We start from the raw sequence: 115,472 nt of genomic DNA on the forward strand, positions 1-115,472 counted from the left end.
TGAAGTGCACCAATTAAGATTAGTTTTGGGCACAGCACCAGGCACATTAATGAGAATGATGATTATTAAAAACTCTCTCAAACATTTCAGTTTGTGCATTTACAATGTACACAAATAAGCAGAAGGAAAAATAAATAAAACCTTTTGGAACTTTAATTCTCCCTAAAGAGTTCTGTCACCTACTCAAGGATGCTGGTAAACAAGGTCAGATCATTACTCAGACAGTATTTGAAGTTACAGAAAGAACAAATAACTGCCATATTTTGGCAAAGTCCCATAGTAATCAGAATGGGGACAACAATCTAATTCCACTAAAAGAAAAACAGTTTGACAGTCTGTCTCTATGGAATTAGAAATTCAGAAATATATAGATTGATACCAAAACCTGTCATAAACCTGGAAAGTTAAAATTACCTAATCTAATGGTACCAGTTCAAAAGTGTCTAATTTTATAGTAGTATTTCTTGAAGACTGTATTTGTCTCAAGTAATGCATCTGAATTTGAGCAAAAACATGAAGCTGTTTTTCAGGAGGAATCTGGTACTGTATCCAAGGGTAATGCTGCAATAGGATGATTTTTACAAGATAAGGAGCAGTGCAGACCAAGTCATATTTTGTCCAAATGTGTTTGGGTGCACTTTGTCCTTGGCTAATAAAAATGATGCTCACACTCAGACCAATGACTATCTCTAACACAGTAGTTTAGGAATCCTAACAGAACCAATATCAAAATTTAGGAAAAATAATTTATCAGTTCCCTGTTAATAGGATCCACCAACTTAATACAAGTTTTGATAGTTTGAAATAATCATGTTTACATTCACAGTGCAGGATACAGTCACAATCCTGCCTGGCACAGTCAGGCATGTTCTTCTATACTTAAGATGAAAAAAAAACCTCAACAGTGAAGGGATCGTATTTCAGAACAAGGCAAGACATCAATAAAGTTATTGCTAAGCTGGAAAACACCTTGTTCTGTGGCAAATACAATTTTCTGTCAAGATGAAACTTGTGAAGCAAAAGCTGAAACATTATTTGTCTTCCTAAAGCCATAGCAAAGACTGTTTACCTCCTCCCTACAAAGGATATTCAGATATCCATGGCCTACACAAAAACATGAGCTTTCATTATCAATAAAAACAAATACATTTGGGGTTGTTTTATGCCACACATACAATAATGTGTTCCCACTTTCTTTCAGGCTGCAAGTCACATGAAGTTAATTAACAACTCGTTTCCAAGCTGTAAGTGGAAACAATAGAAAATTAAATTTATCCTAATTTGGGCCCTTTCTGTCTCAAAGAGAGCACTGGGTAAAAGCAAACTTAGAAATGTATGCAACTCATGGAAATACTTGATGTATTTCAACTTAATTAATCTTTCTGGCTTTGAAAGCCTTGTTGGCTTTTGAAAGCTAGATGCTCAGGAATCATACCACCTTGTTCGAGAGGACTAGATTAGTAAGGAAAAGCACTCTGGAAAAGCACAGAAATAAAAAAAATTGAATAAACTAACTTTGTGTTAAAATAGTAATTAAAAAAACAACCCAAAATGCCATCGCTGCACATCTTGGTATTTACTTACAGAAATCTTCATAAAATTGTCAACATTTTATGCCATCAAGTGGATTACATACATCACAGAAACCAGTCAGTTTACTGGCCAGGTTTAAGTCAGTTCTTTTCCTCAATATGTGAAGGACTGAACTCAGTGGAAAAACTCCCTACACACTGACTTTGCCTGATCCTCTTTATATTTGTACTGCAATCTCCTAACATCCTCCTAACAGTGATTTTCAGAAGTTGGTGGTTTGTTTTGTTTTGCTCTCTTTTGATTTTAATTATGAGAGAAAAACAATAACAACAACAATTTGTTGTTGAATTTTATATGGCAGATTTTGCATTAAACCACACAGAAAAACAATGTATTATTAAACTGAAGTAGACATTTCAGGCCAGGAGCACAGGAAAACAGCTCTTTCACAATCAAAGTACTGACAATGCTTAAGGCCAGAAGATATTTTAATAACTGCCCATCATGGGACAAAGAGTCAATTCCACTATCTAATTATTTAAAAAATTAAGCTCCTTCACAAAGATATTTGACTTGACTCTTCTGATTGAAGTCTGTCCAGCTTTGTCAGTTATGTTTGTTGCAATAAAAAAAAATCACATTGGCTGCAACTCAGTTTTGTTACCGATTATTTGTGTGCAGGTATTTCAGTATATTAAAAATGATAGTGAAACTTTAGAATCCATATATATCTACATATATATAAAATTTATGCTAGGAATGTATGTTCAAGATTTGCTTTTTGAAAGAAAATGCTTTCTCATTCCCATTAGAACATAATTCAGATTGACTGAAAATGCAGTTACACGTTCTTAGTTGGTGTCCAAGTCTTGTGTTTGCTGTTTGGCCACTGTCAGTGCAGCAGGCGCAGCTGCTGAAAAATAAAAGCGATACCTTGGAAACAGCAAAGGCTAAGTATGTGGATCACTCTTATGCATAGCACTTCAGGGAAAAAATCCAATTCTGTTCCTACCTAGAGGGTAATATAACGGTACAAGGATAGATTTCCGTATCTTTGCAGAAAGCCCAAACCATTGTTTGTTATAAGTGAACTATTTCAGAATAATTTTTGAATTATCCTGCAGAAAGGATATTATTTTGCAGAAATATACTCACTTTTTTCAGCTTTTTTTACCATTTCTCTCTCAAATAGTGTCTGGTCTCAAACCTTCAGGAGTGTACAAAATTACTTAGATTCAAGGTGACTTACCATTAAAAAATTACGTATCCAAAATCATTTGAGTTCTCACTTTGTTACTACATTAATATTTTATCCGTCCCATTTCATTGAGTTCCACTTTTGTTTGCTTTTTAAAACTAATTTTCTTTGCTTTTTCTTTCATTAAATAAATAAGAAAATAAACTAGTATACCAAGAAAAATAACAGAATTGTTCTGTGGCTTTCCTCAACATGGCAAGATTACCATGCTCCTTAACAAAGTTAATGTGCTACATCTTGGGAAAGAGGAGAGAAAATAAAATACTTCTATTTGAGAAAAGTAAGTTAACTCTCTCTTCCTAAATCTAGATTTTATTCATAATAAAATCTTTGTCATTAGGGAACTTGCTAACTCACATTTTCATATTATTATAAATATTCAGAACAATTTGAAATGTTTTAGCACTTTCAAATAAACGGGTATTTTACCTAAAGTATCTAGAAACTTCAATGGATATTGCTGGAAACCCATTTTTTAATATTGTGCTGACTTAAATAGAATAATCAACTGTGTGAAAAGAACTATACTAGTCAAAATACCTTTCTTCCCTAGTATTTTTTTTGAAACAGGGATGAAAATTAGTCATATTTTTGGGGTTCTAAATTTTTTTTGTAGGAAAAATTGTTTTTAAATTTGAAAAATTCCATGCAAACACTACTCCATCTAGTTAATAATTTATTCCTGAATATCAAAGCAGTATTTTCTTTAAATTCTAGAGAGGAAAGATAACACACCTGAAAAAGAACTATACTAATGTATATTTCATTGTTGTATGTTACATATTGTTTCTCCCTCAGGAATAGCTAGAATTGTCAGCAGGAATAACAATTACAATGATAACAATAATGGTTATAATGATACCATTTTATAATACATTAATATTCTGATTCTATAATTTAAAAAATCCCTTGTCCATCAACTTTCTCCTTTCAACCCTGCTTTCATTTCTCTCTCACCTACAATCCACTGAAGGTAAGAAAACTGATACACAGTACTATTTTATGAAAATAGCAACCATCCCAGAGGCCATATTCATAAAGGAGATGTTTTGTGCACAGTCAGTTCTGTAATTCACTCAGTACTTGGTAGAAAGCCAAAGGAGAGTCCTACAGTTCACACACAGAGATATGCAAGACAGGACTCAGCCTTTAAAAACAAAACTGATCTATCTGAGCTTACCTCCCACATACATCTTCCACATACCTTTGTCTGTAGGAATCTCTGCACGAGGAAATTCAGAACTAAGCCTCTTCTTCAAGGTCTTACATCAGACAGAGAAATAACTATGGAAAACCCTGTGTTTTCTAAACTAAAATTCATGGGCTTTTACTCATGGCAGAAGCTCATTTTCCTCTGCAATACATCAAACAGCTGAACAGGAAATACAGACCTCGACACAGTTGCATTACATGTGATATTGTCAATATTTCAGTGACCGTGTCACAAACTGGCCCACTAAAACAATGGATATAATCTAATTGAAGGCAGAAGACAAAAAAGAGCACAAAAGCAGCTCTACTTCAAACATGTCTTTTGTCACCCATCAGATTTGTGCTCAAAATTTTACGTGTTAAGCTGAATGTGCAGTATGTAGAAGAAAAAAGCAATGCATTTTTAAAGGCTTTTAAAGAGCAGCAGTACACTGATTTCTACAGTAAATATTGAAATGTTCTGTATTAATATTTAATTGGTTAAAACTCTCCTGTATAAGTGATAAGAAAAATGAAGTTTTAAAAACAACAATTTAAAAATATTATGACTCCCATCTATGCCTAAAAGATTTTGCATTTACATAATTATAAATTTTATATCTAATTTTAAAACATGCAACATGCACAAATTGCAAGTGAAATTTCAAGAGCAATCTGGAGACAAGGTGTCCCAGAGGCATTAAAAGAGAATAATATGGAAATCAAAAGTGGGAAAGTTAAACATTTTCTAGTTTATTCCCATTATCAGTTTAAACAGTCATGGAAGGAATGGTTTACCAAGATTGCCATGTACTACCAAGGAGGTGCATTGTCCTAAAACTGATATGCATTTAACTGCATTAAACACATTAAATTCATAAAGAAACAAACACTGTACTGTAAATCCCTGACAAAAAAAGGATTTTCCCAAGCTGTTAAAACACATGCATGAATTTATAAGTCTATTTTATTACTAGTATACATCAATGCTGTGGTCTAATTCTTATGTCCAGTTGAGAAAAAGAAGAGGGGATTTTCAGAGACAAAAAAAGTTCTAAGACTTGACAAACAAAAAAAAGCCTGCAGGTAAGAATCCAAGAAAGATCAAAAGGGCGGGTCAGGAGAAAGCTGAGGGTCGAGACCTTTGTTTATCCTTAGAATAAAAGTAAGTCAAGGCAGGAGTTCAGCACAGAAGTTCAATAAGCACGTAGTCTATATTAAAGGGAGAGAGAGCTCTCAGCTCTTAAACAAGCATGAACACTACGCAAACCACTGCAATGTTAAGAGAAAGAATATATGCCTCAGTCTCAGAAAATACCAACTTGAAGATTTCAATTTCTTAGTTTTTTTGATTAATTCTCAGAGAAGGTTCAACAAAAGACAAAAACAATTTGCAACTCAAACTGATGGCTGACTGGTTCACTTAGGCCATGCTCTGACAAAGGACAAACACAAATTACATTCACTTGATCATTTTCAGTTATGCAACCTAAATAGGGCAATAAAGGAAAAAGGACATAGGGTTTCTTACATCAACCAAAACCTTGATTCTCTGACTGTGATATCTAGACCACTACATTTCTCAACATTTTCAACTGAAGGATCACTTAACCTCTGGAAGCAAAACAAATTCAAAAGCCATCCTGTGCTTACTGTGCCAAAGTACTCACAATGGCCTTCTTTTAGAATCAATTAAAAATAAAGGTTAAAAAATTAACCTTATTTTCATTCTCCTCTTCCCTTCTGCTTCTATATATGAGAGAATATGGCTGTGCAGGAATGTCTGGTTTTGACTTGCTTTTTGAGCTCCCTTTTGATTTTTATTGACCATCAATTACCCACAGACTATGGGCTGCATAGCATTGCTTTAGGTAGTGCTGCAATTAAATCACATCACCCAGTGAGCACTGGAACTAATGAAGCTTGGTCTCTTAAAGATTTGTTTTTCATGGTTGATTGACTTTGGTGCCTAAGAATGCAAACTCCAGCTGAAGTCCTCTCTTATGGTAGGCATTTATAAGGGCTGCCTGGTTTATTGTTTACTCTCTCCTTACTCCCCATTCTCCAGTGGTTAATAGTGTGCAATTTAACGATGTAGCTTTTCCTTTGTCTGCAGGTCTTCCAGGGAACATTTACAGAAGCTTTCTACTATACTCTGCCATCTATTTTCTCAAGGAAAAAGAATTTATCAGATTTACTAGACATGTTTGAAGTCGGCCTGTGAACTCAAAAAAGTTATTATGGAGATTTAAGGGTAATTGCACAGACTTGGTAAACATGCATCTTCCTTCCATGTGAACTGAGGATAAAATAACTTGCCATACTCTGATTTTTTTTTCAAAACTCACTGAAAATTTATTGGAAATTTATTTATTGAAAATTTATTATTATCAAAATATTGCCACTGGAATATGAACGGAATAAACCAAACTATTTGCCTTCCCTTATTTAAATGCCCTCCCTATAACTCATGTCTTCTAAACAACCCTATTCTCTTCCATTCTCCACCTCAAGGTGAGCCGCTGTGCTCCCACACTCTTCTGAGACTTACCACTTCCACTGGGATTGGAGTCCTTTTTTCTCCATTACCAGTCTCTGTACTCATCTCAGGCGCCAAAGCCACATTCAGCTTACTCAATATTCGTGCTCAACCTCAGCCCCACTTCCAAGTCAGGAGGGCAGGCTTACTTCAAAAAAGTAACCCAGTACACAAACAGTGGCTCAACACTTATCTGCTATAATTTCAAGACAGAAGTGAATTTACATTAATACATTTCACACTATTGTCATTGGGAAAACAGTACTTGATTAAAATATAATTATATTTTACCTGTCTTTCAAATACATTACAGTATGTTGACATAAAATCTAAGGTTTCTGATTTTAGAGAAGACTGTGCAGCACCAGACTTAAAGGAAATTACAACACAATCTCATTAGAATAAAAATGAGATGTACTGGTTTGTAAAGTTCCCCCCACCCCCCAAAATAAATCTAACTCTCTGTGCTGCTAAGAGATGGCACAGAAACAACAACCCTTTGACTATTTGACTATTGAATTCAGGATCTGGCATATCAACCTCCAGACTTACAAGAAAAAAGCAATACATTGATTGCTGATTCACTGATGTCTCAATGATGATTAACAGATCTGAAAAGCTGACAGTATCAAGGTGTTGAAATAACTTGTATTGAAATAACTGTATTCATGAATACATTTTGGAAGACATTTTTGTACACAAAAAAATACATTTTTTAGAACTGTAGATGACAATCAATTAGTTTTAGCCCCTCAATAATTAATTAATTCCTTTAAAATTTTAAAACTTTTGAATTAACAATTTTTGATCTTGGAAAAAGGTGTATGGAAAAGAATCTCTCTTTAATTCCAAATTTGTAGATAAAGAAACTAATATTGCCTAAATCCAGAGGCAAGAAATTTTACTGATATACTAACTGGAGTCAAGTCTTTGCAATTTTTCATTTTAATTTCTCCACAATACTGCTTTAAAGACTTACTCATTTTAATGCAATCAGACAGCAAATTGTTGTAAGGAATCAGGTTAAATTAAGTATATCCAAGGTGATTACTGTAATGTGTTATTTACACTACTGCATATACAAAACCCCTTATATTACAAACTTGAACATGATTGTGCCAAATATTGCACACATAATAGCAGAATGCATATCTCACACCTTAAATGAGAAGCCACCTCTGACAGATGGAAGGAAATAAATAAATCGGTCTAAATCATTGGATGGTGCAGAAACCAAGTTCCTTAACCATTGTGAAACTGGTGAGTTTTAATTATACACAGTAAAAAGTGACTAAAGTAGGATTGTACTCTAAATGCAACATCAAAAAAACCCACATAACAACATAGGGACAAACCCTTATCCCTTACTTACCATATAAATAAGATATTTTGTAAGGTCAATATATGTTTAAGGTATAATATTACAGACACAAGCATGTGTATAAGTCAAACATACACATAACTACACTCACTCTGCTTTCAGAACACAACAACCATGGAATCTGGGAGAGCAATATGAGAAGACTGACAGAATGCCAAAAGTGCAGACATTCAGTTGTTATAGGGAGTGTTTATTGTCCTGGAACAGGAGCCAATATTGTGCATTGAAAAATCATTGATTAAAATGTCTGAACACTGTTGGGAAGCAGGACCAGAAACTAAAACTTCCCAGCTGTTCTAGCTCATGTTCCCTAGCTGCTCAGTTGTCCGGCATTACTCTGCTGCACTAGTTCAGTGGGCCTCTGCAAAGCTCCATAAAGCTGGCACAGGAAGGATAATCCTGGTCCCAAATGAGACAGCACTAATTGGTCACAGCCTGACTTGAAAAGAGAGATTGGTTTGAGTTTAGGAGGGCACAGAACACAGACTGTTTTAGGTTCTGGGTTCTCCATCCATGTCACTCTAATGCTGGGTGATCACTGCTACCCTGCTTCTGCCCTCACTGTAAGTTCTGTACTCTGTATTGATTTCAGATCTTTCCTGTACTGGATACAGCCTTAACCACACTTCCCTGATTCACCCTTCCACAGATCTTAGGTGACATATTACCCACCACCTGGACCCCAAACAAATTAGGCATAAACCAAGTAGTATTTTTTTACTGCAGTGATCAGATGCCTGTTGCCAATGCCTACGGACACAGAGTACATCCACTGGCAGACTTGGATGACTACATCTACAGGGTTTTGTGGCTTGTGCTATTGAAGGTAAAATTTATGTTTTATTTAAACCACAATTCAGGTGCCTAAATGCTTTTTTGAATATGGTCCAAAGAAACTTGTCCAAAAATTTTCTTACTCTGCGTGAGTTTTGTAGTAATAAATCTCCATGAAAAAAACCCCAAAACCAAAAAACCAACAATTACCAAGGAAATTTTCCCTCTACTCTCATTAGATACATTCCCCACCCCCTCAACACCCCCCCCCTCCCCCAATTTGGAAATTAGGACTGAATAAGCGATCAACTTAACTACTTGCATTTAAGACTTGTATTATAAACTTTGCTCATTTCAAACAGAAACCACACCAACTAGTTTTATGTGCCTTTGCTCAGGTAAAATCAGCTTTCATTGGAGTTTATTAATAGCAGAAAGATTTGGTTTCAGCCTCATCTTTTACTACTGCATCACTGTTAAGGAAGTTGGATCATTACACTTCACTTACACTTTTCTATAGAAGTTTTTAAACTATGCTGCAACATTCAGGGATTTTAGTTTAACACAAAGCTTTTGTAAAATGTTAGAGAAATCAAAGACAAACAAATGCAAATAGATGGTATTGTACAGTAATGCTATAGGCTGTGAAAGCCATTAATTTGCAATTGTACTGGTTTACTGCCTGTTGAGGTCTACAAGAGCTCTCCAGAAGTATAAATTAAGCAAAACTACTGTCACTCAGACTTTCCAATTAAAGGAGAGCTCACTGCCACTCCTGTTTGTGCAGCTACAACAGAGAAACAATTAGTGAAAAGGTAAGATACAATTCCAGCCACTGGACACGTTCTAGTCTATTAAAACCTAGATATTGTAATAGCCTGTCCAAAAATCCATGCTTATCAAATGTACATTGTTCAAGCACGCCAGAGATCTATTAAAATCTGAGGACAAACCCAGTATATTCTGGAGTCTGTTTTATAGAGATCTGTTCTGAATCCAAGTTCTCCAAAGCTCTCCTTACTTTGTAAAGAATAAAGGAAAAAAAAGTCAGAAATACACAAGGAGATGCTGTTAAAATCTTCCACTGGTATCATAAATTACTATCTCAGGAATGTTGTGTATAGAAGGTATTCTTATATTTATTTCAATCTTCATGCAGACCTTCTTGCAAAATTCTAACTTTGGTTGATTTGTTTTGGTAAGTTTAGTGGCTTATCAAATCTTATCTGAGGTTAACTTTTCTAAAGGGATAGTGAAGGGATTAATAGAATCTCTTTATTTCCCCCTACAAAGAGCAAAGCTCTAAGGTAACAAGGACACCAGACCTGCATTAATTCCTGCTAGCCTTCAGCCCTGTATGACAGAGTCTGTAATCTTTTCTGGCCAAAACAAAGAAGAAAACAAACAAACAAACAAAGGTGTTTATCTGCAAAATGAAGACAACTGTATTTGCACTTTCTCAGGTATAAGTATACATGTATTACTCCATAACTTGAATGTTTTCAGCAAGTTGTCAATGCATGGCTTTTAACCATGAAGTGTTGAATACCATCAGGGGACTGCAACATGAGGCAGCTCTTCTATGAAGACAGGCTGAGAGCATTGGCATTGTTCAGCCTGGAGAACAGAAGGCTCCTGGGAGACCGTACAGCACCTTCCAGTCCCCAAAGAGGCCTAGGAGAAAACCAGAGAGGGACTTTTTACCTACCAGACAGGACAGTAGGGAATAGCTTTAAGCTGAAGGATGGTGAGTTTAGATTAGATATTAGGAAGAAATTCTTTACTGTGAGGGTGGTGAGACACTGGAACACGTTGCCTGGAGGAGTTGTGGATGCCCCATCCCTGGAAGTGTTCGAGGACAGCTTGGATGGGGCTCTGAGTAAAACCTGGTCTAGTGAAGGTGTCCCTGCTCATGGTAGGGAGGGTGGGGAACTGGATGAACCTAAAGCTCCTTTTCAATCTAAACCATTCTATGATTCTGTTTCCATTACCTACTATTCTAATAGTAGTCAGAAATATTGAAGAGGTTTTATAAGACATTTAAAACCAAACTTGTGGCATTAACAAATTTGGGACATTTTGCACTCATTAGGGTATCAAATGTCTTTTAAGATGGAAGAATACTTGGAATGTCACTGTTCCTCAGAGTGAGACAAATGTATAACAAAATTTGTTTTGAAACAGGGAGGAGGAAAGCCAAAGAAGCCCATAACTTGTCTACAGAGTATTAAGTAACTACACACTTCATACTTCATAAGGCAAGAAAGAAGCACTTAGAAATTTTACACATATACTAAGAAGTAATGCTCATACTTTCCATTAAATATTAGCATCAGATTACTGATATTAGCAACAAACAAAGTTTTATAGAAGAGAAATTAATATCTTTTGCAAGAGATAGAATGTTGCCATGTACACCCACCCTTTGCAGCTGGGAATATATAATGCTACATCCATTTCAATTAGATTGCTTTACACTAGAAAAACAAACAGCCAGGAAAGCAAGATAGAGCTTATTACCACACTCTCGAAATGCTACCAAAATATTGTAAAAGTGATTCTTTGTGCAAGCAAATTCCTAATTTTGGACAATCTTAGAACAAAAGAGGGACTCTAGTTTTCTTTAAATGTAAGTTTTAGTTGTTGTGAGAAAGTAGTATATGCTGAAATCTGTAAATCACATGGATTAACTTGGTTACCGTGCAATTAGCAACTAGGTTGCTAACTGCATACAGTTCATATTACTGTCCATGCCAGATTTTGTGAGTGTAGAGCCCATATATTTTGTTACATTTGCTGTGTACAGAAGCTCAAACCATCACAGTTTTCAGTTGCTTGTACTAGTATTACCACCAGTCAAGAGAATACCAGTTTTTTTTTTTTTTTTTTTATTCTAGAATACTCTAAGATACTTTTAAAGCCAAACTGTAAATACTGTTTCCTTCCCAAACTCTATTTGGAAACTTTGTTTTCCTGCAGATTTTCTAAGAAGAATGAATAGGTTGGAAAGCAGCATTTTTGAGAGCATTCCTTTTATTTCCTGAAGGAATGCCCAAATCAGATTGCTGGCCCCCATGTTGTTTTTTAAGAATAATGAAATACCAGACGTTGCTGAAAGTTGCTTCAGGGTCTCATACTGTAAACTTTTGTTCCTTTCAATTAACAGTAGTGCTGGACTTTCTGGGACAAAGTCAAAGGCCTTGTTTATGCCCGAAAGTTCATGCTATCACTGCCTCCACAGCGTTACGTTGTACAGTACGAAGACAAAGCTTCATTGGTCTTCAATGTAAGACACAACTTCAGCTCCACACACTTGTGCATATAACCACTTTTGGGTTTGTAAATCCGCAGGGGAGGCCTGTGGCTCCTGCCAGGACAGAGCCAGCCCCGGGGCCGCGCCGGGGCTCCCGGAGGTGTCGCCGGGCGGGCGGGCGGTGTCTGGCCCCGCAGCGGGGCCGCTCTGCGCCGCTGCCGAGGGCTGCGCGGAGCTGCTCTCCCTGCCCACATCCGTCCGCCCCACAACGGGGAGGGCTGCGCTACTCAGAGAGGCAGAGGAGGCTCGGTGGTGGAGGACGGGCAGCAGCCAGGGGGATCACGGGCAGCGGCTCCTGTCACGGCGGCGGCGGAGGCTCCCGGCGGGGCACAGGATCCCGCCCTGCCTGCACGGCCGGGAAGGGAGGGCGGGAGGCGGGTGGAGGAGACACCCCCCGCCTTTATCGCCCGCAACGCAGCGGGGTGTGCTGGCTCTCCGCGCCGCAGAGGAGCCTTGTCGGGGGACAGCGACTTGCAGGAGCCCCGCTTATCCTGCCCCAGCAGGCTCTGTCCCGCGGACCGTGCTCCGGGGCTGCAGCCCGGCCCCGCCTCCCCCGAGGTCGATTCCGTGCTCTCGGCTCTTCTCCCCGCCGCGACGCCCGACTTGGTTCAGCCCGGGGCAGGCGCTAGGAATAAGCCCTGTCCCCTTTGAGAGCCTCGGTTCAGGCTCGCCTCTTCCCTCCCACCGCCGCTGCGCACTGCTCGGTCCCGACTGGGCCCTCCCGCCGGGGCGGCTCCAGCGGCTTCGGCTCCAGCTCCACAAGTTCCTGCTGCCCGTGCCCCGGGAGCGCGCACGAGGCTGGCCTGGCCGTCGGGGGCGCCGGGCGGGAGCAGCGGGAGCGGCAGCGGGAGCGGTGCCGGGAGGGGCGGGAGGAGGGCTGTTGTGCAGGAGCCGCCGATGCCGCTGTGAGATGGCATCATTCTGCGCGGCGGCGGCGGCGGAGCGCGGCGCGGAGGGGTGAGGAGCCGCCGCGGCGGCGAGGAAGCGAAGAAGAAGCAGAGAAAGGTGGAAGGAAGGAGAAGGAGGCGGCAGCAGCTGTGAGGCTGCGAGCACGGTAAGGGCGCAAAACAGGCTGTGCCGCAGCCGCTCTGGTTTGCGGTCTGGCCCGGCTGCTGTCCTCGCTCCTCGCCGCCGCTCGGCCGTGGGCAGCCAGGGGGGTGGGCGCTGGACGGCTGCGATCTGCCCCTGTCACCGAGGGGCGGGGAGGAGGGGAATGGGCGTGGGGGCTAAAATGGCGAAGGGAGCCGTAGGGAGGTCTCGGTCTCTCCGGCACTTCCACTCGTCGCACCCCTAGGGCTGTGCTGGCGGGGGGTGGCGGCGGCTGTTGCTTCTCCCCTCCCGATGCCCCACATGGTGTTCGGAGAATTGCTGGTTTTCCCTGCCGTCTCCCACTGTGGCTCGCGTCTGGACAGGGCTGAGGGCCTCTGGGCCCGCACCTGGCGAGGGGAGGGAGAGTCGGGGCTGTGGTGAGCCTGTGTCTCTGTGGGGCGGGGGGACAGGGAGGGGGAGTGTGGCCGGTGTCCGATGTCAGCGAATAACCTTGTTTATTCCTGTCTACGGCCTTTGCGAGGGTGACTGGGGGCTGAGTCGTGACCTGTGTCAACGCTGAGTGGATTGCGAGAGGCTTTAGTGGCCAGGAGTCAGTGAGGCAGCTCCACGGCCGGCCCTGGCTCGCTCATGTGCGGGTGAAAGCAGAGGAGAAGGATATTGTCGCGTTTATGTTCACCTGCCTTTGGTGGAGCCGGGGAGGGAGGCGGTGAGGAGCCGTGTCCCCTCACGGTGCGCTGCTGTCGCCCCTCACGGTGCCAGGCGCAGGGGACACGGGGGGTGCTCGGTCAGCGCTCAGGTTTTGGGTGTCTGCTCTTCTCTCGGGGTCCCTGTGATGGGTGTTTGGCTGAGCAGACTGTGGGAATTGAAGACCTCAAAAGACCTGTTTGTGTCCTTTATCTTTGTTTATGTTGTTGCAAAATGTTACAACTCGTTGTGTTTATTTACTTGATTTTATTTGTAGCTGTCTTATTTTTGGAATGATACCAATTCTCATCCCAGTTTAACTAGGATGAGCTAGCTCTGCTTCCAGATCTATAAATGTTTAAACTGTACATCAAAGAGAGAAAAGGACTTAACACCATCTAATTATTTTAATGAGAGCTCTTCGATGTTTGGGTAAAACTGTAAAAAAAGGTATTCATATTTCAGTTGCGCTTTCAAAGGGCAGCTGTGTCTTATAAAAAGTAATCAGGATGCCGTGCATTGGAAAAAACTCAGGTTAGGCAGGTTTAATAGTACTGGTTTACTAGGAGATGCAATCACTGACTGCAGGTAGCTGGGTTATATATGGACATACCTCTGAAACACAGTATGATCTTCATTGTAATAAGTCTACTCTTAAAATTGGTATTCGGGTTTAATCTCTGCAGTATAGAAACTGCTAAAGGGACTGCTATTGGCTGTGGTAAAGCTTTACTAACCTGAACTGGTTGTATATTTTTAAAGAATTTTGTATACTGCCTTTTCTGAGTCCGTTTGGACAAGGTCTAAACTGAATAACAATTTCTGGTTGATTTAAATACTAATAAAGATTAATTCAATTTACTTATAGAAAAAATCTGAGAATTTTTCATCCTTTTAAGAAAAATTTTACAGCTGCAAAAACACAATTTACTTGGATTCATGACAAAGATTATTTCAAATGGGGCAAGTAGAAATACTTCTGGTTGATGCTGCTTGTGAACTTGTGGGTTTAGAATCCCTTTATCACCTCCTCAGTGTGGATTTTGAGCTATATTTTAAAGGTCTAGTCCTGTAAGTGCTTCTAGCTTGAGCAGCCTAGTACTATCCATGGACTTTCCCCAATGACACTGTAGAATAATTCCCTTAAACACAAAATTATACTTGAAAGCTTGAGAGCTTTTGGACTGATTTATTCTCTTGGTATGGGACACTTTGTTACCAAAAGAATATAGATTATTTTTGTTTGTAAAATAGTTTACATTTGTTGTTTAATTTCAGTGAAAAAAACATTGTAAGTCAGCCAGTGTGTTTTCACTAAAGGGTTTTCAATAAACTTTAAATAATCACTTTGCCTACAAGTGCTTCTTAAATCACAGGAATACTGATGGAGCTCAGAGCCAACCCCTTTTCACGAGTCTGTGGAACCTTTGGAAGGGGAAGTGTCTGCTAGTTTTACTGGTATTCATCTTTTTATCTTTCAGTATGAAGTTGGAAATTTTGATAAGTTGGAATTTCTCCCCACTTCCCTGTTGTTTTTCATGAAAGAATGTGTGTGGGGAAAGAGATTCCTTCTGGGTTTTGGACAGGAAGAATCAGGAGCAAGGATCTACAACAGGGAGTTGGTATCACATTCAGTTTCTTTGTACTTCCTATACCATTAAAGCATTAGACTTGAAAATTAAGGTGCCATGATCAAAATATCATGACCTAAGCCATGTCTGTTAATTGGAAATGGCTTCTCTTTACGCACTTAAGGTAAATACTTATTGCTAGCTTAAAAAAACCCTGCAATCTAAATCCTCCACAAAAACCCCCCAGTTCATTTTAGAATTGAGATGAAATAACAAAGTGAAGGCTAGGTGAAGTAATGAACGGAGTGATAAGCAAAATAAGTGCTTGCTGCAAGCTGTCTTTAAGTGATTCTTGTTAGTTACTTTTAGCTGTGGTAAAAAGACTCTTCCTGAAGACTGAAAAGGAGTGAAGCTACTGATAAAAATGTTCTCTCTCTTTTAGGCAGGCCTTGTACTGCACTTGCCTGCTTCTGCAGAGTGTAACATTCACCTGAATTAAAAAAAAAAAGAAAAAAACTCTTCTGGCTCTGCCAGAAAATCAGTTGCATGGTGACTCAAAGTCAGAAAAGCTGCTCCAGTGTGCCTGTAATGAAGTGTCTGAACTGGGGCAGGATTCCCCAGTTTCCATGGTAGTGTCATATTAGCAAAAATCCGGTTATTTTTCCTGTCCTTGCGAAACTTGTAAACCAGAACTGCTGAACTCTTCATTTGAGTTCTGAGTTGTGCAATATAGTGGCACTCTTCTATATTCTCAGGTCAGTGTCCCAGTGCAGGCAATAGGAGCTGGTTACATCCAGGTCCTTCTTTCCAAGTTTGCTGCCATTGCATCAGTAGGCCGCATTCTGTGTCGGTGTTCATTCAGATTTACTGTGGTGTGCTGGAGTTCTCCTGTGGTTACATAAAGTGGCTGGAGGTAAGGATCATTGGAAATACTGGAGGTGTCACCACTGTTTTCTTGAAGAAAAAGAATATAGTTGGAAAGAGAAACCTCTTCTACTTACCGGCAGGAGTTGGGAGTGTCCAGAAGAGGCATTCCAAAGGCTTGTGAAAAAGATGAAGTCTTAGAGTGGTGCACCCTCTTTCCCTGCCCTGGCCCTCTCCCCTGTAGAGCACTGACATGGCACAGTTTTTGCTAAAATGTGCTATGATACCTTTAAGAGAGAGTAAGAGGGAGTTTTTGTTTTTAGTTGCTTTTTGTAAGTGAAAAGCTCTAATTACTGCTGCTTGTGATATCTATTTGCTGTTTGGGGAGCTGCTGGTTTAATCAGAAGCGTATTTAAGTTTAGCTCTGTTTTCCAAGTGTAGTGTTGCTTTAGAGAGAAACACTGGAGATTCCAGGGAAGCTGTCAGAGTGGTTATAGGATGTCAGAATTGTTTACAGGGGAGCGTGCTAGGTTTGATTTTGTTTTGCTTTCATTGCTTTTTTTTTTTTTAATTTCTTAGCATTGCAGGGAAAGTATGTCAGGAAAACCTTTAGGTTTCTTTTACATAGAGATTTACTAATTATTGCACATACAGTAAGAAGTAATTAATCATTGAAGGTTTACATGACTGTACTGCTGTAGTTTTATAGCAGCCTATGTATGACAAAAAAATAATTCTATTTTGATTTGCTCTCCCCTCAGTCAGTGTTGGGGACTGTGTAAGTAAGTTGTTAATCTAATGTACAGTTTGGTAATTCAGTACTGTCAAAAAATCACTTTTAAAATCCTGTTAAAAGAGAGTATGGCTTTGGATTTAACTTACAAATTCTACCTAATTTCCAAGAGTCAGCTAAAATTTACTGAGCTGGTTGTGTTAGTTTATAATGGCTTTTGACTAAAATAAGGTCATCAATAAAATTGGAGTGAAGCATGTGTTTAACAAAGCAGATTATGTTCTTCAGTTTTTATTAACCACCATTTTTCTTTTCATTGGAGTATGTTAGATATGCTTTTGTTCAGCTTTAAGTGGCTAGCATCTGAGCATACTTAAATGTAACCAGTTCAAAACCTGAATACTTTTTTCTGAATAAAATTATCTGTTACACAGTAGGACAATCTCTTGATTTGTCTTATGTGTAAATAGCATTGAGAATGCAAATGCATATTAGTATCTGACCCTTCAAGTGGTTCAAACAGCATAGAATTACTCCCATCTACTTCGATTCCATTAGGATTTCAGGCTTATTTTGTAGGATATCGTCTTGAAGATAGAGGAAAGCAATTTAAAAACTGATGAGAAGAGGAAGTCAGATTCTAAAGATAAGCAGCAAAATAATTCTGGTTTATGCATTTAAGTGTCTTCACCTTGCAGCCTGAAGTGGGCAGAGGAGAGCTCTCATCTGTGCTTCTGTGAGCCTGGAGAGCAGTAAACAGGATACTCTGCACATATTTCTCATCACTGGGGTTTTTAACCCAGATCTTTTGGTATAAGATCTGAATGGAGCCGGAGATTAGCAGAAGAATCCTTGAAAAAAGGAAGCAACTAAAAACTTCTACCTGTTCCTCATATAGGTGGGTGAAAAATATGGGAGGACTTTGGATTTTATGTGCTATTTCAAGATCGCCAGAAATTCTCAGTATAAATCAAATCAAATGAGTTGTAGTTTTAGAATGGGCTAAAGTAAACAGGAAAGATAAAGTTGATAATCTGTAAAATTGCACAATATGCTTTGGCATCAAAACTGAAAAAATAACACATGTCCAGTTTTGAAACAGAGTGCTGTGATAGCTCTTGAAAAATTCAGAAAGACTTTTATTTTGTTTGTTGTTTGTAAGGATGGAGTAAAGCTGTTGAGCAGATCATAATACCTTAGTCTTAAAAGCTGACCTTGTTTTTATTAACTGGTGTACCAAAATTACATACACATTTCTCTCTTGTATTTCCTAGCGTCTGTGATGACATAAAGTTATGTTTGTAAGCATAACAGTTAAAAAGCGAAATAAAATATGAGAGGAAAGCTCAATAGAAGATGAATAGTAATAAGGTTGGCAAACTTCGCTTTTCTCCTCAGGTTAGAATTGTGGAAACTGCTTCTTCTTAAATTTCAGTTCCCTTTTTTCCTCCAGTCTTGACACAATTTATTTTCCACTTCCAACTATCTTTGTACAGTGTTATCTTTTTAAAAAATGATCACTTTTCTTACTTAGTAGCTGAAAAGGTTTTGGGCATTAAAAAAAAAAAAAGAGGAAAAGAAGATGGATTTTGACTTCAAGATGCCAGTTACAAGGACAGTAAAAAATCAGTTAGTATTGAAAATCTGGTGGAAGACTGATATCTGAATGTCATTCCAGAATAAAATAAATCCCTGACTGAATGCCTTGTAAGAGGTTGCTGACAAAATTTTGTCATGGGATGGTTAATTAAATTGCATTGTTAAGGGAATAGCCATGGGAAAGAAAACTGTTTGGAATCTTACTTCATAACATGATAAAAAGTCTTCTGCTAATGAACTGACAAAATCGGTAATTGAGTAGTGAAAGTTGGACCTTCAGATGGAAATAACAGTGGGTAGTGTAATATTTGGTGATAGGTACATTTGCTGTGTTAACATAGGAGACCTAATGTAGGAAAGAGTAGCTACAGCTATTCCTCAAAATGAGGTGTAATGAAGTATTTGGTGACAAGAACCAAACACAGTGAAGAACTGTTTTACAAAAATGTCCCATCAGAAATGGAGTAAAAATCTAAATGTTGGAATGTATTCAGAATATAACATATATGAGCTTACATGCTATTTTTATATTACTTACATAAGCGTATTTGTTACTGTTCTATGGTAAATGGTTTTGGGAATCTCCCAGATATTTTACAAATGAACTGTTGTGTTTCTTTGTTGTTTGTATTCCGTGTTTGATCAGGAAAATATAACTGATTGAGAAGAAAACTATCAGAGTAGTACAGCTTCTGTGCAAATAAAATGAAAAATGTTGTTAATTTTTGGCATTAAAAGAAAGTGAAGAGAGGTCTCTAGCAGAGGCACACAGAACCTTAAATATTAAATATAACTTTCAGCTCATGCTGTTAATCCTGTGTCATATAACTAAACAAAGAGGTATTAGAGAACACTTTGAAAAGTTGTGGAGGGTAGTCTATCAAGAAGTAATTCTTACACAGTTCAGTTGAGATTAACTGATGTATGATTCAAAATAAAGAGCAAACAGACAAGGAGAAATTCCATTGCTAAGAAATAGGGATTTTAATAAAAATATCATACAGATTGTACTTTAGTACATAAACTAAATGCATTTTAAAATACTTTCAAAGAGCTAGTTTGTCTAAACTACCCACTGTAGCCTTTTTTTGTTTTTTTGGTTACAGTTTGTTTATGTTTTGTTTTGTTTTTTTTTTAATGTAACTGTCAGGGACAGTCTACTTTCAGAGGTGTTTGCTGTTCTTGTCTCTTGTATAAATCTATCATGCTGGTTGCTTCAGTTTCAAAGCTTTAAAGGCTATAAGTAATCAAAATTGATTAAATAAATCTTTATTAGCAGAGACATATACTTTGGGCTTCTTTTCCTGCATGTTTGAACATTTTGTGTTTCAGTCCCTCCCTTATAACAGAGGGGAACTAAGAACATTTTCCCAGGTGTTTAGTGACACTCCACAGCTCAAAAACTGGTGTTTCTAAAGGTTGATGTAGAAGATGTAGGAATAGACTAAAGAATAAAACAGACAATGTCATCATGCCACTGTTTCTGTGCACAGTGCATTCCTAGCTTGAATGAATGCTTTGTGTATTTTTTCAACTTTTTCTGTGTCCTGCCCCATCTTGAAAGCCGTACAGTACAACTGGGGAAGGCACAAGAAAGGACAGCAGGAGGAGGAGAGATTCATAGGGATGAAGACTTCGGCAATGACTAAGCATTTCTAGTGCTCTTCAGGCTGAATGCCTGTGTGTTGACCATACCATGCAAGTGTACATTTTGTGAATAAAAGATGCTGAAGATGCTTTTCTCTTGCTTGTCTTTCCTCTAATATCTACCCTCACAAGTCCCTTGAAAACCAACCTGAATTAGGGAATGACTTTGACCTCCTTCAGTGAGAAGCTGGTCTTTTCTGTGCACTTTTTTGTAGGCACCTGATTTCAAAGCAGTGTTGCTCACAAGAATAAGCTGTTAATAATTTTAAGTTTTATAACTTAGTCTTTAGCTTTTATCTAGAAAGGATGCTGACCTTCATTAAAGTGTGTTTTCATTCACTGTTGCTTTTGTAATGTGTTAAACTTACTATGCAAGATATTATTGTGGTTCAGTATTGACCCTTGAGAAGTCAAACCTTGGGCCCTTCTGGTACAACCTTTTTTTTATTAATTTTATTAATTAATTAATTAATTTTTATTTATTAATAAAAACAGTGACCTGCTTTTTATTAATTTTCATGTTCTCAACTTGCGATTTTTTTTTGTAGTTAAATTTTGGAATCATATTAACTCAGACTAAAATTGGATTGGAAAATAATTAGCAGAAACAGGCAACTGTTTGTTTTAAGACGTGAGAATTATTCATCAGCTTAGAGCCCTGGTAAGGATCAGGTTGAATTCTCTAGCACTGTAGAGACTGAAGGGCTATTTTTGAAAAGCAAGCGCCAGTGCTTGGCTGAATGCTCTCAGGTAGCAGTAGGTAAGATTAGTGCAGTCTGTGACTGGAAGTAGGACAGACATGTTTTAGTGTTTTAACACTGCTGAGATTGACAGCTGGAAAGAGCCTTGCATAGCACTTTTAAAAAATGAAATATTCAGAGAAAAGAGCGTGAGAACATGCAGTGAATTCTACTTATACCTCTTTGAGCTATTTTTTGAGATAAAGTTACTGGTGAGAGGTGGATTACATCAAATGTCTTACTGACAAAAATTGTGCTAAACCCTTTCTGCCACTTTCTCATAACACTGAGTAGGCTTCTCTTCCCCTCTTTGAATTATTGTTTTTTTGTGACTTATCAAAACAATGGGGAGACTGGGAAACTATTTTGTGGATCAGTAATAATGTATTTCCCATTATTGGTATTCCTTAGTCACCTTTTTCATATCCCGTAAAAACATAGTGGGGGGGATGTATGAGTAACAGCAGCACTCTTGGTTAAAGTCTTTAAAGTTGTTCCATGTTTGCTAATTTTGCTATGGCTGCAGCAGAGATGTGTTTACACCAGTCAAAGCTATTGTAACCAATAAGGTGGTGCTGACAGACACAAATTCCTGCAAGTGGATTTTATAAGCTATCTGGGCACTCTTGGTATGTGCTCAGGCTCTCTGCCTGTTCAGAAGCTCATAGTTCTCCATTTTCCATATGGTGAAAATAGGTTACCTACATAGTTTAATATGGAAGTACTTATATGTAACTAGGGGGTGAAGTTTTCTGTTTGCAGTGTAGGTACACTAAAATCTGCCCATATTTTAACAATCTATCTTAATATATTGCTTTACATTGCTCTTAATGCAAGTCTGATGAGCAATAATTTATACTAAGCATTAGGATTCTGCATAGCAGAAGACAACCCAGAAGGCTTGTGTGGCTAGCATATATAGTGTTCTGACAGATATGAGAACTATTTAGCTAAATATTAGAATTAAGGAGAAAATATTCTTCCCTGATATCTTGACATATGTGTTGGCCTTCACCTACCATTGTTCTGTTCAAGAAACATGAAAGTTGTTTACTCTGTTTGTTTTGCTGCATGTGTATTTTTGTCTGTAACTCGCAGAGGAGGCATTGTGGTATTTTTCAATATTTGGCATTGTGGTAGGACCTAGAGGCATCATTGTGATTAAGATTTGCAAGCAATGCATGCTGTAAATATTTTGCTGTAAGTTGCTCTGTAGTAGAGGAACTAGGCTCCATACAGACTTTTCTTACAGTTACAATTCTTTGCTTCATGTGCTGTTCTAGACCCTTCTTACTTGTGATAAAAAGGCACTGTGCACTGCTGCAGCTCAGACTGATTCAGAGCTTTCTGTGGTGTTTCTGTAGCTTTTGAGTCAGGCAGTGTAGAGAGCTTGAACTCACACTGCAGCCTTTGCTCAGCAAGCACATGAAGTTGTGTCTCTTTCCTCTGCTAGGCTATTGAACTTTGTGAAACTCATGGGAACTTAGTGTTTCAGAAGATATTACTTCTCAGTTTATTTTAACTGAATTTGGTGGTGAACAGATTCACTTAGAGGGATGGAGATGAAAGGAAGAGGGGGGAGAGGCAGGTGGACAGTATGAGTCATGCATGTGATGATTGCTTGGGGAAACAAGGCTAAAAAGGTCCAAGTATAAGGCAGACCAGAACAGGCAGATGTGTGCAATGGAATCATAGTCATTTGTCTGGGCCTCTTGCATAACACTCAGAAATACAGTTTTTTGTAAACTTCTGTAATGGTACTATATTTTTTCTTAGACCCTTATATGAGGCTGGTAATATGTTATAGATAGTGCACAGATCAATTCTGAAGCATTCGTAGCAATGGTCAATGAATGTACTTGAAAAAAATGGAGAAAATACTGTTTGTATATAGCTTGCTCTCTTCATCTACTGCTATTGATATAGATTTGATTTCTGAGATGGAGGGTTGGAAAATGCATACAACTTGGCTTAAGGAGAGTTTATACTGTATATAAATATACAGTAATATTTATATCAGACCCATTGTGAAGAATGTTAGAATTTGTCCAAAGGAGGAGTAGAGGACATGACATGAGGGGCAGCTCAGGATACTGTGTTTGCTTGGCTTAGAGAAGATGAGACATAGAGGTGACGTCATTGTCTACAGCTCCCTTATGATGGGGAACAGATAAGGAGGTGCTGATCTTCTGGTGTCCAGTGATAGGAGGTGAAGGAGTTGCTTAAAACTATTTGGCTTGGTTGGTTAATCAGAAATTCTCTGCTGAATCATGGAGTGGCGTATGTTGGAAAGGATCTCAAAAGTGGGGTCAAGCACTGGAACAACCTTCCCAGGGAAGTGGTCATGACCCCAAGCTGTCAGTTTGCAAGAATAAAATAGAGTACAATATTTCAATTTGCAGGAACCTACAGTGATCATCTAGTCCCCCTGCCTGAGCAGTTCAGGGCTGACAGCAAGGTAAACTATGTTGTTAAGGGCACTGTCTGAATGTCTCTTAAACACTGACGGGCCTGGGGCATAGACCATCTCTCTAAGAAACCTGTTACAGTGTTTAACCACCTTCTCAGTGAGCAAATACTTTCTAATGTCAGGTCTGAACTTCCCCTGACTCAGTGTTGAACCATTTCTACATGTCCTGTCACTAAACAACCTGGACAGGAGATTAGCACCTCCCTCCCAGCTTCCAGTCAGCAGACTTGATACTGGTCCATTCAACTCCAGTATCTGGTTCATTGATATAAATATTGAACAGGACTGGCCCTGGAACTGAGCCTTGAGGAACAGCACTGGGATGGGTCACCAGTCCCATTTGGTACAAGCCTTTGAGCTCTGCCCTTCAGACAGTTCTTCACTGAGCATACCATGAACCTGCTCTTCCCACAGGTGGGCAGCTTGTCCTGAAGGATGTTGTGAGGAGCAGTATCAAAAGCTTTGCTAAAATCCAGAACTGTATCTGCCACCTTCCCTTCATCCAAAAGGTCAGAGACCTTATCCTAGAAGGATATAAAGTTAAACAGGGTCATTTCATGATCACAGCTGCCAAGACAGAAAACTACTGTCACATCCCCCACGAGTCCTTCTGTATTCACGAATAGCAAGAATGGGAGGGCTGGCTGGCTCACTGAGTACCTGTGACAAGGAGTTACCTCCTACAGACTTCAAGAATTTCCAAGACTTCCTCATCACAGTGGTGTGGTGCTCCTGATTGATATTAATTGAAATCTTTTATGAGGGTAAGGGCTACAAATTCATAGGTTTCCCCTAAATTGCCTTGAGAATAATTCATCAATGATTATGTGCTGGCTGGGATATCGGTTGTAGACACCCACTGCAACAACTCCTTTTCTTCCATACCCCTAATCCTCTCTCAGGGGCTCTCAATCATATCATTACTAACTGGAAGGATGTGCAATCAAACCCTTGCTCACAAACAGAGCAATTCCTCCACCTTGCCTGCTCTGCCTTTTGCTCCCGAACAGCCAGTAGCCCTCTATCCCAGTGGTCCAACCATGAGACTCATCCCACCAAGTGTATCCCAACACCAGTAATGTCATAGCCCTGGGAACTGACCAATGCATTCTGTTCAGGAAGCATTTAGACAGTGCTCTGAGATGTTTTTGACTTTATATTAAAAGATGTTTAACTTTTATGTTGTGCTGTGTGGAGTCAGGAGTTGGATAGGGTGATCCTTGGGGTTCTCTTCCATCTCAGAATGTCCTGTGTTTTAAGAAGAGTTACAGTTTGCTTTCCACTTCAGTTCTCTGTCGATCTGCTGCAGGCTTGGCAACTGGGAACTTTGTAACAAAATATTTACAGTGTATCAGGGATGTCGGAGTATCTCTGGAGAAGGTGTTGGTTTGCTGTCAGGGAAAACTAGTGCCTTGTCCTGTTGTCAAGGCCTTGTAACCCTTGGAAGAGGAGAGTGCTGAAGCTGACATTCTACTTCTGTGAAAGCAGATCCTAAGGAAACCACTACTGTGTTTATATCACCAGTATGTACTGTGGCTTTGGCAAAAAGATGAGAAATCAAATGCTGCTGTATCCCTGACTGTTCTGGCTGGTCTGAAGATTCACTCCCAAAAGTATGTTGATGAAAACAGAAAGCATGAGGATATTCTCATAGCTTTCTTCTCATTTGTTTTGTTGAAGTACTAATTAACAAGCTTTGGTCCTTTTCCAGATCTCTCAGCCTCAAGTAATTTTCATTTTTTAGGGTAATACTTGTAAACTGTTCTTAGATAAAGGAGTGAGGGACATTGTAAGTTGAAGATGGTTTTGGTAGTATGTTTGTGTTTTGACTGGAGAAGCAAAACATGCTCTTGACAGAAGATACCTGGGGGACCTGGTGGACATGAGATTGAACATGATGCAGCAATATGCCATGGGGACAGAGGGTGACGGGTTCCTGGGCTGAATTAGACAAAGGATCTCAGTCTGGTTGAGGGACGTGGTCCTTGCCTTTTGTTCAGCACTGGTGATGAGGCCTCATCTGGAATGCTGTGCTACTCAGTACAAAGGAGACATGGATGTGCTGGAGAGAGTTTAATTAAAGGCCATCAAGATGGTGAGGCACTGGAGCACCTCTACTTGAAAAAAAAAAAGTTTCCAATATTCACCATTAGCATAGAATATGTCCTACAGTTACAAATGTTTTGAATAGTACATTTTACTGTCCTTTCAGGTTTTCCAGATCTGTTTGTATAGGTGATATTTATGTGCCTGATGAAATAGTTACTTTTTTTTAGCATATGTATTTTAAACTCATCAATACCTAAGGAATTGGAGTAAGTACTAAAGGGATCTGAAGGAATCTTATGATCTTGATAAGTAGCTAACTATTCTATTAAGTAGTTTCAAGTTGTTAGCTTTGCATTTTTATAAACTATCCTAGATTTTTATTTAAGGTAGAGACTTCCATTTCAGTCCCTCAGTATTTCTCTGACTCAAGTTTAGCAGTAGGTAGCACAGAAAATAATTTGTTGCTCAACAAACTTTACTACAATCTTTACTACAATCCTGTCCTAGAAGTTCTGTCACTGTGTGTTTCCATTGTCTGAGAAGTAAAATCACTGCTCTTAGCATTATTTTAAATGATCAGGGAAAAACTGATTTCCATTTCTAGTGTCTTCTAAGCTATTAAACAATGACACATGCTACTGTTTTACAAATGGTATCTCATAGGTGAGGAGGCTGTTCAGTACTGCTCACAGCATCTTACAAATTTACTGGGTAATTATTAAACTTATCTATGCTTTATGATTCTGAATACATTTTGTACCATCTTTTGCATTCAGTTTGCGCATAGAACTATTGCTTAAGTTGTTTTCACAAGGATTCTGAAAGTTAATAATCTTTCCCTCATTGAGCATACTGTTAAATAAGTTAGGACTTGTAATGTTTCAGGTTCTTCAGTTTCATGCATAATTTTAAGACATAGGTAGAAAACCTGATGGTAAGCATGCATGCTACTTTGTTGCATTCTGAAATATTTTTTATTTGTAACATATGGATTTCATGTGTACTTTTGTGTGGAATAATTAAAATATCTCCCAGAAAAATTTTAGATTATATAGGTAAAAAATGCAAAGAAAAATATACATAGGACTGAAATTTAAAGGTAGCAAAGGTGAGAACAACAAAAAAATAAGAGGTTCAAAAAACAGGAAGTGTTTAAATTCATGCAGATAAAAAGGTATGGGAATTGGCTGCTTGGGGCAAAAACAGAATACCAGAAGATGTGGAACTTGGTTTAGTCTGTGAAGAAAAAAAAGTAATACCCCAGTGTCATATAAACAGATCTATTAAGTTAAATTGAAAGAATTTCAGACATTCAGGGTAAGGCATCAGAGTAAAAATCAAAGGTTAGAGCTGTTTGTGTGACTTGGACTTTGTTTTTCTCTCATATGTCTAGCAGGAGTCACACATTGAAGCACTGTTTACTGGGCTTTACCTCTGAACCATTTCTTTCAGTGTATCTGTAAGAATGACAAAAACCCCACCTGCTGCTTAATGGTGCTTCATTACTCCATAGTTCTTGTTCAATTCATTCACTTAATTTCAATTAACTGAAGCTTGTCAAGGCTTTTATTTGATATTGAAAAACAATCTCTTCAATGTTTTTGCAACTTCTAGTAATTTTAAGTGTGACTTATTGCCTGCTTTACTATTACAATATGTTCATTTAGAGCTTTATATACCCTTTTTAAAGTCTTTGCCAGCTAGAAAGATGTGTAACATGAAATAATTAAAACAATAGCATAGCTAGGAAATATTTTCTTTTTCTTAAAGTTTGTTCTTGTGTTCAAACAATTTTGGCTCCTTAACAGTGCAACAGAGTGCATATGTCAGAGTTCCTGTAGGTGGCTGAGGCATGTCAAGGTACCATTTTGCCAGCTTTATGAGTATTTTAAATTCTGGCATTCTTTTGAAAGGAATCAAACCAGCAAATATTTTCATTGAGTGTATAAGATATCCATGAATATAGCTTTTTACTGGAAGCTATAGGAGTAAGGTTGTTTCACAGGAGTATGGTTGTTTTTTCTTCCCCTGCCTTCCCCCATACACCAATTAATTGCTGATTAATTAAAGCTAATACTTGGCCTACATGATGTCTTGTCTGTATCCCTAGTCCATTGCACCTAAACCAAAATTTGTATTGGGCTTTACTGTATATTCCTGTTTAACATACATTTGTTAGAAAAGAGAATGGAATTGCAGACTTTCTAAATTGGCCTGAAATAGTAAATCGTAGAGAAGGAGAACATCTCAAATGGAGGAGAGATGAAATTTTTGTGAAGAACGCATTAGTTTTGTATTCAGCATGAAGCAAATGTTCAGTGGTTCTCAGAAGGCCATGCTGGTGTTTATGATAAGTATTTCCATTGCTTCTTAAAGTGGCATTTGGTTTGTGGTAAGGTTTGTGGCATTTGAGGAAAGAAAACTTTAAGTTCTCTATTTGCCTATGTGTAATTATTACTGTAATTTTAACTTTTGATGATCAGAAATATCCATTTAGGGAATGCCAAGTCTTTTTTTTTTTTGTAAATGTTGCAGAGGGCAAGAAGAATTGTAGAAGTAACTTTACTGTCTTGCTCAGTGTAAGAAAGGCCAACGTATTTTTAGGTCTACAGATGTTTCTCCAGATCTGTTTCAGGTCTGGTTTCTGTTTGTGCATCTCAAATTACTGAGGTGAAAGTTTCCTGATGGCAAAGGGAGAAATCCTTAATTTTTAAAATGATAATAGAGTTACTGGTTCTCTCTGGAAGTAATACAGTTTTGGTTCTTTTTTAAAAAAAAACCAGTTAATTAGACATGTGTTCAATTAGCTGTGACAAAACCATCAGCATTTTAAACGTTGATAAATAGTGAAATGGACTTTTCAATCAGAACTGTGTTGAATAAAAATTCTGGATTTTCAAAGCCTTAATGGAAAGAGATTGATTAAGAAACTTATTTGCATCTGACTAAGAAAAGGCATTTTTTTCTCTTTTTTTTCCTTCTTATTTTTACATCAATAAACTTGCTTCTGATCCTATACTTGCTGATTTTCATCAGCCTGGTAACTCCCTTCCCTCACCTAGCCTTGTTTCTTTGGTGGAAGAAGAGGGCCTGGAGGCAGGACTAGAAGTGTGGATGATTTTCTGTGCTACCCAACAAAGTGGAACAGATGTCTTCTCCTGAAAGATGCTCACACAGGGTTGCTGTGTCACCCTGCATGCTCCACCATGGGCGGAGTTTCCCTAGAATCTTTCCTTCCCATACTTCACACTCAGAAGAGCTACAGTACAGCCTTCAAAATCACTGTTCACTTCTCTAACCTTTAGCATTAATTGTTTATATGAATGAATTAAAGTAGAAAAAAATTTAACTGATTTCAGTGATGGGATTTTTCATATGTTATGAAGTGATATCACAGGTAATTGGACCATACTGTGTTGGTACTTTTTTTTCTTATTCCTCGCTTGATTCTTGTGGTGTCATATGAGTAAGAAAGTAGTTTTCTCTCTTGGTGAGTGTGCTCTTTTACATCTGAGTGCCTTGATTCTTCATTAAATATCTCCTCAATTACTGGTTCACAGCATCAGGCAATTTATAAATGTGTGTTTGCTGCTCCAGTGATATTTCTTAACTTTCAGCTTTACAAGAAATACCTGCACTAGATGCAATCATTTTCAAATGAGTAATGCAATTTAAAATGTGCCTGCTTAAATTCTATGAATAAGTAATTATTCTACTGACTGAAAAAGAAATAAATTAAATATTCACTGTAGCTGTTCCCTTTGATTTCTGATGTTTTAATAGCATTTTGAGATTTGGAGAGTATTGTTCACAGAAGTGTAAATTTTATAAATGTTGTTATTGTTAATGAGACTGACTTCTGTGAAACTGTTGATTCATATGAATTAGGAGATATTCATATGAATAAGGAGATCCTTTAATTTCATATGAATGAGGAGATCCTTTAATTTTTTTAATAGACTTCTATGTTGTCCATGGAATGGTTTTGCTTGTGTCTCATTTTGTCCTAATCAATCTGTATTTACCCAAAATAATATATGACAACTGAAGTAATATTAAAGTATCAGCTGTAGAAGTTAATAACTAGATTGTACTCTTCCAGTTGATGTAACAGTTACGTGTGAGGAGGATGGTTTAGAAAGAAGGGTTGTGATCATTGTGGTCTTTGTAGGGCTCTCCAGAGTCTCAGTGAATTTTTGTTGTGCAGGAATTTTGAGGATGGGAGTGGTATTTGTATGTATTGATGAACAGTTCTGAAAAGTAAAGCTTCACATCCTTCAGATCAATGAAGTTTAACCTAGACTTTGAATAAAGAGGCGTAGCAAGTTCATATTTGGGAATGTGTGGTGATTGTAGCCATGTCAGAATTAATCCCCTCATTTTCAGGAAGATTATAACTACAAAGATGGTGACTTACATTGCTGTATGTAATCCTCTTTTTAAGATTATGTAAAGATAACCTCAAAGATTTTAACCCTTAATTGACATATTCAAGAGCCAAACTGGGCATTTATTTTGAGAGACAAGAAAAAGGGATTTAAGCATGAGGAAAAAAAAAAATTTGTCCATGATGCAAGAAAACCGTAAATATTGCCCCTATGCCATAGTGTTCCCTTTTCCATTAGTGGTAAGGACTTGCATTATTTGAATTCTGACTTTTGAAATTGTTTAGTTAAAAATCCTCATCTTTCAGTGTTTCTTCACTATCTGTTTTTCTTTCTATTGGAGCCTTTTTTGTAAATTAGATCAAGAAAATACAGGTATTTTGCTTTTGACATTACCCTGAATGTGAAAACTGCTCAGTCCCCCTAATGAGTATTTTCACTTTGCTTGGTCTAATTGGCATCTCATGCAATTCTGCAGATCAGACAATGTGTTCAGTTGAAATTTTGTTTATTTTTGGCTGTGCAGATATAATTTCTTCTGGCTCATCAAGATGGCAGGTTGCTAGTCTTGCTAGTCCCTGAAACTTTCAGATTTTCAGTATTGGAAGAATCCCTACTAGAACTTCCAGAAATCTTCCTCAGGTTATAAAAGGTTTTTCCTCTAGTAAAGTAAAAAAATGGTGGTAGTCCCATCTTCATGTAAGTCTGTCAGTTCTTCTACTTATGGGACTTCTTTGTTGTCCCTGCTTAGTTTCATTCAATATATGCGTGGTATCTCTGCAGCAGCTTTGCTCCTCAGAAGCTCAAGATTTTTTGAGAACATTTATATCAACGCTCTTTACTTCCAGTCTTTGTTAATTTTGGACTGCTCTTTCATGGTCTGTTATCCCAGAAGAGCTTTTCATGTCTTTTGCTTGAGTATGACAATCCATACTAGTACCTTACAAATGTTGGTAATACTGTTTTTGTCAGCACTGCAAACAGTTCCTGTGACAGAGTTCTTGTCTGCTGTCTCACCTCACCTCTGCTCCCTGCCATGTCTGCACCAGTAACTATTCTGTCAAAGGTTGAAGGGCCAAGTTTTGGATTATGCTTCTCTTTTTTAACTGTGCAGCAGCATTTGTCATATGTTCAGACCAGCCTTTAGGGGCTAATAGACATTCAAAGCTCTAGATAAAATAGTTCATCTTGTACAATCTAGTTTGGCTGACTTTCCTTCTTGAAGGCTTTGTTTACCTGGAGTAAAAACATGTTTGGAAATTAGTATGACCCAGTGTACATCAGGCAGTGAAGACTGCTTTTTTTTTTTTTTTAAATATTAACATTAGAGTGGCTTTTTGGATCTTGAATGAAAATGACAAACATTGTCATGTGAGCAGGCTGTCTCCTGAAAGAATCAACCTTCATCTGAGCTGATTAGGCAATAACCTGTTAATTTAAAAATGTCAGTAACTGAGTTAGTGATGAAAATAACTGATGACTGAAGCCTTAAATAAATTAAATGTTTCCTTTCTCTTAGTTCCCAACCTGTTCTTGATTTCTAATCAGTTAGGAAAGGATGAGTGGGCTGCAGCTGTTAGAATCTTTGGAACCTGATGGAAACTGTTAGAATCTTTGGAACATGGTGAAAACAGAATCAGTCAGTTCAACTAATTTGCTCTGTTCAGTAAAGCCCTTTTCAATATAAACCACGACACAAAACTTTATGTATTGTTGTTAAAAACCTATGTTTATCTTTAAAAGTTTAAATGCTTTTAAAAAAACTTTCCTATATTTTAGTGTATTTTCCTAAATAGTATTTGACATGCATGTCAGTATTTAGTTTACAGCATAGCGAAAATGTGGAACTATAATCATTGCTTAGGTGTAAATGCACCTAAGTGTACCTTATTGGCAAGAACATAAAATAGATTTCTGTTATAGAAGGATGTTAATTCAGCAAGATCAGAGGGGGTACTGTTGTTGTGGGTTGCAGTCATGCGCCTCAGCCAACCACAAGCCTAACTTTGCTTCATCTCCATCAGCTATTGAGATCTCCCTCACACTGCAATAATTTCTCCCAGATATCGTGGTCATTTTTTCTTTCAAGAGGAATGATGCAAAGCTAAGTGTAGTGAATTCTTGCTTCCCTGTTATCAGAAGATTGACAAACATGTTTGCCAAATGCAGTTAGCAGCTTAGTAGCTTGCAGAGCCAGAAACTCAGGTTTGGGCAGGTGGTATTGCAGATAAATCAGCACATGAAGTTTGAGGAGATTATACAATGAACTGTCTACTTGAGAATTCTGACATTATTTATTTATTTATTTCTGTATTTATTTTGCTTTGCACATCCTTGATGTAAAGTTAAAAAAAGGACAAAACTCATCCAACCAACCAAATGAAAACCAACCCCCCACCCCAGCATTTTACATCTACATAGATTAAACAGTTGAAGGAAAGAAATAATCATAATTTGCCAATTACAGAAGTATGCCTAAACTAGTTTTTTAATGTGTGTTTAGAACTAGATTGCAGATCTTCGTTCTTTGGGAAGAATTTGAGTTTGAGTTGTTTGAATTTGTTGCTTTTATGATGTTTTCCATATCAGCGGCCTCTAAAATCAGGTGTAGATGACCATCCAGTGGAATGTGTGAAGAAAATCTAGGAGTTAATTTCTTTCTTATTTTTCAGTTAAAATATAAGCTTTATTTAATATTGATACTGGCACCCTCTCTAGGTCTGTATGTTGGATGGTCTGTGTCACATTTGGTTCATGAGGTGCCCCGAAGACAGATTTAGTATTGCACAGTATGATGGGGTCACAGTAACACCTTCATTTGTTCATTCACTTCCAGTGTAGTGTGATGGAGGCAGTTTACTTGGGCCCAGTTAGGAGGATTTGTGGATTATAATATTTAGTTTTTACAAAGTTTTTACAAGCAAATCCTCAGAAAGTAGGCAAGTAGCTTAAAAAAATTCCTGCAAAGAGACTACAGATTGAAGATAATACTAATAATATGAAAATTAAGAACATGGCAGAGCTGATGCTTCTTCTACTTCTAGCATGAGCTCTTGGTCAGGTGTATTAAGAGATAAAACCATTGGCAATTAGAGGTGACAAGAAGTCAGCCAAAACAATTTGGTTTATCAAGAATGGTATTTCAAATACGGATGTACATCCGCTATTGGAAATGATGGACATTGTTTCTTGAGGTATCAGCTGATGATAGTATGAAGCCATCACAATTAGCAAGGCATTTAAAAACTAAGCACCCAAAACATGAAGACAAGCGTACAAGCATCTGCAGGTTTTTTTCAGCAGTGTTGACGTCATGATGAAATCAATGATGAAATCAATCCAAGATTTTACAAGATTTCACTACACTTAGTGATAGGTCATTAGAAGCCTCTTTTGAGATTTCTCAGTAGCAGAAGACACAGATTCTGTTGGGGAAGCATTTCCTCTTTCTGTGGTACTATAAATGTCTGAAATAATACATGGTAAACAATGTGGTGAAAAACTAAAACACATTCTTTTGTCAGCAGATACTGTTGAAAGATGTCTGGAAAACATTGCCAAAGTTCTGAAGAAACAAATATCAGAAAAAATTACACAGTGGGAGAGGCTTGCTCTACTGACACTTGGATGAAAGTATAGGTGTTTGTGGTGTGGCTTGACTTATGGTGATTGCTAGATTCTGGGTCCATAATGAAATTCACAAAGAACTAAGTCATTAGGGAAAGATGTACCAGACGAGACATTCTTAAGCATAAATTCTAAACAGTGTCTTCTTAAATAACCACATTTTTTTTAAAATGGAAAAAGTGTACAAAAGTAACCACAGATGGAGTGGCTGATTTGACCAAAGAAAAAACGGTTCTTGGCTAAGGTTACAAGTTGAGCACGACTTGCAGAATTCATTCGCTGCATCATGCATAGGCAAGCAACAAGAAAGTTGGAGCCATAAGTGCACAAAGTGCTGCAGGATGTCATTATTGTGGTTCATTGTATGAAAACAAAACCTTTAAATAGTTCAGTATCTAACATAATCTGTAATGACACTGGGTGTGACCTGGAAGATCTTGTGTGCTGTGCAGAGGATCACTAGTTATCATGGCAAAGTGCTTAGAAGAGTTGTAAAACTTGAAGATTAATTACATGTTTTATCTCACAGAAAAAACAAGTTACGAATTTCCTGACCTGTTTGGTGATAACAGTCAGCAGTATGCTGACTATCAGTTATTAAAAAGAAAAAAAAAAAAAAGACAATTAAGATACCTCACTTGAAGGTCAAGATGGAATTTTAACAAGTGAGAAACCTATTGTTTTTTGAAATAAACTGATGCTATTGAGAAAGTATTTTGAAAATGGATGTTTTGAAATGTTTCCTAGTGTGATTTTTGTTGCCAGAAAGGATGTGTCATCTGTAAAACCTTCTGTATTTGTAGACTTAAACTTGGAAGCAGAATTTCCTTATCTGCTTAAAAGTCCTCCCAGTTAAGAGTTTCAGAATCTGAATTTTTTTATAGAAGTATAAAAATGTGCCTTCCATTGGTTTACAATAACAAGTGATTGATATCAGGGAAGATGGAAATTTATGGCCATATTTCAAGTAAAACCTTTGCATAATTAGTGGATGAAGATGCAAAATGAGTGTCATGATTTACAAAGTGTAGCCAGTGATGCACTTTGATTTGGATGTACGTATCTCTGTAAAATGTGTTTTCCAGCTATGACAGCCAATAAACTGAATTTGAAACTAGGCCTTCAAATCGCTGTATTACGAAGTGCTAAGTCAGCATTTAAAAAAATGCTGAAGCATATTCAATCACATGGCTCTCACAAAAAAACCCCCACTTTTTTTTGGTAAGAGCATAAGGGTTTTTTACCATTAAAATATTTAAAAATACTGTTTATTTCATCTTCATTTCATCCTTTTAAATTTCTGGTTTTGTACGTTGTAATGTATACAGAGTGTGTTAGTAAAGTGGTACATATATTTAATTTAGAACTAACTACACACGTACTGGGGGTATGTACTCAAAATTTTCATACTTATAGAAGTGCATGATCAAAAAGGTTTGGTGACAGCTCTTCCCATATTGTTAATTGAAACCAGTTGTATTCACCGAAGCAAATATGTGGAAGTTCATCCAGATCAGGGAAAATCTATTTTACATGTATGTATTCTTTTCTTGTGGAAAGTAGTTGTCTGATAGAAACAGGATGTTTTACTCCTGGATGTGTTTCAGGTGTAGTAGCTCAGGAGGACGGGAGTGATGCTGTTTGCATGGGTTTGTGCTGGGATGCCCCAGCTGGGATCTGACACACTCAGTTTTAGTTGCTGAGTGGTGAGCTGGGTGTCCTTGCGAAGCGCTTCCTGTCTCAATAGATGAGGGAAGTGATTTGTGGGTGGACAAATCACCCACAGTGATTTGCAGTGGGGCAGGAAGCTGGTGGCAAATCTAGGGATAGAATGCAAACGTTTGTCTGAATTGCTGTCATTACTGAGTGTATTGTTCTGGTGACAGCATGATTTTCGAGCATGTAAACATTTCAAACGTTTTGTTCATTTGAAATTGTTGGTGCTCAGCTTATCTGAAATCAGACCATAAGTATGTTTTCTAGAGAGAGAATTATTGATATATCACAGCTGAATTTCTATTCTTGCCTTACACAGTTGTTCTAAGCTATGTAAATATATATGTTACTGAAGTGTCTTGGCATCCTTAGAGGTGTAACGTGGGACAAATTTCCAAAGTTATTGCTTTTTTTAGCTGCTGTTATGAAATAATGTGTTCTGCTGTACATAAATAATACTTGGTAACTTCTTGATTAGTTGAACATTTTATTTTTATTTAATAGCTGTAGCTGACATGCAGAGATAAGTACTTTTTAATAAGCTATCTTGTTTGCTTTTTTTAGGCTGAAGCCTAAACCTCTGACATGGCCACAGCCTCACCAAGATCTGATACAAGTCACAACTGTAATGGAAGATTACAGATGCAAGTAACAGGCAAGTAGTGATTTGTGTCATAGAGATTTTTACAGGAAAACATATGTATTCTACAAAAGCATTCCTGGAAGTGAGTGTAAAAATGAGCTAGTTAATATCTTAATTAATGATATGAATGTTACAGTTAATAATGTGACTATAATATATGTAGATGATTTGAGGCTAAATAGAGATTATACAGTGAGTTGCATGATAGAGTTTAACAAATCTTCAAAATAAAAAAAAAAAGGTATTTTGTACAACAGTACAGACAATTGCAAGAAACTTTGCTTGGGAACAAGTGGTTAATGACATGTATTCTGAAGAGGGAACACAGATTACTGAAATTCTAGGAAAAAGGTCGGTGGTTGTAGTGAACCCCAAGCTGAAAATAAGTACAATGTTTTAATGAAGGTGGAGAACTGGAGGAGATCACAGAATTTGCTAGCCCTTCAGAAGATTAAGTTCTTTCATTAAAATCAGGTAAATATTTGTTGAATATAATATCCTTAGGGCCACTGGTTAGACTTAACAGACCTATGGAATAACTTAGGTTGGAAAGGGCCTTTGGTGATTCCCTAGTCTGGTCTTCTGATGAAGGCAGGGCTACCTTTGAAGTTGGATCAGGTTGTTCATTATATTGTGCAGTTGAATTTTCAGTATCTCAAAGTCTGTAGATTACCAGCTTTACTTGTGATAAGCCATGTCAATTTGAATGTTTTTCCTTCTATCCATTTACAATTTGCTGTGAAGTCTCTTTTTTCCTTTTGCTCTGCTGGTGTTCATAGTTTGAGGCAGAAATAAGCCATCCCAGTATCCATGGAAATTTCTGGAAAACCGTCCTGGAACTTTCTGATTGTGCTGGGGACACTTTTTCAATAGTTGTTGAACAGACCAAGAATGCATTTTGCTACTGATGGACAAGGACTGGTCAATGATGTGACAATTGTTGTCAGTCTGAGCTACTCTGTCTGTGGGATGGCAGAACAGGACTGGGGTTTCCTGGTAGTCTGAAGATAAGCAAAGTGCATTTAAATAAGCAATAGCTAATAGTGACAGTGTTACCACAGTTAAAAGTAAAAATGTTACCAGCACATAGGTAAGATACTGTACATAAATACACCTACCATGAATATACATATGTGTATTTATGTGTATAAGTATTATTTTATCATTGATAACTAACTTGAGCTTTCCAGGGATTTTGAGAAATCTGGGAATGCTGAAGTAAAAATGGATGCTGAAGTAATAATGGAAGTAAAAATAGGAATATATTAAAGCTATCCTGAAAAAAATTGGGGAAAAACATGAGTAAGATACCACATCTTAATAAAGGCTGCATCTAAAGAAAGGTGCATCTTGCTAGATGATCCAAAGATGTCCAGGTTATCTGAGCAAGAGTTGAAGAGTCCCTCAAATGGATATTTTATGAAATTAGATAAGAGAGGAGCCTCAAAAATTATTAACCTTATGTAAGGAGCACATTACTCAATAATGTGATGAATCATCAAAACTGGCAATGACTAATAGCAGAGATGGAGCTGCCTGTAGATTGAATGTATATATGTTACTGTAAACTGACTTACACAAATGACCCTTAATTTCAGATCTGTGTCTACAGAAATGGTAATTTTTTTTCCTGTACTGAGCTCCTCCTTATGTAAATAGTCTTGTATTTTTCTGGTATTGGGACTGCTTTTGACTCCAAGAAATCTGGGTCAGGGCTCAAATGGGAAGAAGTCTTTACAACATTTGTGGTTAGTTTTCTGAAGGTTTAGTTCTCTAAACCTAGTCTTTATTGCAGGATCACAGGAATGAATGCCAGTGGCATTCTGAGTAGTAGGAGGCAGAGGAGTGTGGGACTGTAGTATTGCTGACCTACACTGCATAATTATGTGCAGTTTTGTTTATGCTGCTGTAGAAGCTATAATTATTTCAAGAACTATACTTAAAAAGCACTTTTATAAAGGCAGCAAGTATAATAGAGTCATTTTGCAGGCAAAGAATTTGTATGGAGTGGTGACTTGTTTGAGTTTGGACAGATACAGCATGTTGTAGGCATGCTTTGCCATCAGTATTTGTTCAAATATTCTTGGTGAGATCTTGTCTTGTTCTTTTGGAGGTATTGCTGGTATTATTACTTATTCATAGTTTTTTTAAGAAGATGTCCTAACCAAAAGATGATCATGGTCTCCTTTTATGTTTTGGGACTCAAAAATTACTAACAACACGTAATCAGACAAAAAAAGGGGAAATTAGGAGGAAGCTTGAATATCATTATTAAATAACTGTGTTTTAATAAATGTTGTATTTTCCTTTGGAAAGTAAATTGTGGAGGAAAATGTGGAAGAAGTAGAGGTTGTCAAAGCTTAAAAACATCATGATTTGAGATGAAAAAATATGACTTGTGTGTGGAATTGCAGTTTTAGTTTACTACAATCCAGCTTTCATCAGCTGGATGAAAGCCTTTTATAACCCATGATGCATTACTAAGGCTGGGTTTTTCAAATGTGAGGAAGTTAAGTTTGCACCTTTTATTTGAAACAAGTAAAAGTCCATGGCTAATTCCTTTAGAACCTTGGATGGTTGCATCCCCACTAACTTTTAAGTGACTAATGTTTATGTCTCAGAATACTGCAATTCAGAAATACGTCTCCCTTTCAGTTCAGTAAAATTCCACATTGAGTTAGCAAGTACCATAAAGGACAGGAAGGGGAAAGAATTATTTTCAAATGGCTGAAGATACTCAGCCTTGTTTTAGTTTGCAAGTGGAGTAAACAAGAACCACACTGAAGCAAGGGAGGAATTAGAGAGAAGGCAGAGACAGCAGGTAAATATAGTTGAGAGTCCATTCTTGTGGTCTTTTCAAGACACCATCCGCCTGAAATAGAATTTAAAATCTTGGCAATTGGGCTGCTGTTGGTTTTTATAGTGATTCCCTCAACTGGGCATGGAAAAGGATTTATGTTGAGGAGCACAGAGGAACTGACCACTGATTTGGATGGGAAAGTAGCTTCTTTGTTCAGTGATGTTTCTTAATTTTGAATATTTACCTGAAACCTTTGAGTTCATCTGCAAAGCTGTTTAAATAGAGGAAAGCTAAGAGTAGCTTTGTTAATTGTTACAAACTGATGTGTAAACCCAGAAATTGAACCATGCAGTAATACAGGCAAAGAAATGAAGCTCTATATACAGGCTTTCCTATACAGGGACATTTTGAAATAGGCGTGAACTGCATCGACTTTCATAACAAAATATAACTAAAAATTTGTCTGTCTCATTATCCCTCAGATGCATCATCAGATATACTTAGCCATTTTTCAGTTAAGGGAAGAATAGGGAGAACAATGAGAAAATAACCTATGTTATTTCCAGTGTTTATCCCTAAAATAATTGTGCTGTCTGTACAACCAGTCCTGCCAGTGTGTGGGGAAAAGAGCGTGTGACACTTGGTTTCAACTATCTAACAAAGTAGCTTTTGAAAATAAAAGCTACTAATAAAATAAAATGGTAATTTTTGCATTGACTTCTTTCTGTTCAGCAGAAGTGTTGTAGGTGAGGAAAAACATTGCCTTGCAAAGTATTTCATACAGTGTGTAGGCAGGACATTTTCTGTTTTTCAGCAACAGTATGCTGTTAGAGATAAAGCAATGTATTTTATTAGTTTCTAGTGCCAAACTGAAACGGAAAAAGAATTGGTTTGGAACAACTTTCTACACGGAATTAACCGCAGATGGAGAAATTAAGAAAACAGCAAAATCAAGTAGTTCTTCAAATCCCAAATGGGATGAGCAGCTGACAGTGTAAGTAGATTTTTTGGTTGTTTGATACTATTTATTAGACAGACATTGCAGGCAAATATTTACTAAGCTTGGCTGCCTACATAGTTTGCTCTGGCTGTTGATGTCTAAATGCAGACGTAAGCTGGTATTTATCTCAAATTATTTTTTTTCTGAATCCATACAATGTTTTGAGAATATTTTTTTCCTGAATGTGTTACTTGCATACAGAGGCACTACATGATATAGTCTTGATATTTGTCAGCACTGTGTTCAGCATACATTGCTAGGAAGACTTACTAATTGTAACCATGTCATTCTCACCTTTAGAAGGAAAAGTCTTAACTGGATAAGTAGTAGTTATGAGGAAGCACACTTCTTCCTTTGAATTTCCCAGTGAAGGGATGTGCACACAAAAACACACCTTTCCCTGATATTTGACTGTTTTAATCTTCTTGTGGTTTAGTTTTAACTAGGGATGTAGATATACCTGAATAGAACTCCATGAAGAGCTGGCGGTCTTGCTCTTGGTTAGAATGCTTTATTCACAAGCAAGATTATATTGGACTTGGGTCTGGGAACACCATAGTTCCTATCAAGTGGTGTTGAGCCTGGGCCAGTACATTTCACAGCATCTGACATGTCTGTGTGCAATAGCCAGCTTTGTTAGCAGTAGGAGCCATGCTAGATTCCAGTAAGTGCTGGAGAGTGAGGAGTGGTACATCTTTGGGGAACTCTGCTTGGGAGCACTTACTTACTCCAGACCTGCTCAGAAGCAAGCAGGTATTCCTGTGTCTCAGTTCTTGGTATTTAGGTTTAGTGAACTTATTAGCCCTTTGCAGTGTTGCAAAAGAGAATAACATTGTCTTGGACCTGAGGATGGTTTCCAGGATCAAGAACCAGAACAATTACAGAGCTATCAGTATACTCACAGGGAGCTGAGTTTCTCTTGAGGAGGCAGGTTTGCTTTGGCAGGATTTGGTGATCTGATAGAAATTAGGTAAATTGCAATGCATAGTAATGGCAGACTCATTTCATGAGTATTGCTTACTCAGGGTCTTACCCTTATATGTATTTTTAAGGTATTCTGGCCCCCTCTTCCTCTGGCTATTGGAATGGTATTTGAGGTTAAGTGATGTCTCTGGCTTACCAAATTCCCCTCACTTCTATGAGTCAGCTATATATTTGCTTGTGTAGGTGTTGGAGATTTTTTTCTTTACTTTGTTGAGCTGCTCTTTTACTAAGACCTCCCTTAGAAGGCAGCCTATTCAAAATGCAAAAATATATTTGCTTGTATTTCAGCAAAAAATATCCAGCTTGTCCAACATGTTCAAGTGACTGTAGAAATAGTCCTGTTGTTGGGAGAGTGGGGCTTGTTTTTATTATTATTCTCATCATTGCTGATACAACTTTCTGCATATATTAGGTCAATACTTATGGATATGTGGCCTTTGACTTTTTGCAATGAAGTGCTTCTACTCCTATTTTACACAGCCAGGACCACCTTCGCAGTACTAGACCCTGTATTACAAAACTCTCCAGGACCTAGCATAGCTTGAGCAGGGGAGAGATCAATGCCAAAGCTTGTCATAATACTGCAATTGGGTCCTTTACCTTCTGCTTCCCTCCACTTTTTACTTTAGCTTCATCATTTGCATTTTCCTCTCTGATTTCTGTGAGTATGCCTTATGGTTTTATATATATTTGTGGATTCACAAAAAATGTTTATCAACACTTCCATGGCAGGCCGATACCTGTTGAGTGAGCTCTTGCTTGAAAATAGATGCTCTGTTGTTTTTTTCCTTTTAGAAAAATACTTAGTATTATTCTTTTCAGTGACAGACAAATATACTTCCCACCTTTTTCTCCACATTTAATAATGCAAGTTTTTAGCTAGAACTCTGGAGGAAGAGGGGAAATAAGCCTTTCATAAATCAAGATTTGTTTTATATAGCTGAGATTTGGGCTGAGTGTAGGTTATTCTGATGCTTCTCAAATTCCTTAGGTTATCATAGTAATGTACTTTTAAGTTTCATCCTAAGTGTAGATATCATAGTGTTTGCAGTTCTTAATTAAAAATTTCCCCTTGCAATACAAAACTGCACTTCATTAGTATCAAAAAATACAATGAGAAAGTGAATAAAGTTCAAATACTCCTAATAACAAGAATTAATTCTTAAAAATCTGTATATATCATCTTAAAATTTATTTTTTATGCAGGCATGTGACTCCACAGACTACGCTGGAATTTAGAGTGTGGAGCCATCACACTTTAAAAGCAGATGCTTTATTAGGAAGAGCCACTGTAGACTTGAGACAAGCTTTGGAAGTACACAATAGAAAATGTAAGTTATCATGAAGGATATTTTGAATAAAGTAAAATTATTACTACTAATCTATATATCAAACCTGCAACCAGACTACTAATTGTACATGTAATTACAACTTACTCTCAGTTGATATCTTTACTTGTCTCTTCTAGAGATGTCTGTGCTATTGAGAGCATTTTAAATGTAACACTGGGGTGTAATACTATTGAAACAAACAGTAGAGTATTAGTTGCTGGAAGTAAAAGAAGAAAGTAAAAGCAGAAATTCAGTGTTTTGTAGCAAGCTAGTAACCAATTTGATAAAAGATCTGTTTTGGATTTGGTAACCAAAAAAAAAAAAAAATATTTTGGTAACCAAAAAAAACTTTCAGAAAAGCTGTGTAATTTTTCAAGTTTTTTTCTCTGGAGTCACTAATAGAAACACTGGATATTTGTCCCTCATAATTTAGCTGCCCACAGAGCAATAGAAAACATTGATTAATGAAACAATTGTGATCTTTCTTGTAGTACATTAGAAATTGATTGTTCCATGTAACTTCTAATATTTTCTAAATATTTTTAATAGAATATATCTGATTTGCTATTCAAAATTTTTTTTCTTTAGTACAACAAGATGGTGAATCCACACTTTAAATTCCACTCCAGAGTGGCAGTAGAATTCCAGCTAAAAGCTAAACCAATCTTAACCTTTCTCACAATTTATCTATATATAAACCTGAGGTGAATGTTTTGAACAGTGGGGATGAAGGAGAAAAAAAAATAAAAAAGCTAAATTTTTCTGATTCTTACAGAAAATTGAAATAGAATCTAATATTGAGTGGGTCTTTTTCAACTGTATTATAACGATTCAGCAGTAAATTTCATAGGCTGAAAATTTTCTTTTACTTAAGAAAACTGTATCAGAATAAATTGGGTTATAATAATGTTAGCCACAAAAAATGTTCCTGAATACTTTCTACAAATTTCTAACAAAATTTCTAACAAATTTCTAACAAAATATTTAACATTTTATTACTGTAGATTCTGTGGAGGTAGGATCTAACAGCTTGACAAATTCTTTCAGGGAATGGTTGACTGAGTTTGCTGTACATTGCAACAAAAGTAATTTATGTGCAATGTTTCTTATTTGAGCAAGTCAGTAGTTGGATACTTACTGGGTTATCTAAGAATTCACTGGTAGAATAATCTGACTGGCAACCTTAATTCATTTACTTATTGATACCTATTGTAAAATGCAGCACTTGAAAGGCTCTTTGCTGATGAAAATGGAACGGGAAGTCCTCTATATGCAGAAACATTAGAATTAATTTGGTTCCTTTTTCTGCTAAACACCACAACTATTAAATTACTGCCCACACACCTCACAGTTTTCTTGCCAGCTCAATTAAGCTACAGCCAACAGCTTATCTGGTTTAGAAAGATAACCTATAAAATAGCAGAAGTTAAACCAACCACCCTTTGCAAAACTTAAAAAATGTGTTAATGAAACAATTCAGTGATAGGTTAGTTTCTTCTCTTCTTTGAGATAGTACTTTTTTCCAAAATGTGTATTGCTAAATCAGTAATCCTGTAGATTCAGGAGCTTTGTGCTTGCTGCAGAGGGGTGAAGTCCCTTAAAATCCATTGTGGCACAGCAGTGTGTGTCTGCTGGTAACTGCTGCCCAACTACACTGTCAAACCTGCTCTTTCAGGTAATAGCTTGGGGGTGTCTGGCAGTAGGTTATGGCAGCCTCCCCTGTTTTCATGTTTATTGTTCACTTATGATGCATGCTAAGAATAAAAAAAAAAAAAGGAAATGCTAGTTTAATGCATAGAAGTGCCTAGTTTAAATTTAACTTGGAATACTATGGTATGGAGGGAAATATGATGGCATGTCTTTAAAAACTAATCTTTTAATCTGAGAGCACAAATACTGAAAGGTCTTAACCATTTTAACCTGATTAATGTGAGCTCCTAGCTGACCGTGTTTGGATTTATGACATGTAGCTTTAACTGTTGTACTTGTAGCAGTTGATTTAGAGGGAATTTCGTAGCATCCTCAGCATGTTTTACCTCTGGATTATATATGTCTCTCTACAAATGTGTGTGTTGCTTGTCAGTCAGATTGAATTATTTTACTGGACCATCAGTTATCTCAAATTTTCTTTCAGTGAAAATAATATCTGATTTAACTTTTGGTTACCTGAGGTGTCCTCTCTTACTGTTTAATCCTTGGAGTTGCAATCTATGAAAATGCTAGTAAGGATTCATTAAAAATAGTTTTAAAATTGAGGGAGGACACTGTGCAGTCTTTGCATTTTCATCTTCCTCAAAGAGATATTTTTTTTCAGTGATCTTTTAGAATTAGTTTTGAAAGGTGCTAAGAGAAATGAATATAGGCTCTGGTTATAAAATGAAGGGTTCCCAGTGAGTTTTTAATATTTGTTTGTGTGGTTCAGAAGTTGTTTGACTTAAAGCCATCACATGTTATCTGAGTAGTGCATAATTTCCAAAGGGCTTAATGGAAATGGCAGACCTGGGAAATCATTAACAACAAAGTACTGATTCCACATGGATTCTTTAGCATACCTATAGAATATACAATGTAAACAGACAGTTCTTTTTAAAAATAAAGTGTGCATGTACACACAGCAGCTGTAAATATATACACCTCCATAATGATTTCTGCTTTGATTTGAAGATCTCTGATGTTCAGTTTTATAGATCTAAATGCATGTATCACGTTTATGTGTTGAAGATCTCTTTTAATATTATTTAGAATTTAATTTTTCATCTATCCCTTCTTTCCTTCTTGTCCCCTACCCACCCCAACTCCATTTTTAGTGGAGAAGGTGAAAGAACAGTTGAAACTCTCTTTGGAAAACAAGAGTGGCATGGTGCAAACAGGTGAACTGACTGTTGTGCTAGATGGTTTGGTTGTTGAACAAGAATCTCTTACAAATCTCAGTTCATCAGCAACCAGTAAGTTAAAATAATTAAGTCAGATGATAATATTTAGATTAAGATTTCAAACTGATATAATAGAATATTTCTGTTGAATTTGTTTCTTACTGTTCAGTAGAAGTTCAGCAAAATGGCGAGGCTGTACATGAAAACAGAGATGCTTCAGCAAGAAGTTCATCCAGGTTGGAATTTATTTTTGTGTGTTATGCAATATGAAGTGTATCAGCAAATTTATCAGTTGAAATGTTTGGGTTGTTTGTGTTCTGGTGGGTTTTTTGTTGTTTTTTTTTAATAGTTTTGAAGAGGAGAGATTTTAGCTTTTGAGGTCTAAATTATGTTGCCACAGGTTTTAGAAACCTTATTTGTTTGACAGTTACATGGTTTAGTTCATTTGGAAATCTATAAAAATGCTGCTGCAGAAATTAGGGGAGCAGTGGCTCAGTGTATTTTTATGTACTTACTCAATTTATTTTCTTTTGCTGCTTAAGAACCATTTCTATTAATGTCTAGCAGCTTTTTGCAATGTAGCACCTGAACGGAAGGAAGAGGGGAAAAAAAAAACCTGAATTACTTCCTCCTCAGCCTTTTTAAGGTCATAATCAGGAACTTAAGAGACTTGTATTGAGTTTCACAAGCAGTATTTGTAACACTGAGGCCAAGGCCTGTTTCCTCCTGAAGTGGCAAGAAAAAGATATTCAGACTAATTAAGAGCTTAATTCTTGGTTTCTCTACCATTCTAACCAGCTCAAGGGCTGGCTGGAGAGAATTAGGAATAGATTTTTTTGTCCCCTCATCTCTAGTAAGACAAATAGGTCAATTCAGATCAATTTAATGTTACTGGTCTGCTCAGTTACCTTGTGTGAACCCATTTCTGTTTAAGTTATTGACACCAACTGGAGTGAAAAAACATCCAGTTGCTATGCATTTGAGTGGCAGGGACACATTTTTCCTTCTATGCTTGACTTGATTCTTTTTTTGAATTTGTGGATATTTGTCTCTCTTCCCCAATGGATGCTCAAGATGATTGAGTAAGAATAAAACAGTGCTTCTGCTTTTTTCTTTTTCGTTAGAAAAAATTGGGACTGCTAAAAGTGATTTGAAACCCATCTGCATACCACTTTGAAGCAGTAGTAGCAATCATTTGTTTTCATTCAGCTATTGTTGCTGGAGATAATCTCTCTCACTGGGATCCTGCTTTTGGTGTTGATATTTTAACTTACTGCAGTTTTCTACACAACTATCCAGCTGTGTTGATTTACAGTTTTAAAATTAAGAGATGAAGAAAAGATTTAAGGTAGCATCTCTCCATGTCTTTTGGAGGTAAATTGAGTTTGTAGTCCAGAGCTGATCAGTCTGTTTATACTGATCCTTTGGAGTTAGGTAAGGTAGCACGGAAATGCTGCTGCTTCCCTTCTTACTCCACAAAGTTGGACTTCTAACTGTTCTGAAATTTTTTTGTGAGATAAAATAGTTAATAATTTCACTATTTAACCCTTTACTCCTTGAGGTGATAAGTAGTTGGCATTGAGTGTGATTTTCAAAATATGTGTCTCTGGTGGATGGCTTTAAGCATTCAGAAAGAGATTTAAGTGAAAAACCAATGCACCACTGTAACTGAACAAAACTTTCCATTCACAAGCCCTTAAAATGCATTTCTCCACGGGGCCTTGCAAACACAGAGCTGCCTATGTGTAGTTGTCCTCACAATGTCCCATCCTGCCAATGTCAAGAGAAGCTCATCTTATTTTCCTTTTACTGAGGGAGAACTTTGTTGCTTTCTTATGTTATGAGTATTTTTAGTGATATTACTAACAAAACCAGTTCTTCCTCTTTCTTAATGAGAGAAAAGGCTTTCCTGCTCATAGCTGCACTTTGGAAGGGTCCCTAAGGCTGTTTTGGAAGATGCAGCAGGTGCATCGGTCTGTTCAATTAAATTCTGATGTGTCATTAAAAGTAAAAGAGAAAGTAAAAATGGAAACTCTTACCTGTTACAAGTATCTGAAATCCTCAAAATTGAATCTTGCGTTTTTCTTGATAGTCAAGTGTGAAACCAAAATAATTATCTGGGCTGCAAACATGACAATATAAACAGTTGTGAATTTACCACCATTTCTTTATTTGTTTCTATAGCATAGTTTAGTGTAGCATTTAGTTTAGTTGTGTAACCATTTAACATGTTGCTTATAGTAACCTGAAATCATCTTTTATTTTTACCAAGATCTGCTTGTGACATTTCTAATGGGATAGACAATCAAGTACCTTCCAGCTCTGCAATACAGAATACGTTCAGTGTGGAAGCTGTTAATGGAGACAGCACACCATCTCCTAATCATGTTGCAGCCAGACCCAAAAATACACCAGTACCAAAACCACTTGAAGCTCAGCCTGTCGACAGCACTGGTAAGAGAGAGTTATGAGAACGTGTTCCATGAGGCTTTTTTGTCTAGTTGTATCTCAAGTTGAGCTACTTTTTGTGGAAAATTTTTGTTGGAATTCAAAAGTACTGAAAGGATGTGGCTTGAATTTATAATTTTGTGTGTCCACTTCTGTAAATTTTTTTGGAGTAGACCCATTCTTAAATATATTGAGTTTCACACTTTATCATAAGTTCTTTTCTCTGATGAAGGAAGATCAAAGTCTCCAAAATCTTTCATTTTTCTGTCCCGGTTTCTCTGAAACCATATTACTGTTTGTCTGGAGGAAAAATCAGGTTTCTTTCAAAATGAATTTGAGTAGCTATGGTTAAATTTTTCCTGACATTACATAAATCTGATTTAGGCAGGAAACTACTGTGCTCTGAGTTGAGATGTGTTCCAGGCTTTCTGTGCCTTCAATTTTTTTTCATAAATTCCATTTAAAAACAGCTAGTGGCAAATACTGAATTTTGTTTCCCTCTTAAACACCAAAACATTGCTTCTGACTACAGTTCACTTCTGCTTCAGTGAAACTAGTTTTTTGATTTTTGTTCCTCTGGTGTCTAATACTGGCTGTGCTTTGTAAGCCCTTTGTCTTTTCTCAGCTGTTTGGGAGAGATTACAGTGATAGCAGAGAGAAAAGAAAACCGTAAATAGAAATAGGCAAGTTGTTACTAAGTGGCAGAACAGAGATTGTCAAACTCTCTGTAATAGACTGGTATATTTGGAAGATAACAGAAAGAATTATGAACCTTAAAAAGTTATAATTAAATTAGGTCTTCTCTGAAGCTTTTCTCTATTTGGAGAACTTTATTTGATTCCCCTCTCTTTTCAGCTCAAGGCTAGAGGGCATATATATTATTAAGACATTGCTCCCTTTTTCTTCAACAGCAGAGAGAGCCATTTGAAATCTGTATTAGAATAGGGTAATTGAAAAATAATTGATTTGTTCAAGTGGTAATATTGATGAAATCATCACTGACCTTGCACTGAGGCATTGATATAGGAGTAATCAACTACTCTACCAGTGGATGAAGATGTTTTTAAGGCAAGGCAAGATCTCTGGCATTTTTTGATGACACTTTATTCCGCACTGTTGTGCTTTAGCAGGATTGTAATTTTATGTGATGTTGCCAAAATTGCTGTATTAGGCATAATTGGTGAAGTAATCATCTGATGTAATGTTTTATACATCTCCTTTGGAGATGAACTTACTAATAGAGCAGATGATTTGTTCATTATTTTGCTTCTAACTTTGTTATGTGATCCTCTTCATTCTTTAATGTGGATGAGTTGAAATTTTAAATGGAAGTTGAAATTTCAGTTGACTTTTTTCTTGTGTAAATTAAGTTGTTGCTAGTATAAGCAGAAATTTGAGGAAACGTGATCAAATTGCTCATAGTTTTCATGTCATGCTGAAACAATATAAAATCTTGATATGCATTATGTAGTTGATTTCTTTTGTGCCATCTGGAAGCAGTGTGTGTTACCCTGGAAAAGTTTTGTTCAAAAAGTAATGCCTTTATAGAACTTAAAAATCTGTTGCCTGTAAAATCATGCTTATGCTTACGCATATCAAGAAAATTCATATGGTGTAGTGATAATTCTTTAAGGAAACTGACTTGCTAATTTAGATTCTAATGACAGAATTAAACAAGTGAACTCTTTAAAATAATGGAACAACATTTTATAGGCACTAATGTAGGATTAAATTTTGCAAATGTGTATCAGTAAGGTTAAGGGTATAGAATTAAATTAGTTTCAGCCCTTAGCAGGGTAAGGTGATAATATACTGTAAGGTAAGAAAATTGCTTGAAGCATGTATTGCATATCCTTAGTCCTTAGAAAATTGTTGCAACTCTAAAACAGGTACAAGCTACTAAGAATTGTCACTGTTTGATGTTGATTAGTGGTTCAGAAAATGAAAGTGCTGAATGATGTGATGCTGCTTTTTTACGGCCTTGACTTTTAATGGATGTCCTACAGACTGCTGTACCTGATGTCACTTGTCTGAGTTAGACAAGATCTGGATGTGCTGAGAGACTGTTCAGTTAAGCTCTGCAGATGATTGGTGTGTTGTTTGCCAAGTGGGCTTGGGACTAATAAAGCTTTCTTAGCATCGTTTGTCTGTTAATCCATGCCTGCTTTAAACCTTTTACGAGATTGTGCTTGATTCAGTTTGATGACATATTTATTGTTCTATAAAAGATAGAATTGATTTATTTTGTAATTCTAAAGTAATTTTCTTCAGTCATTGAACTATGTAAGTTGTGTTAGCCAATAATAGTTTTTATATTTTAATCCCTCTTTTGGAGGGGGATTTTTTTTCCAAGTTGCACAGGTGTAGAGTTAATTGTAGGGTTTGGTACGTCAGCTCTGAAAAAAAAAAAAGAAATTATCTGTAGGAAATGCCTCTTAGTTTTCCAAATCTCATAGAGTAATCTCATAATACTTGTTTTCATGTCATACTGATTAAGATTCTTTTTTGAACTTCACTATAAATTCAGGGTTTTAAAAAAGCCTGTACAGTTTTGTGGAAAGCAGATGGGTGCCTCTTGCTAATCTAGACTGAGGTGCAACATTGAGTTGACCTAGACATGGAGAAACTAATAAATAACTTCATATATATACTTCATATATATATATATATATATATATATATATATATATATATATATATATATTTGTATCCCTATGTAAAGGGAAGCACAGAGAATGGGTTCCAAAATTTACTCTGGAAGTTGGTTATTTGAAAAGTAAATCTCATCAGATTCTGATACACAAATGTTATTTCCTATTTCTCAGTTAATGGTGAGTCATCTGCCTCTGCACCTGAAGCTGGCAATTCTTCTATCTCCGAGGCTCCGACGGGTTCAGATGAAGCTCCTGTGTCTTCAGCAGATTGCACTAATGATACAGCAGAACCTCAGTCAGCAACAGAAGCAACTAGTTGTTCTGAAAGCCACACTTCTGCATTACCTGTTGTGTCTGCTGGAGTAGAACCTGCAGCTGCCCCAGAGTGTGCTCAGCCTAGTGCTCGGAGCAGCGCAGCAGCAGATGCGGCAAAGCCGAGGGAATCCTCCTCCACGCCAAGTGCGTCTGCAGAACCTGTGAGACAGCAGCCTGGTAGTGCCAGTACAGAACCTCTGCCACCCGGGTATGTTGTTTTGCTTTAATGCTATCATTTTGTGTCATCTAAATGTGCATATAAAGAAACAGAAACTTAATTCTATAAAGGGGTTTTCAAATACAGGTCAGCTGACCGAGATGGAGTTATTTGATCTAAAATGGGATTTGTACTGCTGCTATAACTGGCTAGTCTTGTCCCAGAAAGTAATAACTTGTAACTGATTTGCTGAGATGGTATTGTGATCTTAACAGACAAACTCTTGTCTGTTAAGATGTGAAGGCTTTTCATTTGATATTTTCAAACTTATTTGGGCCATAATTAATTATTCCTTTGTTTCTTAGTAGTAGGGACCAAAGCACAAAGAAGTGAAAATGACTAGTCTATAAATGCTTGTAGGTGCTTGCTGTGTAAGAATGAGTTCAAAAATGTTATAAATAATATTTGATGTGTATGTAGGTATGTGCTAAGAAGAGCTGGAATATTTTAATTTTACTAGATTGTTAGAAATTGCTTTAGTAGTCTTTAGTAGTAGCAGGCCAGGTGTTCTGCTTACATTTTCAGGAACTAATTAAGTGTTTATGTAAGAAAAATAAATATATATCAACTGTGGGCAAGCACTTCACCTTTCCATCTAATGTTTCTCCTGGTTTCCATGCCATTTATACATACTTTTATTGCATTGTGGTAGTTCTCAGCATTATGAAACTTCAGCTGTTGGCCTAGCTCCATCCTCAGCATAAGATTGTTTCACAAAATGAAGTAATCACTTGGGATCAGATAGAAATTTACCAGGATAGGAAATAGAAACACATGTAAAAGAGCTGATAGCACACACTTCAGGTTCACTCTGAAAGATGCTGTTTGTTGGATATTGGGAACAGAGCTTCAAAATGAAACACTTTCATTTTTTGAGAGACATGAACTTGGAAATGCAAAGAATGCATCTCTCTAAGCACTTTTGGAATGAGGTTTTTTTAGCATCCAAGCATTGAGCAGATAATTAATTGACTTTGTTCCAAACTTAAATATAATAGAAAAATGCTTGGGAAAATTGATGTATGCTCATTATGTGCTAAATCCTTTAAAGTCTTTATGGTGATATCAGTTAAATAGGAAATAACTGATCTGTATTCTGTTATGAATTTTCTTTGGTGTTCGAGAATGGGTTTTGGACCATGGTATTTTTACTCAGTCCCAAGGTAATTTATTGTCTTAGTGGGAAGTCCCAAGGATGTATTTGCATCTTCACTTATGTGCAAGTCTCTTTGTCGTGAAGGTGGGAGCAAAGAAAGGATCCTCATGGTAGAACCTATTACGTTGATCACAACACACGAACTACAACATGGGAAAGACCACAGCCCTTACCTCCTGGGTAATGTACACTTTTGAATTAAATATGATAAACTTATTATATTTTTGTTTGTATGTTTGTTGCTGGAAACAAACAGCAGCTCATCAAAACTGAATTCTGTATCATATATTAAGAGATTCTAGCTTTCATTTAATTATATAAAATTGCAGCTGTTGTTACAGGAATGTTGATATTGGATATGTCACTAGGTTTGATCACTTGTTCAAATACAGCTACTAAAGTATTTTGTAGCTTCTTCCTTTAAAACTTAAGCATGAAATAATGAATATTTGATCACCTTCATTTAGGTGGCACCACTAAGTGTAGTGCACTGGTTCCAAACCTCAGATTTCCCAGCAAAGTGTTCTTTTTGAAGTCTGCCAACATTACTTGCAGTCAGAGGTGTTTACAACGTTAAGAATGAGGTGACAGAGAGCTGATCAGGCAATTGCTTGTAGTCTGTGTATGCTCATTGTGGTTGTTCATCTGCCAATTAAGTTGAGGTACTTTGGTGCCCTTTAGAACATGAAATCATGCCTGTGACTCCAGTAGTTAATTTGAGTACCACTTAGGAATTTGGCAAAGAGAAAATTGGTTAGTAACACTACTGAAAGAATTAACTGTTAACATTTGTTTTTCTTGAAAGCTGGGAAAGGAGAGTTGATGATCGTGGGAGAGTTTACTATGTGGACCACAACACCAGAACGACAACGTGGCAGCGACCAACAATGGAGTCAGTGAGGAACTTTGAGCAATGGCAATCGCAACGGAATCAACTGCAGGGAGCTATGCAACAATTCAACCAACGATACCTCTATTCGGTAAAGTACACAACATTTCAAATAGTACAGAGGTATTGATATACTTTTTGTTATTTAACTTAAAGGAAAGGGATTTTGTAACTATTCAACCATATGGGTTAAATGACATTTAGCATCGGTAATTTAGATTTTGATTATTTTGAAAAAAGTTAGAAATCATCCTTTTATTGGATGAAAATCAGAAAGTACTTTTGGGCAGAACGTGCTCCCTTCTGAGTTTGTTTCCTGACATCAACTTTGTGTAGTGCATTTTACATAACATTATTAATGCCAGTAGTAAGAGGTACAACTAAAACTGTCCCTTAAACTGAAGAGGAATGTAAATGCTGTTAGGGGTCATTTTGAGCATTAAATAGCCATAAAAACTGTTTAGGTGATTAGAGTTCCTTCACTAATACAAGTGGCAGTTCTTTTACTTTGAAGGTTATACATCTGGTTCAACTCTGGAATTTCCTACATGGTTTTCCATTTCTCTCACATAGTTGCTAACTTCTGCCTGAAGAAAATATGAGTAGCTTCATAGAGAATATTTTTCGGGTCAGATTTTTCCATCTGACTGGATAAGTAGAATAGTTGTTTCTTCAGAGTTAAGAATGATGGTGCCTGTGTGTCAGTGTCACTCTAAACACTTCAAGAATTGTGTTTGGCTTCTTAAAAAAATGATCTGATCCCAGAAACTTTGTAAGTGATATGCAGAAAAGCTGGAGTGTTTTAAAGGTGAAACTTTTGAAGTACAAGTCTAAAACAGCTTCATTGGAATAGGACGCTTGCATGTGCAGATCTAAGTTTAAATTTGATGGGCTTTATTCGTACTCCCCTCTGAAGCAGAGGATGCTGCAGTACTACATTTAAAAATTCTCAGCCTCTCATTATTGAATTGGACATTATATCTTGTCACTAGCAATAGCAGAAACATGCATCACCACTAATTTTCTGAACTTTCCCAGGGCTGTGTATCAAATTCAATTTGTTTTATGCGATCAGAGAAAAGTAGAATGGTCAAGGCTAGAAGGGACCTCTTAAGGTTATTTGGTCCAATGTCCCTCCTTAGGAAAGGCCACCTAGAGCAAGCCGTCCAGGACTAATGTCTTGTAAATACCTCCAAGGATGGAGACTCCACAACCCCTCTGGAAAACCTGTGCCAGCACTTGGTCACCTTCCCAGTGGAAAGTGTTTCCTGATGTTTTGAGGGAGCCTCCTGTGTTTCAGTGTATTGCCTCTGGTCTTGCTACTGTGAACCAGTGAGAGAAGCTTGGTTCCATACTTTTTGCACCCTCCTTCAGGTATTTAAACACTGGTAACTTCTAATGCAAAATCAAGAATCACAGCTGAAGCACATAGAGCCAAAAACTCTTGCTTGGCCAACTTTTTGTGCTGGTGTATGACTTTGATCAGTTGCATAATACATCTGAGAAAACTCTCACTTTTCTGATGTGAAGATTTTTTTTTTGCTAGATTTATCCTTCAGTGAACAATGTATTTTTAAAATTCAATTATATTACTTCCTTCCTTAAAGGATAACCCTTACTGAAAACCACAGACCCATTCCTTAAAATGTCTCATGTGACCTTAGAATCAATAAAAGAGGATTTGTTAGTGAGACAGAATATACCTGAAGGAAAAGAAAACTTGACCGCTTGCATCTCTTTAGAATTCTGTTTTCTAACTGTTATATCTGTTGCACAGATAGAACTCACTGTTTATTGAGGGGGAAAATTGAAATTTTATTGAAGAAGGAGTGGTGTTTTTTGTTTTTTTTTTTTTTTACTTTAGTGTGCTTCTGTATACGTTTTTCCTAAAATAGTTAAGGTCAAACTATAGCTACCTTTTCATGCTCTGGTGACATACCAGGACTCTGCCTATATAGCAGTTTGAGTGAGACTGTCTTTTATTTTTGGGAAAGAGTAGATGAATTCTTTCAGTTAAAGAAAGTTTTGATTACCTTGAGTGGTCAAAGCTAAGCTATATAAAGACAGAAAAGTAGATGGGATATGGTTATTTGAATTACTTTCATTTTTACCTGGATTAATTTATTGTAGTCATTTTGGAAGTGAATCTGCCTGGTCTTTCACTGTGTTCTGTTAAATATACAGCTCTGTGTAGCCAGCAGCCATACACAAATTCTCGGACCCATTAAGAAGGTCGGAAATATCTGAACTGTGCCAACATTCAGTTCCTTGGCAGACAGCTTTTTCCTTTAATGCACTATTCTTTTACAGTCACCACAGAGAAGTCTTTGGTTAGAGGATTATTGTGATTGTGTGGTCTCCTAAAGCAGAAAAGACTAACTGCATTTGCTGCTGAAATAATAAATAAATTCTCTGTTCACGTGTAGTAGCTGGTGGCTGGGGCAACTATACAGCTCGATTTTGAGTGTAACTAATGCATTTCCTTCTGATCCTTGATCTATTTCTCCTTCAGAGAAAAAATATCATAGATTTGTTTTGCCTGAATTTGCTCCTGTAAACTCTTATTTGATATTTTTGTACTGCAAATGCTATATGAACCAGTATTGGTTCCTAAGACACTCTTTGGAAAACACACCCAGCAAAATTCCATTCTGCACTCACACGGACTAAAAGTTTTCCTTCAAAAATTTTTAGGGGTGGATGCTTTTAATTATAGATCAGAGCATGGATCCTGTAGTTTGTGGGATTTCTGCCTTTTATTTTTGTTTTTTCCATGCTTTGTATTTTTGGGAGCTACTTGGGGACTTCTGCAAGGTTACAGTATATTAGGAGCTTAGCATGTGTTTACATAATAATGTAATCCCTTTTTTTCCCCCTTCGAACCTTACTGTATGTTGGTATAATTTTATCCATCCGCATATGGATGCAGCTGCATTTAAAAAAAAAATGACAATGTTTGAAAATAGCCAAACATTCAGGGAAGTTATGATGTATAGAGGAAGTAAAACCCCCTATGCTGGCAGTAGTCACTGTGCTTGGAAATGTTTATTATGATAAAACGTGTTCTTAAGCAAGACCTTAGTGCTTATCTGCTGATCCATGCTTCCTCAAAACTTGTGTGAACTGCACCTCTTTGTGTGAGCACTCAAGTTTGCTGTAGGAAGGGAAAGGGAGGGTACATTGCACTGAAAACAAGTGTGGAAAGCCTATCTTATTATTATATAATCTAGGTTTCTTTGCAAAACCAAATTAAACATGGCATGATGGTTTTTTTTTGCAGAATGAATAGTCTTCAGGACTAGTGATAACCTTAGAACACACTGAGAAAATAATATTAATAATATTTGGCCTAACTGAAAGTCCTCTTGTTTTTAAATAGGCTTCGATGTTGTCAGCAGAAAATGATCCACTTGGGCCTTTACCACCAGGCTGGGGTAAGTTAATTAGCTGTGGATTTCAGGAAGTGGCAGTTACAGAAATTTGGAATGCAGTTGTTGTATAGTGGATTTTTTTCTTTTTTTCCCTTAGAAAGAAGAGTGGATTCAAATGATAGGGTGTATTTTGTAAATCATAACACAAAGACAACACAGTGGGAGGACCCTCGAACTCAAGGGTAGGTGTGTATAATGACTGTGCAGATTCAAAAGATCTTGCCTTATTCTTTTATGTCATGATATGGGGGGAAAAGCACTGCTTGCCATTTCTTTTGCAGTTTACAAAATGAGGACCCTCTTCCAGAGGGCTGGGAAATCAGATATACCAGAGAAGGTGTCAGATACTTTGTTGATCACAATACGAGAACCACCACCTTCAATGATCCTCGTACTGGGAAATCTTCTGTGTAAGTGAGAAATTAAATATATTTTTGAATGTTTTACCTTGTTATAATTAAATAGTGAAGTTTTCTCATACTATAAAACGATCTACGCTTTCAGCTGGAATTGCATACTAAATTATGAACAAGTTTTTATATTAGAAGTTGAATATATTTCAAAATTTTATTTGTGACTTTATCTATGACACATTTTGCTGTACTGCTCTGATGTTCAGTAGTTTTTATACTCTTTTGAAATACCAAGATTATAATAATTTTATAAATAGAGAGGGGCAATGAGGTTAACTTGAATAATGAACTGATATAACTAGTAGTTGCATTTTTAAAGTAACAGCAAATGGAATTATGAGTATTCCTTATAATGATACACACTCTACCAACAGTAATGTCTAAACAAAGTAGTTCTAAATACTCCTGAAAAAGTTTACATGCAAATCTTCTTTTAAAAATTTTGATTAAAAGTATTGACCCAACCTATAGGGGCTTTCTTAATGTCTTTTGTATGGGTAGGGTTTACTTCTGTCAACATAGTGATGACAACAAGCCTGTAGAATGTTGCACTAGAATGTCCTTCATAGTTCCAGAAGCTGCTGAATTTATAAAGCCTAACTTAACAGTCTTTCTCTCAGTGAGGATGATAAATTAGATGTCTCTCCTTTATGTGACTTGTAGTTTTTACACATTTCATAGGGATTTGATACCCTACTGATCTTTTATCTTTCTGTCAAATTTGGTAAATTGACTTGCAAAAAATAAAAAAAAAAGGGCAAGGGATGGTGGAAAGGAAGACTGGCATTCCAAACCAGCAACTGCATTTGATCATATCTTACAATATCAATTTTTGTGTATTTTTGAAATCTTCATGCTGTTGTTTGGCATTGATTTGATGTCTGCATGCTTAATGTATCTTCAATGTTTCCTTACAGAAATAAAGGGCCACAGATTGCTTATGAGCGTAGCTTTAGGTGGAAACTTGCTCATTTCCGTTACTTGTGTCAGGTACTGATTTATTGATTATTTATTTATTGAAATTATATGAGTTTTTACAAATGTGTGTGCTACCTTTTAATGTTACTGCCTTATGATTACAGTCCAATGCACTGCCAAGTCATGTGAAAATCAATGTATCCAGACAGACTTTGTTTGAGGATTCCTTCCAGCAAGTAAGCCTGCAAAAATTATTGTGTTTGTTTATCAAGACAAAGCAGAGAAACAAAAATGGCCATAGCTATTTCAGACTAATGGTCCTTCAGGCACAGTAGTCTTCCTCTGGTATTAGCTAGTGGGGGTTTCTTAGGGAAGACTCTAAGAAAAGAAGTATTGTATATAATACTTTTACCATATGATCTTTCATTTTCCAGCTGTATACAATTGAAATTATTCTTGAGCTTGAAGTGGTTTCTGACTATTTTAATAATCCTCAAGGGATTTCTCTTCTATGAGCTTGTCTGTGCTCCTCTTGTGAACTTTGTGCGTCTACAGCCTCCTGTGGTGGAGTTCCATAGCTTAACTGCTGTGGCATCAGCCACATTGGATTTGCTTTTCTGATTCCCGTGTTTGTTTAGATATCTTACCTTGTATGTTTTTTTCTCCAGTTAAAACTGCTTTGTCCTTCAAAGATTAAATCTGTGTAATTGAAGCTTGCAGTCCTTGAGCTCTTACAGTCTGTAGCAAATGAGGGATGAAAATTCTTGCTGCTGTCACCACAAGACCTCTAGGCAGGAATTCTCTATAAGTTAAAAAAGTATATTATAAATGAAAGTATATTGAACTTAGTCTGGATTTAGTTATTTATTTTAAGTGATTTCCCTAAAACCAAAATTCATATATATCAAATGAAGTGCCTTTTCACCTGTTTTCCTTAAATAATGACTGCCTTAGGAAGAATGTAAGAACAGCGTACCCAGAAAGCATTACTTTCCAGATATTCCTTCCACTTGCTAGCAGTCTGCTGCTAAGGGATTTTAAGTCCAAGTTGGTATTTTTGTGTGTAGTTCATTGATTGCTTGTTCCATGAGATGGTCTACTTGCTTTTCAAATTTGTGTAACATTTGACATATACACAATTTCTGTATCAACATAAATTAAATCTGAATGAATGATGTGGTAACAATCCATAATTTATAACATTAATTTATTTTTTAATAGATTATGGCATTAAAGCCCTATGATTTGAGGAGAAGATTATATGTTATATTTAGAGGAGAAGAAGGATTGGATTACGGTGGCTTGGCAAGGTAAAAGAAATTTTCTTCAATAGTTTTTATTTTTTTTAATAGCTCTCTAGCCTTGATTTCTCTTGCAGTCTGACCCTAGGTACCTTTTAGTCCACCCTAAATGTATTAAGGAGATGGCAACACTGGCTATTGTCACAGGTTATAACTTCACATTGGTAAAACTATGCTCTCAGTTTTTCAATTCTTTGACAGAGTGGTGTTGAAATTGGAATGAAATTAATTGCTTTGTCTGAGTTATTTCAAAAACTTTCTGTCAGAAAGTTTAATTTTCCTAGAAGTGGGAACTGTGGGAAAATAAAGTGTTCTGCTTATTTGGAAAAATTGCAAGTGAACACCAGATTGGAACTGGTAAGAACAGAAAGGAAATAAACAAAAGGAGAGTAGTGCAGGCATGAAGGAACAACTGACAGACTATGTTGGCTCCCCTGCAATGTGAAACAGCTGGACTATGGGTTTTTCTAGAATCTGAAGTGGAACTCAGAGGGGAAAAATCTCATAACAAGAAAACCATAGACGAGATTTCATTTCTCGATCACTGAGAATGGAGCCACTGAATACTGCTGCCAGTTACTTCAATGAAATGTTCCTGCTTGGAAAAAAATTTCAGTACTACTGTATATCCAGAGAATAGGAAAAGGTCATAGGTGATAGAATTTTTCTTGTTACGTTGTTTTGGGTTTGTTTTTTCTTTAATATGTGAAGATGTTCTGGTTTGGTTTTGTTCTGGTTTTATGTAGCTTCCTGCATTAAAACTGAATTGAGTGAAAATGTATAGTATTTATATGCAAGGAAAGTTGCCGCTGAAGGTTGAGCTTCTTTTGGGTATGTGGTGTTTTGCTTCTCATTACAGTATCACATAGATTTTTGGGGAGTGATTTCAGGAAGGAATTCAATTTTTGCTTTGCATGGGTTTTGTTTTGTTGGGGTCCCTATTGTGAGGGTCATAGGTTTAGGATGGGAACCAGAACAGTTCATAGATCTTTCCATAGAGAAGATGTTAGAATAATTCAACTGAAGTGTGTTAATCAAATAAAGTAGAGAATGAATAAATAAAAAATATATAACCAGTATAGTTTCATACTTATTTAAGTCTTGCCCAAGATTTTTAATGTGAAACTGAGAACCAGCCAGGATCTCATTGTAACTTGAGCTGAGAATTCTTAAGTGACACTAAATAAATGTTCATGTACTGACTAATGAAATACAGCATTAATACAAATATAGATCAGCTGTCCCTCAGCAGACTAAACTCAGTGTTCCTGTCAGATTTTTACCTTGCACATAGCAGGACCAATCTGACATCATGTCCTGTGGCAAGTTTTTAGCTGTTGATATGAAAAATTCCTTGCTTCTGCAACTTCTTGTTAATGGCTGATTTAGTTTATTCCTCCCTTGTTATCTGACTTGTTCTAATTTAAATGTCTATTCAATTTGATGCTTCTGTGTAGTTAATGTAATTGTCTCAGTATGAAACTTGCCTAGAATGCTGTACAACGTTCTCGTGCTTGCTGGAAGATACACGGAACCCTGTTAGGGTTATTGGATCCTGGCTGCCTTTCTCTGTTTACTCTTTCTACTTGGCCTTTGGGTTGGAAGTGTATCATAGTGACTCATGATCCATGACTTGAGTTTCATGGCACTGTTAGGAGAAACATGCCAGCAAACCTAATTTCTATTCCTTGATCTTGAATAAATACAAGGATAAAAGAGATAACTTTTAACTATGACAGCTGAAAGGCAGTCAGAATGGAATTCAGTCCCTACAGTTATTATAGGACAGACTTTCAGCTGTTTTTATGGGCTACCCCTAGACCTGGTACCAAACATTTATTGCCTGATATAAAAGCCCCTGAGTATGTATGACTGTTCTCAGGTCTCTGCAAATACTATATGCAAATATTAGAAAGCAAGAAATCTTATCAAAATCACCTATCTGAATGCTGAATACCAGATTGTGGTATTATTTCAGATCAGCTGAGTTGAAAAAAATTAAGGTGGTGAAAAACATGTATTAATTTTACCTCAGCAAAAAGATACTTTTACACTTTCATGTCGTGTAGGCTTAACCAATGCATGGTAATTTGTTAAACGACAGTAACTCAGTATGTGTTTTTGCTGTCAGACTGGAAAAGCAAATAAGGTGTGCTGAGATTTCAATTGTTTGTTTTGTTTTGTTTTATCTAAGTTGTTTATAATAAGCATGGAATAATCTGTGATTTTTTTTGAGTAAAGATGTGAGTTGGAGAGAGTAAAGTAGGGATGACCAGGGTAAGTGCTGTGTACTGGTTGAGGCAAGGACTGTGTAAGAAAAAGGTGTTACTGATAGGCAGCTAAAACCTGTGCTGTGAGGGTGAGTTCAAGATGAAAATCTTAACTTCTAATAATTTCTAAACTTTGGAAACCATGATTTGCTAACATTATTTGGTCTAATAATTAATTTTCTATATTTAAAAATATATAATACCATATATTATTCTGTGATTCTAATACAACACTGTTTATATTATTTTTCAAAGTTTGCATATATTTTGACCATTTTGCTGGTTACCTAATGGGAATGGTGATAAACATCTGTATTTGATGGTTTTTATGTGTATACATGTTTTTTTTTCCTTAGAGAATGGTTTTTCTTGCTTTCCCATGAAGTACTGAACCCTATGTACTGCCTATTTGAATATGCTGGCAAGAGCAACTATTGCCTGCAGATAAATCCAGCATCAACAATCAATCCTGACCATCTTTCATATTTCTGTTTCATTGGGCGCTTTATTGCCATGGTAGGTTAGATTTTTAAGGTTTTGTATTTGCTGTAGCTATACATTTACTCTGAACAGTATTTGTTTGTACAGTTATAAAGGTTATATTAATCGCACAGAAATGGAAGATTAAGACATATAAGTTTATTGAGCCAATTCCCTGAGAGTTAAGTGTCTTGCACACTCATGTTTCCTTGGAGAGTTATCAAAGTTAGTATGACATTCGGTATGATATTTTATTTTCATCAATTGGATGTGTGTACTTCATGCAAACGGTTGTCTGAATACTGATGCTCTGAAAAATGGGGCTAAATATTTTGTGAAAAAGGCTCCTCAGTTGGACCTGGTATACCTGAGAATATTTGAAAAAATGAGTTAGAATGTTTTGCAGAGTACACTGGGCCTTAATTTAAATGTATATAAAAGTCAGACACTGAGGAGAGCAGAAGCTGTCAGGGAGCTGATTCTCTGCCATCCAATTTCTCTTAAACCACAAGCTAATCAGACACATTGTATCATTTCTTCGGTATCACTGAGTTGGTCTTCTGTATTGACTCCTGTTCTGTCACATTTCTTACCCTCCATGTAGTATACAGTCATCTTTCCACATAATCATCATGTCTACAGGTAGTCCTCAGCAACATCCCTCAACCTGGTGAATAGTGAAACCAAAAAGAATAGAAAGCATTTTCATATTGCCTCATGTTGTTCAGGTTTTTTGTACAAAATTAGAATAAACACAAGCCAAGCATAACATGAAAAAATACTCTCAGACTTAAAATAAATTAGGTTTGGGTGGTTTCTTAGTTCTGCTTTTCTTATAGATGCTTCTTAAGAAATATATTCAGCTATGACAATAACATCTCTGAATTCAAGCGTTTTATGGCAGAGTTCACGATTGTTGTGCTGTCATGAAAATTTACCTCATTGGGTTTACACTTTCAATAGGCTGCCACATTTTTTCTTTGTTTTAGAGTCCTCAGCAAGTTAGAGGGCCGCTCAGCAGGAAGGTGTGATAAAGCCAGTTAGGTGCTAGAGCCAGTGTTTCTTTGCTGGTGATTTTTGATCTTGTCTGTAAGAAATGCTAACTTTAGGAAAGCTATTTCATAACAGTACAGATCATAGTAGAGAACTTAATTAAAGTAATTAATGTAATTAAAAGACAAACTTCTATTTCCTGAAGTATTTATGTGTTTATATTTTAAATTCTCTAAGCGAGGCAAGAGAGAAACCCATGTAATGCTGCCTGATTTGGTTTGTTGCAAGGTTTGAGTATTCATGGTTTATACTGGATGGAACTTTCTGCAGTGCTTCCTGAGATACCCTCTAGTGGCTTAAGATAGCTCAGGTAATAATGCAACTGGGACATGAAGTGGCAGTTTCTGTTCTTCTCGCAGTTCTAAAATAGTAGTGAGTTTTTTAGTGTTAAGTACTGAAGTAGCCACAGTTGTTTTCAACTGAAACAGGAGTAAACATAAAGAATACACATCTTGCTTCATAATAAAAACATGTTAAATGAAGTTGGCTGTGGCAACTTTTATATTTTGCTGTAAGATTATCATACACCTCAAATAAGGTGATTTTAAGAGCTTAATTTTGCAAAAGCAGAAAATCATATGCCCAGGTGCTGCACTGGACGTGGAATTTCTGCCAGGTCAACCTCCCATGAGAAGAATTAAATAGTTTCAAAGTAAATAGATGCACAAACAAACAAACAAATAAATATAGGCCTTTAAGAGAACTTCTTTAAGGTCTCCTTAAGCAGAAGGAAATGCATAATAGACTAAGCCTAAAAGGGGGAAATTGGGTGGGGAAAAAGATGGAGCCTAGAGGAAATGGGCTGTTAATTTGCTCTTCTGCTCTCAGAATTTCAGCTGAGAGGAAAGAGAAGCAATGAATGCCATATATGGCCTATGTTTAGGATGGTTTTTTTAAAAGAGCTATTTAATTGGAGAAAGTGTACTTGATAAAGCTAAGGGGAAGAAAGGGTTTTCATGGTTATGGTTGTGCTCTGTGAGCTCTTAGGTGCACTGAGTCAGTGTAGCGACAACACTGTGTGTGTGTGTGTGTGTGTGTGTAATGCTGTGCTTCAGTACTATTATTATTCAGCTTACACCCTATATGCATGTGTAGTGAGACAAGTGTGACCATGTTGGGTTTGAGGTTTTTTTTTTCAGTTTTGTGGAGAACCTAATTCCTCAGTTCTGTTACTCACCTATAAAAATGTGGTTCCCAAAGCTCTTTCTTACAAGCTGCAGTAGCATTCTGTAAATGATGATGTTGTTGGATGTATGTATGTAGCAAAAAATGGCAGTAATACCCAAGTAGGATCAAATATTCTGATCAAGTAGGATAAAGTAACACTTGACAATTATGCCTATTCACATAACTAAGGGAAGAAGGGATGAAGTCCTTTTATGAGAGGTCCTATTTTTAATCAAATAATTTCTAAATTGTAATAACATATACTTGGATAAATTTTGTCCAATTTTTTTGCTTACCATTTAATTTAATGTTTTGCTCTGTATAAATATGGCTTTATAAAGCTGCTACTGGTATTTGGTGCTTTTCATTATTTGAAGGAGAAAGAAAAAATTAAGACTTCAAGTCCAGAAATACTTTAATAATTCAGTAGTTCAATAAAAACTTAACATATTTTTCTGTTCAACAGGCATTGTTTCATGGGAAATTTATTGACACTGGTTTTTCTCTGCCTTTCTACAAACGAATGCTGAGCAAAAAGCTTACTATTAAAGACCTGGAATCTATTGATACTGAATTTTACAACTCCCTAATATGGATAAGGTTTGTATTTTATTTTCTTGTGTGTGTGTTTGATATTTTATGGATTTGTTTTTGTTTATGTAGAATTAATTGCAATATTTTTTTTCTTTTCATCCAGGGATAATAACATTGAGGAGTGTAACTTGGAAATGTACTTCTGTGTGGATATGGAGCTCTTAGGGAAAGTAACCTCACATGAGCTGAAATCAGGAGGTTCAAATATCTTGGTAACTGAGGAGAACAAAGAAGAATATATTGGGTAAGGAGAACAAAGATTATATTAGGTAGGAAGGTGTAGATGCTGAAAAAAATGTTCCATGTTTCTCCTGTTGCCTTAGTCTTTTTTGACACGTTGGTTTCTGTTGGTTTTGTTTTGTTTTGTTTTACTTTTTCTTCCCATGTTACTATGTAATTCTTGTGACTGTTATTGAAATAGTACCTTGGTACATGTTGCTATCTTGATATACAACTGCTTGGTACAAAAGGGGACCATGTGGAGAGATAACCTGGAATGCTCTTAATGTACAGTGAGAACAGGTGAAACTGAAATGAGCAAGCCTGTTTTCAGTAACTTCAGGTAACAAATCCAGGTAGAGGGAAGATGTCTATTTGACAGAAGATCCTAAAATTGTTTAGAACTTTGCTACAAATGTGGAAACTGAAATTCAGAATAAGGTGTGACATGCTGTGATTTCAACTGTTTTTTAAACTCTTTTTACTACTCTTTTTTGCTTATTGCCTAGTTTTATCACTGCCCTTTTTTTAACCTCTGTTTCTGATCTATTCAGTGATCTCAAAAGCAGATGCACACAGACCCTTTTCTGTGATACAGTGTATGTCCAGTGCTGCATATAAAGTTTCCACTTAAATTAGCAGTCTTCAGTTTCTCAGAAAAATAGTTTCTACAGTATATAGATTAATTAAGGTTAATAATAATAATATTTATTTTTAACTGGAATGGTAATCTAAGTTACCTCTTGCTACTTTACTATTATCTAAATGTGAAGATTTGTGAAAATATAGTATAGTAGGTTACTTATAGTTGATAGAATTGAACAGTGTAAGAAGTGAAACTTGAGGGATTCTTACCTGATGGGAACACATACACACTCCTATGTGTTTGAACTTCTTCATGTTGAATGCTAATTGATGTTTAATTCGTGTTTGGTTTTGTTCTATCCCAGGCTAATGGCAGAGTGGCGATTTTCTCGGGGAGTTAGAGAACAAACCAAAGCTTTTCTTGATGGTTTTAATGAAGTAGTTCCTCTACAATGGCTACATTATTTTGATGAAAAAGAACTGGAGGTGAGGTTTTTTATTCAGCATTTTTAGCTTTTGCAAAGGTAATGTGTATGGAGAGATTAAATGGATAGGTCAGGTTGAATCTCTCGTCTGCCCATGCTGCATTTGATAGCTTCTGGAACATGGAGAATTTATTAAGAGCAGTGGAATTAAATAATGATAAAAATTGAATCAATGTTCTTGAATCAGTGCTTTTATGTTCAGCATTAAAATGTATTTTTGAAAGTTTCTGTGAAAGTATATGAGATCACTGATGGACCTGTGAGTCACAGACTTTTCCCTCTGTGGTAGATGGGTAGAGTTACTGTGTAACAGATGACAGAAGTTGATTGTAGTTCATAGTGATTGCTTAGGATCAAATACAATGTCTAAGACAGGTTCTAGGGTTCTTATATTTAAAGCTTGGAGGAACCAACAAGGCATGAAATGGAACTTTGCAGATCCTCAGTATACAACCCAAGGGCTGATAACAGGGATTGCTTGCATGCTCCATGTTTACTTAACAATCAGCCTGGCCTGTGTTTACTCTTGGGGTTTGTCATCTGGAGTAGGGACAAAAGGCTCTGTAGGCTGTGCTCGTTTATTTCTGTGTTACTTGACAACTTTCCCTGTATTTAATGAGCAGTTTTCTGAAACCTTCTTAAGTTAAGTAGGGAGGATTTTTTTCTAAAAAAAAGGCTTTGCTCAGTCTTATTCAGTGTTGAAAGCTTTGCCTTTAGAACTTTCAGCTTTCATAGCTTCTTGTAATGAACAATTTTCAGACTTATACTTTTCAGTATGTTTTATCTTTATTAGTAGTAGCAGCAATATAATCATCATCATTTTGGAATATGAGGTGAAGATTTAATGGAAAGGCTAATATACTCCTTAATATAAAAATTTCTCTTATGAAAAAGGTAGTAGCTTTTATTACTGAGATATTAGTTGGAAGATACCAAGTCTCTGGTATTCAGTCTTTCAGACCACTTATATACATACACAATTTTGGATAACTGTAAACTTAGGATAAAGGAAAATCTCATTGTGTAATAAAATTTTAAAAATTACCAGTCCTTTTTTCAGAGCAGAAACTTTCATTTTTGTTACCATGTCTCATACAAAATAGAAAATACACTTTAATTTTTGTGTTTAATGTAAATAAATCGTTCTCTTTTCTAGGTTATGCTCTGTGGTATGCAAGAAGTAGATTTAGCAGACTGGCAGAGGAACACTGTTTATCGTCATTACACGAGGAATAGCAAGCAGATCATATGGTTCTGGCAGGTATGTTAATCACTTACATTTCTGACTTGTGTAGGTTTTGTTTTGATCTGTAACACAAATGGTATGTGTAGTGGAGGGCTGTCCAAATGCAGATTCTTACAGCTTCCTTTCTTTTGTCTTTTCAGAGAAGGAAAGGAGGATTACTGGTCTTTAGGGAGGATACTTTAGGGTGAGAAATGGCAGACAGTTTCACACATTACATTTGGATGCTGGCTTATGAATATTTTCTTCTATATCTTGTCCTTACTGATTATTCAGTGAGGTTTATTTTATTCTTAGTGATCTACCTTCTAAATATTATTATATGTAGTACACCTGAACATTTCATTTTCCAGTACCTGAAGGGAGCCTACAAGAAAGGAGGAGAGTGACTTTTTACTAGAGCATGTAGTGACAGGACAAAGGGAAGTGGATTCAAAGAGATAGTAGCTTTAGGTTAGTTATTAGGAGGAAGTTCTTTGCTGTGAAGGTGGTGAGGCACTGAAATAGATTTTCCAGCAAAGCTATGGATGCCCCATCCCTGGAGGTGCTCAAGGCCAGGCTGCATGGAGCTCTGAGCAACCTGGTCTAGGGGAAAGTATGCCTGCTGTGGCAGAGGGGTTGAAACTGGATGATCTATAAGGTCAATTTCAACCCAAACCATTCTGATTCAGTGATCTAAAAATGTCACTTAGTACTTATGATTATTTGTCATACTAACTGGCTAATCTTCACTCACATTTTAATGGAGTTGGCTAAGGAAAACCCTCAAATACCATTCCGGCACTATTCTACAAATTTTCCTAAAGAGAAGTCAGACCTAGGGTCTTCCGGCCTTTTGAAAAACCACCATTTTAGAGATGCTTTTGACTAAGTTTCTCTGGGAAAGTGGTGCAAATCAGTTATTTCCTATCTTATTTATATCATAAGATCTGATGATAAATCTTTTTAAGATGCTTGGTACTGAAAGAATCTAAACCAGAAGCTTAAGTACCAACATTTATATGCAAGATTTTCTTAGTCTTGAAATACCCAGTCTGTGGCTAGACCAGTGCTGTGTTTCATAACAATGACAGTAGTCTTTATACAAAACATTGACATGATTTGTATTTTAGTGTAGAATATAATAGGTAAGGATTCTTCTTATTTGCTGTTCCCAGCCTTCACATTGTAGTGGCTTACAGTGCATATAATCTGAAATCACTGTTCTTTTCTCTCCACTCCATTTTGCTAAAGTAAGGAAATGCAAGTAGGTGCTAAACAAGGTGGTGGTTTTTTAAATGGAATTATACTTTTTCAACCATCTCATGAGGTTTTTGGTTTTGTCCAGCTGTGTTAAAGCTTTTTATTAATTAATTTGAATTTCTATGCCTAGTTTGTAAAAGAAACAGACAACGAGGTTCGCATGCGACTTCTGCAGTTTGTCACTGGCACTTGCAGATTACCACTGGGTGGATTTGCTGAACTTATGGGTAAGTAAAAGGTGACCAGAACTGTTTTATATTGTCACTGTTTCATTTGCAAATGAACCATGTTGCAAGTGTACAGATAAGAGGAACTTCATGTTCATCACCTTGGATCTAGAAGGGCTTTTTATATCATAAATCCCTTGAATATGTTTATAAACTATTTGGAAATTAGCTTGTTTCTGTGAGAAGCATGTTCGTGTAATTAAGGAACTCTGCTGTGCCTGAGTTGTGTAGTGTTCACATATATATCCTGTATGGTACTTAAAAGGAACAAATTACACTTTTCAAAATCTTATTTTTTAGGAAGTAATGGTCCTCAGAAATTCTGCATTGAAAAAGTTGGTAAGGAAACCTGGTTACCAAGAAGTCACACTTGGTGAGTTGTTATGTGATAACTTTCTGTACCTTTACTAGTTTATCTCTTCCAGGCTTGCATTGGCCAAATCAAATGAAATGTAATTTGGATCAATTCTCTATCTCCGTCTTCAGTTTCATTTGATTGCCCTGACATGCCAGTATTGAAAACTTTCCCAGTTGCCCTCTTCTACAATTTTGCAACTGTGCTCAACAGTTTGTCAGTGTCACATCTATCAAAAATATGAGCAATCCTTGTGTAGAACTGAAAGGTGCTTTCCTAATTCTTTTAGAGAATATTAAATAAGTAAACAAGTCATGTTAGTAGTAGGCACATAGTTGTTAGGTAGAGTTATTATGAAGTAACATTATAGAAGATGAAATGTATAGTCACAAGAAGAAGTAGCATGAAAGCAATGACAGGAAACCTTCAAAAGGATGCTTAGCCAAGAATGCTGATACTTTTTCCCACCAGGCTTCAGATGGGCCATTATTGGCTTGGCATTCCTGTGCATACTGAACTGGTGCATCAGGTACACAAATCAGTTTTTTATATAGACTGTGCAAAATGGACACAGTTTCCTTTGGCAACCTGTGACAATAATATTCATTATATTTTTAAACTACATAAGGGTATCCTTCATTTTACATTTTCTCCACTGGATTTTGTTTTGAGTGATGTTTGCAACAGTTAAAAATATCTTGTCTAGGATAATTTTGAGGAAGACACGGAATGAAATATTTTGGCAGGAGTATTTTAGGGCAAAGTTTACAGGGAAAAAACACCCACCTATATTCAAGCATGTGTAGAAGGGAGAAAAGTTCAGCTTTTTCATGCTGTTGTTGAAATTTGGAGATGCATCAAACTAGGATTAAACTTCATGCTGAAAATTTCCTTTTCTATGTATTACTATTGCTATTTCTATGTAATACTATGTATTACTGTTTTTATATTATATTTTTTGAAGTATTATATTTTCCTGTATCTTGGACAGTCTTTCACCATTCTGGTTTTTCATCTGGTAATAGTCTTTTGTTTCTTAAAATATTGCTCTGAAACTTTGACTGTTTTTCTTTCTTGTAGAAATGCCAAGGCAATGAGTTTGTGCTGATTGTTATTTCTTTTTTTCTAATTGTTAGATCAGAACATTTATAACTTCCACTATAACAATTGAGTTCTGTAGAGTTCTGCATGGGATTTAAGTAAACTTAACAAAATTCTGTTTTCTTCCTGCTCAGTTTTAATCGTTTGGATTTGCCACCATATAAAAGCTATGAACAACTAAAAGAGAAGTTGCTCTTTGCCATTGAAGAAACGGAGGGATTTGGACAAGAGTAGAAGTGACTTCTAGTCAAAAAGGATATCTTGAATAATAAAAGGCCCAGCCAACTAAAATTGCACACCTTATTGTATATAAGCTTTTTGTTCTGTACAGTGATCTTTCTGGAACTCTAAAAGTTTAATTGTTCTCTGTTCTTCCACAAATATATGCAAAACAGTTCAGCCTTTTCTACTTTTATTTATTGCCCTTTCAAAAGACCAGAAAAACCCCTCCATAAATTTTGAAAGCAGACAAGAGACTTATTTAAAATATATATATATAAAAATATAACTATATATACTAATGGGCTCTAGTTTTATAGAGCTTTAAGTGTATGAAAAGTTGCAGCCATTTAAAAGGGCCTGGATTTGCTTTATCTTGGCTTTATCATTCAGAAAAATGTTTAAACTGCTCAGTGTTCTCTAAAGAAACATCTCCAAGTTTGTTTTACTGCATGGCTGTTCTAAAAGGTGTTAAAGGCTTAGGCCAAATGTATCCTCAATATGTAGAAAGATGCTGCTGGTATTTGAGACGACAGAATCTGTTCTTCTGTCAGTTTAATTTTTTAAATACATAAATAGCTGATATATCCCTCTCTACTGATGTAGCCAAGGTCATGAATAAAGCCTTTACTACTTGCACAAGAGTCATGTACAATGAGATGAATGTGATTTAATGTTGAAAGGAATTGGTGCCACTGTTCTGACTTACTGCAGGAGCTGAACAGAGTATTTTAACTCATTTGAGCAGCATTGAAATTTGTTTACATAGTACCTTGGGTTATTACCACGAGGATGTTAGGTAATCTTCAAAGAAAAAATAATAAAAGAGAAAATACTACCCATTCTCTTCTTGGTCTGGTGTCTCGCAGGCTTTTTTTTTTTAAATTTGGTTTTGTTTTGTTTGGTTTCCCTTTTCAATCTGTGATGTCCTTTTTATAACTTTGTAGAGTTATGTTAATGTAAACTGAGCTATAAGGGTATAGAAAAGGAAATGTGAATTTTGCTGCTTCGGTGTTCTTGTTCAGTTTCAGATACTGGATTTAGTAAACTCAAATAAAATGCAAGTTACTTAAGCTTTGCACAGATAAAAATATTATTTAGTATTAAATACTCTCATTTCTCTAAAATTCTTAACTGAAATTTAGATGTATTTGAATAAAGTACATCTAAAACCTGTCATCCTTTTATGTAGATCAAGTTTGTCCTAAGTGCACAATAATATAAAAACATTTTAAAATTAGTTTTATTGGCATTTTATTGGCATATATTTGCTGAACTGCAAAGACATGTTTAAAAAAATACTAAAATTTAACACCTTATTCATGTGAATTATATTAAATGCTACTTTTAGCAAACTGTGCTTCCTTATTATAGAGTAAAAATGTGTTTTAAATCACCATTTGTAATAAGCTTTAAATATTACCTGTAAATTCCATTACATTTAAATGACACAGAATTTTGTACACACATGATTTTAGAATATGATTCAACACACTTGTGTTAACATATCATATTGCACTGTTAAAAGTGTACATGCAGAAAAAACCAGCTATATCTGTTCATGTATCTTTCCAATGCAGCAGCTGAATTCTGCCAAAAGTTTATTTTTCTACACATTGGATTGTCTCAAGGCTTTGTATTCAATATGCACAGCTTACCCTGGAGCTGTAGCTGTGCAGAGCTCTGGTCACAGCAGTGGTGCAGCGGGCCCAGACAGACTGCTGTCTTACATTAACTTTTCTGTAAGAGCTTCAGACATTTCCACCAGTTTGAGGGTTTTTCATACACCACCAAATATCTTTTGCAAAACCATTTTTATATAGCACTAAATTCATTTGAAGTGCAAATCCACGTAAATTATCACTTATGCTGGTCAGAATGGAGGAAGTTTAAGAAAACAAACCAAGAAGGTCAAAGGCCAGGCACCAGAGTGTGTGTGTCACTTGCCTAAAAGACAAGGAGGGCTAAATGTCACAGTTAATGAATTTGCACTAATGAATGACTTGGTGACCCACTACCAACTGCTGAATTTTGTGAATCTGTGAACGAAATAAAAAAGACAGCACACCACAAGAATGTAGTTGTTTTATTGTTTTGGTAACTTCAGCTGTCTCATACCTGCAGTGGTTTTTCCTGGGGGTAAGGATTAGTAATCATAAAAAACCAAATCCAGTAGCTTTCTGTCCCTATGTATGACCTGTGAATTGGTGTCAAGGGCCTGACTGAAAGAATGACTGGAGAAAAAGAAAGCAAAATAATATACCTGTGTGCATGTGTGTACAGTACTGGCATTTTCAGGGAATTTCAGATAGACTGTGATGTATTTTTTTCTTTTCCCACTTGAATTCCCCATATTTCACCTATACTTGGGGAGAGTGAGTAAGACAGCAAAAAGAGGGAAGGCAGCAATGGTTGGAGATCAGACCAGGGAAGTAATACGACTTGAAGGAGCTGTTGTGTAGTTTATGGGTTTTGTTGTTTCCTTTCTTTCTGCAACCGAGCTGCTTTTCACTACACACTTCACAGCTATTACTTTGGATATTCTTCCTTTGTGCAGCAGTAGAAAAGGCACCTAAATAAAGATGCCTCTGCCACAAAGCTACTGGAAGCAACTATGCAGATGTTTTGGTAGAATATGAATGCAGAAAATTCTCTCTCAAACACTCTATCACCCACCCTGAGACACTGTAACATAGAGGACTTCATTATGATGCTCTACTAATAGAAAAATAATAGTTACTTTATGGTAGTTGGGAAAACCCTGTTTTAACTGTAGTTTTGTGGCATCAGGCCCCAGATTCTCTCTCAATCATGAAATTTTACTACTGACTTAGCTTGGTTTGTTAGTCTAAGCAATTTATGCTGTTCTTCATCTTACTCCTGGAATTACAATACCCTTTCCTAGTATAGCAAATACTAGGTATTTTCTAGTAATTTTATTTTTAGGCTGTTCTATTGAGAATACCACATGTTTGGTATTTCTTCATTCTTTGGTCCACTTTTTCTCTTGGGTAATTGGAATATATTGTTTGGCTGGACACCTAATTTAGATGACTTCATATTTCTGGTGAAAATTCCTGCCAACACAGTAGAAGGACCAAGAAGAAAAACAAACAGAAGTCCATATTGTTCCACAGTAGTTACTGTCTAATGTACTGGGAGTGTATTTCTCCTGTTGTTACAGTCTAGGGTAAAGTGTGTGTGCTCAGCAGACATTTACAGCCACTAAATCATCACAAAGTTTCTCACTGCATGTGCTGATATCACTAATAAAGGGATTTTCTTAGATGTTCCCTACTTGTTCTTTTTTCCTTTATTTTTTATTTTAAACCACAACACTTTCTGCAAAGTCAAACACTAGCATTTAAGAGCATTGGAATTAAGATAGTGCAGCCTTAATAATAAATCTGTAGGAGTATCTATTACTCTTGAAGGCCATTGAACCTCACAAGAAAACACTGTAGAAAAAAACTGCAGGATTATAATTATGTCATGACCCTGTCCCTCCTTTCTTTAAACTTATGCTAGTCACATTTCTTATTATTCCTCATAAATAACTTGTAGTTTAGAAGTGTAAAAAACTTAATTTAAACCCCAGGCTATCACTCTCCCAGCCTTTTCTGTCTAACTATTGACCCTGCTTGTGAATGAAGACCCCTTCATTCCCATGTAAATGAACACACAGGATCACATAATGAAACAGATCTTTCAGTTCAGATTTTAATAGAAATGAGAGGGAGATAGAAGGTCTGAGCTGTACTTTTAGTAACAGCTTCAGTAAACTGAAGTAGTATTTGGGGCCTTTTTCCTATGCTGCTCAAACCTGAGGCACTTACTTCCCATTATCTTGTTTCTTCTTATATAGAATTAAGCAGCTCCAAAGCTTCTTTCTGCACCTGAAAGAAATAAATGTAACATAACAGTCCCAGATAGTTACAGTCTCTTCTAGAAAAACCTCCCCCAGAAGCACCCAAATGTTTCCCTGCAGCTGTGACAGTCCTAGGACGAGTCATTTTTCTTCCATAGTTTAAGATGCTCAATACTTGAAATATGAATCAGAATAAATCACTTAAGCCAGTGTCTTCAGTGTCATTCACTTACTACATAAATGAAGTTTATTTGTGTTGAATACAGACACTAGTTCTTGATTTGCTGCAGTCCAATAGGAGCATGCAGGAAACTGTCCTACCTCTGACCATACCAAACCAGCCTAGGGATTTCAACACTTTAGACAGCAACTAAGAAGTGAGACCATTTCTGAGGCTCTGTTTGCTTAAGGTTTCCAGCTAAAACCTAGTAAAATTTTAATATGGTCTCTAACATTCATATTAAAACACTCCCCAACAACAAACTGAACAGCAAAAAAATCTCAACACCCTCTCCTCCCTTTTTAAACCACAAAAACCCTCCATCCCAACAATGGTAATGACATAGCAAGCCATGCAGACAGTGTAAGCCAGAAAACTTCTGAGTATCTGGGGTAACAAATGTTCAGAAAACCCAGTTATGCTGAAACAAGATTCAAATGTCTTTGCACAGGCCAGTTCCCTTCATAGTGGACTACCAAGTCTAGTTCTTAATGAATTTTGCATTTAACACCCAGAGAATGGAGAGAATGCTGCCTTTCTCAGTTCAGCAGCTCTGCACCCCTCTAACAGATTAAGAAATAGATGTCAGTACCAGGAGGCCACAAGTAGCTGAAGCAGATCAGTGGTTTAACAACTTGGGCACTGCACAAAATTCACTCCTGACTATACTTTTTGAATGGTTCCTAAAGAAAAACAAGTATTTGGGACCACTGGTTTTATGTGTGCCTCTGGCTACTTGTAACTGTCAGAAGAACTGACCAATTCCTTACACACCTGAGACCACTACTCCTTTAGGCTATTAAATTCCTAAACATTGTGCAAGGCACTGGAGGAATGCAAGACTTGTTTTTCCACTGAAAGATGTTACTAAAGGAACTCAGTTTTGGAAGAAACAGTTTTAGGCTTACTAGCAAGTGTACAGAGGGATTCTGAAACACTGTCTCAGTATTGTTTTTTTCTGAGGTGTGAAATGCAAAATCCTACCAAAGTATTTCTTATGTTGGACATTCAGAGTGCTGCATCTCAACTGCAGCTTTAATGCTAAATGATATAGAGGTCAATCAACCATAAAAAAATCAAATGCAAATGGAGGCTTTGTTAGTTGTGATGCTAACAGGATTGTTTCTGAAAGGTAACTGCAACTGCATTGGTTTATACTGAATGCATTATCAGGTATGAACAAGTCCAATGGATTACCTCTCTTGGAAGTTCTTTGAATGTTTAGGTAGGAAGCAGATGCCTACCCTCCCAACCAAAATCCTTCTGCAGAGTTTCAAAGGGTAATTAAGTGACTCATGACATCTAGCACTGGAGATCTGCTGTCAAAGATACATTACCTTCATTTGTCTTACTCAAATCATCTGAATCTCTCCCTAGGGGCCTGGAAAGGACTGCAATGTTAAAGTTTTGTTACATCTGGGTTTTTTCTTGTGTTCCCATGACTGTGAGGTATTCCAAACTGTAATTCCTACCTTACCCATTTCAGGCACATGAAAGGTGATTTTGTGTTCACACAGAAACAGGCTAGTGAGGTGCCTGTGTGACCTTCAGTAACACAGCTAAGGCTGGTTGTTGTTGGCATTATGGAACCACCATGAAGAAGAAAGGGGAACAGTTCTCTGCTATGAATAAAACAGAGTATTTCCAACCACAGTTTCCAGAGATACTACAATTTTTTTAGTGCTGATGTGATTCTGAGTTAAAGGTGCTGAACTATAAGTTGCCCTGAGTTACTTTTATAAGACATTCCACTGCCATGACATCATACATATTGGATACAATATATGATTGTATGATCACAGTTCTTAACTTCCCACCTGTTTGTCCTCCTCTGTCTGTGCAGGATACTCCTTTGCTTTGCTTAACCACAGAAGAGCCATTTTCTTATTGTTTAACTTCAAGTATGTTTTCCCCAAAAAGAGCAAATTTTTGCTGTAGAAATTTGGATCAGCTGCATAGAGACAGAAGAAAAACTTCAGATGAGAATTAGCAGCATATTATACTTTGATACTTGTTTTAGAAAACATGGTTTGGCTTTGGAAAAGAAAGAAGTACATGTAAAACTTTAACTTGTTAGATTTTTTTTTCTTCTCATAAACAATTATATTAATTAGCAGCTTGCTAGTTAATATACTAAATGACACTAGATTCCTCAGAAAGAGCAAAGCAGTGAGCTTAAAGCACAACAGCTTTGCTATGCAGGTTTTGGGCTTTTCTGGACTTAGGAGGTACAACAGGTAATGCAACCAGCTTAGCAGGTATAGGCAAGAGAAAATGGGGCACATTTGCTAGCACATACAGATACCAGCTTAATTTTCGCTGTGCAGAAGAAACATTTTTTAAGGAGAGATTTTAACCTTGCTTTTATAAAGCATCATTCACTATTAAAGACTAATCTTGCCTGCTGTTCATACTTACAGCACAGGCTTTCTCTACTGCTGGATTTAAGGTCAGGTTTCGAAACATATGGAGGTGTTTTGGGGCAAATTTTGAGATGAAGTTCACTGTTCCAGTTCACAGCTGCATTACCTGACACTCAGGAAGACACACTATGAGCCTTTCCTCTAATCTTCAATAACTTAACTATGTACAAATCTTTCATAGAACACTGCCCTCCCTTGTCTTCCTTTATCTTTCAGCCAGTGAGTTTTGCTTATGGCTTTACTCCTGGAGAAATAACACGTTCATATCTTATTTTAAATCATGTGCACAGTTTAACTGTCAGATTGGCATAATACCTTCTGAAATAATAAAAAGTCTGCTTTTTCTGTTTTCTATTTAGAATACAGAGGATTTTCAAACTCTAAGAAAATTCTGAAAAAGTAACACAGAATTCCCTTTTTTGATTTCTGCTGCCTCCCTATACTCCTGTTGAATTCCTTAGGGAAGAGTACTTTATTCTCAGGAAGGTATGAATTTCACTTTGGTATTTATATTAGATGCGTAACATACTGATAAAATATTGCAATGTAAGAGCTCAGTGTGCTGAGGGGCACACCACATTTATCAGCTGATCATATTATACTGTTTTGGGTTTGGTGACTACAGTTACTAAGGTAATACTGACAGCTAGATGTTTGCTGGAAGTCATCAATCCTAAAAGATATTTTTCAGTCAAAATGAGCCACAGGTCTTACCTTCTTCTGCCATGTGGAAGTAACGAAGAGCCTGTAAAAGACAAAGTTGTATTCTTTAAAGTGGAGAATAAACTCAACACAATAGTCAAACTAAAGTCTTCTGCACATACCTGAAGGAGTTCCTGTCCATGATATTATTTTTATTAATTCAGCATGCTACTGATGTCCAATTAGATTTGACATCATCTCAAAAGAACTAGTACTTACCCAACTATCCCCCTACTACTTTTTCCCTAAGCATAGTACCTCCTATTTGTTCCTATCAAACTGGATTGTGTTTTTCCAATTCAACTTGTCAAGATAAATTTTGGATTTTGTTTGTACTATCCAGCACATCTGCAGTTTTCTCCATCTATTTCTCAAATATAAATTTAATAGATGAAAAAAATCTTATGATTTGGGTCATTAATAAATATTGGAGAGAGAACTGACTCCCACAGAGCACCAGTGAGTAACCTCTCTTACATAAGGATAAACATCTGTGATATCTACACATTTTCAATAAGTTTCCCATCCAAAATTTCAGTCCATCCCTACCTTTTCCTAATGGTAGCAGGGGGAGGGAAAAAGCTCTCACAGAACTTGAAAGTATGGATGTATCTACAAAACAGTTTTTGTACTGAAACTGCAGAAATCTTACCAGTACAAGTTTACTTCTTCAGCAAATTTAAGTGCTACAGAACTGAATGCTGGGACTGGCATTATTCTGGCAATATTTGAAATCCTGGCTGACGCTTTGTATTCTTCTGAGAGTGGTTTTTCAGGAAAATTTACAGGCTTGACATTCCATTAAAGAGTTTTATTTCTTTTTCAAATAGCTCTTAATTTGTTTTTTGTGTAACAGCAAGCAGCCTGCCCACCCTCACTTTAAGAGAACAAAAGAGTTATTGGTTGCTCTGAACAAACAAAGATTAAAACAGCTGCACCAATTTTTTCTATTACCAATTTAATTGTGAAGCTTCTATATATGTACGGGTGTTTAAATAAGATGCACACTGGTTTAGATGCACTATTTCAAAGGATTAACATCTTGTTAGTATGTTGTAGGGTATATGACAGCAGGAATGTTCATGGAAAAGAGGAACAAAAGTACTTCAAGTGAAAAAAGGCCATACCATATGTGGCCAGAGAATTAAAGGGTATTTATTCATCTTAAGTAACAAAGTGAACTGTTGCTTTTTGCATTTAATATAAGGGCACAAATTCTGTTAACGAGCAAATAGCTACATGGCACAACACCACCATAAAAATCATCAGCACTGGACTAGTACAGACAGTTATCTCCAACAGGGCACAACAGTAAATACAAGCTAAGTTACATATAGTTTATTATTTTCTCATGCAAAATAATTTACACTATTCTGTGTGTGCTACAGCTGAAGAAAATGAAAGGTTTTTATGTTTTTAGATACCTCTCACTCTCATGTTCTCATTTTATTATTGACAATTGTGAGTCAATAACTCACAACTCCATGCCTATTGCACAATCTGAGGTCAGTTTTTGTCAGGAAAATAAGTACAAAGTGTATCATCAGCTTTGTGGGGGGAATAACAGTCTGTGAAATATTTTCATACTCTACCTCTTGAAATGTGGAAGTTGGTGGTGTGGCAAACAGTGTTGCAGCTATTTTTCTTTGGTACCATGGCATCTCAGCAAAAGAGTAACACCTGAAGGAAAAAGCAACATTTATATCTACCCTTCACATTTCACTTGTTTTCAAGCAACAGTCTCAGAATTGTTGTTGGACATAAAAACTGGATGTCCTAATTGCTGGTTCCAAGAGTCAAAACTGCAGACACACTGCAAGTTCTATAAGCATGTTCTTACACCTGTAAACAAAAATACAGGATGCCTGAAGCTGCTACTAAAGAAGTTTTGGTGTGTCTTTTACTGGGAACTAACTACATTAGCTAAAACTGGAACAATTACTAAGAATGAAACAGATTTTGAGCTTGAATGATTTTAATGATTTATTTATATTTTGTTCTAATGTATTTGCAAAAGCAACACAACTGAATAATGTCATTGCCTTACCTCAACACTACTTTGCTTTTCTCAATTATTAATATAAAGTAGATCTGCAGTACATTCCTGAGACTCTGATCTATAAGAATGAAAATAAATTCAAGAATCAAACCACTGTGCTCTAGGCTAAGCCATGCTATGCTGGTTTTCTATCTACTAAATAACACAGGTAATCAATCAATCACCTATCTTATTGGTGCTGGAAGGATTAAACATTTTTATTGAAGCATTTCAAGTGCACAGAACATTCCGAGTGCAAACATTTAACAATGATATTCACTTTAGCAGCCTCCCACAATGAGATTACAATTGCTATTAACTGTGTAAAATAGAGCATTCTAGAGGAGGTGAAAAATTAGTAACTGTAAATGTTTGGAGGAGAGGCAGGCAAGACATGGAATACACTGCTGGAGTTGAAATTCTGTCACTAGATGTGCCTTATCAGAAACAGATTTAGTCCTGAACAGATTAGAAAGAGAAGAGAGGAAATACTCAAGAACTGGCTGATACTAAATGCCAGTTTCAAATCAAGATGGCTCTGGAATTCAGTAAGGAGTAGATTTAAATATACAACATGGGAATATTTTAGAGCCAAAAGCAGCATTAATCTAACATTTCTGATAGTGTTTTCTAATTTTCCTTGGGAACAATGTCTGAAGTACTCTCCAGAACAAGCTTCCTATCTCAAAACGTACTTTGAGGCTTAGTCAGTTGGTAGCATACACTTCTGCTTAAAAATCTGGACTATTGCAATGGGAATCATGTGGGAATGAATGGTGGATTCCAAAGGTTCTGAACTAGGAAAAAACTCTGGACCGTTTATCATTATAATTTTCTTTGATACTTAGGATCAAAAAAAAACCATGGAAAAATTGACTGTGGGTTTTAGTATTCTTTTAGGCTAAAAATACATTACCTTTCTTTATTTTCAATCTCTCAATCTTACAATAGAGATCTCTGGTAAATCAATGTGACATCTTTGGTCTTTTTCAGACAAATAAGCAAAAGTGCTGTCTAGAGTCTCTCACTAACATGTACAGGATATTGCTTTCCATCACACCACTTGCACAGAATACCCTGGTTAGTATGGAAAGTTCTATTTCTAGTCCATTTACCTGCTATGTAACAGTAACTCTTAGTATCATTTTCATTGAGAAGTAAATTCAATTTCAATGATTTTTGGTTAGTATATATGCATTTATAAGCTCCCTTTATTTAATATAACTTTTAAAATACTGTATCCTGACAGATAGTAAAAAAAATATTTTCAGAATACATCTCATTTTTGATAGCTTTTCAGGGACAGTATTAAGTTGCAGGCATCACTGAAATTCAATGTCAAGTCAGTGCTGAGTTTTGATCCCATTCATAATCCAGAAAAAAATGAGCTACTACTTGCTATCACTGATACGCACTGTGGATTCCATGAAGCAAACTTAACATCTGCAAAAGGACTTTTTAGCAGTTCCACACAAATAAATTAAATGAACAATTATTTTTCATCTTTTACAAGTGCATAAGACTTTCTAGACTTTTTCAAAGCATGACATGCTATATCTGTTCAATATGTTTTCATGCTTGCATCAATTACAAGTACATTCTATATTATTCCAAGCAGTTCTGTAATTAATGCAAGATATTTTATTCTCTTGCATTTTTCTGTGCCATGTGCTAACTTTAGTTCGAAAATACATCTTACCAAATCCCTATAAGATGAATTGTTGTAGCATCTTTTGGATTCAGTTCAATGGCTCTCTGGTGTGGGAAGAAAAAAACAACACAATATGTAAAGAAGTTATTCTGACACATGGATTAAAATATATTTAAAAATAGGCTTGTTAGCATACTGTTAATTAAACCAGACTGTGGTATGTGGAATTTCAAGGCAACACACCACTAACTCAATGCACAACTTAATCAGCTCACCTCCAAAAGTCTGATGACACTGACAGATGTCTAGCACATCTCACTGCATTTGAGACTTGGCATGTCTAGATTTTGATATAATCTCTCGTGATATAAAATTAGTAGTTCTTCATCTTCTCCAGTATTTGTCCTTTACTGCTACATAATCCACAGTTAAAAGGACAGCCACACTGCCATTTCTCAATATCACAGTTACAACTGATCTAGTCCTAAGAGGTGTGTAAAGCACTTTAGCTATTTCAAGACTCCCTTCTAAAGTGACTTAGTTAACTGCAGGACAGAATTTGTACTCTGTGTTTCTTGGGCAGTTCTGGAGCATATGTCACAGTAACCCAAAAACCAAAGTGCTACTAGGAAGTCTGAAGAGAAGTATGCTTTCAATATTTCACCAAAAATCAGTTACCAGCTATCACACAATATACATACTGGACACATTAATCTTGTCATATGCAAAAAACTGCATTACCTGGAAATGCTCTTTGATGATAACTGCATTTCCAATTTTAGTCTTGATTCCTTCATAGTCCCCAACATCACTGAGGCAAATTCCATACCACTGTAATTCAAATAACAAAAAAAACCATTTAATACAGCACTATATTAACAGTACCCTTTAAAAAAGTTCCAAGCAGAACAGCTGCCACTGCCACAAACAACCACAAGCAGTGCTGCAGTTCATGTTTATTTCATTAAGTTACTGCTAAATGGTTCCTTTTGTTACACTCCCACATTTTCCCCAAGTTGGTTTTTCGGTAAGTTGTACCCTCCCTTAAAGCTGTCCCGCAAGTACTCCCCTCCCTTTGTTCCAGTCTCCTCCCTGCCTGTCAAGGTAACCCTGCCCCTTCTCCTGAATGTTCCCTGCCACTCACCCCTGGGCCAGCCCCTGATTGAAACCCCACTTAGAAATCCCCTCATCCATTGGCCCACGTGACCTTTCCCTCTCCTCCCCCTGTCCTGACTGGTCCCACAGGGTTGATGTAATCCCCTCACTCCTCCCCTGAGGATTCCCTATTGGTTAACTGTTTGTATCCACCCCCTGAACAAAACCCCTTCCATATGAGGAAAGGGCGCTCTTTTCATCCTGCTCCCTCCACCTAGAATAAACTTTCCCAGTGGAACCTCAAGACAAAGAGTCTCCTCCTTCCTTCTTCACCTGGTCCCTGCTGTGGCTGTAGCAGTGTGCACTGTAGAGTTCGCAGCTCTTTAGGCTCAGCTGTGGGCAAATCCCAGTCCCCAGCTGTTCCCCACTCCTGTTGTGGCTACTGGAGTGCACAGAGCTAGCCTGGGTTCTGGCAAGCTTCAGCAAAGCAGTAAGTATTTGTTGTGAACAGCTTGATCAACATCAGAGCAAGCTGCTGGTCTGCATGTGTAAAGGGAATCAATGTCCTCTCATGATCCAAGATACCAAGGCAAGTGACTGCATTTTGCTTTGCCTGTGAGAAAAGCAGCACGGACAAAAAAAACCAAACAAACCAAAACAAACAAAAAAAAAATACAGAAAAAGAGATGGGGCAGAATGCAGCCAGGGCCTGAAATACTCTACAGAGCCCAGAAAAGGCATGCTGAATGTGTGATGTACAACATTTCAACATTTTTAAGGCGAGGTTGGGGCAGGAGGAGCTGATTTCATCAGCTGTTATCACCCTGACCAGTCACTTCTTTCCATGGTCCTGCACTGAATGTTTCTGCTTCCCTAGAGGAAGTTTACCCGGAAAAGTCTGAACTCAGATCTTCCAAAAACTTTAGGAAGAATTAGAAGTCTCATTCATTCTCAACTGAAAAGCTAAATTATGCTAAAGATTCCTTAAACAGCACAATGACATTTGTTCTATTTTCTGTAAGCAGAAATCAAACAAGATTTCAGTTATTTTGCAAGGCTCACCTTGTGCGCTGCAAAATTTGATTCATTTTTTTCCAGTGCCTTTTTTGCATACTCAAGGGAGTCATATGTCAGTTTTTTCTTCTCCTCTGCAGAAGTACTACCAAGCTGAGCCAGATCCCGTGATGACCGTGCCAGCCTCCATAACAACTCTGCATCATCGCTGGTTAGGAACAGAAACACTGAATTTTTAAAGCAATCAGAGAAACAAAGAAAACAAGGAATATTTTAAAGTATATCTCAAGTGGGTGATAGGACAACAGTGAATCATCTGTCATGCTATGCTATGGACAATTCCAAGGTAACAAACAGCAAATGAAAGCCCACTATTACAGACTGTCTGACAGTACTTTTGGCTGCCATTCTGGTCTGCAAAGCAAACACATCTGCAGGAAAGGTTTTTGTTTTCTCCAAAAAAAGACAGATTTAAGAAACCCCAATGGTACCACTCAAAAGACCAGAAGGAAAAGGAGAGGTATTCTCTTCTTAGCTAGATGGTATTTTTCCAGCACTCTGCTGATTTGTATTGATGTCTACTTGGAATACTTAAATTATTATGTGGTGTTTTTTTTTGGCTTCAAATTGTATTCCAATTATTGAATTCTTCCTAGAAAAACAGTGGGAAAACCACAGATTAGTTGTACCACCAGCACATAAACCTGTACCTTTAAGTATTTATTTATATCATTTACCAAATGGTGTATTGTAGGTTACAGTCCAAACTTATGGATCTTAAGTTTCATTTTGTTAACATACTGCTTTGGAACACTGATTACACTTCATTATACTTTAGATAACTACCATTGTCTTACTAATTTAATAGAGACTTTAATATCTTTCAGAATTTTGCAGTGTATTCTAAGGGATTCTTAAAGTAATGAACAACCATGACTAAAAAACTTGAATGTTAACCCTCACCTTCTAGAACTATCAGTTCTTTCTTCATTCATTTTTCCATCAGGAGGAAAAAGATCACAAGTCCTTCCTTCCTACTTACTTAAGGGTGAAACATAGGTTCTCCAGCATTCCACAATGAGTATATCAATTGAAAAACTGATACAGAAGAGCACAGAAAAGAAGCTACACTAATGTCCCAAGGCAATGAAGTACCTGTTTTTATGCTGAACCAGCAACCGATACAGCTTTTCAGTTTCTCCACTCCCATACAGGTAGTCTGCTTGTTCAATCACATCTTCCACTTATGACGGAATTAAAATTGTGAAAACAGAAGAATGAATGGTAGTTAATTAAGACATTATCACCAAAACATTTTAAAGCAAGACAACTTAGCTGAAAACAACGTAGCTCATTTTTAGGCCATCACTTCAAACTTACAAGCACAGCAGGACTGAGTAAGCAACATGCACAATGCACAATGAGGATGACAACTGGTGCCTCTCCAGCGAGAGTACATCAGCTTTCAGCATGACAGCTTTGGCTGCTGGACAGATTTAACATCCCAAGGTGTCTTTCTCAGTGCATCAGGCTACTAGAAATAAGTTATTTTTTAACTTGTGAAAATGGTAGAAGAGAAAAAAAAAGTATGGAAAACGGATGAGGAGAGCAAGTGCAGTACAGAGTTGAGAGTAACAAAGCCCCTTCATTAGTATATGTAAAGAATTTAAATCTTACAATAACAATGAAAAACCTTCAACTTTTAAAAATATTCTTCATTCTCAATATGGTTCCACAGTTTAGCCAGAACATTACTGCAGTTTGAGTGAGTCCTATTATTTACTCACAAGCCAAAACAAAACATTGCTTAAAGGTTTTCTGACTGAAGTCCAAAGGATTTTCCCAAATACAACCCCAAAAAAGACAATGTACCGAAACTCCTGTGTGTTTAAGATACTAATAGCAAAAATAATTTTGAAAATCAGAATTGGCTTTCTAGAATATCAATTTATGAACTAAGTTCCATTATTTTTATGCTTTTTCCAGAAAATACTCTGAAACACAATAGTGGTGGGGAAATATAATTTCCACAACTGCATAAATATAATAATATATGAATAATATATAAATAAATATAGCACTTGGAACAGCATACAGGAAACAGAATTATCAAACACACACTATAGAGGATTATAGCATGAAAAAGGATAGAATTAGAAGGAGAAATACCCAAAGGGAAGCAGATGGGTAATTTTGTTGATGTATGTAACTGTACAGGAGAAGAACAAGCTTCAAGTTTACTCTTCTGCCAACATCAAAGCATTAAAAAAATAGCTGTTAAGTCAAAAGCCTTGTCTAATTTTTTACAGACCTACCTTTGCTTATTGTCTCTTTGGTATTACTCCTGGGTCCATGATGAAACTTAGAAGTCAAAATATAAGTTCTAACCCTTTTCATAAAAATTAATCATGTTTATAAGGTTTTTTTTTTCAAGTTGCCTGCTAAATATGGTAGCCAATTTAAAGTCAGCACAGTTTTCTTTACAGAAGCAAAACATTGAAGGCAACTGAACACAAAAGCCTCCTTTTCAGCTTGAAAATATTCTAGACTATAAATCAATGCATTCTGGATAATTTTTAACCTTGCTGTCTCTAAATGTCTTCTTTCAACCCTTTCAAAGATAAGATAATGGTCTATGTGAGCTTTGGATTTTAGTGTCCAAAATGAGCTTCATGGTATATCTTCAGTATGATCTTCACTAAATAGTTATGTTTGCTTGCTGACCTGAACACTACTAACATATCTAAAGATTAAATGCTCAGAACTCAAAACTTCTGAATGCATTTCCCACAAGGTGTTTTATGCAAATGATTATATTTTTATTACTTTAGAGTATTTTTCAAGAATTTCTATTTTACCGTTGTTCTTACCATATTTATCACATCTTGTATAGAAAGCCCATTAGCATTGCTTTTCTTGGCAATGTAAGTGTCAGATTCATGTGGGAGCACTGAAAAGACCAACTAAGCAATGTTATTTATGTTCATGTTCCTCATAAGAAATGATGAATTCTTTATTCCTCATTATTATTATTTCTTAATTGTGTAGAGTAGCTACTTCAGATCTACTCACTGATACTCCTGCACATGAAACAGCTCCTTATTTTAAAAATTTATTATCTGAATTTTTATTTCTCTCTGCATAAACATCTAAGATCTTCCTCTTTTGCAGGCACAGAGAAACAGGTTACCTGAACTGGCTACTACCTCAACTATGCAGTGAGCAAGCACCCAGTTCAGGCTCATTCGCCTTTCAGTCAGGCTTACTCTGAAATTCCTTATTTAGACAGGCAAGTTTTAAGTCTGTAACAATATCCCCTTTTAAGATATTGTTACTGTCCTTCCCACAGTGAGTCTATTCTTATGCAAAGGATACAAAAAAACATTTTACCACTTGTTAAATTGTTTTCTAGTCGGTAAAGCAAGGCTTTGCTTCCTGTATTTTAGTGTTAGGGAGATAGAAGATATTTCTCAATTTTATATGAGGAGCTATCTTGGTATTACTCAACTAGATTAAACAGAAATTGCACAGTGTTCATACTGAAAATCTCAATTAGCTAAAATTTCTAGAAATAGATTAAGTTTTGCTCTGCATTCCTAACAGGCCCATTAAGAGTCAGAGTAAATAACAGTAATTAAAGATTGGGCAACCAATTAGTTATTATCCACCTTGTGCATGTGTTCTACCCCTGACAGGATGAGCTACTAATCTGCTTTCAGTTATACCTGAAACAATCACTTGTTGAAGTGCTACCACATCACCCATAACCAATTCGAAAGCATCCCATCATGAAATGACACTGCATGCAGTCTTAATGGAAAAAATCAAAAGCATTACACCATTTTCCTCTATAATTCTGGTACTAAAAATTTTAAGTTTCATATCAGAATACCCAATATACTTCAAAATTAGAAAATATTACCTTTGAAGCTTGCATGAACCTCAGCAAAGCCAGAAATCAGTTTATGAGCTTCATAAACCAAAAAGGAGCCAGTTGAAAGCACAACTCCTCTCTGAAGGTTTTTCCTAAGTACCTGTGTAGGATCATAAGATAGATATTAATGAACATTATCCCACCGAGTCAAAAAAGGTTTTTCTTGTCTGTATCACGGGTTACATTTCAGATTCTGAGCAAAAAAAAGACTTTACAATTTTAAAAAAATCTTCATAATACAAAAGTCACTTCATCAAGCAAGGATTTGAAGCATATTCACCAGAAGCTCACGATTACGCCTGAAAACGAACAGAGCACTAGACTGGACACAAACCGTGAGTACGGAGCAAACACAAGGTTTCAAGCAAAAATCAAACGCGCACTGCTCAAACGAGCCCAGGGCTGCTTTCGCACAAACAAACCATTCCCTCGCTACGCCCCGCGGTGCCGGAGCCTCCGCCCGCCTCCCTCCAGCCGGCGGAGCGGCCCCGCGGGGGCGAGCGGCGGCCACACCCGTGGGAATCGGAGTGAATTAGGCTAGAAGAGGCCCCTGGATCACCGAGTCCAACCTCCGAGCGAACCCCACCACGCCAAATACAGCCCGGCACTGAGCACCGCGTCCGGTTTCCCCAAAACACCTCCAGGCTCGGTGACTCCCCAGCCCCCGGGCAGCGCATTCCAAGCAGTCCCTGGAAGCGGCCTCGCTCCCCGCATCGAGCGGCACCCCGGCTACCTGAGTCCCCCGGCCGCGGGGGCCGCCCATCGCCTCTCGCCGGAGCGCTGTCCCCAGGCCGGCGGGGCCACGGCGGAAGGGCCGCGCCAGCGCCGCCATGAGTGCCGCCATCGCCGCTGCCAGCACCGCCCCCCGCCTGCGGAGGAGCCGCTCCGCTCCGCCCCGCGGCCCTGCCCGGGCTCGGGGGCACACAAGGGCAAGGGCCGCCGGCCCGGCCGGGCAGCCCGCCGTGCCGCGGGCCGGACATTGCGCGGCCGGGCCCCGAGCCACGCCAGGCCCGAGCGGCCGCCGGCCCGGCCGGGGCGGGGGGGCGCGCGCGGGGACTCTGCGCCTGCGCCCCGGGGCGGGGCGTGTCCGGCTGCGCGGGTGTGGCCGCCGCGGGTCGGGGGTCCGGAGGCGCCGCGCTGCAGGTGAGGGTGGGGCCGGCGGTGCCCTGGGGCCGCCGTGTCCCGCGGGGCTAGAGCTCTTGGCCGCTCTGCCCCGTCCAGTGGGACCCGTGCGGGGCTGGGACGGCCGGCCAGGGCTCCGGGCTATCCTCGCCCTTCCTCGCGTGAAGCGTCTCCGCAGCTGCGGCCCCGCTTCCTGCGGGGGGAGCGGAGCGCGCTGCCAGCTGCGGCTGCTGCGGGATCGAGGAATCGCTGCCCCGTCCCCGTCCCGCGGGTGCTGGAACTCGGTGAAGTTAAAGCTGTGGGCCTGAAGGTTTGAGTCCGTAGTGCCGGTCTCTGTGGCGGTGTAAACGCCGCTCTGAAAAGCGCCCTTACCTCTGGGAGAGGAGGGTTTCGAGAGTCAGCATCGTTCCTGAAAACCGCATGCTGTTCTTTCTGAGCTGCTGGTTTGAGTGGGTGGTTGTTTTCTTTCTTCACTGTAGTTGCATAATATATACAAGACAAATCTTAGATAATGTTCATGTTGTCATAACTTATTCTTCCACTAGGGAAAAGTTTTAAAATGTGAAACCTCTTCACTTTTCCTTACGTACTCCTATCTTCAAAGTACATTAGGTATCCTCAAAGTAATATGTATTGCCCTGCCTCCAACACTTATATTTATTTTCCCGGAGGGTTATGTCCCTGAAGGTTCGTGTTAAAGATATTTCTGTCCTGGTGCCAAAAGTTTGTTTAGTAAAAGTAAAAAACAGTCAAACTTAATCACATGATTTTTTTTTTCCCTGCAGCTGGAGCTTTAAATTGTAACTTTATATAGGCATACTCGTAGAGGAAAGATGTTTTGAAGTGCATGCAGAATACCAAAAAGCATTTGAAGGAAAAAAAAGTAGGAGAGATGTTAAAGGAGTCCTTTAACAGAGGTCCTTTTGTTTATCTGTTGTGGTGTTAGGAAGAATACAGTGTTTTTGCAACAAGTATGTTTGTGCTAAATGTCTTAAAATTAAACTATACAGATTCATTGTAGGTGACTGTCAGACTAATTTCAGTTCAGGTAACAAAAGCAAAAAGCTATTTCTGGTAGGCTGAATAACTAAGCTATTATTAAATGTCATCCAGAAATCCAAACTAGCAGAATTGGTACCACAGTGCTCATACAGTCTTCTTTTATGCCAATTTTTTTCTCCAGAATGGAATGCTAAAGGGAAGCCCTAGTGTTAGGGATAATAAAACTAAAATCTCAATTGTACGCATATATGGGATGGAATTTAATTTTTTTTTACCTTAGTTTGATTTAGGAACAATTGCTGTCATTACATGGTTTCCTGAATGAAATACCTTCAGGGACGAAGTTAGGGAGTAGGATACCTTCTATTCCTTCCTGTTTATTTTTCTGTGAAAGTCAGGATGCTCTTCCAACATAAGTAATATATGATCAACTTAGTGTTTGTAGATCTTGGTTCCTGTTAAACCCAAGAATATTACTTCTGTTCATAGATCAGTTGGGCAAAGATTAATACTGGCCCTTCCTAGCGTGACATTTGAAGGTGTGGTATGGCTTGTGCAAGCAAGTAGGCAGGAAGTAGAACTGTGGTGTGTTTTTTTTATAATCTTAAAGGTCTTTTCCATTAACTCTGATTCTATTTGATTTCTTTGGTTTATCTTTAATATTGCTTTAGATGAGATGCTTTTGCTCAGACATTTTGAAAGGGCGTTCTTAAGTGTCTGAAAGATTTATGAATAGAGGAATTTTAGGAGCTTGGTTGCTGGATCCAAGCTTCTGTTTAAGGAATAGTCTTTACTGATTTGAATCGTACTTTGTTCTCTGATTGAAGGAGACTATACCCTTTAGATCCATTTTCCATCTTGTAGATGGATCAAGTGCACTTTCACTCAGTGCTTTATCAAAGGCACAGTTGGGAGGCAGCTGACTTAGTTCAGTTTGCTTCTGGTACTTCCCCTGCCCAGAAGGGTTTTTAAAAAAATCCTCATGGCAAGAGATTAGCATATGTGATGGTTCCAGGAATTAGCATGATTATTGTGTGCCTGTCTTAGGAGCCACTGCCTGTGGATATGCAGAGCATGACTGCTGCCTCCCAGGTGCAGGGAATGCTGAGTGCAAGTGGCTGCTGTGATACAGAGCTGGAGGGCAGCTGACTGGAGAGCGCTTGGTTTCCATACAGGAAGGTTTGAAATACTTCTGGGCTGCAGTAAAGTGCAATTTTGTGATAGTTGATCTGAAAATGTTATTGTTTATACTGAGATGTGCTGGACCACTGTGGAATACTGATTTCGTGGACTTTTCTTTGTCATCCTTTAGCTGTGTAATGATGCACAGATTAGAGCATAAACAACATTGGGGGCTACTGATTTTGATCTACTTACTCTAATCTAATTGAAAAGAAAAATAATTAATGAATACGACAGAACCAGTAATTGGGTCTATGTTCTTAAAATCTCAAAGGGCTCCTCTTGCTGCACTTTTATAATATTTAGCATATATTATTATCTAGTAAAGGCTCTGAGTTACCCTTGACTAATCCTTACAGTGCTGCTGTCATGGACACATAAAACTGTTGGACAGGTTATTTATTTTAAGAGAAACTGTAGTTCCTCAAACCTTTTACTTTGATTGATCTATGGGAATAACAATTCTTGGTTTTAATTTCCTTTCATTTCGCTTTTTAGTGGTACTGTTGCTTGAAGCTTTAGCCTTTTGCTGAGAGGCCTGGAGGCAGAATTCTGTGGTAAGTTACTGTAGCTCATTTTTAAGAACTAATATTTTTGACAGTGAAGAAGCTCAACATCCCTTGAAAAGAACTGTTAAAAGGATTAGTTTAAAGCATGTTTTCACCTGCATCTTGTTTCTACAGTAAAGTACAGCAAGTTTTAGTGATATAAAGGTTTTTCTTTCTTGTGCGTAATGTTAATTATGTAGTCAGTTAGTCAGTGGCTCTACACAGGGAAATGCAATGAAGAACTCACAATTTAAGATAGTATTCACATTGCATAGCTGATGGATGGTTTTACATGAAATAATTGGTATACTCTGATAAAGCATATAAACATATAATCAAGGAACATGTGTTCCTCTGGTTGCTGCTGTATGCTTAAAATAATTGAATTTTGAAGTCGGGAGATCTGTATTTCTTAATCTTCTTGTTCAAGGCACAATATTACCTTTTACAGTTTAGCTCACTTGAAACATCACCTAAATACTTTTGTGTGAGGAAGATGCTGGGAAGAACTAAGTCTTAAAGATGTGCCTAAAGGGAAAACACATGTATGCAGGATTAAAAAAATAAAATATATAAAAAAAGGCCAACAGAAAGATATTTAGAAATAAATATCTTGTTTTGAAGTAATTTTGTGAGCAGGTGTCCTATAAGTCAAATTAATAATTTCTTTGCAGTGGATTTTTTATTTCAAAATAGAATTCTAAACTTGTTTTTTGGCAATGTAACTTACTGATAGATTTTTATATACGGAAAAAACCTGCAAATAGTTGTCTAACTTGTTATACCAGTGTGCTACCAATCCAGTAGAGCATCATAAAGCTTGTATAAATAGGTGATTCATTTCCCATACAGAAAACTATGCTTCCATTCTCATGTATGCATATATCTCAGATTTCTTAAGTATTAGCTTGTGGTTTTGATTGACATAATCCCCACTAAAACGAGTGGTGTGGTCATTAGAGTTTTATCAGCCTGATCTTACTTGTTTAGTTCAGAATGCTCTAATTCCCTCCTTTATACTAAATTGTGAATATGATAATCATGGATTCATTTAGGTTGAAAAACACCTCCAAGATCATCAAGTCCAATGTGTGACCTATCAGTGTCTTGTGAACTAGACTGTAGCACTAAGTGCTACAATGAGATGCTTCTTGAACCTCTCTGAGGGTGGTGACTCCACCACCTCACTGGGCACTCCATTCCAATGCTTATCAACACTTTCCATGGAGAAATTCTGCCTGATGTCCAACCTGAACCTCCCCTGGCACAGCTTGAGGTTATGTTCTCTTATCCTGTCACTTGTTTCTTTGGAGGAGGCAACCCCCACCTGGCCACAGCCTCCTTTCAGAGAGTTGTACAGAGCAATAACATCATCCCTGAGCCTCCTTTTCTCAACACCCTCAGCTCCTTCAGCCATTTGACATGGGACATACTCTTTAGACCCTTCCCCAGCTCTGTTGCCCTTCTCTGACATGCTCCAGCACCTCAATGTCCTTCCTGAACTGAGGGGGCCAGTACTGGATGCAGGATTTGAGGTGTGGCCTCACCAGTTCCGAGTGCAGTGGAGCAGCTGCAGAATTACAGCCCTTGTCCTGCTGGCCACTCTTGTTTTGCTTCAAGCCAGGATACCTTTGGCTTCTTGGCTATCTGGACACACACTGGCTCATGTTCAGCCAGCTGTTGACCAGTATGCCCAAGTCCTTTTCCACTGGGCAGATTTTGAGCCAGTCTTTCCCAAACCTGTGGTGCTTCATGGGGTTATTGTGACCCAAATGCAGGATGCAGCACTTGATGTTAGTGAACCTCATACATATTTCCTGAGCTATCTCTCAGGAAGTGATAGTTGTATCAGTTTTGTAGTAGATAAAGCTTACACTCAAGATTTTGTGCGATTCTTCAAATTCAGAATGACTCAAGCTGCTTCTAGTACTTAGCTTGTCAGCACATCAGCTGGACAATTTTTCCACCTGTATTGCTTGTTAACAAACTGAAAAGAGGAGTCATAATTCAAGTTTGGAGGTAGGATTTTTAGAGAAGCTGTTTTTTGGGGATTTTTTTCAAATGTGGTGATGAAATTAGGTTGTGAAACAGTCTTAGCTTTTGTAACCTCATATGAAATGTCTGTTTCCTGTGAAGCACTCTGTTTCCTTAAAAACTGAATGGTTACCTTGAGATTTTAAAAATATATATTTATGTGCATGTAGCCCAAGATCACTAGCAATTGTGTTGCTGCCAGACTTATCAGCGAGAGGAAGCATCCATTTGTCATAATTTCATTGTCAGCTTCTTGCAGCAGACGTAGCATTTTCTGCCTTTTTCAGTTTGGCACACAGCTGACATAAAATGCTTAGGTGTGTAGCATTGTGGCAAGAAGATTAGCTGATCAGGAATAGACTTCATTTGCAAGTTTCTCATGGCCATTCTGTGTTCATTTGGGCCCTGAGATATCTAAAAATTACAGATTTTTGATCTGATGACATTAGCAGTTCACAGGAGCTAGGAAATGTTCAATGACAGCAATAATTTTCATCAGAACAGGTTTGAGACTTGTGACTAAAGGCAGTGATGCCAAACCCACTTCATTAGTTTTTCTGTCTTTTAGTTGGGTATTTCTGCTTGTCAGACTGGATGCACCTATAATTGGGAACTTGTCATTGTAATGCTCTGCAAGGTTGTCTGGGCAAGCCAATACTGTCCTCTGACATTGCAGCACAGAGAGGATTGCTGCAGTCTAGCAGTTCCCAACTGAGCTGCTAGATAGATCATTCTGATAATAGATCTGTTCCTTTCCAGGTAGAATGCCATGTTTGCAGCTTCTGTTGGAAAAAAGACAATGACTCAGTTGTTTGATGTCTACCACTTATCTTCGTTAGAATCATCACTGGAGTTCAAAGAACATTCTGATCTATAAAACTGCAAGACAAGACAAGTCCTTGACTTAGATTTTTCCTTTGATAGTTACAGCTCAAACAGAAAGACTTGTCATATTCTTAGTTGACCTAATCATGCTCTCAAGCAGCCTAGATGTGGCAGAGGGTCTCTTGTGACTTTACATCACTGCAGTTCAGATGTATGTTATATATAGTAATTTTCAGTCTTTTCTTATTCAGATATACCTTTTAAAGCCTGGCTTCTGCGACTATGAAAGCTATGTCAATAAAATGGATGATGGAGCTATCACCTGCACACATTCTGATGTGCTTTGCCTCCCTTTATAGTATGGAGGGCAAGTTGATAGCTTGAGAAAAGCAAAGGTTTTAATTAAATATGACCAACGTGGAGCACAGCTACTTTAATAACACTAATTCAAGAACTAAATCTCTTCTTATGTGTTATAACTTAGTGGCAGTTGAGGTTTATCCTACCATAGTCTGAACAATATAATCTGTCCATGATAAGTTATTCCAGAATTCCAAATGTTCAAGTAATCTGGTCATGTAGCTAGAATATTTTACATTTAGTTTGCCTACTAGATGTGCTGTAGAATGGTATTTCAAGAGGTAATGCATCCATGGTTTATTTTCACCATCCTGAAAATATGGCAATTTGCCAGATTTTATTACATCAAGTCCTCAAGAAGAGATTGCTTGCTTACCTGGCAGTGGCTGATCCTTGAGAATGGTTATCATCTTTAAAAACCCTGCCATCCACCTCTCAAACCTTGGGAACTTTTCAGCTAACATGGGCTTTTAGAAGTGAAAAGAATTGGGTCGATCTGTGTAATTCTTCCTTTCATGCATTTGGGACGATGAGGATTTGTGCAGCATGAGCAGAACCCTAGCAGGTAGTGCTGTTTGAAAGACTCCTGACTTCACACCTGTGAAGCATGTGTACCCTCTGCAAATTCTGTAAGGTGTGCCATGTGGTAAGAGAAGTATCTCTTATTTACTAAGATTCCCTACTTTAAATACTCCTTTAGGTTAATGAGACATGACTTTTTCTTGCTAGTAAGTATTTTACTAACTTTTAACATTTTTAATGTTACTGAAAATCAGTATAGCTATTTGCAGTAAAATGTACCAGTTTTTATGGAGAAACATTCTTTTTAGTAAAATAGCAAAATTATTTCTGGAAATGTATTCGTATTACAGACCTCTTCAACCTATTATACAACTATATATTCCTAATAGTCTCAAAACTTCTTAGAAAAATGACTTGCATTAATTTTCATCTTGGATTTTTCAAAACTGAAACAGGTTTTGATTGAAGGACTGTCTTGTGATTTGTGAAGTTTTACTCTTTATCTAAAGTTTAAGTGTCCTCCACTTAAACAAATGTATGTTCTTGTTACAAGTTGTCTTTTATCTAATGTGGACACAATTGTTGGATCTCAAATGAGCATTTCCATTTCAGGGAAGGGAATCAGCCTTTTTATTTTTCCCTTCTCTATGCTAAAGGATGCTTTTTGCACAGCACCTCTTTCTTAATCTTCTCTTTTCCTGCATTAAATGCATAGTGGGTGAGTTGGTGACATGGAGGAAGAGAGGAAGTAACAGAATTGATGTGTCCATGTGAAAAGTACTTGAGTTGTACAAGAAGTGTGAGTACACACACAGGCAAAGAAAAAGCTGACCATATTTTTATGTTGACTCAATGCTGTCCATTTACCAGTGATTTTGGAAATATTACCTTGACAAAAGAATTGTGTGCTTTCAAGAACTCTTAATAATGAGGAGTTTCAGACAAGTTGAAGCAAGAAAATTTGGACTGGTTTGAAAATGCATCTCAGTTCAAGTTTAAATTCTGTTGCATTTCATGCAAACCCTTTCTACTTGCTGTTGCAGCATCAGTGGGAGTTAGAGCATCATTTTGTCAGCAGAAATTTGTTTTTCTGAATACTGTCATTAAAGAGTCAGGTACTGGTCTGCACTGGATTCTGTGGGAAAGGCACTGACTGTTAATGAGCTTGGTCTGGCAGCCAGGAAAGCAATAGAGAGTGGAAAATACCAGTATAAAAAGAGAGCTAGGAATAAAGGGACAGACTGCTTTTAAGAGGTGTGCTTTCTAAGCCTAAAAAACATTGGTCTAAAAATTATTTTAGTACTTGGACCTTCACTCTTTCCTCCTCAAGGTCAATGAATTAAACTTGATGAAAGTCAAGGGAACAAAAAGATACTCAAGGAAGAAATGACATTTAGGTTTTGGGAGGTGCATCAGGACTTCTATGAATCTGACACGCTTCTTAAAATATGTGCATGGATGTTTGAGTGTTTCTTTTACAGGTAATTTGTATGTACTTCAGTGTCCTAAAGGTTCATCACTGAGATAGCAAAATGAAGATGAGATATGTGAATTGTGCCCTAGTGGAATAGAAGAAGCCTGAGGAAAATTTCCACAGACCCCCCCAACGTTTTCTTTCTTTTATTTTCAGTTTCTTCTTTGCCTTTTCCATGTTCCTATTCCCATTTTCCTCTAAAAAATCACTCCTTTTCATGAAAAGTCTTATGAATACAGTGAAAGGAATAGAGCTGGGTTGGGTTAAGTACAGTTTGATATTCAAATATGAATGTTTATGTTGCTAGGGAGCTGACCAGATAGAAGCAGATGCCTTTCCTTCTGCCTTGTTCTCTCTGGTGTCTCATGCACTTCTAAGATAAATTAATCCAGAGGGATACTTGGTCTAGACTGTGGATTTACTGGAAAAAAGGCAAACCTGAAACTAAAGAGGCTTGGGAGCTTTCAGGGTAGGCTGCTTGTGGAACGATTTGGAAGTTTTAGTCTCTGAGTCAAGGACAATTGTACTGTAGAGGTTTACTTCCCTAAGAGTTGATGGAAATTATCAACTCTATCCTTGAAGTGTATCATTATGGAGATTTTTATATATATGTATATCTATAGAAAATAATCTGGTGCTCAGACCTTCTTGGGCTTGCAAATGCATGTTATGCCAATGTGGGATTCATAACTGATAATCAAGTTTTTCTGTAGGTTTGTAATATGTATTGGTCTTAGTGAACATTGTCCAGTGGACAGTGATGGAGGTACTCAAAGAGCAAATGTAAAAATGCTTTCAGCTATTCCTTTTTTTTTTAATGGATCTTCACAAAGAACAGTTCCCCCAATTTCTCTGTTTTTACTTGACTTCAAAGTGTTTATTATTAAAATTTCTAGTTGTTTTATTTTAGATTTACTAGAGCAAGATAACCTGTTACCTGCTTAAATGACTTTTCTAACTCTGCCATGCTTATGGTTTCAGCACTTTGTTACAAAGATTTGGTAGAGGAGTATATAATACAATGTGTTTTCCCTATTAATGGAATTAATAATAATATCTCTAAGATACTGGCATTCATGTGGGCTTTTAAATTTCATTTAAAGCTTCTGAAGTTTTATTGTCAGCAGTTCAAACCACTGTGCCTTCTTTGAGGTATATCCCATTTTTCATTTGGTTCCTTGGACAGTCTTAGAAACCTGATCTTGTTTTTTATGAGCAGATTTTGAAATTAATTTTTATACTGGTATGAAAAAAAACAAAAGTGTGGCAGTAATAATGATATAATAATGTTGGTACATTATAAATTTTAAAATTGGCATTTGTAACCTCAAATTATCACTTTTGACAAGTTAACACTTCTTGTGATCAGTAAGAGAGTTAATGCATTGTGACAATCCTATTGTTTGCTTTTTAGTCCATTTTAATGGTGGGTTCTGTTGCTGCTTTCTAGTGTAACAAATGGCGGCGCAGTGTGTGACAAAGGTGGAGCTGACTATTTCCTGCACCAATCTCTTGGATAAAGATGTTGGTTCCAAGTCAGACCCTCTGTGTGTGCTTCTCCAGAACACAAGTGGTCAGCAGTGGTATGAGGTACGTCCTGATGCTTCTCACAAATCTGCTTGCAGGACCTTTTAAAACACTACAGCATATGGTTTCATTAAAATATTTTAATTTTGTACCAGCACTTTTGAGTACTTTTTATTAGATGGTAACTCTAATAGTCTAGTAGGTTTGGATTTTTCCCTTAACTAAAAACCAAGCTATGTCAAACCACAACAAATAGTTACATGGGCAGCACATGAATAATCGTTTGCTGTTAAATACTTAAACTGTCTGTTTTTTAGCACTGTTCCCCAGCCATATGCGGACCAACACAAGAAGCTTTCTAAGAGATTTAATGTGCTTTTATAAATACAGTATTCCAAAACTGGGATCTCATCCTGGATGTGACAATACAAGATTTTATGTTGGTCTTTCCTGTGCAGGAATAGGTCCCACCTTAGAGGGAGTGATGAAAAATAGGTCAAGTATCCCTAACTTAGAGCAGTGAATTTTGAAATATAATGTATATATATAATATAATATTTTGTAATATAACTTATATTTAATGAAAGGTTTATAGGAAGATACTCCTTTGTACTTTAAGAACTTTTGAATATATTTAATAATACCATATTTGATCTTCTTGCTTGTTCAGTTTATTAAATACTGGATAAAGTTGTATCTTTCTAATTTCAGGTTGATCGCACAGAAAGAGTTAAGAATTCCTTGAACCCAAAGTTTTCCAAGAAATTCTTAATTGATTATTATTTTGAGCTTGTTCAGAAACTTAAGTTTGGAATATATGACATTGATAACAAAACTTATGATCTGAGTGATGATGACTTCTTAGGAGAATTAGAATGTACGCTGGGACAGGTAAGCATGCAGATGATTTCCCTTAGAATTAAGTTACTGAAAATCATTAGCCACTTTTACCCTGAGTTTATCACTATGTTCTTGTGTAGTTGGAGTACTCTTAAGTTGAATAGGATGCTCTTCATTTGACTTTTCAAGTCTCAGTTCAGTGTATATGCATTTTATTTGCAAAAGGTCTTGAGATGATGCCCTGAAATGTGCTCTAGGTGACTGTTGGATTGCTAGCTAAAAGTAAGTGGGCTTTCAATGAGCACAAAGTTGTAGTAATTGCTATTTATTTACTCTAATACACAAATTCCTATTTTTATGCTCCCAAAAAGGAGAATCAGTGTAGAACAACGTATGAGTGCTCACAAAGACCATGTTATCCTTGTAATCTGCCTTCCACTCGATGCAAGCAATGATCCTAGTTCTGCCAGCTGTAGATTTACTTCTATTTCCCACTCATATTCTGCTATTGATGCTATGACAATTGGGCAGCTTCTTTTAAACTTGTTCTTTTGAATAGATCCTTCAAAGGCACTTCTCAGAAGAGTTGTCTTGGGATTTTTCTTCCCCTGTATCTTAAGCATTTATCCTTATAATGCACTTAAAATAAAGAGGCATTGTGAACTGAAATTCAATGTCAATTAAAAATTAATAGTTCATTCTTAAGATAAAGAAGGAGTAGACACACTTCTGAGGAAGCATTGCCTGAATAGGGTAAAATAAAATCAGCTGGAAACTGTGCAGGGGAAGGCTGATTATTTTTTTGAGTGACAGGCATTGTGTTTATAAATTTATTTCCTGCATCCATTTATGAAATATGCCTTGCATGCATTTTAAAGGTATGTATGGAGAACCTAAAGAACAATTTGACATTGGAACCTAAGGTATTATCTTTGTCCATTAATGTGTGTCATGTTACTAGAAAACATTTTAATTCTTACTACTCCTGAAGCTCTGCATATGTTCATCTGCATGTGTGTTTTAAAATTTTGAAGTGAATAAAGTATAACCTATTTATTTATAGAAGATTATGGTAAGTAAATGTGATGCTGTCATCTTTACAAAGAGGAAAATTACTAAAATGAAAATACCTCACTAACTAATTTAATTCCTTTGAAAATCTATTAAATTGTTTTAATAATGTGTGATACTCAATTTTTGTCTTGGCAGGTAGTTTCTAGCAGGACTCTGACAAAACCATTAGTACTTAAAAATGGCAAACCTGCTGGAAGAGGAAGCATTACGGTAAGAGAGTTAAGAAATAAATGTCTTCAGAGCTCATCCTTAATTGTTTCTGGGTTTTATTTTTAGTTAGTGGCTTGAATACATTGAGTCTATTCTATAATGCTGTAAAGCATAGTTTTTTCCTCCACTAATCTATCTTTGCCATCAAATAGCAGTCCGCCTTCTGAATTATAAGTCCCATTGCAAACATCATGAGGGCATCCAATGGGCTTCTGGTTGGGGCATATCTTTGTCAGTGCCATCATTTATGCCAAATAGATGGAATCAAATCCCAGTGTCAAATCAAATTGTTCCTCTCCTTCCCCCCCCATTTTTTAATGCTTCACTTGTGAGAAAACACGGGGGCCTTTTTAATGGGCATGTCATAGGAATTCTGTGAATATGAGTAAACTGAAATATTTTGTTTGCCTACCTAGATTACAGCTGAAGAAGTAAAGGATAACAGGGTGGTTGTATTGGAATTAGAAGCAAGGAAACTGGACAATAAGGTATTTAAGTGATTGCTGTTTCTCTGATAAAGTAGTAAATCAGAGTCTTGTCAAAGCAGGAAACATTTGAGTATTCTTTCTCTTTTTTGCTTATAAAGTAAAATCTATTAAGATTTTACTTATACTAAAAAAGAAATTGAAGTAAGATTCCTGCAGAGTAACTTCATTGACTGTTTTGAAATGAATTGTAATGTATTTCTAAGTAAGATAAATGCATTTCAGGGGTAGTCTGTGAGCAACATGTAATGTTGTTTAAATGTAAATCTTTACATTTATTCATAAATAAAAGGGAGTTTTCTATATCCATTAGTTTCAATGGATATGTAAATGGTTGCCCATTACCTCTCTGAAATAAATAGTGAAGAGTGTATTTGGTGTGTATGAATTTATGTTTACTATAGAGCTGGCTATTGAGAGACTTTAAAAAATAAAATTAGAAAAATAATAGAAAAATGTTTCTATTTTTACCTTTTGATTTCATTTTTTTTTAACTCCTTAGTTTCCTAAGTCTATCCACTGTAGTACTTATGGGTATAAGTATTTTGCTTGAGCTGTCAGGTGTTTGATGTGTGGACATTCACCACTTTCTTTTCCTCTTTCACAGGGGGTAATATAATCAGATTTGCATTTCATCATCTAAAGCTTTTGTTCCTCGAATTTACTTTTTGTTAATCTAAGTGTGTGTTAACTGGAATTTAATGATATTCACTCTAAAGGCTGTTCTGAAATAATTGCATGTTATTTAAATACAGGATTTTTTTGGAAAGTCAGATCCTTATCTGGAATTCCACAAGCAGACTGGAGATGGAAACTGGGTGATGGTTCACAGAACAGAGGTAGGATATTTTCAGTTAACAACAAAGAGGTTAAGGTTATTTAATTTCCAGTGTGTCACAGCACTAGATATAAAATGCCTTACAAAAAGAATTGACTATCCTAGATTTGATGTGCAGACTAGTTAGAAATTGCATCATCTCTTCCATTGACTTTTCTGGGAAATCTACCTTATTCTCTTTATGCTGATTTCGATATATGCCATTCTGTTTGGGAAGAAAACATTTTTTTTTTCCCCTCCAACTTTCAGCAATCTAGGAGAAAAGAAATATTTTGAAAAAGAACTGCATACTCAGAGACATTTACTTAGTTCTACCAAGTGCTGGGGTAGGACTTGGGCATTCCTGACTGTGCTGTTCTTAGGAAAGTGTCACCTGGCTGTACCCTTTACTAGTGAAAGTAATGGTGCTAAATGCTTGCATAGCAAGGGCAAGCCAAGGAGAATGCAGAGTGAGGGGAAACGTGCTTGAGCAGCAGCAGCCTTTCACCCAGGAGGAGGGGTAGGGGTCCTGTGACAGCAACTGACAGGCTGAGAGCACTTTCAGAATGTCTCACTGCAGTGGCAGCTCAGGGGCCCATTACACCCATAGGAAGTGGTGACTGTATTCATTTTGAAGTATGGATGTTGAAGAACTATAAATCCTTTTTGTCAGACTTACAGATTCTCTATGAGGTGATTCTTCTGCTTAAGGTGCATCTTTTCTATTATGATTTCAGTCATCAACTTTAGGAATAAATCCAGAATTTGTTGTTTCACCCTAGAAATATCTTGTGGATTAGTTCTTTATGTTACTGGTTATAAAAACCCTTTTTTTTTCTAGCTGCTGTTTTTATTGGTTTTATTTTCAAGAGAGATTTTTCACAACACTCCTACAGTGTTGAAAGTATTACTATTGTAAGGTGTTATTAATTAAGTAGCACATATTATGTGTACTTTCTTGTGCTTTTGTTACATCATTATTTGGTGTATTGGATATATTTACAGATAAAGACAAATTTTGGAGATCTTTCAGTATTATTTGTAAATAACACTTTAGTGTTTAACTTGAGAGGCCTTTTATCCTCATGCACTGTTCTTACTTTACTACACCATGAATTTCTTGAGGGCATATTTCCATAAATGAAATTTCAGAATAAATAAAAAATGAGAGCGAGTTGTAATCTCTGAAGCACTGATGTATTCAGAAATTGCAATGTAATATTTTTACACACATTTTTAGTAATGCATGGCGTTATATGTGTATGTATATATGTGTGCTTATTAAAAGAAAGCAACTAGTATCTTATTTCTGTAATGACAAATTTAACTTTTTACAGTGCAGTAGCTGAGGGATATAAGTAGGTGATAGTGAAGTCTAGCAAAAAATGGAGCTGAAAGAGAAATCTCTTTTTGAGCATGCATGTTAAGAGTAGCTTGATTTCTATCCTGTGTATTGGGATTTGGAGTGCATTGACAGCAGCATTAGTCAGTTGTTGTTTGCACACAAAAATCACGGCATGAAGGTGTGACCCGTTATGATTGCTACTTTCCACCCCTGTGAACAATGGTGTTCTGCCTTTTTTTTTCCCAACAGGTTATTAAAAACAACCTGAATCCTGTTTGGAGGCCCTTTAAAATCTCTCTCAATTCTCTGTGTTACAGTGACATGGATAAGTCAATCAAGGTAACATATATTAAATGTGTGTATAAATTAATGCATTAAAAGTTAAAATATGTAACAAGGGGAAGATGTGTTATTCTAGTTACTGCAGGTTTTTTGTTTCAAATTTAATTGAAAATATTAGATTTCTTATTTGAAAGACACAGATACATTTTTTAGGGGAAAAAAGGAAAACACTGCACATTTGTGATGTATTGTGTGGTAGAAGCTGGTCTTTGAAAGTCTGGGAAAGCAGCTGAACACAAGTGTCTTTGAAACGTCCAATGCAGCTTCTTATTTTTATTGTACAGTTCTAACGTTATCTTTAACACCACCAGTATTAGCTACTGTGCAGTGAAAGAAGCATGTTGAAGGCTAGAGTATGCTTTGTTCTATGTGATGGATCTTATAATACATTGTTATTGGTGCAACAATTTTTAATATACTGCCTGATAAAATAAATTACACTTAATATACTAGCTAACAGATGCGGGTCAGCTACAACTTGTGAATACCAGTTTTAGCAACTTTTTCTCTTCATATAAAACTGAATTTTCTGTCAGAAAGTTAATCAAACCTGTGAAGTAGTAGTTCTACCAGGGTTTTAATGTTTTCTATTTTCCAATTTTATCTAGAATAAATTGTGTTTAACTAGTGAATATTTTTCTTCAGGAATTACCTTTAGGGGTGGAACTGAAGCTAAACAGCCAATCAAAATGCCATTTATAAGCTATTATGATCATGTTAGAAACCAGGTATTTTAGCATTTGAAAAAGAAATCTGAAAATCCAAATGCAGCAAACTTCTATATTTGATGTTCTTCCTCTGGGAAGGGAAACTTAGAGCATGATTTGCATGTAATGGGTATTAGTCATATGGCTTGAGGCAGTCCTGGAAAATCCTTAACAGCCACGGGGATCTGGGTGTTACCAGCACCTGAATGGATTTAAATGCATATTTATAGAGGAGTTACTAATGAACAACTTTACAAGCCCAGAACCTTCTTCCCTTGCTGCTTCTATGTTTTTTCCATCTCATTCCTTTCTGCTCCTCTTGTCCCCAAAACAGCCGTGATAGCTCTTACATCTCCATATACTATAAATATATTTCTCCTTTTCAGTAACAGCCATACTAAAGCTATAGACCATTGATCTAAATGTATCTGTGAAGAGTTACTCTCAGCTCTGTCATCTGTTTTTTGAAATCTTACCTGGGAAGTGCAGGTTTATATCCAGAGGAAATAGACTTGTCTTGGAATAGTTACAGACTTGCAGACAGGCAGTTTGATTATGCCTTAACTTAGAAATGCAGGATCTATCACTTCAAGCATTAAAATGTAGTCAGGATTGTATTATGGAATGTTTTTGAAAGATTAAACAATGCCTTTAACACTTTTATATGCATACAGTTGCATGTGTAATGGGCTGTTTGGCATAGTAAGTAAAACCAGCAATTTTTCTATGAGTGGCTTTTCACCTCTTTAAAGGCTTAGTTTGTGTATGCCCAGCAGTGCACAAACCAAGTTGATCCTTTATCTTCTGGATTCATGGTTATCTTCCATGTGAGTGTGTTTGCAGTCAGTGAAGTTTTTCTGTGTCTCAAATGTGAGTCTTTCATCTGGAACATGCATGCCTAATTCTGCTCGGAAAAATATGTTCAATCACATTGTTCCCTACTGCTATTGCATGTCCAGGAGGGCATATATGGAAGGAAAGGAAATGTTTCTCTCTTGTCTGGAATAAATATTAAAAATCGGCTTAAATGGGTCAAACATATCAAGCAAGACAAATTTTTATGCCTTTGAAATAAAAAGGAGATACATTTACTAACGGTGCTAGCAGGTATCAGAACTGTTGGGTCAGGAAATATGTTACATTTTAAATTTCAGCTACTGAAGCACTTTGCTGAGTATTTGATTGGCATAATTTATGGCATTCAGAAGAATTTACATAGCATTTGCCATGAACATTAATTAGCCTGTTGGTTCTTTGGCTGCTTGTATAATTAAAGGTGCTGTTCAGTGCATGTGCATGCATTTTTTTATTTATTAGTGAATTCAAAATGCTGTAGTAGTGCAGACTGCAAGATAGAGGTATGCTCTGTGCAGTAGAACTCCCAATCTACACATCATATTTTGTACTTCAGTATTCCTGTTTGTTGTCAGAAATTTAATTTCTTTTAGAAGCTCAAGTGTGTTGAAGTTGTTTGTTTTGCTTTTTTATTTCTATCTGAAATGCTCAAGTAATCAGTTAAATTGATTCTTGAATGTAAGTTACAATATTTTTAGTCTTGAAAGATGGACATGCAAATAGCTGTTCAGTTTAAGCCGTACATACTCTGAACATTTTTCTCGAAGTTTGCATTTTGATTCCAAGTAATGCAGAATACCTACTTGACTCTTGATTTATTATTGTTTCTATTTATCATCATCATTATTAAGTTATTTTAGTATGTTTTTATGTGGCTTGATTAAGTTAGCTCTCATGTCTGTGTTGCTGAACTGAAATAAAATATCAGAAGTGGATGAAATTCACATAAGCTTTTATAGATAAATAACCAGCTTTTTATGTAGAAAGGCACATTGATCACATTTTCAAAGAGAAAAAAACAAACTGTTTTTCACTTCTGCCTTCTTTGGCAGTTTGGGCTGTTAGAAGAGTGCATTGATTAAATAATAAAGCTTATCATTCAACTCTCACTGTAAGAAAAGAGATTTTTAGTTCACATTCAGATCCATGAAGTGTAGATCAAAGTTTAACAGATCCACTGTTTAAGTTTTCTAATCTTAAAAAATAAAAATTCATATATTGTTTCTAGCTTCAGGGCTGAACCTTCATATGTTTATGAATTCTGTGTTATTTTGAAGATTAATGAAGTAACATAAAAGTGTTACTAAAACTCTTGTGATGGCTTACATAACTGATTTACTAAATTTTTAGCTGGATGCTCAGATTCATGATGAATGTAAAAAACCCTGTGTTGTTTTCCTACTCTTCCCAACACCCCATCTCTCTCAAAACATAGTTCTTCAATATAATTGATGTTACTTGCTCATGTAAGACCTGACACTACTTAGTATTCCCATCTCTCCTTCACTTGAGTAGAAGATTAGATTCAAGACTGAGTGTATTGGCATCTACCCAATTTTAATGTTTTTTAAGTGCAACCTTATGCAGTTCTAAAACTTCAATGCAAGAAAAACTCTGTGATATAAAAGATACAGGGATTGGGATGTTCAGGTTTGCCATTTCAGTGTTCATTGCTTTTGTAGGGCCATTTCTGTTACTAACACTAAGTAATGCTGCATTTTAGGTTGAGTGCTATGACTATGATGGTGATGGGTCTCATGATCTCATAGGAAGTTTTCAAACAACGATGTCAAAACTGAAGGAAGCATCTCGGTCATCACCTGTAAGTGTTACACAGTCTAAGGTGCCTGGGTGTTCTTGATAAGCTGTTCCATTCATATTGCAGCAAAACCTGGGTCACCTGGCCATGGGTGACCTCCAAGTTGGGCTAGGTCATGCCTTGACATTGCTATTGTAGTTGAGGCTAAAACAGCATTTGCATTGTTCATCCATTTTCCTAGGATTAGTGTTGTGGTTACAGTTTATTATTATGTATCTAAATGTCCCACCATCAGCACAAAAAAAATTCACTAATCATAAAAATACAGAAATAAAAAAACTTGGATTGTCAAAAGAGAGAATGCAGCACAAATTTAACTACAGCTAAAAGACCGAAGCTGGTAGTATTTTTTCAAATATTATTTAATCCTTTATTTTAAAATGTGGCACTTATTAACTATTATGTACACTTCAGTGAATATGAGAAAATTCAGTATTTACAACGGTGCACAAAAATGCAGCTATGTTACATTAGATGGCTTTTCTTCTAAAGTGATACTACCCTTCCTGATTTTATGAACTATAATAGTTTCCAAACCTTTTAATAGGCAGAGTTGGCAGGGTCGAAGACAAAATTTGGCATAGCAAATATAACATAAAAGTATTTGTTTTATGGATATGTGTGATATCAAGATGTTTTACCACATTTTCCTTTAGACCTGTAAAAACTCCAGAACTATTTCTGCATGAAAAATACTGGGATCTATGAACAAGAGTGCATGCTTGTACTTTCCTAATATTTTGAGTGTTGTATTTATACTAAATAAGAAAAATAATAGTCATTGCAGCCACAGCTTCTGGAAACACTGATGCTTTGTTTGAATTGCTATATCTTGAGCAAAAAGAAAGTTGTTAGCAGAATCCTCAGAGGGAGAATGGTACAGAATTTCTTTCTTTGTTTGAAATACATTTGTCAAAACAAATGTGTTTGTAGACTTTTGGATAAGAGAGGATTTCTATCTTGAGAATGTTTTTTTCTTGCCGATATTGGGCATTCTGGGTTTAATTTTGCTGGATTATGAAATGAACTTCATTTTTAATATAAGCCCAAAGTATGAATCCTGAAATAAAAGATGATTAAAATTGTTACATAAAAGATATGATAATATTTTTGTTGCATTTGTTTGCATTCATGCAGGTTGAATTTGAGTGCATCAATGAAAAGAAAAGACAGAAGAAAAAGAACTATAAAAACTCTGGCATTGTGAGCGTTAAACATTGTGAGGTCAGTAAAACACTGGTTTTAAGTGTTAAGGCATAACAACTCTTATTTAGTACATCTTCATCCTCAAACTGTAAGAAACTTTAAAATGTCTAAAAGTTCCACACACAGTAAATATTTAAGGGACTCTGATTCATACAAAATGACAAATTGAGAGCTGAATTCCATACCTGTCCTCCCTTGTCCCTTCACTTTATCTTGAAGAGAAAGGTGGCTTACCAATTTAAGTAATTTCTGAACCACTGCATTTCCCAACTCGCTGTTTTATGGCAAAGTAAAAAACTCTGTCATAATGTGTTATTTTATAAAGGAAAGTTGTTTTGGAGCTGCTTTAGTGTATGTCTGTAGATTTGTTAAAGGCCTGATTCTGATGCTGTCATGCAGCCATGCTGACTGTATGGTAGCATGTGTTGCAAATATCTTGGTTACAGTGAGTGGGTGGGATAGCTCTAGGGCAAAACTAATGCTTTTAATGGGTAAAACCAACATATTTGGAACCTTAGAAGTTGCTACAATAATATTAGCTGGGTTTTCTCCCATTGAAAAAACTAAAATTTCTTTCTTCTATTTTTAGATTATTGTAGAGTGCACATTCCTTGATTACATCATGGGTGGGTGTCAGCTGAATTTCACCGTAAGTTAAATCGTTTATATGAATACTTTTTGAGTTTTGGAGCAAATTGAAGTATAGAATTGATTGGCTGTGTACTTTATTTTAGATTATTGTATTTTTTTCCTTGTCAACTTCATTTTTGTTCCATAGCATGGAGCTGGATGCTATTTTGCCAGAGTGCTTCTAGTCTGTTGAGAAAAAAATAGTCTTTACTCTTGGCAAATGGTTCTGAACCTCTGGTTATGTTCATTAGGAACTAGCTAAGTTGTGTGGATGGAGACCAGTGAGAAATTTACTGTTCTTTGAAAGCAGCACACAGAGGTCATCATATGGGTTAGAACCCTTAAGTTATGTAATTTGTGAACCAAATTCATCACAACTAACAGTATGATATCTTCGCCTTATTAACGTGCTTCATCACCAAAGCAAAAAAGATCTGTTGAAGTCAGGGAGGCTTCTGTGGAGCCTGACTAGTTGTACTTCTGAGAAGAAAGGTGTGTGTGTATCAAGATACAGAATGAAATTAATTTACCAGATTTTGAAGAGCTGCTGTGAGTAGTAACTGAAAGTAAACACAGTGAAAACCTGACAGCGTGCCCAGAAAAGCTGCAGATGCTCCATCTCTGAAGGTGTTCAGGGCCAAGTTGGATGGAGCTTTCAGCAACCTGGTCATGTGAAAGCTGTCTTTGCCCATGGCAGGGAGGTTAGAACTAGATGATCTTTAAGGCCTCTTCCAAGCGAAACCATTCTGTGATTCAGATGAAAGCAATTTTGGCCCTTCTGGAGAGTTGCAGAGCTTTTGAGGGTTTTGTTATGACATTGTTTAAAGAGTGTTAATATTCCAAGAAACCTGCATCCAAGTACTGTGCCTGTTACAATTGTAGATGTCGTGTTTACTACTCTTTCGTGGTTTTCACTTTGGCTTTGCCAGAGATAAGAAGCATAATTTAACCTTTAAGAGCAATGAGATGTGAATGCTACATTTGGCAGGTGGGGATAGATTTTACAGGCTCCAATGGAGACCCTCGCTCTCCGGACTCTCTGCATTACCTCAGCCCTAATGGAGTTAACGAATACCTAACAGCCATTTGGTCTGTCGGGATGGTCGTTCAGGATTATGATACGTGAGTGTTAGATTTTTATTTGGATCATGTTTTTAGATGGGTATATGCACTTATGGTAGCTTTTTAAACTAGTGTTGAATATGCCTGCAGATATACTGGAATGCAACTTGTGAGCTAAGTTATAGAACTAAAATACCATCATATAATTGCAAGTATAAGCTTGTGTCTACTGCAGACCAGCAGGGCTTTTCATAATGGATGAAAAGAGCAGCATGGATTTGAATATATGCTTGCATTCTTGCCAGTTCAGTATTTAAGACTACTTTGGGTCCCAGAAGCAATTACAGTGAGGAACTTCTGTTTAATTTTGCCTCTTAAATAACATTTTTAATGATGAAAAGCAGCACTGATAACTACACTTACTAAACTATGGCAGCTTTTAATGGGAGACACTGACTTTGTTTTCTTTAAAATTGCCTCTTTAGAGATAAGATGTTTCCAGCCTTTGGATTTGGTGCACAAATTCCTCCCTCCTTTCAGGTAATGGAATGTGTAAATTCACTACCTAAGACAGCTGAAAGCACTTACTTCAGAAGGAGATTGTATATGCAGTCCTGACTATGTTTTCTGTGTCTTCACAGGTATCTCATGAGTTCCCAATAAATTTTAATCCTTCAAACCCATTCTGTAATGGTAAGTCTGAGAAAGTAACATCAGACCTAGAGAATAAAATACCTATGTTGACAGCATCAAGACACTTGAAAAGTGAACTGAAGCTTGTTGTTGTAATTAATTAATTCGTTTCGTCCTGTAGCATAGCAGGAATAATTTTATAACCAATTTCTTACTTGGGTGAAATTGTATTGCATCTGTCTTCTGTAATGATTTGTTAAAGAAGTGGTTTAAACAGACAGGACACAGGGCACATAAAGTGTCTTGACAGCACAGTTCTCTTGTGCTGTCAAGACACTTTATGCTACTTACCTGCTGGTGTGGAGTTGTCTGCTTTGAGTGTGGTGCTGCTAATGCCTGCTCAGTGTGGCCTCTCTGATCAGACTACCAACCACCACAAGCTGCCAGGTGAAGAGAATTGCTGAAGTTGTTTCACACCCTTGAGCATAGATTATTTGGCCTGTCTGTTCACACAAGGCAAATTGTGTTACGTATGTGCCTTAAGCATTGGTCAAAGGGAAAGCTTCCATCGCTCATGGCTTTTTTTTTCCCACCATGGTTAGTTTTAAATCTTTGCAAAATCACCTCAAGTAGCTGATTTATACAGCTTTAGAAAAATCAGGTGCTTCAAAATACCCTAAATCTAATATTAAATAACATGAAAGATCTGTTTCTGTTCTCTAGGGATCCAAGGCATTGTTGATGCATATCGAGCCTGTCTTCCTCAAGTGAAGTTATATGGACCAACAAATTTTTCTCCAATTATAAATCATGTGGCAAGATTTGCTGCTGCAGCTACTCAGCAGCAAACAGCATCTGTAAGTTCTTTATGGTACTCTGTGTTTCTCTACTTTTTTATTGTCCTTCTTGTTTATAAATACTTTTTTTCTCTTTTAAATTTGTGAGTGTATTCATTTGACAGTTGGCCTTTACCTTGTGAATAAATGCTTGTTACACTTAAAACAAGAGAAAAACTAGTTGTTTTTTGCAGATTGTACATAACAGTCCTCTTAACCAATTAACTAAATAAACTCTTCAGATTTGAAATAGAAACTGAAAAGTACACAACACCTTTATGGTATCTTCTGTTGAAAGCTCTTGCAGTGCTATACAGTTGCTAAAATCTAATTTAGGCCTTTATATCTAAGACAGTGATTTAACCTCAGCTAAGAAAAAAATTCAACTAGCCCTTGTTTCACATTAGATAGCTGGGAGAGAGGATTAACTAAGGTAGTGAAGAAGTAGATGGTATAGCTCCTGACACAGGTACCAACACAGATAATTACCTGTACTATAAAGGTTTAGGTGCTGTATGGGCTGTGCCCTCCTTCATATTAACATTTCATACATGAGTTGTTGACCATATTAAAAATAGAAATTCTGAAGACCAAGTCTTGAGTATTCAGTCATGTTGATAATGCATGGAAGTTCACAAAATCCTACATCACGGATGACAACAAATACTTGTGTATTTGATGTCATGTGAAATCAGGAAATAAAATTAGCTATTTTAAATGTAAATTTATCTGTAGAAACCAATTTGAAGAGGAGCTATGGATTTTCATATGCCATGAGGCTGCTAAGGTTTTTACCTTGGTAGTCCTTCACTAGTAGCTGTAAAAAAAATAAAAATATGTATGTATAAATATATGTATATGTATGCATGTCTATATCTCAGGAAAGGAGCAAACCTCTTGTTGGTTTTTTTTTTTTGGGTTTTTTTAACTTTTATGTAGTATGCCTAGCAAGAGATTTGTTTTTCCTGCCTGAAAGAATGTATTGAAGACAATTTGCTACCTTGACATTTAATACATATCGTAGTCATTTGGGCTTGGCTTTTGATTCTGATGCTGGTTTTTTTCCCAGTATGGAGGAAGTATGAGAAGAGAGAAATAAATCCAGTGTGATGTGCTATCCTGCTACAGTTGCTTATAGCTTTCTGTGGTCATAACTGCTTTATAGATGTTCTTGCTGACGTGGGGGAGCAGACTAGCAGAAAGCAGGGAAAAAATGTGATACCTAAACAGACAAGATAAGGGAAGAACAGTTATTTGAAGGCAGATAAAGGCAGATGGGAAGGAAAGTAGTGAAGAGCGACTTCCAGGAATAATGGGGGGAGTCTTTGGGGACTTGAATTTATGCTATTCAGTAATCATATGAAATGAAGTGAGGGAACACTGGAAATTCAAAAAGTGTTTGCTAATTTCCAGACTTGGTACTTCTAGCTCATATTTGGTGCTCCAGAACAGAAGCAAGGATGCCAGCTTTTAGAAGCCCCGACAGAATAGTGGAAGCAACTCAGGTGGTAGTTAATTAAGTTACTGATGTACTACAAAGGTACCTTGATAATTAACTTCATGAAGCAGCTAGAAAACATAATTAGATGAATTTGGAAATGGCTGTGTGTTTCAACACTGAAAGGTGTGATTTAGCACTTTCTGGATACAATAAATGAAGTAAAGGGTAGTGTTTCATAAAGGTATTGATAGACCAGAAAAGAAAAAAATACAAGTTTCAAAGGTGTTGCCTTTCCAAAACCTCAGTAAACTGCCTTCTGTCCCAGAACAAATAATGGCAAAATAGGTAAACTGTTGGTTTGTCTGGAGATTGTGGAGGAAAGAACTGTGATACCACTGGAGTTTTGGATGATGGCTGCTTATTGACACCTTTTTTTAAAAGGTTATGTTGTCCTTACAAGTTTTTTCAGACTGTGCAGATGAAGCCTGACCACAAATTAGATGTTTGATTGTAAAATTCAGTGAGCACACTAAACATGCCAAAGTGACAACAGTGTGTAGTTTGTGGGTTTGTATGTGTATCTGTATGTAGGTTTTTCTAAGTGTACATGGCTAAATGTTTGCTGTTTCTTTGTCATAACACAGTGTTTATTGGTTTGACAGCAATACTTTATACTTCTGATCATAACGGATGGTGTGATAACAGACCTTGACCAAACTCGAACTGCCATAGTTAATGCCTCCAAGTTGCCCATGTCCATTATCATTGTTGGTGTGGGAGGAGCAGACTTTGATGCCATGGAGTTTCTCGATGGTGACGATGGAGTTCTTAGGTCCTCGTCAGGAGAACCAGCTGTCAGAGACATTGTCCAATTTGTGCCATTCAGGAAGTTCCAAAATGTAAGTAATCTTACTGATACGCTTAATAAATATTGTAGAAGCATGCTGGGCTTGCTAGGATGTCCTGCATCTAATCCTAAGCTTTTGTGTGGTGTATCCAATATGTACTCTTAAGACAAGTCTTTATCAAATACAAAAAAACCCCCTAAATCCCTCAGTTTCTAGTTCCAGCACTGCATTCCTGGCTAGTTTCTGCACCTGAATGACCCTTGTAAACTCCCTCAGACTTGATTAAGTGAATGGATAATTTTTTTATTTGTGAGGAAAAACTTACTATTACTTTTTTCTTATGGTAATTTTTATTTTTATTGTGGATGCCCATTTATGAATGTGAATTAGTCTCACAATTTAGTGCAGTATTAAAATTCAAGGTTAAGTTATAATCAGGGAGGTCAAAATCAGTAGAAACTCTCTGTGACCGTGGTAGTAGTGGTAGTTTTCATTTTTATAAAAGTAAATACCAAAAAAAAGGTGGTGAAAGAATGAAGTTCTGGTATTCTTTAATTTCTGTAAAATCCAAGAATGTATGTGTAGGCCAATGGAAGTCAAATTTTAAACGTCATAATGTTGAAAATAGTTGACTTAAGTAAAAACCACCAAAATTTCCTCAGGATGGGCAAATAATATCAATATTTTTATTTCCATCCTAATATATATTCTAATTTTTTTTCATGTCTTAGTATTAACTTGTTAATAATACCCCTTACAACTTCTTATTTTGCTTTTATATTTTTACTTTTAATAGAAATTCTTAGTTTAATCTGAGTAACTCAGGCAAACTGAAATGAGAAAGCAAAATCAATACAGAATATGCTTATCAAGTAATGCACTTGGATGTAGATTAACTAGGGTCATTGCTCAGTATATTATATATTCAAATGCTTTCAGTTTCTAGAGAAAGATTTTTTTTTTTTCTTATGGATATTTAGTCTTACAGTAAAAACAGTATCTACAGAAGAGCTGCTCCATAGAAATACTCATAGCTGCTCATCCATAGTTGTTGTGGATGAGACTTGATGCAAAAGATTGCAGATGATTTAGACAAATCCCTGAAGGGTCATCTTAAGCAGATAGTGGAAGTATGTTTGCATGGTTGAAGTCTGATATCTGCACTGCATATTTCATGTGACAAAAGGTGTCTTCAGACATGGCAGCCCTTTACTCAGATCCTGTTACTTCAGATGGCACAAGACAGCCATCTGATTCATGGTAACAGGAGTGAGAAGGTAAGAGGGAAGCTTCCATCTGTCTGTCATACAAGGGCACTGTGTAAATCCTCTGTAAAATGTCAGACTTTAAATTGGCCTCCTAGAGGAGGTGCTTATTACTTGCCTTAGAATCTTCATTAGCAGTTGGTGGAAACTGAAGCTTGGTGTTCTTTTTTTATAAGTCTCCCAAAGAAGCTCTGGCTCAGTGTGTCCTGGCAGAAGTCCCTCAGCAAGTGGTGAACTACTTCAGCACCTACAAACTTCAACCTCCTAAGAATCCTGCTGCAAAATGAATGGGCTGAGCAGAGGAAAGACTTTGTGCTTGCTTTACTTGCTGTGTCTACAGACTTTGGTTCTCAATATACTTCTGTATATGTGTACTCATGCCTCTGTATCATAATGCCAGATGTTAGCTTTTGCCTACAAATCACTTTGCCTACAAATCACTTAGCCAAGTGTGCCTTTAAAGGGCCAAAAATGTAATGGTATTTACGTTTCATGTTGATTTGACAGAGAGTGCTTACATGGATGCATTTGATTTTGAAAAGAGTGGAAAAAAGAGTTTCTATTAAGCCACCATAACACAGTTTTGATACAGGTGTTTCATATGCAGACAAGTGCCACAGAGTGTAAAGGCCCTGCTTGCACAGCTGTTTCTTCTTTGCTACTTCAGTGCCTTTGGGCAATGCCTGGGATTCAGGGCTGTGTGAACATAAGCCAAAGAAGTCATTAAAGTATATATTCTTTTATACTATGCCTTCTCTTAAGGTAGTATGGGAATAAGTAGGGTGAATTAAGGTAAACCTCTGACATCTCAGCATGGTAGTACTGGCCTATGAGGCTACTACTGTAAAGGCTGTAAGTGTTCCAATGTGCAGGGTACTGGAAAAGGGAAATTCCAGATTTATTTTGGTAGGGGTTTTGTTTTGGGGTTCCATACCGCCACCCACAAAACAGTCATGACTATTGACATTTAAAGGGCTTTTTGTGAAGTAGGAATTTGGTTTTTAGTTTGAAAGTTTTCTCTGATTTAGAACTGCATATTTTGAGGTAAAGTAAGTTCTTCAAATTACTACTTGTATTTACTTTTGTCATATTTTGAGTCATGTTGCTTTTCCATGAGCCCACTAATGAAAAGTGCCTACAAAAAACCCGATATTCCCTTTTTCTCTCCTTTTAGGAAGACTCAAGAAAGTCAAGTCTCTCAAGCCGTAATCCTATAATCATACTGCAATTCTGTAGGGCAAAACATTTCTGATTTATTTACTTGGGTTGAGTTTTCCCTTCACCTTTTATACCAAGTGTAAATCATGTGTTTGCTTAGTGAATAAATGAAGGTTTCTTGACCTCCAGCTGCATACTGCTTGCTGAGGATCTCCTCTGAGCTTGTCACTGTGTGTAACATAAGTGGATGGAAAGGTCACATTTATCACTTCTGAAATGCCAATCTTGAACGTTAATTTTGCAGTTTCACCTTTGAAGTGGTTTAGAGTTAGACATCCAACTTATCTCATGTGGATGGTCTGGCTCTAGTATGTAAGAACAGAATGGGCTACTGCTAAATTTAGCACACTTGGACACTCAAGATTTCACCAGGTCATAGTGTATTTGACTTTTAGCTGCTGGAGCTGCATAGTGTGCTGCTTTTTTTGTTTTGGTTTGGTTTTCTGTTTTGTTTTTGTTTTTGTGGTTTTTTTTTTTTTTGGTTGGGGTTTTTTGTGTGTTTTACATGTTTAATCCTGTAGAAAGTCTGAATTCACATTAATGTTGATGGGTGAAGGATAT

The 115,472-nt window shown here is 36.9% G+C and overlaps 3 protein-coding genes across 5 annotated transcripts; 2 read left to right on the forward strand and 1 right to left on the reverse strand.

Annotated features, from left to right (window-relative positions):
• The first annotated feature begins 12,888 nt into the window (after positions 1–12,888).
• Positions 12,889–72,810, forward strand: WWP1 (WW domain containing E3 ubiquitin protein ligase 1). Of its 2 annotated transcripts, none has more exons than XM_054281857.1 (24): positions 12,889–13,043; positions 35,689–35,779; positions 39,423–39,561; positions 41,758–41,882; positions 44,690–44,827; positions 44,925–44,991; positions 47,028–47,209; positions 50,029–50,380; positions 51,630–51,725; positions 52,351–52,525; positions 55,814–55,868; positions 55,963–56,047; positions 56,147–56,275; positions 57,196–57,268; positions 57,361–57,432; positions 58,418–58,506; positions 61,124–61,283; positions 63,934–64,067; positions 64,165–64,305; positions 65,231–65,351; positions 66,507–66,611; positions 67,966–68,062; positions 68,363–68,435; positions 69,653–72,810. In XM_054281857.1, exons 2-24 carry the CDS (start codon positions 35,710–35,712, stop codon positions 69,750–69,752), a joined length of 2,778 nt encoding a protein of 925 aa, XP_054137832.1. In that variant the 5' UTR covers positions 12,889–13,043; positions 35,689–35,709; the 3' UTR covers positions 69,753–72,810. The 2 variants fall into 2 exon arrangements, with proteins under 2 accessions (XP_054137832.1, XP_054137922.1); XM_054281947.1 differs by having other exon boundaries at positions 44,928–44,991.
• Positions 72,811–73,432: 622 nt separating this feature from the next.
• On the reverse strand, positions 73,433–87,526 carry RMDN1 (regulator of microtubule dynamics 1). Its single transcript, XM_054282280.1, has 10 exons — positions 87,416–87,526; positions 86,671–86,782; positions 83,904–83,991; positions 82,797–82,956; positions 81,381–81,470; positions 80,688–80,743; positions 78,543–78,630; positions 76,963–76,993; positions 75,643–75,776; positions 73,433–73,633 (listed from the first exon to the last, which is right to left on the reverse strand). Exons 1-10 carry the CDS (start codon positions 87,524–87,526, stop codon positions 73,595–73,597), a joined length of 909 nt encoding a protein of 302 aa, XP_054138255.1. The 3' UTR covers positions 73,433–73,594.
• A 246-nt stretch (positions 87,527–87,772) lies between these two features.
• On the forward strand, positions 87,773–114,118 carry CPNE3 (copine 3). Of its 2 annotated transcripts, XM_054282156.1 has the most exons (17): positions 87,773–87,825; positions 90,487–90,545; positions 97,202–97,341; positions 97,990–98,169; positions 99,328–99,402; positions 99,819–99,890; positions 100,643–100,726; positions 102,299–102,388; positions 105,677–105,775; positions 106,910–106,996; positions 107,568–107,627; positions 108,597–108,730; positions 109,156–109,210; positions 109,312–109,363; positions 110,027–110,160; positions 112,243–112,479; positions 113,870–114,118. In XM_054282156.1, exons 3-17 carry the CDS (start codon positions 97,210–97,212, stop codon positions 113,978–113,980), a joined length of 1,602 nt encoding a protein of 533 aa, XP_054138131.1. In that variant the 5' UTR covers positions 87,773–87,825; positions 90,487–90,545; positions 97,202–97,209; the 3' UTR covers positions 113,981–114,118. The 2 variants fall into 2 exon arrangements, with proteins under 2 accessions (XP_054138131.1, XP_054138042.1); XM_054282067.1 differs by lacking the exon at positions 87,773–87,825 and having other exon boundaries at positions 88,207–90,545.
• The last annotated feature ends 1,354 nt before the right edge of the window (positions 114,119–115,472 follow it).

This window comes from Melozone crissalis, unplaced genomic scaffold (assembly GCF_028551555.1).
Source record: "Melozone crissalis strain CALT ecotype California unplaced genomic scaffold, PUWL_Pcris_2 ptg000002l_1, whole genome shotgun sequence".
NCBI classification, from domain to species: Eukaryota; Metazoa; Chordata; class Aves; order Passeriformes; family Passerellidae; genus Melozone; species Melozone crissalis.

Coding starts and splice junctions, on each gene's coding strand:
- CPNE3 (XM_054282156.1), top strand. CDS start 97,210: ATGGCGGCGCAGTGTGTGACAAAGGTGGAGCTGACTATTTCCTGCACC. Junction 97,342..97,989: donor GTGGTCAGCAGTGGTATGAG/GTACGTCCTGAT, acceptor TTCTAATTTCAG/GTTGATCGCACAGAAAGAGT. Junction 99,891..100,642: donor CAAGGAAACTGGACAATAAG/GTATTTAAGTGA, acceptor ATTTAAATACAG/GATTTTTTTGGAAAGTCAGA.
- WWP1 (XM_054281857.1), top strand. CDS start 35,710: ATGGCCACAGCCTCACCAAGATCTGATACAAGTCACAACTGTAATGGA. Junction 57,269..57,360: donor ATTTCCGTTACTTGTGTCAG/GTACTGATTTAT, acceptor TTATGATTACAG/TCCAATGCACTGCCAAGTCA. Junction 64,068..64,164: donor AACTCCCTAATATGGATAAG/GTTTGTATTTTA, acceptor CTTTTCATCCAG/GGATAATAACATTGAGGAGT.
- RMDN1 (XM_054282280.1), bottom strand. CDS start 87,526: ATGGCGGCACTCATGGCGGCGCTGGCGCGGCCCTTCCGCCGTGGCCCC. Junction 82,957..83,903: donor CTGGTTCAGCATAAAAACAG/GTACTTCATTGC, acceptor GTTCCTAACCAG/CGATGATGCAGAGTTGTTAT. Junction 76,994..78,542: donor CAACTTCCACATTTCAAGAG/GTAGAGTATGAA, acceptor TGTCTTTTACAG/GCTCTTCGTTACTTCCACAT.